The sequence below is a fragment of the Moschus berezovskii genome, chromosome 20 (genome assembly GCF_049115385.1).
Source record: "Moschus berezovskii isolate FMDL1 chromosome 20, NW_MosBer_1.0, whole genome shotgun sequence".
Taxonomy (NCBI): domain Eukaryota; kingdom Metazoa; phylum Chordata; class Mammalia; order Artiodactyla; family Moschidae; genus Moschus; species Moschus berezovskii.
Window position 1 is genome coordinate 17,932,264 of NC_142479.1, and position 144,179 is coordinate 18,076,442.

Consider the following 144,179-nt stretch of genomic DNA (forward strand, 5'->3'; position numbering starts at 1 on the left):
CCCTGTATTCAAAATGAAATTTACATACTTGTACAGGAAAACAAAGCATATCAGAACATGTGAAGCATAGTCGTGAGGGGAACCATGGTTTTAATCGCGGGAGTCTCTTCTTCATTCAAGAACTTTCCTTTGATGAAGGAGTTAGGCTATACTGGAGCCTACAAAGATGAGCTATAAACAACAGTTTAATCCTTAGGGCAATAAAATCACACTGAAGGGTTACAGTGACTTTTTCCATCACCATTATCACCACTAATGATACTTGAAAACCACTGTTTACAGCAGCTGTGCGCTCTCAAGCATGCATGGAGCTAATACAATGCAGATATTTCTTTATTTTCTTTAATTTTTATTGGCGTGTAGTTGGTTTACAGTGTTGCTAGTTTCCAGTGTATAGCAAAGTGAATCAGTTATACATATACAAATATCCACTCATTTCCCATGTCAGTCATCACCGAGTATTGAGTACAGTTCCCTGTGCTATACAGCAGTTTCTTATAAGCTATTTTATATATAGTAGTAAGTATATGTCAAGCCCAGCCTCCCAGTATACATACTTTCTTATTTTACCAGACACTGCAGAGTTCCCCTCTCCAGTGTCTGTATCACAGACAATGTGTATGCCTTTCTTGCTTGAGGCCTGACAAGACTGACATAAGTAACAGAATCGTATCTACGATTTTGATTTAAGATGGTCTCTCATTCTTGCCATTTCCTCTGGGGACAAAGAAAATCCTTGTCTCCTAACCACCTTTTCTACCGGTAAGCTTAAGAGAACTCTGTCTTTTATAAAATAGTAAATCTCTGACTGATACCCAATCCATGTTGATAAAATGCACTGCAGGAGACGAGACTGACTGTGTTATTTAAACATTCTGCATGAAGCCAGTGATTAACCAAGTGATAAGAATACAGCTGAATTGCATAGAAACAAAATATCATAGCCTGAAGAGATTGGTGAACTGTGCTGCTTTTCACTTTAAATCATCTTTCAGCATTCTCAGGAGTTAAGATGCTGGAGTAGATGAGAATTAAGAAAATTGCTAAATGCATAGCAGTTATCTTGAATTCAGTTTATTCCGTTTGAAAATTCAATGATTCAACTACCTCTGACTAAAGCAAATTCCAATACTGTAAGCTATTTAGAGCATTTTCTTTTGGGGTCAGGAATCATTTTAATCATTTTAATATCGATTGCCTTATTATAACCTCTTAAAATGAGAAACTCAGGCCCAAGGCGGAGAAGGCAATGGCAAGCCACTCCAGTACTATTGCCTAGAAAATCCCATGGATGGAGGAGCCTGGTAGGCTGCAGTCTGTGGGGTCGCTAAGGGTCGTACACGACTGAGCGACTTCACTTTCACTTTTCACTTTCACACATTGGAGGAGGAAATGGCAACCCACTCCAGTGTTCTTGCCTGGAGAATCCCAGGGATAGGGGAGCCTGGTGGGCTTCCGTCTATGGGGTCACATAGAGTTGGACACGACTGAAGTGACTTAGCAGCAGCAGCAGACTTTCTATGCTTTGTCCTAGTCATGAGGAATGCAGGCAACAAAAAGAGAGTCATACTGAGCCAATGCTCACAGGATTTTGATGTCAGCACATTGTTCCAGTTCACTCATATCAATGATAAATTGTAATCTTGTCTCTCTGTCCAAAGCTCTTATCAGTTTTGCACTGAACCTTAATCTTGTCACTGCTAATGGAGAATTAAATATCCTTAAGGAAGAGGTCTAAAGAGAAGTGAAAAACATAACTCTAGGAGTTCAGTCCTAGCATGAAGCAAAGTTTATATATCCTCAGAGAACAAAAGTTTTCCCCAGCACATTTAATGTTTAGTTTTCAAGATATGTGACGAATAGATTTGAGCCAATTGGTTATCAGGCAACGGCTCCAACATATTTCCATCAATATCTGATGAGGCAGTGGTGTCCAAGAAATGTTGAAAGAATGCAAAGAGAGCCAAGACCCAGCCAACCCTGAGTGCTGCATCAGTAGTTTCATAAAGAAGACGTTTAGTTAAAAAAAAAAAAAGGTGAACAGCTATTTTTCCTCCTCTTTCCAAAAGAGAAACTGCAAAAGAATAGTGAAAATAACATGAAAAGAATAATATTTATGGGTTTCATTTAATAGTCCTCAAAATAGTAGTTGTTGTTTTCATTTTTTCTCTCTTCCCATGAAAGAGTCATCCTTTTCCTTAAAACAAACAAAATCTTCTTATGACTTGAGACTGAGTTGAGTCTTATTTTTCTTTTATTTGGAAAGTTTCACTAGGTATGACTTTCTATCAGTTGTCTGTTGGTACCACGGCACCCCTTAGAGTAAGCAGGGTTAGTCTCATCATCTCTATTTTATAGATTGGGGAAGGAAGCTTGGAAAATATTGTGACACATCCAGAAGTCTCAGCTTATACGTTGTGGGTCCAGGACTAGATCCTGTAAGTTCTTTCTGTGGTTTCCAAAAGTCAGAGATCCTCATGGAGTTTCTGTTTGCACTTATGTTGATATTACTGTTCTGTCTCTGTGTGTCCTCCAGACATATGGAGTATTGAGATTCACGATCCTGAATCATAAAAAAAATGAACCCCCAAACAATGAAACTGTTACTACCTAGAAATTTACCTTCTGGTTGGTCAATAAGTGACACTATCCTGAACAGAAAACAAATTCCCCGTAACTAGATCCTGGGAAGAGTGAACAAATGATGATAGAACTCACATGAGAGTCAACAGAGACGACCTCTGGGATCCAACACAGAGAAGGATCCATCCTGTGAAGTCCAGGGCCCTGGTTTTTCCAACTGTTGAGACAAACCGTGCTGGGGGGACTGTCCCATGAATGGTGTGTGCTTTCACGAAGTTCCTTCACTGACTGCTAAATTAAAGAGATATTATTACCTGCTACTGCCTTGATCACAGGGGTAAACTAGGTCTACTCATTGTCCCTAAAAGATGACAGGGTCAAGACAAGTGACACTGTTACTGCTCATGAGATTTGTAGGGCCTCATTGTGGATGGATGTAATATTTGAAAAGGCGTTCTAGGGACCTGGACCAAGTTTCTCTAATTCCCAAAGAGTCAATTAGAGGTAACCATAGTCTGGAGAGAAATTGGGATTAAAAATCTAAAGACTGAAAAACGTGTTGATCTTATGGGGCAAGATAAGGATAAAATAAGAGCTGGGCCATGCGAGCTGGTGTACAAGAGATCAGGAGAATGAAAATAAGAATTGATGCATGCAATAGGAGAAATTAGGTGTTTCTGTGAGCAAACACTGAATACCTTGGATGTGTGTATGTGTGTGTATGTATTTGGTTACAACCAAGCTGCCAGAGTTCATCAGAGCAAGTTGGAGAGTTTTTACCAAGTTACTCACCCTTCCTTCCCTCCTATCAATTACTACAGTTCTTAAATTCCCTGCAAGTCTTAGTTTAAATCATTTTCTCTTGCAGAGAATTATTCCAAGCCACCTAGAAGACAAGGATTTTGCTCAGTTGAAATATATCCAAACAGCTCTGTATCTTCATTGCATTTGTTATGTATGAAGTCTATTCTTGAAGAAAAATATAACCTTATTAAAGCGAAAGTGAGAATGTGATGCCCTTTGAAAATCCTCAAGGCCTTAGTATTATAATCATTAAAACTATAACAAACACACATTTGGGTCTTTTATGTACCATGCTCTCCTGTGAGCACTTTTCATACATTTCATTTGCTCCTGGTAACAACAACCTGTACCACCTTCTTCTTATTCTATTTTATGTAGGAGGAAACTGAGTCCTAGAGAGTTTTAAGCTATATACCCGAGGTTTCTTAGTTTCAACTGCTGAGATGTTAACTTCTGCATTCTCCCCAGGCCCAGGACACTTTCTTCCAGGCTTTTTCCTGGCTCAGATGCCAAGGAAATAGGTGTTACATGCATTCTGAATATAGCACCTGGATGTAGAGAGACGCTTGTCTGAGGATTCACATTTTAAATAAATTGGCAAAACGCTGGCTGGAGTGCTTCAGTGCCCCAGTCCTGGGATGTGGTCACTGCAGCTGCAAAATAAGCTTGGATGATATTTCCACTCAAATAACATAATTTTCACATTCCTTGGGTTGTATATTGTCATCTTGCTTATTTAACTTATATGCAGAGTACATCATGAGGAACGCTGGGCTGGAAGAAGCACAAGCTGGAATCAAGATTGCGGGAGAAATATCAATAACCTCAGATATGCAGATGACACTACCCTTATGGCAGAAAGTGAAGAGGAACTCAAAAGCCTCCTGATGAAAGTGAAAGAGGAGAGTGAAAATGTTGGCTTGAAGCTCAACATTCAGAAAACAAAGATCATGGCATCTGGTCCCATCACTTCATGGCAAATAGATGGAAAAACAGTGGAAACAGTGTCAGACTTTATTTTGGGGGGCTCCAAAATCACTGCGGATGCTGATTGCAGCCATGAAATTAAAAGACGCTTGCTCCTTGGAAGGAAATTTATGACCAAACTTGATAATATATTAAAAAGCAGAGACATAACTTTGCCAACCAAGGTCCGTCTAGTCAAGGCAATGGTTTTTCCCGTGGTCATGTATGGATGTGAGAGTTGGACTGTGAAGAAAGCTGATCGCCGAAGAATTGATGCTTTTGAACTGTGGTGTTGGAGAAGACTCTTGAGAGTCCCTTATACTGCAAGGAGATCCAACCAGTCCATTCTAAAGGAGATCAATCCTGGATGTTCATTGGAGGGACTGATGCTAAAGCTGAAACTGCAATACTTTGGCCACTTCATGCGACGAGTTGACTCACTGGAAAAGACTCTGATGCTGGGAAAGGTTGGGGGCGGGAGGAGAAGGGGACGACGGAGAATGAGATGGCTGGATGGCATCACCGACGCTGTGGACATGAGTTTGAGTGTACTCCGGGAGTTGGTGATGGACAGGGAGGCCTGGCGTGCTGTGATTCTTGGGGTCACGGAGAGTCGGACACGACTGAGCGACTGAACTGAACTGAACTGAACTGAACTGGGAAGTATTGCATGGTAGTCTTGTGATCACAGTCCTTGTCCAACACCTGCCAAAAGCTGGCTCCCTCTTTGGTTCCCTCTTTGTTGGCAGTAAAAACAAGACCAGGAGCTTACTGTGGCTCCAATCATGAACTGCTTATTGCCAAATTCAGACTTAAATTGTAGAAAGTAGGGAAAACGACTAGACCATTCAGGTATGACCTAAATGAAATACCTTGTGATTACACAGTGAAAGTGACAAATAGATACAAGGGATTCAATCTGATAGAGTGCATGAAGAACTATGCATGAAGGTTCGTGACACTGTACAGGAGACAGTGATCAAGACATTATCCTAGGGAAGGAAATGCAAAGGGAAAAAATGGCTGTCTGAGGAGACCTTACAAACAGCTGAGAAAACAAGAGACGCTAAACGCAATGGAGAAAAGGAAAGATACACCCATCTGAATGTAGAGTTCCAAAGAATAGCAAGGAGAGAGAAGAAAGTCTTCCTCAGTGATCACTGCAAAGAAATAGAGGAAAACAATTGAATAGGAAAGACAAGAGATCTCTTCAAGAAATTTAGAGATACCAAGGGAACATTTCATGCACAGATGGGCACAATGAAGGACAGAAATGGTATGGACCTAACAGAAGCAGAAGAAGTTAAGAAGAGGTGGCAAGAATATACAGGAGAACTATACAAAAAAGTTTATTCATGACACAGATAACCACAATGGTGTAATCACTCACATGGAGCTAGACATCCTAGAATGAGAGGTCAAGTGGGTCTTAGGAAGCATCACTGTGAACAAAGTTCGTGGAGGTGATGGAATTTCAGTTGAGCTATTTCAGATCCTAAAAGATGATGCTGTGAAAGTGCTGCACTCAATATGCCAGCAAATATGGAAAACTCAGCAGTGGCCACAGGACTGGAAAATGTCAGTCTTCACTCCAATCCCAAAGAAAGGCAATGCCAAAGAATGCTCAAAGTACTGCACAATTGCACTCATCTCACACGCTAGTAGAGTAATGCTCAAAATTATCCAAGGCTTCAGCAATACATGAACTGTGAACTTCAAGATGTTCAAGTTGGTTTTAGAAAAGGCAGAGGAACCAGAGATCAACTTGCCAGCATCTGACGGATCATAGAAAATGGAAGAAAATTCCAGAAAAACATCTAGTTCTGCTTTATTGATTATACAAAAGCCATTGACTGTGTGGATCACAGCAAACTGTGGAAAATTCTTCAAGTGATGGGAGTACTAGACCACCTTAGCTGCTTCCTGAGAAATATGTATACAGGTCAAGAAGAAACAGTTACAACCAGACATGGAACAACAGACTGGCTCCAAATTGAAAAAGGAGTAAATCAAGGCTGTATATTGTCACCCTGCTTACTTAACTTATATGCAGAGTACATCATGTGAAATGCCAGGCTGGATGAAGCACAAGCTGGAATCAAGATTGCTGGGAGAAATATCAATAACCTCAGATATGCAGATGACACCACCCTAATGGCAGAAAATGAAGAGGAACTACAGAGCCCTTCATGAAAGTGAAAGAGGAGAGTGATAAAATTGGCTTAAAACTCAATATTTAGAAAACAAAGATCATGGGTATCCAGTACCATCACTTCATGGCAAATAGATGGGGAAATAATGGACATAGTGAGAAACTTTATTTTGTTGGGCTCCAAAATCAGTGTAGATGCTGACTGCACCCATGAAATTAAAAGACACTTGCTCCTTGGAAGAAAAGTTATGACCAAGTTATACAGCATATTAAGAAGCAAATACATTGCTTTGCTGACAAAGGTCCATCTGGTCAAAGCTATGGTTTTTCCAGTAGTCATGTATGAATGTGAGAGTTGGACTATAAAGAAAGTTGAGTGCCATAGAATTGATGCTTTTGAACTGTGGTGTTGGAGAAGACTCTTGAGTGTCCCTTGTACTGCATGGAGATCCAACCAGTCAATCCTAAAGGAAATCATTCTTGAATAATCATTGGAAGGACTGATGTTGAAACTGAAACTCCAATACTTTGGCCACCTGATGCGAAGAACTGACTCCTTCGAAAAGACATTAGTGCTGGGGACGATTGAAGGTGTGAGGAGAAGGGGATGACAGAGGATGAGGTGGTTGGATGGCATCGCTGACACGATGGACATGAGTTTGTGCAAGGTCTGGGAGGTGGTGATGGACAGGGCTGCCTGGCCTGCAGTCCATGGGGTCGCAAAGAATCAGACATGACTGAGCAACTGAACTCTTTTGTTTTGTTTTTCCTCATGCCTAGAATGTAGCTAACACTCAGTAAATATTGTGAAATAATGAAAGAAGCCATTTTGAAATCATTATATCTGCTTATGAACAGCATCAAACAATTTCAGTGTTTCAACAAGGACTCAACTTCTCCCCTGGCATTATTCTTGTCCTCCTGTTACCTACCCAATCTATCAAGAAGGGTTTGGATTTACTGACAGATAGGGGGTGGCTCTCTTATCCTGAGCACTACAGTATGTTCTGCTCTGATTCCTAAGAACCCAATGGAAAAACCACAGGATGAAATGAGGCCACAGAAATTCCTGGGAATGTTTTAGAATGCACAGAAAGCAGAGAGGAGAGTCTTTGGAAGACAATTTCCTTTCCAGCCTCTGCTCGTTATCACAGATAGTGTAATGGAAGAATACATTTCTTCCCTTTAGAATTTGCCTTCTGTTACTTTATTTTCACTCTCTAATAAACTCTTATTATAACCATGTTTTTAGTTAATACCTGCCATGAAATTTCCGTTGATGGTGGGTACCATTGTACCACCTCCCACAAAAAAGTGATCATGTCTGTGGATTCTTTTGTACTTGAATCTTTTTAAGCTGTTCACAGTCACCTTTGTCTGGAAAAGACACAGTCAAGGTATTGATTTTTCCAAGCTCAGTCAAACATCCTGGAATGTTTTCCGAGATTTCCAACACTGGGAATTTAAAAAAATCCGAAACATAATTAGTTTGGGTCCCCATTTTCTTCTTAATTGCTGAGCCCCAAAAGAACATTGAATACATGTGCTTCATAGCCATATCTACAAAACTCATCCAAGTTTTCCTTGGTAAAATTAAGTGACATAGGAAGTGGATAAAGGCAAAGTAACAGGAATCCGTTTCACACACAAGAATTAATCTGTAAAATCAGATGCTGAAGGGAGAGGGTCAACAGTCTCACTTCCAGAATTACAGTTGTGACACATCTGAGGGGGGAGTTGAGGGCATCTCTAGAACACATGTCCTTGAAATCCAGAGAACAGAGCTAATGGGGGGAGAGTCCTCTCCACCTCATATCCAACAGCACCTGGGACCCAACACCTCACCACAGTACCCTGCTGAGAAAGTTGGAAGCAGACTTTTCACTAACTCCTGCAGTTTGGTGATTATATTGTAAACACAGGACTTGGAGCACAAGAAGACTCATGAGATCCAAGCTATGACCTTTTAATAAGACCCTAACACTCAAAGTGAGGCAAAAATGAGTCAATCCTAACTCCTGACTATTATGGAACTTACTGGTTTTGTGACCATGGGCAAGATCATTGTCTCTGAACTTAGATGGTTTTTTGCTCTAAATAAATGCAATAAAACCCTCCTGACTAGGGTTAGAATTTAGAGCTTATCACAGAGCCTGTTATTAGCATAGAAGTCAGTTAATGTGTGTCATTATTGGTTATTTTTAAAAAAATAACAGCATTATTGAAATATCATTCATATATTGTACAATTAATGCACTTCAGTGACTGGGTATATTCACAGAGGTGTGCAATCATTAGCACATTCAATTTTAGGGCATCTTGTCACCCCCAAAGAAACTTCATATCTGTTAACTCCCAATCCTGGGTGACCACTAGCCTACACTTTGTCTCTGTGGAATGCTGATTCTGGACATTTCATACAAATGGAATGATGCAACATATGGTCCTTTGTGGCTGACTTCTTTCACTTGATATGACATTCTCAAGGCTCATCCTATATTAGTACGCCATATAGATATACAAAATGTAAAAGCATTTTTTCGCATTCTTTAGGTGGTTTTCATTTTCTTGATATACTTTGAAAGGGAAAATTTATCAGTTTTGATGAAATCAAACTTGCCTTTTTTTTTCTTTTGTTCCTTGTGCTTTTATTGATATCAAAGAAATCATTGTGAAGATTTTTTCCCTGTTTCCTTCTAAGCTTTTTATAATTTTAGTTCTAATATTTATGAATTTGATCTATTTTGAGGTACTTTTGGTATATGTTGTGAGGTAGGAGTCCAAGTTCATTCTTTTGTATGTGTTTAACCAGCTGCCCTTAACCAGACTCATTGGAAAAGACTCTGATGCTGGGAGGGATTGGGGGCATGAGGAGAAGGGGACAACAGAGAAGATGGCCGGATGGCATCACCAACTCAATGGACATAAGTTTGAGTGAACTCCGGGAGTTGGTGATGGACAGGGAGGCCTGGCGTGCTGTGATTCATGGGGTCACAAAGAGTTGGACACTACTGAGTGACTGAACTGAACTGAACTGAACTGGACTGAACCAGCTGCCCGAGAGTTATTAGTTGAAAAAATTAGACCTTTTTACTGAATCCTTTGCCATTCCCTTTAGATTGTGGCTCAGCTGGTAAAGAGTCCTCCTGCAGATTGGGAAGATCCTCTGGAGAAAGGAAAGGCTACCCTCTCCAGTATTCTGGCCTGGAGAATTACACCACTGCGTAACTTTCACTTCACTTAGAAAATCAATTGATCTTAACTGAGAAGGTTTACTTTTGACACTCAGTTTTCATCCATTGATCTTTGTTTATCCTCATGCTAATAAAACAGTCTTGATTATTGTTGATTTGTATTAAGTTTTGAAATCAGAATCGGTGAATCTTTCAACCTTTTTCTTCTCTTCCAAGCTGTTTTTCTAATTACAAGTCATCTGCAAATATGGATAATTTCACGTCTTCCTTTCCAATGTAAATGCCTTTTTTTCTTTTTCTTGACTAATTGCACTGGTCATATTCTCTAGTGCAATTTTTAATAGAAATGGGAAGAGCAGACAACCTTTTCTTGCTCCTGATCTTAAGGGGAAAGAATCCTTCATCATTAAGAATAAGATTAGATGCTGGTTGTTCTTGGATGGTCTTTCACAGGTTAAGTTCCTTCCCACTGAGAGTATTTGTCATAAAAGAATGATAATGTTGCTATACAAAAACACAGCTGTTCTGTTTTCCCTTTTCTCTACCTCTCTCTATATATTCCTTTTTTTGGTTTCATTCCAGAGTCTGGTAGGACACCAGGACTACAACAGGAAAGAGGAAGCCACGGGCTGCTGTGCGTCCACTCCCTGAAGTGCTGTGAGCAGCATCCACCACCCCTCCCTCCTGTCTGCAGTCCTGACCAGTGAGGCCCTTGTTGTTCTGGCACAAGCTGCATCCCTCCACCTCCCACTTTGATCTGCTCTTCTGGCCCACTGTCTCCTGGCCCTGGGACCCCTGGCTTCCTGTCACTCTCCTTCAGAGTTCAGATCCCCTTTCTGTCTCTTCTCAGGTCTCCTAGACTGCTTTGGCAGCTACTGGTGTCTTGGCAGCTAACGGCTATTTTCCAGATGGCAAAGTTTCCTTTTCACTTGTGTACCAGTATGATTCCACAAATATTTTATGAAAACTTTTTAATGCCAGTCATTGTGCTTGTTTGAAACTGATAACCCTCACAATAGTCTCATGATTTCGTTCCTATTTTGGTCCTATTTTTCAAAAGAGAAAAGAAAGGCTGCATGTGGCCAATTTTTCTGAGACTACACAGTAAGTAGCAGAGCCAAAATGAGTACAGTTTTGTCCATTTAGAGCAAAAAAGAGGGACATACATTCACTAGTAATTACTAAGATAAAACTCAGGGCATCATTTTCATGTTGGAAGAGTGAGAAAGAACTGGAAAACAGCTATGTCTCATTTCAATGCAAGGCTTCTATTTTTCTGGTTTTTGCTGACTTGTACAGCCCCATTTTCTGAAAAACATATATCCACCACTCAAGGCAAGCCAGACCACATCAATCTATCTCTACTCCTGTGCCTTTTCATGGGCTTATAACTCTGCCTGTCTCTTCTCCTCAACTGCTAACTTGTAGATGCCTGGCCAATTCCTATTCCTACTTCAAGAGCCAATAAAGAAATCACTTCCCCTGGGAAGTCTTTCTAACCTACAGCAGGCTGTGCTTCATCATAGGTCACACCACTTACATCACAATGCTCACCACTTTCATGTTTCCCCCTTTTCCCCCCACAACAAACCGCTAATAAAACATGAATATCTTGAAGTTCTTTTCCATGGTTAGTTCTACTCTGTCATCTTGGACTCAAGAAATTCCTAGCACAGTGCTTTTTAAATGACTAATTTGATCTTTGGAATGAGCTCTTGATGACCTACGCTCTCTCTGGGAGAAGATATAAACCACCTCTCTACCAAAAGAAAGAAATTATTGTGACAGTTTCATGCTTCTTTTAATTGTGAAGAATCTGCATCTAACGCAAGGGGCTCAAGTGTGTGAAGTCTGAACTTAAAGCAGTAAAACCACTTTTCACTCTGAAAATCACTATTCACAGTCACCAGGTCACCATGAGGCAGCCCTTAGGAAAAATGATGATACAAAGGAAGAATCCAAAGGCCTCACTTCAAACACAAGGCAAGAGCACCCTAACCTTCTTAGATACTTCTCAAGATCCAAGGGTCCAGAGTCATTGCCAGAGACCACCTTTAGGTTGGAAAGCACAAGCCACTCTTGTCTTCAATTATTAAGCAAAATGATCGTTTCACTTATGACTCAGTACCATCTCAGTGAAAAGAAACCAGCTGCATGAGAGCTCCATTTTTCTTAAAGTTTTCACATCCTATTAAAAGGAAATTCTCACCAGAAAACTTACTCAGACAGAGGAGTTCACCTGAGGTTGGAACTGTCAAGTGTCTAATTATCTCTCAGGTATTGGTTGCATATGATCTTTACCTCAATCCTTGGAAATAAAGGCAACGTACAGCAAATGCTCAACAAATGTTCACTTAGCAAATGTTTTGGAAAGAATAACAGCATGTTGGGAATAGATTACATGGTCGTTAGTGCATTTTAGTGTTATTGCCTGTTAACAGGCAGAGTGGTGTGCCAGCTCATGAGAGAATATCCATATTCTAAGGGATTGACAGACTTGTGAATTGTTGAGCTTATGCTGTACCTGTTATAAAGTTGAAGGGCTGTCAGAACAGGATGCTGTGTCTGTAGGAGCTGATTAGGGGAAACTGTGATCATAGGTTGTCTTTCCATTCTGGTACTATCCAGACCATTAGCCCACTCTGAGTAATTGTATTTGAGGCTTTTCATACAAGACTTTTCACATCTGCTGCTGTGGTGTGGGCAACCCCTGCCTGCCTGTGCCATCCAAGGTCAGGTGTCCTCAGGGCTGTGGTCCTGCTGCCTGCAGAGGCCGCGTGTCTCCCTGTCCAGGAGCCCAACCGGGAGGTGGGGTCATGGCAGACAGGCCTGATGGGCTAGGGGCCAGCCCTGAGCAGCCGTGATTAAAACAGGAGGGAAGGAAAATATGGACCCAGATTCTTCTTAATTCGGCATGGCTAGCTGTCAGTTTAAAAGGTTTAATAGATATTTATGACAAATAGAGCATCTGTGTTCCTGTTGATGGATTTGGGACACTGGGGTGATTCACTGTCTCAAGCTAACTCAGTCCAAAACAGGAACTCCTAAGAAGGTAATACTTCCTCAGATCTCAGTGATGCTTTATTGCGACTGTGCTGCTAAGTACAGCTATCATCTTGATTTTACACACTTTCATCAGTCTTTTTGGAGAAGAAAATGGCAACCTACTCCAGTAATCTTGCCCGGAGAATCCCACGGACAAAAGAGCCTGGTGGGCTACAGTCCATGGGGTCGCAAAGAGTCGGACACGACTGAGCGACTAAGACACAACACACACATACAAGACTATCTCGTTTCCCACTTCATGGGTTTTATTAATTCTAAAACCAAATAATCTAATTTAACCTTACTCAAACACTACTAAGTTCAGGGACTTTTGCCAAACTCTGGAAGAATAGAGGTATGCTTTAGAAGCTTATTCACTCCATTTCCATGAAATATCCAAGATAGGCAAATCCATAGAGACAAAAATTAGATTAGTGGTTTTCTAGATCTGGGAGGATGGGGTAATTGGAGAATGATTGGCTTAAAGCATGTGGGGTTCCTCTGGGAGGGTAATAAAATGTTCTTAAATTAATTGTGGTGAGGGTTGCACAACTCTGTATACAGTAAAGCCCTGAACTGTACACTTTAGGTGGACAAATTGTATGGTATGTGAATTATATTCAATAAAACTGTTTTAAAAAACAAAGAAACTTGCTCTTGCAAATGAGAAAAGATGTGAATACTTTCAGGTGCAAACATGAGCACTAAATTCAGGCTCTTCACACAGCACAGCTCCCCTCTGGCTTTGGGCTTCCCTTTCCTCTGGAGCAGTCATTTTTCTCGCAAGAATTGTTTAGGTCCGGGAGGATGGGAGAGAGGGTCTTACAGTAGCAGGAAGAAAGAATCTAACAACTGACTAGAAATGAAACCCACAGGAAATTGGTGAAAGGTGTCCTGAGAGCAAAAGCATCAGACCTGAGCCTCTCGGTGGTGTCCCAGTGCCAGTCCTACCTCCTGAACAACTGGTCACAAGCACCGTGTCTTTTTCAAAGGGGGGCGGAGGGAGAATGATGTGCCATCAGCTGAGACGTTTCTCCTGTCACCTTAGCTTCTCCAGTCTAAAGACAATTTTTCCAGAAAAGAACCATTGCCTTCACCCCCAACACACAGTCCCCCATGATCCTGAGGCAAAGGACTCTGCAGTCAGGGCTGTCCAAAAAATAAATAAACAAGAGCTACCCTTGAAGCAATTTATAAACTCAAATATTGCCCAATACACAACACAAAACTTTTTTTCAGGCCAGGCAGACTGCCATAGAAATTGTTCAGATGGAATAATAAATTACATTGTATGGCTTATATTCAGGGGAACTTACTTTATTTGAAAGATTCATCATCATCTTCACTCTCTCCAAGCCTCCTCTTCTGCCAGCATTTTGTTAGCTCTCCAATTTCCAATATTAAATTAAAAGCAAACTTAACAGGTATATTTAATACAAATGATTGCAAATAACTTCTAATGTGATCATACTTTCCAAACTAAGTATACAAGTTATAAATTGATTTTATATGTACTATAGACAGTAAAGGAGTGTTGTATATAGTATTTTGGAGAAGAAGTTCATCAAGAGAATATTCTGCACAAGTGTGACACTGAGCTCCGGGTTTAGTGTGTTCTGTGCCTGTAGACCTCTGCTTCCTCACTCTGGTGATGCAGACCTACCACTGTTTTGTGCCATTCTTGCCTGCATTCTTGTGGTAGAAACAAAGTCTGAGCTGAGTGCTGATTTAAGGAGATGGTGGAGCATGGGGGCAGGGAGCTCAATTTTTCCTCTCTATTTAAAAGTGCCTGCAACTGGGTGACAGCTGTACCAGGTTCATATTGGGGTTCTTTGGGGTTTCTGGATCAAACCAAGATGAGTGATATGGTTTCATTCCTGCTCCTCTGCTCCCCATTTCCCTGGGAGAAACAAAGAGAGAAAGCTCTCTTTTCCACTGTATACAGCCATCCGTCTTCCATGATAAGGCAAGCATTGCCTTTGGGGAGCTGCCAAGCTTCTGGGGTGAAACTTGAACCCTTGGCCTCCCAGGAAAAAGTAGTGAAGCTACCAGCTGAGTAACACAGGCCAATTTCCTGAGTCAATGACTGAACAGAGACAGAGGAATGTGAAGCATTTTTCCCTCCCCTCACCCAGTCTTGGAAAGGCTGCTGGCACAGCCAGAGATGCCTTCCTCTGGGTGTAGCTGCTGGGCACTGCTAAGCCTGCCAAGTGCAGACCTGTTTGTCAGCTTGTTGGTGAGTGTTCTCACCATCAGTTTTCCTAACTTGAAAATAACTAGAATGAAGACTCCTTTTAAAAACCAGTTTTCCCCCTTCTTTTCCTTCTCCCATCTTCTTACTAGCAGCTGTCTTATTTTTCATTGGAGTCATGACTACATGGCAGAATAGACAATTTTACTCTTTCCTGGATTGTCATGCTTCTACACCCCCTGGAATGGATATGAATAAGCTTACACTCAAGCCTGGAGATGCAAACATCAGAGAGGTCAATGAGAAAAAGAAGGAAAAAAGAGTGGCTCAGACAGTAAAGAATCTGCCTCCAATGCAGGAGACCTGGGTTTGATCCCTGGGTCGGGAAGATTCCCTAAAGAAGGGAATGGCAAGCCACTCCAGTATTCTTGCCTGGAGAATTCCATGGACACAGGAAACTGGTGGGGCTACAGTCCATGGGGTTGTAAAGAGTCAGACACGACCAAGTGACTAATGCGTGCTCGTGTGTGTGCGTGTTAGTCACTCAGTCGTGTCTGACTTTTTGCAACCCCATGGTCTGTAGCCCCACCAGTTTCCTGTGTCCATGGAATTCTCCAGGCAAGAATACTGGAGTGGCTTGCCATTCTCAGTGACTCTAGTCTATGTGGTATATGGATGGTTCAGTGGTAGAATCCTCGCCTGCCACGCGGGAGGCTTGGGTTCGATTCCCAGCCCATGCAGTCAGTTTCCCTTTGGCGCTTCTCTCATAGCTCAGTTGGTAAAGAATCCGCCTGCAATGCAGGCAATCCCTGGTTTGATCCCTGGGTTGGGAAGATACCCTGGAGAAGGAAATGGCCATCCACTCCAGTATTCTGACCTCAAGAATCCCATGGACTGTATAGAATCCCATGACTGAGCAACCTTCTCTTTCACTTTTACATTTCACTTTTCTAGTCTATGATCACAGTCACATAAAAATGGACAGTGTATGAGCAAAGAGTAGCAAGGATCATAGAGAACCAAAACAGAATGTGAATATTTTCTTTGTTAAACTGTTTCTAATGTTTCTATAATATTGTTTAAAAGTTGTCTCTTTTTAATGAGAAGGGAAAGAAAGTGTATTACAAATAATGCACCCACACAAAACAGCCATGCTTTCTGTTATTATCTTAATAACTGGATATAAAACTAACTTTCAATCTGCCATTCCTTCTATTTCCCTCAATACCTTGCCAGGCATGACACTGACTCAAACGTTCTGAAAGGAGTTTTCCCTGCTCTCGTGGGGCAGGGAGACAACTCCCAAGTCTGCAGAGGGCACATCGCTGGTTATCTTCCAGAAGGGATGTCAGAACCAAAGGGTTTTTCTCATATCTCAGTGACAGGGTTCTGAACCTTCAAAAGTTGGGCTAGGTACCCACATGTCCCCTTCAGTTGGCTCACAATCAGATGGGATAAGAAGGACTTCCTGACACAGGCACCTGCCCTGGACATCCTGACCTCCAGGCCAGGTGAGGTTGCATCTCAATAACTCCATCATCCACCCCAATGTCTGTCTGCAGTTTACCTAAGTCACCCTTGGAACACAGAGGTTAGGGCTGACAATTGTGACTTTGGTTTAGTGAGTTCTTTTGGCAATCTTGGCAGTCTGACTTACTTTTCTGAAATTGCTTGTCTCACCCCTCTCTTGATTCTCAGGCTCAAGATCCAGGGAAGGAGAGAATTCAGTCCAGAACCCACACATTGGATGTTATTGCTAATGTTAAATATAGTGGTTATTGTGAATGTTATACATAGCTACAGTGACAAAATGCTTGGGCTCAGATCTTAGTGCTTTCATTTGTTATCTTTGATTAATGACTTATCTCTGAGTAATCGTTTTCCCTCTTTGTAACATGACTGAAGTACTAGAGCTTTCTTCACATGGTTGATGTGAGAAGGAAATGAAATGACTCTTGGAAAGTGTTCCCATGGTGCCCAGCAAATGGTGAGAACTCAGTAAATGTGAGTAGTGTTGTTTTTTATCAACGTCATCTTTATTTCTTCACTCAGCATGACACCCTCTAAGTCCATTCATGTCACTGCAAATGGCTTTATTTCATTATTTTTAACAGCTGAGTAATACTGTATTGCATGTAAGTATATAAAAGAAGTTGCTGTGTATATATATATGTATATATATATATATGGAACGTTATTAAACATTCCTTAAACAACATTTAGGTTGTTTCCATGTCTTGGCTACTGTAAACAGTGTTTCAATGGGCATTGGGGTGCATGCATATTTTCAGGCCATGTTTTTCTCTGGATTTATGCCAGGAGTGGGATTGCAGGATCATATGGTAGCTCTATTTTTAGCTTTTTAAGGAACCTCCGTACTGTTCTCCATAGTGCCTGTACTAATTTACATTCCTACCAATAGTGTAGGAGGGTTCCCTTCTCTCCACACCCTCTCCAGCATTTGTTGTTTGTAGATCTTTTGATGACAACCATTCTGACAAGTGTGAGGCAATATCTCATTGTAGATTTGATTTGCATTTCTCTAATAACTAAGCTATTTTGAATATTTTTTCATGTGCCAATTGGCCACCTGTAAGACATCTTTAGAGAAACATCTATTGGGGCCTTCTGCCCATTCTTTGAGTGGGTTGTTTGCCTTGATTCTATTAAATATCATAAGCTGTTTGTAAGTTTTGGAGACTAATCCTTTATCAGTCACATCATTTGCAAATATTTTCTCCTAATCTATGGGTTGTCTCTTCATTTTGTTTATTTTTTCCTTTGCTGTGTGAAAGCTTTTGAGTTTAAGTAGGTCCCATTTGTTTATTTTTTCTTTTATTTCTATTACTCTGGGAGATGGATTAAAAAAGATGTTGCTGTGACTTATGTCAGAGAATGTTTAGCTTATATTTTCCCCTAAGAGTTGTATAGTGTCCGGTCTAACGTTGAGGTCTTTAATCCATTTTGGACTTATTTTTATGTATAGAGTTAAGGAATGATGGAGGGACTGATGCTAAAGCTGAAACTGCAATACTTTGGCCACCTCATGCCACGAGTTGACTCACTGGAAAAGACTATGATGCTGGGAAAGGTTGGGGGTGGGAGGGGAAGGGGACGACGGAGAATGAGATGGCTGGATGGCATCACCGACTCTGTGGACATGGGTTTGAGTGTACTCCGGAAGTTGGTGATGGACAGGGAGGCCTGGCGTGCTGTGATCCATGGGGTCGTGGAGAGTCGGACAAGACTGAGCGACTGAACTGAACTGAACTGTCCAGTTTTCCCAGAACTATTTGCTGAAGAGACTGTCTTTTCAACATCATGCACTCTTGCCTTCTTTGTCATAGATTAATTGACTGTAGGTGCATGGGTTTATTTCTGGGTTTTCTATTCTATTCCATTGATCTGTATTCCTATTTTTGTGCCAGTACCATACTGTTTAGATGAATGTAACTTTGTAGTATACTGTGATGTTAGGAAGCCTGTTCCTCCAGCTCCTTTTCTTTTTCATGATTGCTTTGGCTATTTGGTGTCTTTTGTGTCTCCATACAAATTCTGAGATTATTTTGTTCTAGTTCTGTGAAAAATGTCATTGGTAATTTGATAAGGATTCCTTGCATTGAATTTGTAGATTGCCTTGGGTAGTATAGTCATTTTAACAGCATTGATCCTTCCAATCCATGGACATGGTATATTTTTACATATGTTTATGTCTTCTTCAGTTTCTTTCATCAGCATCTTATAGTTTTCAGAATACAGGTCTTTTGTTTCCTTGGGTAGGTTTGTTCCTAGGTATTTTATTCTTTTTGATGCAATGGTAAATGCATCACATTTACCATTTGAATTTTTTGAATTTCTCTTTCTAATCTTTAATTGTTAGTGTGTAGAAATGCAACAGACTTTTGTGTATTAATTTTGTAACTTATAACTTTAACAAATTCATTGATGAGTTCTAGCACTTTTCTCGGAGAAGGCAATGGCAAGCCACTCCAGTACTCTTGCCTAGAAAATCCCATGGATGGAGGAGCCTGGTAGGCTGCAGTCCGTGGGGTCATTAAGGGTCGGACACGACTGAGTGACTTCACTTTCACACATTGGAGAAGGAAATGGCAACCCATTCCAGTGTTCTTGCCTGGAGAATCCCAGGGACGGGGGAGCCTGGTGGGCTTCTGTCTGTGGGGTCGCACAGAGTCGGACACAACTGGAGTGACTTAGCAGCAGCAGCAGCAGCAGTTTTCTGGTACCATCTTTAGCGTCTTCTATGTATAGTATCATGTCATCTGCAAACAGTGACAATTTAATTTCTTTCCAGGCTGGATTCCCTTTACTTCTTTTTCTTCTCTGATTGCTCAGTCTAGGACTTCTAAAACTATGTTGAATAAAGTGGTGAGAGTGGACATCCTTGTCTTCTTCCTGATCTTAGAGGGAATGCTTTCAGCTTTTCACTATTGAGCTTGATGCTAGTTGTAGGTTTGTCATATATTTTGTCATATAGTTTTGAGGCATGCATCATCTATGCCCACTTTGTGGAGAGTTTTTATCGTAAACGAGTGCTGAATTTTGTCAAAAGCCTTTTCTGAATCTATTGAGATGATCACATGGCTTTTATTCTTCAATTGGTTGATATGGTGTCACATTAATAGATATGTGAGTGTTGAAAAATCCTTGCATCCATGGGATGAGTCACACTTGACCATCATGCACGATATTTTCAAAGTACTATTGAACACAGATTGCTGGTATTTTGTTGAGAATTTTTGCGTCTATGTTCATCAGGGATATTGACCTGTAATTTCTTTTTCTGTGGTGTATTTTCTGGTTCTGGTATCAGAGTGATAGTGGCCTCAGAAAATTATTTTGGAAGTTTCCCTTCCTCTGAAAATTTTTGGAACAGTTTCAGAAAGGTAGGTGTTAATTCTTCTCTAAGTGTTTGATAAAATTCATCTGTGAAGCTGTCAGGTCCTGGACTTTTGGTTGCTGGGAGATTTTTAATCATGGTTGCAACTTCAGTGCTTCATCTGTTCATATTTTCTATTTCTTTCTAGTTCAGCCTAGGGAGACTGGATCTTTCTAAGTATGTGTCCATTTCTTCCACTTTGTCCATTTTATTGGCATACGGTTGTTTATAGCAATCTTTTATGACCCTTCATATTTCTGTGGTGTAGGTTATATCTTCTCCTTTTCCATTTTTAATTTTACTGGTTTAAATCCTCTCTCTTTTTCCCTTGATGAGTCTGGCTAAACATGAATCAGTCTCATTTATCTTTTCAGAGAACTGGCTTTTAGTTTCATTGATCTTTGCAGTTGTTTCCTTTGTCTCTATTCCATTTATTTCTGCTCTGATCTTTATGATTTCCTTCCTTCTACTAACTTTAGGTTTTATTTGTTCTTCTTTCTCTAGTTGTCTTCGTTGTAAGGTTAAGTTGTTTATTTGAGATTTTTCTTGTTTCTTGAGGTAAGATTTTATGGCTATCAATTTCCCCTTTAGAACTGCTATTGCTGCATCCTGTAAGTTTTGGACCATTGTGCTTTCATTCATTTGTCTCTGGGTTTTTTTTTTTTTTTTTAATTTCTTCTTTGTTTTCTTCAGTGATTCAGTGGTCGTTTAGTAGCATATCGTTTAGCCACCACATGTTTGTGTTTCTTAGAGTAGTTTTCTTGGAGTTTGTTTCTAATCTCACAGCACTGAGATAAAAAAATGGTGCTTGATATGATTTTGAATTTCTTAAATTTACTAAGGCTTCCTTGTGGCCCAGGATGTGGTCAGAATATTTTGTGTGCACTTGAGCTGGGAAAGTTTGAAGACAGTCAGAGATGGGGACGACAGAGAATGAGACAGTTAGATGGCATCACCAACTCAATGGACATAAGTTTGAACAAGCTCCAGGAGTTGGCGATGGGTAGGGAAACCTGGCATGCTGAAGTCCAAGGTGTCACACAGTTGCACATGACTGAGCAATTGAACTGAATTGAACTGACTTGAGAAAAATGTGTATTCTACTGTTTTTGGATGGAATGCTCTACAAATATCAATTAAGTCCAACTCATCTAAAGTGTCACTTAACGCCTATATTTCCTTATTAATAGGATCAGGCTGCATAGGTTTTTAAAAATTTGCTTTTAGCATGATCTGTATATGGCAAACATCTTTCCATGTCAATAAATGTATCATTGTAATGGCTACATGGTGTTGCATTGAAAGGATGTCCCATCCTTATGAGGGCACACTGAGTCTGCCTCAGCTTTTCTCATTGCTATTTTTTTAAAGTTTCCTTTTATGTCTCATATTCTCCATGAAGTTATGTTAGAACCTAGAGCCAAAACTGATAACACTCCATAATTAACCTTGAAATCTAAAACAGATACATCAGTATTCAGAATCACAATACATAGTACTGCCAAATATTTCTCCTGTCAGTTTCCATTCCCAACACTGCTGATCCTTTCTTACTAAATTGTACCAAAATATATCACAAGCAAAGAGCAAACATTTTAAAAGATTTAAAATCTTGTTTGCAATAGGACCCAAGGAGATATTTCATCTCCAAAATGAGGACTGATTATCATGAATAAGGAAAAATCTGAGGTCTGGAAATAGTGAAAATTAGAAATGTCTTTGGCATGTTCACCCCCTGATGAAGGAATGAATACCTTAAATCATACTGAAAAAATCAATTAATGAAGCTGAAAAAAAAATAAAAACTTGAAAATTCTCTCAAGGCTCACAGGAAAACAACAAATAATTGAAAATAATGAAAGAAAGATGAGAAATAAGGAGTCCAACAGATGTAATCATGCAAAATAGAAATTCCAGAGCAGGAAATGAAACCAGAAGAACACAATTAACAATTAAATGACAGAAGAAATTTTAGAGCCAGAGAAATATTTGTTTGAAGCTTTAAAAAGTTTCACTAAGACTTCCTTGGTGGCCCAGTGGATAAGAATTCATCTGCCAATTCAGGGGACACAGGTTCCACCCCTGCTCTAGGAAGATTCCACATGCTGGGAAATAACCAAGCCCATGTGCCACAACTTCTGAGGCCCCATTCTGGGGCCCAGGAGCTGCAGCTACTTTACCTGTGTGTTGCAGCTGCGGAAACCTGCATGCCTAGAGCCCGTGGTCTGCAACGAGAAGCCACTGCATGAAAAGCCTGAGACCCCAATGAAGAGTAGCCCCACCCATCACAGCTAGAGAAAGCCTGCATGCAGCAGCAAAGACCCAGGGCAACCAAAATAATAAATAATCTTTTGAAAAGGCTCACTAAAAAGAAATGAAACACATGCCTAGGTATACTCACGCAAAATTCCTGAATATAAAAGACAAACCAAGCTTTTTGTATGAATTGACGCTTTTAAAACACAGATAATCATGCATTCTAGAGAGGACAAAAATTAAGTTGCTCTCCCTAAAGCTAAAGGCCAATCATCAATGTTTACAAAATTTTCAGGATGGGTCAAAATTAAGAATTTAAGAATGGTAAGTTGACTTCAGTCACTCAGTCATTTCCGAATCTTTGCAACCCCATGGACTGTAGCACACCAGGCCTCCCTGTCCATCATCAACTCCCGGTGCTTACTCAAACTCATGTCCATTGAGTCGATGATGCCATCCAACCATCTCGTTCTCTGTTGGCCCCTTCTCCTGCTGTCTTCAATCTTTCCCACCATCAGGGTCTTTACAAATAAGCCAGTTTTTCACATCAGGTGGCCAAATTATTGGAGTTTCCGCTTCAGCTTCAGTCTTTCCAAAGAATATTCAGGACTGATCTCCTTTAGGATGCACTGGTTGGATCTCCTTGTAGTCCAAGTGTCTCTCAAGAGTCTTCTCCAACACCACAGTTCAAAAGAGTCAATTCTTCCACGCTCAGCTTTCTTTATAGTCCAACTCTCACATCTGTACATGACTACTGGAAAAACCATAGCTTAGTCTAGACAGACCTTTGTTGGCACAGTAATGTCTCAGCTTTTTAATATGCTGTGTAGGTTGGTCATAACTTTCCTTCCAAGGAGCAAGTGTCTTTTAATTTCATGGCTGCAGTCACCATCTGCAGTGATTTTGGAGCCCAAGAAAATAAACTCTGTCACTGTTTGCATTGTTTTCCATTTGTCAGGAAATGATGGGACTAGATGCCATGATTTTAGTTTTCTGAATGTTGAGTTATAAGCCAACATTTTTTTCTCTCCTCTTTCACTTTCATCAAGAGGCTCTTTAGTTCTTCTTCACTTTCTGCCATAAAGGTGGTGTCATCTGCATATCTGAGGTTACTGATATTTCTCCCGGTAATCTTGATTCCATTTGTGCTTCCTACAGCCCAGCGTTCCTGATGATGTACTCTGCATATAAATTAAATAAGCAGGGTGACAATATACAACCTTGACATACTCCTTTCCCTATATGGAACCAGTCTGTTGTTCTATGTCCAGTTCTAAATGTTGCTTCCTCACTTGCATACAGATTTCTCAAGAGGCAGGTCAGGTGATCTAGTATTCTCCTCTCTTTTAGAATTTTCCAGAGTTTTTTGTGGTCTACACTGTCAAAGACTTTGGCATAGTCAGTAAAGCAGAAGTAGATGTTTTTCTGGAACTCCCTTGCTTTTTTGATTATCCAACAGATGTTGGCGATTTGATCTCTGGTTCCTCTGCCTTTCCTAAATCCAGTTTGAACATCCGAAAGTTCATAATTCATGTACTGTTGAAGCCTGGCTAGGAGAATTTTGAGCATTACTTTACTAGTGTGTGAGATAAGTGTAATTGTGCAGTGGTTTGAGCATTCTTTGGAAATGCCTTTCTTTGGGATTGGAATGAAAACCGACCTTTTCCATTTCTGTGGCCACTGTTGAGTTTTCCAAATTTGCTGACATATTGAGTGTAGCACTTTCACAGCATCATCTTTTAGGATTTGAAATAGCTCAACTGGAATTCCATCACCTCCACTAGCTTTGTTCATAGTGATGGTTCCTAAGGCCCACTTGACTTTGCATTCAAGGATGCCTGGCTCTAGGTTGGTGATCGCATCATCGTGACTATCTGGGTCGTGAAAACATTTTTTGTACAGTTCTTCTGTGTATTCTTGCCACCTCTTCTTAATATGTTCTGCTTCTGTTATGTCCATACCATTCCTGTCCTTTATCGAGCCCATCTTTGCATGAAATGGTCCCTTGGTAGCTCTAATTGTCTTGATGAGATCTCTAGACTTTCCCTTTCTATTGTTTGCCTCTATTTCTTTGCATTGATTGCTGAGGCACGCTTTCTTATCTCTCCTTGGTATTCTTTGGAATTCTGCAACATATGGATATATCTTTCCTTTTCTCCTTTGCCTTTACTTCTCTTCACAGCTATTTCTAAGGAATCCTCAGACAACCATTTTGCCTTTTTGTAAGAATAGTAAAGACATAGCTTAAAAAGCTAAAACTGAACAATAAAAGCATGGTTTTGAAGCATTCTACAAATGAAAAAATGTAATTCTTTAAGGAGAGGATTGATGTTGTAAACCACAACAGTAATAGGTTAGTGAAAAGTAGCATAAAATCACTATATTTTTTTCTTTTGGGGGATGAGATTAATATTTTATATTGAAGTATAATTGATGCAGGATACTATGTAAGTTACAGGTCTGCACTACACTGACTCACAGTCTTAAAGCTTATGCTCCATTTTTAGTCATAAAATATTGCCTGTGTTCCATGCTGTCCAATATAGCCTTGTAGTTTTATACCTAATAGTTTGTACCTCTTAATCCCCCTCCCCACTTTCCTCCCTAAACTTGTAACCACTAGTTTGTTCTCAGTATCTGTAAGTCTGCTTCTTTCTCATTATAGTCATTAGTTTGTTCTATTTTAGATTCCACATATAAGTGATAGCATACAGTCAGTCAGTCTTTCTCTGACTCATTTCACTTAGCATAATGCCCTCCAAGTTCGTCCATATTGCTGCAAATGGCAAATTTTCCTTCTTTTTTATGATCAAGTAGCATTTCATTTCACTTTATTTCACTTCTTCGTCTTCATTTTTTAAGAGACAAAATCTTTTACTGTTAAGCACCATGCACCACCTGGAAACCATACATTGTAAGGAGGGTGAGGCTGAGGTGCAGGGGATGAGAATCCAGCACCCAAAAATACATCAGACAAGTGAGTCTTCCCAGGTGGAGAGGAGATCTTGTAGGACTCACAGGGGTATCAGTGGAAGGGTAGCGCATGCCCTGATGTGAACTGTGGGGAGACCACATTGCATGCCAGGCCACCCACAGCTACTGCCAGACCTCTCTGCTGGCTCCTGGCCTCCAAGCACCAGCGGTCCCAGTGGGTGGTGCCCAGGGCCTGCTGTAGTCTCTTCTCCAGCACCCGGAGCTCTTGGGACATGGATTGCCGTGCTGTGGTCAATCGCTCAGTCGTGTCTGACTCTTTGAGACCCTATGACTGTAGCCCCCCAAGCTCTTCTGTCCATGGGAATTCTCCAGGCAAGTATACTGGAGGGGGTTGCCATGCCGTCCTCCAGGGGGATCTTCTCAACCTAAGGATCAAACCCGGGTCTTGTGCATTGCATGTGGACTCTTCACCCTCGGAGCCACAAGGGAAGCCCTGGGACATGGATTATTTCTTCAAAATTCAGTAAAATATACATTGCAGTAAGAACTCTACAGTGAATGGCTCTGTACTCTGGGAAGTTTCACGGCATCTAAGAAGGGCCGACATTCGTGGGAGCAGCTGCGAGAATTCGCCACCAATCACAGACTGTAGCGGGGTTCTGAGCGCCAATCTGTGAACTGCGCTGAGCACATCCTTAGCAACACTCGTGCAAGGACTAACTCTGAGAGGGGGAAAAGCAAACTCAAGCCTCGATGCTGAGTTCATTACAACTTCTCGAGAATCTCATCAACAGTCCATGAAGTATAGTTTCAAAAAATAAGCATCTTAAGGTAAGCAGATAACTCTTTTAGAACCCCAAATATATTTTCTGGCTATATTTATATGGTGTCTCTGTCTGCAGTAGGTGGTCTGGAAGAGGCTCTTCCTCGGGACAACATGGTCATAGGACTCGGATGGCCCAGTGGGACTGAGGGGAGCTGAGGACTGGGGAGGAGGCGCCCTTCTGGTTTCAGTTGGAGACCAACTTCTAAGGTATGGTCCAGGGCTCTGCAGTCCTCTCCCCGTATCCTCTGGTGTAGAGCTTAATGTAGTCTCCCCCTTTATTCCAGAAGCCCTCCTTGTCCCCTAAATGATGTTCTGCTGCTTCTATATCCAGTGGATCACCAAAATTCAAAGGATCAGTAAACAAAGAGTTTAGTCCCCAAACAACATCCTTCAGCATCCTTGTGGGGGCCCAGTCAGTGCCCTGAGATGTATCTCACCTGTGGAGCTGGGGTGCCAGACCTGGGTCAAGCAGTTCATTTTGGGAGGCACTGTGTTGTAGGCACTGAAAACTTCAGCTTCAAGCGGAAAATTTCCAACCTGTTAGTAACCTTTATCTGGGGTGACAGCTGAAAGCAATGAAGCTCGCTTGGGTCAGAAAAATGCACTTTACACCTATAAGGTAAATTAGCTTCAAGTTCTGCAACCTCTTTAACAAACAGCCTGTCTGTCACAGAAACCCGTTGAGTGGAGTCAAAGGCTGTGGCTGACACCCAGGACCTTTGAAGCTGTCCTCGCGCTTCAGTTTGCTTGCCAGCGTCAGCATCACCACTATATTTATCCTGGGCCCCGGAGACAGGCAAAGCAGGCCATTGCCCAGCACCGTGGTGGGCAGGTGATGTCGAGACTCAGCCCTCATCTGTGCCACATCTTCTTTATCCGTTCATCTGTTGACAGACACTTAGGTTGTTTCCATAGCTTGGCAATTATAAATAATGCTGCTATGAACATTGGAGTGCATTTTTTTTGGGGGGGGATATACACCCAGGAATGGAATTGCTGGATCATACAATAATTCTATTTTTATTTTTTTTAGTACTCTCCTTACTGTTTTCCACAGTGGCTGCACCAAAGTACATTCCCGCCAAAAGTGTAACAAGGTTCCCTTTTCCCCATGTCCTGGCCAACATTTGTTATTTGTGTTCTTTTGGATCATAGCCATTCTGACAGGTGTGAGGTGATATCTCATTGAGGTTTTGATTTGTATTTCCTCATGTGCCTGTTAGCCACCTGCATTTCCCCTTTGGAAAATGTCTATTCATTTCTACTGCTCGTTTTTCAACTGAGGTTTTTTTTTTAATGTAGAGTTATATGAGCTGTTTATATATGTTGGATATTAACCCCTTATCAGTCATACCATTTTCAAATATTTTCTCCCATTCAATAGGTTGTCTTTTTGCTTTGTCAGTGTGTTTTTGTTCTTGATACTAATACATATAATCTGTATATTCAAAAACCTTATTATTAGTATAAATTTTTCACCTTTTCTGGAGTATAGAATGTATGTCTTCTGTTTCAGTTGTCTACTACTGCTTAACAAACTACCCCAAAGCTTAGCGTCTTGAAACAACAACCATTATTTGTTTTGCTTGTGTATCTGCAACTTAGGCAGGACTCAGTGAAGCCAGCTCACCTCTGCTCCATGCAGTGTTTGCTGGGGCAACTCAACGGAGTATGGAAATGGTGGGTTAGAGGATCTGCTTTCAAGATGATGCACTTGCATGGCTGGCAAGCTAGTTCTGCCTGCCAGCCAGGAATTCAGCCCTGGCTGTGGGCTAGGGCCTTTGGATCCCTTTCAAGGCCTCTTGGCCTCTTTCACGTCATGGTGTCTAGAAACTGAGCCAAGCCTCCAGAGGAACAGGAAGCAGTATTCTCTTCTGTGAGTTGGTCCTAGGAGTTACAGAGTATCACTTCTGGGTGTGGGCAGAGGCCGCCCTGGCTTACAGTGAGGGGACATAGGCACTACCTCTCGGTGGAGTGACTGTCACTGTCACGTCACAGGGGCTCATGTGGGGTGAGAGATATTGTCGGGGCCGTTTATTAGAAAGTACAGTTTGTCAAATTACTAAAGGGGAGAAAGTATTTCAAACTCTTCTTACATAAGGCCTCATTTAACTTTATAATTATGAGAAATGGCTAGAACTACAAAGATTGGAATTTGAATCCTGACTATAATCCTTACTTCCTCTGCATCTATGAACTTTTCACTTAGTCTTTTAAAAACTACTTGTTAAAGGGAAATATTGATATACAATGCCTAGAGTTTGTACGTGACTCATATTCAATGGATGGAGGAGCCTGGTGGGCTGCAGTCCATGGGATCACTAAGAGTTGGACACGACTGAGCAACTTCACTTTCACTTTTCCCTTTCATGCACTGGAGAAGGAAATGGCAACCCACTCCAGTGTTCTTGCCGGGAGAATCCCAGGGACGGGGCAGCCTGGTGGGCTTCCGTCTATGGGGCTGCACAGAGTCTGACACGACTGAAGTGACTCAGCAGCAGCAGAAGAAGCATATTAAATAGTCAATAAATGATAATTTCTAAAAAACAGGGATGACTGGGATACTACTGTTCATATTGTTCCAGAAGTTCTAGCCCAGAGATTTTCAACTTTAGTTTTGAGAGTAGAACCCTTTTCCCCTCATAATTCTTTTGCAAAGCAATTAGAAAACCAACAAAAGCTTAGCTCTTATTTTTGAAGCAAAATTGGGGTCTGGAGCTCTCCCTGCTCGTGTCCTCTATTTCCCATGATTGAGCTGGAGATATTTCCTCAGATGTTTCAGTCCATATGATAACATGGGAAAGGAAAATAATTTGTATAATTATTGGATAAGCTATGAAACATTTTCTTCCCCACTCCTGACAATATGATTATGTAGAAAACTGAAAACAACTTAAAAACTAATGGAACTGACAAAATAATTTAGTATACAATTCATATTCATATATATATACATGTGAATACATACAAGGATCCACAGAATTCTTATATTAATTCACTCAGTAGATATTTATGTGTGAAAGTGAAAGTTGCTCAGTCGTGTCCGATTCTTTGTGACCCCATGGACTATACAGTCCATGGAATTCTCCAGGCCAGAATACTGGAATGGGTGGCTGTTCCCTTTTCCAGGGGAAGTTCCCAACCCAGGAATTGAACCCAGGTCTCCACACTGCAGGCAGATTCTTTACCCGCTGAGCCACCAGGGAAGCCCTATTTATGTGCAGGTATGTGCTTATAACTGGGGATACAGTGGTGATAGGGAAGGACAGGTCTCTGCTGTTGGACTTATGCTCTGATGGAGAAGGCATGTGCTCAACTAACTACAGACCAATATCATCATTGGAGAGCGAATAGCACTTATTTGTTTACTTTTCATTGCTTTTCCACTCTCCCCACTGAGGGAGTAAATTTTATACAGGAAAAAAGGTAAATGGCTTAGATAACAAAAGAGGCTGAGGAAGAGTCTCTAGAAGGAAGATTCAGGCTGAAACCCAAAAGATTGGAATGTATGAAGGGTGTCAGGAGAGCAGCTGAGGCAGAGAAAAGAGTGAGGGCCACATTTCTGAGGTGAGGAGACACTTGGTATAACCAGAAACTAAAGAACAGCAGACTGAGGCTTGGTGAGTTAAGGGAGGGTGGAGAAGATGGGGAGGAGATACAGGAAGAGCCAATCAGATGGCAGAGGACTCTACAGGCCAGGGGAAGAAATTTTAATGGTATTTACTGCACCCTGAAGCCGAGGAATGGTTACAAGGGGGCCAGGGTGGGGTGGGATCACAGGATGACTCAGCGTTTTAATGCAGTTCTCTTTGTCTCCGTGTCAGGAGTGGACTCCAGCAGGGAGACCATCAGCAGGTTGCTAGGACGTCAGGAGCAGTCCTGTGGCTTTGGCAAGGTGAGAAGTGCAGATAGCAAGAAGTGGAAAAATCCAAGCTCACATGTAGGAAGTACAAATGGCAAAAATTTGAAAAATCATACTTTGGTTTTGAAGGGAAGAGAGTAGCATCATTGTAAGTGTTCTTAACTTCCAAAGAAATCTAATCTACTCTCATGGACATGCAACCCTAGTGAGAGAGTGAGCAGAGAGGACCTGAATGAGACCTTTTCCAGGTGGAAATGGTCTAAATTAAGTTGGTAGAAGTTATGAAGAACATGGTCTACAATCCCGGTCATGCTTTGGATTCCAAACTTGAGTGTTGTACTCTAAGGGAACATTCAAGGCACCAATATTTATGCTGATTAATATGAGAGTTCAGCTTTTCAGTCTGGGAATCACAACTGAAGTGAAACCCTAGACTTGTCCTGAAACATCCCCTGTGGTGATTAGTCAGGGCAACGGAAGGAACTTTGTAATACAACACTTCCAGCTATTCTCTGAATCCCTTTACTGGAAGGTGGTGGATAACTTTATTCTCTGATCCCTTTCAGGAGTCAAACAGATCTAGTTTTTTGAACTGTCGTTTTCATTTAATAAAGTTCAGATAACTTATATATTTTAACAAGCAGAACTATAAAGTCCCTTTCCTAGCAGCAGATTTGTGTGCGTTGTATTTATATTAGTAGGTGGAATACAGTAGGGACCCTTAGTCTTCATTGGATTGGTGACAATGATTTGACTAACTGCATAATCAAATTATTATTCAAGATACTACCTCTTTATACTACAATTTTCTCATCTATAGAAGTGGTGGGCTAGATAATATCTAACATACACAAACTACTTTCTATAGTAAATTGTGTTCTTGTGAACAGCAAGCTAAAGATAAGAATTTGCATCTCATGAATCTTTGTACCCTATAATAGCTATTATAGTCATGAAAGCATAAAATCTCACGTTGTTATTCTTGTTCAGTCACTCAGTCATGTCTGACCCTTTGCAACCCCATGGACTATAGCCCACCAGTCTCCTCTGTCCATGGGATTCTCCAGAATACTCAAGAACACTGGAGTGGGTAGCCATTCCCTTCTCCATGGGATCAGTACTTAAGGAGAATTCTTATTTATTTATTATTTAATTTTATTCTTTTATCTTTTAATGTAGCCACTTTGATAAGTATTGACCAATAAACATGTATAAACAAATGAGTACGTAAATAAGTAAAATAATAAACTAAGGGTGATATCTAAATTCTTTTCCAGTATTAAATTTTATAGTTTTATTCTATGATTCATTACAGTCTTTTAGGCATAAAAATGCTTCCCGATCTAATTGGACTAGAAGTTATGTTCTCTGCTTCATGTCTGTAGATCCCAAATCAGTAATAGGTGACCTAGAGATGTTCTCATAGGTTCTAGAATTGAACAGAACTGGCTCCAAACCTCAGCTCTGCCTCTGATCTACTCATGTGAACTTGGACAAGTTACTTACTTTGCTAAACTTCAATTTCTTCATGTAAAATCTGGAGAGTGTAATAAAAACTGATTTTAAAACTGGTATTGTAGCATGGATTTGTAGCATGTATATTATCATAAGTGACCAGTCCAGGTTCGACGCAAAAAAAAAAAAAAAAAAACTGGTATTTTAAAGATTAACAAAAACCTTAGTGCAGTTTCTGTTACAACAAGTATTCAACAGACTTAATCTACTCTTATCCAATTTACAGGTTACTATTTTATGAGCTTTGGAGTCTGGCAACAGGTTCATCACCCTACTTTGCTACTCCATTGCCCTAGGAAGATAAAACTCTTGAGTATTTTAGTAGGAGCAGACTTTCAACACTACAAGTTGAATAGAATAAAACAAACTTGATTCAGATGGCCTTTGAAAGAGATCAACATCAGCTCAGCTATAGAAGTTAGAATTAACTACTGAGAAACCTGTATGCAGGTCAAGAAGCAACAGTAAGAACCTTACATGAAACAACTGACTGGTTCAAAATTGAGAAAGCAGTATGACAAGGCTGTTCATTGTCATCCTGTTTATTTAGCTTATATGCAGAGCACATCTTGTGAAATGCCAGGCCAGATGAGTTACAAGCTGGAATCAAGATTGCTGGAGAAATATCAACAACCTCAGATACGCAGATGATACTACTCTAATGGCAGAAAGAGAAGAATTAAAGAGCCTCTTGATGAGGGTGAAAGAGCAGAGTGAAAAATCCAGCTTAAAACTCAGTATTAAAAAAAAAATAAGATCTTGGCATCGGGTCCCATTACTTCATGGCAGATAGAAGGGGAAAAAGTGGAAGCAGTGACAGATTTCCTCTTCTTGGGCTCTAAAATCACTGTGGATCCTGAACAGCCATGAAATTAGAAGATCATTGCTTCTTGGTAGAAAAGCTATGACAAACCTAGACAGTGTATTAAAAAGCAAAGACATCACTTTGCCGACAGAGGTCCATATAGTCAAGGCTATGATCTTTCCAGTAGTCACAGACGGATGTGAGTTGGGCCATAAAGAAGGCAGAGTGCTGCAGAATTGATGCTTTTGAACTCTGGCACTTGAGAAGACCCTTGAGAGTCCCTTGGACAGCAAGGAGATCAAACCAGTCAATCCTAAAGGAAATCAACCTTGAATACTCATTGGAAGGAGTGATGCTGAAGCTGAAGTTCCAATACTTTGGCCACCTGATGCAAAGAGCTGACTCACTGAAAATGACCCTGATGTTGGGAAAGATTGAAAGCAGAAGGAGAAGAGGGCAATATAGGATGAGATGGTTGGATGGCATCACTGATTCAGTGGGCATGACCCTGGTCAAACTCCGGGAGATGGTGAGGGCCTGGGAGGCCTGGTTCGCCATAGTCCATAGGGTTGCGAAGAGTGGGACATGACTTGGTGACTGAACACACTCTGAGATAACACACTCCATAAGGGTTTGCTTTCACTTTACAGAGTGCTTTCATTTGTAATATTATATTTATATTACTGCTATGTAATCAAGTTTCACCGACTCTGTGGACATGAGTTTGAGTGTACTCCGGGAGTTGGTGATGGACAGGGAGGCCTGGCGTGCTGTGATTCATGGGGTCGCGGAGAGTCGGACACGACTGAGCGACTGAACTGAACTGAGCTGAACTGAAATCAAGTTTAAAAAATTGAAGTGACTTGCCTGATTCTTAAAGACTAGAATCCAAATTTTTTATTTCCAAAGCTAGTTTTTGTGACCATGACTCTATCTTGGAAATCCCCAAACCAAGTTAGTACTGTGAAAAATATCCCAAGGAAAGTAGTTCTGATCTGTACACAGATGGTTTTGTCTATGATATGATACATTTCATTAACTTTTTAGTTGCTTGGAGCCTAATACCTTTTATTAGTGAATAAGAACACATATTCTTTTAGTTCCCCAACTAAAAATAAGACCAAAAACACTGATCAATCACAATAGGTAAAGCCTCACTTTGTTCCCTGTGCAAAGTTAGGCATTGGTGAACATTCATTATTCATTCATTTTTCATAGTATCTCATATGGTCTTCATCAGCCTTCTTTATGGTCCAACGCTCACATCCATGCATGATTACTGGAAAAACCAGAGCTTTGACCAGATGGACATCTGTCAGCTAAGTAAAGTTTTTAATATGCTGTTTAAGTTTGTCATAGCTTTTTTCCAAGGAGCAAGTGTGTTTTAATTTCGTGGCTGCAGTCACCATCTGCAGTGATTTTGGAGCCCAAGAAAAGAAAGTCTGTCACTGTTTCCATTGTTTCCCCATCTATTTGCCATGAAGTGATGGGAACGGATGTCATGATCTTCGTTTTTTGAATGTTGAATTTTAAGCCAACTTTTTCACTCTCCTCTTTCACTTTCATCAAGAAGCTCTTTAGTTCTTCACTTTCTGCCATAAGGGAGGTATCATCTGATATCCGAGGTTATTGATATTTCAGCAGGCAATCTTGATTCCAGTTTGTGCTTCATTCAGCCCAGCATTTTGCAAGATGTTCTCTTCATATAAATTAAGTAATCAGGATGGCAATATAAAGCCTTGAAGTATTCCTTTCGCAATTTGGAACCAGTTCGTTGTTCCATGTTTGGTTCTAACTGTTGCTTCTTGACCTGCATACAGATTTCTCAGGAGGCAGGTAAGGTGGTCTGGTATTTCCATCTCTTTCAGAGTTTTTCACAGTTTGTTGTGATTCACATAGTCAAAGGTTTTAGCGTAGTCAATGAAGCAGAAGTAGATGTTTTTCTGGAATTGTTTTGCTTTTTCTATGATCCAGCAGATGTTGGCAATTTGATCTCTGGTTCCTCTGCCTTTTCTAAATCCTGCTTGAACATCTGGAAGTTCTCAATTCATGTATTGTTGTTTCTTCACGTATGTGAAGTTTCAATTCATGTACCTAGCTTAGAGTATTTTGAGCCTTACTGAAGTGTAGAGTGTAACATTCTTGAACCCACCATCCAGCATATACATTAATATTGTTCCTTATTTGACTCATAATTTTTTAAAGAAATAAAATGTTACAGTTATTGTTGAAGTTAACAGTATCCTTCTCATTCACGTTCACATTTTTCAGGGCAAATTTATGGTCTGTAAACACTATTAAGAATCGTACTCTGTACATCCTTCTATAACTTGCTTTTTTATTCATCAGCATTTCCATGATTTGTCCATGGTTTACAGATTATTTTTTCTTTACTTTTAAAAGATGTATAATTGTTATGCCCTCAGTCCGGTCCCCCCATACTGGTAGAATAAAACACTCGCAGCAATGCAAAAGCAAGAATGGGGTTTATTTCTAGCTCGAACTAGGGCTAATGCCTCCTCCAGCACTGTGGAGTACGGACAAGAGCCCCGAGCCCGGGTCACAGCGGTTTTTATAGTCTTAGATTACATAAGCACCTATTTTTGTTCAAAAGATCAAGCTGGCAGAAGCTCATTGGCCAGTTTATACACAAACGGGGTTTTTCTGGGGGATTTCCCTTTTTCCTCTGATTGGCCTGATTTTCGGCGCCAGCGAGACTTTTCTAGGGAGGAGTTTCTTAATTTTGGCGCCTGTGGGATCTTCTTAGGGAGGAGTTCCTGTGAACTTAGCCTCCACCCTGTCTCCAGGAAATCGAAACTTAGGCCTAAGCAAGGTCTCAGGCCTATCCTGGCTACTCAGATGTTAGGGTTCCTAACATCTCCCCCCTTTTCTGTTGTTCAAACGGAGGAATCTTCCTCCGTCGGTAGAGTTTGATCCAGGGATCTTTATACAGCCTTACTCAAAAACAATTTTAGGAATCTTTACTTAAAAACAACCTTATCTAAAATGGAGTAACTGGTTTTACGAGCAGCAAGCAAAGTACAGAAGCAAAAATGCATTGCAGAAGCATTAAGTTCTACATTAGGTTACAGCGTCTAATCTGAAATCACACCCATAATATCATTTTTCAGAATATCTGGGAAATAGTTATTTCCCAGGATGTCTGAACCATAGCTACTCTATTTTGACTTTTAATTGTAAATTTTTTTTAAACAGCCAAAGCAGATGTCACCATTAATGACGTCAGTGTTTTTCTAGGTATGAGAAGATGCAAGAATTGGAACTCATAAAACCTTTTTCTGAAAAGATCTGACTATCTGAAGGCCTGTTCTGCCAGTTTTTTCAGAGCACAGAGTGCCTCATTCCTGAGTTTCACCCTGAATTTCTTTCAGGGGGTGTTGAAGGTCAGCAGCTTGCAATGGTCATGATGTAATCTTTGTAGAGGCAGCTGGCACGTACCAACTTCCAGTCAGCAGGGTCCCTTCATAGCCACATATCCGACCATGTGACATCATTTCATGGCCATTGTGTCCCGTGGTGCTGGGAAGGCTCATTCCCAGGTCTAGGGAAGCGATGGGCCACTCAGTGTGCTAAAATTGGACCAGGCCTTGCAAGTAGCAAAAGTCTCTGAACCACTGTCTTACTAGCCTCCTGGTCCAGGAAAATATTCCTTTTTGTTGCTTTTTCTCATACCCAGTGTCACATTATTACAATTATTGATCTCATATGGAACTGCATATCAGCATTATATCACAGGCTCAGTGAAACAAGTGACATAGAAAATAATATAGCCATAGCTAGCAGTTATTAGTAAAATAAGAATTATAAGTCAAGAACATTTATTAGATAAAGCCTGGTATACCCCAAGTCACCTGACTTCATTTGTTAAATGACTATAGCCTGGTGTTAATCTCCTGGTTGTACATTATGGAGCATCTGACCTTTATCTGAAGATTGGTTACTGAGATAAGCCTTATAAACTAACCTAGAGTGTCCTTTTAAATAACTTAATTAAATCTTTTAGTAGTATCACGTAACATGGAACTGTCTCAGCAGTGAGTCTTAGTAAACACTAGACCTTAATTAACAAAACTAGAAACTTAATTTAACAATTTACAAAACTTAATATTCCGTGATTTTTCATTATGGAGGCATTAACCCTGTAGCCAGGAAGGCTTTAACCCATCAAATAAAAAAATGAGGTTTGTCAGGGAGCTGGGAAAAGCCAAGCATCTATCTTGGATTTCCCATAGCCCTGACTCTGATTTCCAGCTATTGTTTTTAATTTTCCAATTTAGAAGCAGACTGTTGCAATGGTTTAAGGACATTAGGATGGCACAAGTCTAACAGAGTTTTTGTATAAGCAGAATGAGCTTTTACATGTCTACAAACCCGACAATTGGATTAATTTCTGAAACTAGCATAGGATCAGGCCTATGGTAGAAAAGCATTTGATTTATATGCAGAGGTCTAAGAAGTCAAGAAAACATTATAAATGATCATACAAATCAGGTCCAGCATCTTGGGCAAGCTGTCTACCTCTGGTGTCGTTGTCTTCTCATCCTGGTGTAGTGTAGTTTCTTCTGAAAAAAGTCCTTCCATCCAGGTTGGAGACAGTCCCTTAAATTATGTCTTTTTCTAGTCCTGGTTGCAGGTCATGAGGTATCTGATCTTCATCCAAAGATAGATCATTGAGACAAGCTTCAGAAACAAACCTAGGGTGCTCTTCAAGAACTCAACCAAATCCTATATTAATATCACATAACAGCAAAGATCCACTCAGGAAATGAGTCTTAGTAGATACAGACTTCCGTTAACAAACTGGGATTTAACACTCAATGAAACATCATTTTTTTCCCTAAAATTACTCTCATTTTTATCAAATATAACCAAATTAAGACTTGTTTACAAAATAGATCTGTTCTCAATAAACTTGACCTGATTATTTATATAACCATAGACTTTTCTTTTCTTTCTTTTTTTTTTTTTTGCTTTGCTTTGCTGAAACTTTTATGGAGTCTCAAACTTAACTTTAAAACCTTTCAGGGCTAGGAAAGTCATCTCAAAGGCTTATCACAGATTTTTGCCTAACAGATGTGAGTGAATTCCTCCCTTTCTTAAGGTCTCCAAAACTGAGATTTCTGTACCTGTTAGTGAGATAACCTTCTTAATTTATCTGATAAAGTTACTGTAAGCCTAAGAGTTTCCAGTCTCTGAAGGGGTCAGATAGAGAAAAATGTTAAATGCTTCAATTTGTCTATTAAATACCATTTTACCAAATTAGTGTTAAGTCATAATTAGTTTGAGGGGAAGGTTTCCTAAGATCTGGAGAACACAGATTCAAACCAGTAATTTTTCAGAAACCATAAAAGTTATAAGCATATTTGCCAGTTCATTCGGTCCTTTTGTTAACCTTTGTACAGTCATCAGGTTTCTCACTAGAATCTTTTAATTTCTTACCCAGTTCAGAAACTTGTATTTATCCAAAAGTCCTTTTTATAAATCTTCTGGAAGAGGAAGCATTTTCACAAGAAACTTGGTTATTGCTGTGACACCACTTTAAGATAGTAATCAGAATTATGGCAACATTTTACCTGAATATATCAAAATTTATATATAAATTGTTTCTAGGATATCTTTATTAATAACATTTACCATACAATATACCCGGGACTTATTATTCACTTGACAATACTTCCCATGGAATTTAACATGGAAGTTGAACCCAATTAGTGTAATATCTCCCTTTGGGGCCCTCTGAAGCATCCCAAAGTCAGCTAGAAGCCAAAAGTGCTTCATCAGATTGATTTAGGAAGTTTTGTCAACAAATATCAGAAAGGTTTAGAGCACTCAGTCAGATGGGATTATAGGTCACTGTGAAACAATAGCTATTCACTCAGCCATAGTAACAATATAGGATTTCAGAGGCAAATATGGAACAGACCATTTAAGAGGCAAATAAACTTAAATCTATTGTCAAATGCAGTTTAACATCTCAAGAAAACGTTTATTTATACACAAAACTCTTTCCTTGGGGTCCACTTTCCACAAAACCTTTTTATCACTTTCTGTACCCATTTGTTCTCCCATCCTGGAACAGCCAACTGTAAGTCAGACCTACTATCTTTTTCCTTCATAAAATGTAACTTCATTCTTCATACCTTCTTTACTGAACACACACATCTTACTTCCCTTAAGCAACCAAGAATTGACCTTTATATTAGCATTCTATAGATTGGTGAACATAAATACCAGTGATAACTTAAAAAAATTTTAGCGAACATCTCAGGATGGCATCAAACATTATTTATTAATAGTCTAAAATCTTTAGTTTTTCTGTAAGTTAGTATTCAGTAGTGAATGGTTCAGAATCTTATTTATTTGGAAATGACCTAGCTATTCAATAAACTTTTGTTACTTAATTTAGCACAACCTTAGAAATTCAGGTTATCAAAATCTAGAGAAACTGTTTTAGACAGACATTTTTAATCTTAATAGAGTTTATCTAAAATCTCATGTCTCATTTACATTTCTTAGAAGTTTTGTTTTTTTTTTTCACTCAAGGTAATTTTGTCGACAAACTTATAACAGATATGATATTTAATTTATATTAAACCTAGGTGCAATGAAAATATTCTACTTAATGTTAATTACTCTAAGACATGTCTATATTAGATAGATCAACAAACATTAATATCAGGTATTTAATACTGAATATTTTCCAGTTTACATGAATCTGGAATTTATTAATTTAGAATTATTTGATTTGTAAGCGCTTACCCTTTTTAAAGCCAATTAAATAGAGCTCATTTACAAATTAACTTCAAAAATATTACTCAGAGACAAAGACATACCAAGACATATTAGGACAGACACAGTGCGAATCTTTAGTCATGAATTAGATATTACAATATAAAATTTACTAGTTTATAAAAACTGTTGGACCTATTCTATAGGGGGTCGGCGGAGGGGCCCCATAAACAATAAAAGGCATAAGGAAGGAGAGTCACCCAGTCCCTGCCAGTCTCTATTGCCAATTTTGCCAATATTTCTTTTAGTGTCCGATTCATCCTTTTTCACTTGACCCGAGCTCTGGGGATTGTATTCACAGCATAATTTTCATTTAATCTCCATAGCTGAAACCAATCCCTGAACAACTTTATCTTAGCCAAATTTGTTGGTCTCCGGGCAGCTGCTCGGAGGCCTGCCATAAGAGTCTGGCGGTACACTCGGAGATGCTCCCTACCTTCTGTGTGCTCAGAGTCCCACTGGGGCCGGGTCAATGGAAATCCTTCATCAATTAGGTTCGGCTGCATGGTTGGCTCCCGTCCACACCCGGGACATGTTTCTGAGCTTCCGATAGAATCCGCTCCCGTTCTTCTGTGGTGAAGAGCACCTGTAACAGCTACTGACAGTCATCCCAGGTGGGATTATGGGTGAAAAGGATAGAAACAAAAGGCTTTATCCATGCTGGTGGGTTTTCCACCAGATCTTGCCAAACCAGGATATAGGGCATCTGGTCCGGGTGGCCGGAAGGGCCGGGCGTGAGAACCTTCCCCCAACAGCCCGGATGGTGGGCAGGCTGAAGGTTCCCTCCCTCAGCCACCCGACATTAAAAGTGGGCCACTCCGAGGAGCAGAGCTTCACCAGCTTATTCCTCTTCACTAGCAGAGACAAGTCTCGCACCCTAGATTTAAAGTCAGAGAAATGATCCATCATGAGGGAGAGTGGGGTAGAGCTTCCTTGACCCATGACCAGAGAATAGATTTCGGGAGAGAGACAGAGAATGCAGGCACACACAATAACACGACAAACGGAGGACAGACAAACGTCGGCCAAAAACACACTACTAGGTCTCTGAGAACTCTGAGGCTTCCTGCAGTTTAAAGTAACCTTACTGAAGGGCGTCCACTGCCCACCAGATTCCGGATCGGGAGAGACCTCCTCTCTCCCGCAGAGCCAGCTGCCTTCCGGCGCGAATGCTGGGCCTCGGCCTTAGGCTGGCTCAGTTCAGTTCAGTTCAGTTCAGTCGCTCATTCGTGTCCTACTCTCCACGACCCCAAGAATCACAGCACGCCAGGCCTCCCTGTCCATCACCAACTCCCGGAGTACACTCAAACTCATGTCCACAGCGTCGGTGATGCCATCCAGCCATCTCATTCTCCATCGTCTCCTTCTCCTCCCGCCCCCAACCTTTCCCAGCATCAGAGTCTTTTCCAGTGAGTCAACTCGTCGCATGAGGTGGCCAAAGTATTGCAGTTTCAGCTTTAGCATCAGTCCCTCCAATGAACATCCAGGATTGATCTCCTTTAGAATGGACTGGTTGGATCTCCTTGCAGTATAAGGGACTCTCAAGAGTCTTCTCCAATACCACAGTTCAAAAGCATCGATTCTTCGGCGATCAGCTTTCTTCACAGTCCAACTCTCACATCCATACATGACCACGGGAAAAAGCATTGCCTTGACTAGACGGACCTTGGTTGGCAAAGTAATGTCTCTGCTTTTTAATATACTATCAAGGTTGGTCATAACTTTCCTTCCAAGGAGTAAGCGTCTTTTAATTTCATGGCTGCAATCAGCATCTGCAGTGATTTTGGAGCCCCCCAAAATAAAGTCTGACACTGTTTCCACTGTTTTTCCATCTATTTCCCATGAAGTGATGGGACCAGATGCCATGATCTTTGTTTTCTGAATGTTGAGCTTCAAGCCAACCTTTTCACTCTCCTCTTTCACTTTCATCAAGAGGCTTTTGAGTTCCTCTTCACTTTCTGCCATAAGGGTAGTGTCATCTGCATATCTGAGGTTATTGATATTTCTCCCGCAATCTTGATTCCAGCTTGTGCTTCTTCCAGCCCAGCGTTCCTCATGATGTACTCTGCATATATGTTAAATAAGCAAGGTGACAATATACAACCTTGACGTACACCTTTTCCTATTTGGAACCAGTCTGTTGTTCCATGTCCAGTTCTAACTGTTGCTTCCTGATCTGCGTACAGGTTTCTCAAGAGGCAGGTCAGGTGGTCTGGTATTCCCATCTCTTTCAGAATGTTCCACAGTTTATTGTGATCGACACAGTCAAAGGCTTTGGCATAGTCAATGAAGCAGAAATAGATGTTTTTCTGAAACTCTCTTGCTTTCTCCATGATCCAGCGGATGTTGGCAATTTGATCTCTGGTGCCTCTGCCTTTTCTAAAACCTGCTTGAACATCTGGGAGTTCATGGTTTACATACTGCTGAAGCCTGGCTTGGAGAATTTTGAGCATGACTTTACTAGCGTGTGAGATGAGTGCAATTGTAGGCTGGCTACGGCGATCAATTCGCCCCTGATCAAACCTGGCACCAGTGCTGTAATCAGCCCTCCTCTGGGCTGATGAACCCCTTCTGCCGGGAGAGCGTTCTTCTCCGCAGTCAGAGGGATTCCGAACGATCCCCCAAATGTTATGCCTTGAGTCCGGTCCCCCCATACTGGTAGAATAAGACACTCGCAGCAATGCAAAAGCAAGAATAGGGTTTATTTCTAGCTCGAGCTAGGGTTCATGCCTCCTCCAGCACAGTGGAATGTGGGCAAGAGCCCCGAGCCCAGGTCACAGCGGTTTTTATAGTCTTAGATTACATAAGCACCTGTTTTTGTTCAAAAGATCAAGCTGGCAGTTCATGCGCGCAGAAGCTCATTGGCTAGTTTATGTGCACGCGGGGTTATTCTGGGGGATTTCCCTTTTTCCTCTGATTGGCCTGATTTTTGGCGCCAGCGGGACTTTTCTAGGGAGGGGTTTCTTAATTTTGGCACTGGCGGGATCTTCTTAGGGAGGAGTTTCTGTTAACTTAGCCTCCACCCTGTCTCCAGGAAATCGAAACTTAGGCCTAAGCAAGGTCTCAGCCTATCCCAGCTACTCAGATATTAGGGTTCCTAACATAATGAGAAGGAAATTGGAGAAGGAAATGGCAACCCACTCCAGTGTTCTTGCCTGGAGAATCCCAGGGACGGGGGAGCCTGGTGGGCTTCCGTCTATGGGGTCACACAGAGTCGGACACGACTGAAGTGACTTAGAAGCTTAGCAGCAACATAATGAACAAACCACAATTTACTTATTGATTTTCTGGTTGGTAGATTGTCATTATGTTTTATCAACATTTTTTTTTTTTTTGCCATTAAAACAATGTGAATTCTTTATGCAATATTAGCAGTTCTCTCAGTATACAAATAGGAATGCAACTGCTGGACAAACAGTATCCTCACATTTAATTGACCTTTTCAATTTGTGTTTCATGCTATCAGTTACATTTTAACTAGAATACTTTGTCAGAGCTATTGTTTTCCTCTATATTCACCAACACCTAATTTTTTAGTTTTTGCCTATTTAATTAAACAGTTAATGATGTAATTTATTTTGCCTTTCTCCAGTTGCTATGGAAATTTAGCCGCTTTTCATGTGTCCTTTTGCTATTTGGGTTTTCTCCCTGTTCACATTTTCAATTTTGTATGTTTTTATTTTTTTTCACTGATTCCTAGTTCTGTATATATTATCAATATTGATCCTTGGTTGGCCTTGTGAAAAACAAATGTCTTCTACCAATTTATGTGTTGGGTTTCGATTTATTTATAGTATACAACTTGACAGGAATTCCTGTGTTTTAATGTAAACAATTGTCAATCAAGAGTAGGTGCAGGAAAGAGGAAGTTTCTATTTATTTTAAGCGCCAAGGAATTTGATGCAGGGAATTAATTGCTAGTTAAGTCCCTAGAATAAGTGTGGTGTTTGTTTTGTTTTGTTTCCAAATATGTGGGGTAGGGGGAGAGATGGGCTATTTTTGTTTCCTTTTTCTTCCTTTCTTTTGTCTTTTACATTGTCACCAGAGAATGATACAGAGTGTTTCCAGTTGGTTGGAAATATCCTTTGTGACTTATGGAATCATCAACTTTAATGAATATTTTATGAGAGTTTGTAAGTAATGTGTGTTTTATTTGTTGGCTATGAGGTTCTATAAAAACCCTTTATATCAAGCGTATAAACTATTTGCTCAAGGCTGTCATACTTTTCATATCTTTACCAATTTTTTGTCTATTTGATCAATCTATTTCCTAGAAAAGAGCCTTTAGAATGTCCCACTGTGATTGTGAATTTGCTGATTTCTCCTTGTACAGTGAGCCCTTCATATCCGTGAGATTTCTTGATTTCAGTCAACCTCACATTGACAACATAAAAATATTCCAGAAAGTTATCAAAAAGAAAAAACTGAAAATGCTAAACACAGGCAGCTCTTTCCGTAGCATTTACATTGTATTAGGCATTGCAAGTAAACTAAAGATACCTTAAGGAGTATGTGTGGACGTGCACAGGTTATATGCACATATTCTACCATTTCACATGTGGGATGTGGGTATCTGTGGATTTGGTACCTTCGAGGGTCCTAGAATCAATCCCTCAGATGCTGAGGGAAGACTGTACTGGTGAGTATGTATTTGAGATTATGTATTATACATACATAATGTTATACACCCCTTATGTATTTGAGATTATACTGTGAAATGAATATATATATAGGCATTCAGAACTCCTGAAAATTTCTATCTATTAACTTGTAACTCATGAACTTCTTTTCTTGCTTTAAAGTCTGTATTGTCTGATATTTTTACAGCCACATCAGTTTTCTTTAGTTTAAGGCTAACATGTATTTTTTCCATAACATTGCCTCTACATTTTCTGTGTAATGTATTTAAGTTATATCTCATTTAAACACATACAGCTGGGTTTTCTCAAAATTTGTATTTTGAATAATAACATGTATACAAACATTTTGAAGGAATAGAATAGGAAATATTACTACTTTTACCTAAATTTATCAGTTGTTTTCATCACCTGTACATTTTATTTATAGGTTACACAATTTTAACATAAGTTGCCATTATATGCTACTTTACTCTGAATTGAATGATTTATACAACATATCACATATTACATTACATTTATAATATATATATGTATATATATATTTATATATATAACACATACATCTGCACACGAACTCATTAGTTCAGTTCAGTTCAATCCCTCAGTCCTGTCTGACTCTTTGCAACCCCATGGACTGCAGCATGCCAGGCCTCCCTGTCCATCACCAACTGTTTACTCAGACTCATGTCCATTGAGTCGGTGACGCCATCCAACCATCTCATCCTCTGTCATCCCCTTCTCCTCTCCCCTTCAATCTTTTCCAGCATCAGTGTCTTTTCAAATGAGTCAGTTCTCTGCATCAGGTGGCCAAAGTATTGGAGTTTCTGCTTCAACATCAGTCCTTTCAATGAACATTCAGGACTGATTTCCTTTAGGATGGACTGGTTGGATCTCCATGCAGTCCAGGGGACTCTCTAGAGCCTTCTCCAACAGCATAGTTCAAAAGCATCAATTCTTCAGCACTTAGCCTTCTTTATAGTCCAACTCTCATATCCGTACATGACTACTGGAAAAACCATAGCCTTGACTAGATGTACCTTCATCGGGAAAACAATGTCTCTGCTTTTTAGTATGCTGTCTAGGCTGGTGATAACTTTTCTTCCAGTGAGCAAGCATCTTTTAATTTCATGGCTGCAGTCACCATCTGCAGTGATTTTGGAGCCCCCCAAAATAAAGTCTGCCACTGTTTCCACTGTTTCCCCATCTAATTGCCATGAAGTGATGGGACCGGATGCCATGATCTTTTTCTGAATGTTGAGTTTTAAGCCAGCTTTTTCACTCTCCTCTTTCACTTTCATCAAGAGGCTCTTTAGTTCTTCTTCACTTTCTGCCATAAGGGTGTTGTCATCTGCATATCTTAGGTTATTGATATTTCTCCCAGCGATCTTGATTCCAGCTTGTGCTACCTCCAGCCCAGCGTTTCTCATGATGAACTCTGCATATAAGTTAAATAAGGAGGCTGACAATATACAGCCTTGACCTACTCCTTTTCCTATTTGGAACAAGTATGTTGTTCCATGTCCAGTTCTAACTTTTGCTTCCTGACCTGCATACAGGTTTCTCAAGAGGCAGGTCAGGTGGTCTGGTATTCCCATCTCTTTCAGAATTTTCCACAGTTTATTGTGATCCACACAGTCAAAGGCTTTGACAGAACCAATAAAGCAGAAATAGATGTTTTTCTGGAACTCTCTTACCTTTTTGATGATCCGGCCGATGTTGGCAATTTGATCTCTGGTTCTTTTGCCTTTTCTAAAACCAGGTTGAACATCTGGAAGTTCACCATTCATGTATTGTGGAAGCCTGGCTTGGAGAATTTTGAGCATTACTTTGCTAGCATGTGAGATGAGAAGAGTGTTATTGTGCAGTTTGAGCATTCTTTAGCATTGCCTTTCTTAGGGATTGGAATGAACTCAAACATATATAATAATCATTTAAAAGTGTATTGCATGTACACTCATGGCTGATTCATGTCAATGTATGGCAAAAACCACTACTATATTGTAAAGTAATGAGCCTCCAATTAAAATAAATAAATTAACTAAAAATGTGTATGGTTGAGTAGTAATTCATTGGTGGATATATCACAATTTGTTTTATCCATTCACCCATTGAAGGACATTTTAGTTGCTTCCAGTTTTTGGCTATTACAACTTAAGATGCTATGAACATTTATGTCAATATGAGCAATGGTAGTTTTTTCTCTTGGAAAAATAGCTGGGAATGGAATGGTTAGATTATATGGCAGGTTGTTTAACTATTTTTTTAAAATTTATTTTAATTGAAGGCTAATTACTTTACAATATTATAGTGGTTTTTGCCATACACTGACATGAATCTGCCCTGGGTGTACATGTGTTCCTCATCCTGAAACCCCCTCCCACGTCCCTACCTATCCCATCCCTCTGGGTCATCTCAGTACACCATCCCTGAGCACCCTGTCTAATGCGTCAAACCTGGACTGATGATCTATTTCACATATGGTAATATAGATGTTTCTATGCTATTCTCTAAAATCATCCCACCCTCACCTTCTCCCACAGAGTCCAAAAGACTGTTCTTTACATCTGTGACTCTTTTGCTGTCTCACATATAGGGCCATCGTTACCATCTTTCTAAATTCCATATGTATGTGTTAATACACTGTATTGGTGTTTTTCTTTCTGACTTACTTCACTTGGTATAATAGTCTCCAGTTGCATCCACCTCATTAGAACTGATTCAAATATGTTCTTTTTAATAGCTGAGTAATATTCCATTGTGTATATGTACCACTGCTTTCTTATCCATTTGTCTGCTGATGGACGTCTAGGTTGCTTCCATGTCCTGGCTATTATAAACAGTGCTGCAGTGAACATTGGGATACAATGTCTGTTTCAATTCCAGTTTCCTCAGTGTGTATGGCCAGCAGTGGGATTGCTAGGTTGTATGGCAGTTCTATTTCCAATTTTTTAAGGAATCTCCACACTGTTCTCCATAGTGGCTGTACTAGTTTGCATTCCCACCACCACACCCTGGTCAGTGTTTATTGTTTGTAGATTTTTTGATAGCAGTCATTCTGACCGGCATGAGACAGTACCTCATTGTGATTTTGACTTGCATTTCTCTAATAATGAGTGATGGAGAAGGAAATGGCAACCCACTCCAGTGTTCTTGCCTGGAGAATCCCATGGACAAAGGGGCCTGGTGGGCTACAGTCTATGGGGTTGCAAAGAGTTAGACACAACTAAGCAACTAACACACACACATACACACAATAATGAGTGATGTTGAGCATCTTTACATGTGTTTGTTAGCCATCTGTATGTCTTCTTTGGAGAAATGTCTGTTTAGTTCTTTGGTCCATTTTTTGATTGGGTTGTTTATTTTTCTGGTATTGAGCTTCATGAACTGCTTGTATATTTTTGAGATTAATTATTTGTCAGTTTCTTCATTTGCTGTCATTTTCTCCCATTCTGAAGGCTGCCTAACTTTTAAAGAAATTATCAAACAGTTTTCCACAGTGCTTTTTCTATTTCCATTCCCTCCAGCAATGCTGGAGGGTTCTATTTTTTCCATATCCTTGCTGACATTTACTTTGGTCAATCTTTTTTTTTTTTTGCAAGGCACAGTACATTTTTATTCTGCATTGGTTAATATACAACATATCCCCACTTTCCTTGAGAAACAGTATCATATCTAAAAAACATTTTGATTAACACTGAATATTAAAATATTACACAATCACTCCTCAGAATCCTGAGGGGGGTGGTTGGATTGGTCCCAGGATCACCCTCTCCCCTCACACACACACAGATAACAAAATGCAAGTATGCTTAAATCTGGTAACAGCAGGACCTCAGTATCCACAAGCTCTGCATCCACCTAAGGAGGGCCAACAGTCTACAAGTGGTTTGAACAGCAGTGAACACAAAACACTCTTCAACTTTTCAATATTCTAAGAACGTAGCACTGATAACATGAAGAAAAATGTCTGAATTTATTTTTAAATTCAAAATTCTTCTGGTTGTTCTCCACCGAGAGGCCTCAGAAGTGAAAAGGAAATCAGGTTACCACCAAAGGAAATGTGTCTGGTCTGTTCTTGATGTTTTCTCTTCACCTGAGTGAATGTATTACTGCAGTTTAGGCCTGGCTAGAGAGGTCAATCTTTTTAATTTTAGCTATCTAAAAGTTGCATATTCATATTTCGTATGTGACTTTAATTTATATTCTCCTGATAATGAATGATGTTCAGTATCTTTTCATGTTCTCATTTGCCATCAGTATACATTCTTTGGTGAAATGTTTGTTTAAATCTTTTGCCCATTTTTACTGGCTTCTTGTTTTATTAATGTATTTCAAGAATTTATTCCATTAAATATAACTTTCACAAAAGACTCAATTAGTTAATATCTCTTATCCACTTCTAAACAAAACCCTGGACTTTGCCCCACCCCACTCCTGCCAGCCTTATTTCTGTATTTGTGCTGTTTGAAATTTTAGTTTCACTTTCTTTCCGTGAGTCTATTTATCAACCTCCCACCCATCCATTCTAACATTTCTGTTCTCTTTGTGAAACTCCAGTCAGAAATGTTTTACCTATTCAGTGTGTGCTTCACGTGTCTTAATTAATCTTTCATGTTTTCCATTTATTTATATCTCTGTGTTGCTTTCTGGGGAATTTTCTCATAGAGTCACCTTCTTATTTCCTTCTTGAACTGTGGCAGGACAACTATGTTACCTCCTCTTTCACGCTTCTAATTGTGGAAGTTTCATTTGTAGAAAATCTTTTGGTTCGTTTTTAGATTCATTTATCTTTCTGTTAGTGTTCATTTCTAGACCTTCTTTTACCTCTTAAATGAATTTATGTATATTATGAATACATATTCAATAATTACTCTCATATCGGTCTGTTACCATGGTTCTTTGGTTCTCACAGTTCAGTTGGCACATCTTCTAACTTTCTGACATGGAGAGTTGTTCCTTCAGTTCTTTGTAACTCACATTTTGTACGTGCACCTTCCGTGGGTGTTGCTGTCTCTTGGATAACTTCATGTGTCTTAGTTGTGAAGGCAATGGCAAGCCACTCCAGTGCTCTTGCCTAGAAAATCCCATGGATGGAGGAGCCTGGTAGGCTGCAGTCCATGGGGTCACTCAGTCTGACACGACTGAGCGGCCTCACTTTCACTTTTCACTTTCACGCATTGGAGAAGGAAATGGCAATCCACTCCGGTGTTCTTGCCTGGAGAATCCCAGGGACGGGGGAGCCTGGTGGGCTGCCGTCTACGAGGTCGCACAGAGTCGGACACGACTGAAGCGACTTAGCTGCAGAAGTTGTGAAAGTGTCACTGGCTTTGATTCTGGCAGAATCCCAGGGGTTTCAAAGGTCCTTTGTGTTAATTTATCTCCTGTGACTCCCATACAGTTGCTGGTAATGTAAATTTAAATTCCATCTCTTGCATAGGCTTTGGGTGTGATTTCCCCCAATTGCCTTTATGTTTTTCTACCTTGGGCTTTGAGGAAAGCATGAGTTTCCTTGAAGGCTCCATGGTCTATAGGCAGGGAATTTTCTGGTTTCATAGAATGGAAGGGGCAGCTCTGAAGGGGCAGGCTTTATGAAGGAAGGAGTCCCTGAGCCAGATGTCCACCAGCTATGGCCCAGCACCACATCTTTAGCCCACAGTGAGAGTTAGAACCCTAACTCCAGCCCTTGGAACTTTTGTCCTTTTGAAAAGTGAAAATGTTAGTCCCTCAGTTGTATCTGACTCTTTGCAACCCCAGGGACTGTAGCCTGCCAGGCTCCTCTGTCCATGGGATTTCCCAGGCAAGAACACTAGAGTGGGTTGCCATGGCCTTCTCCAAGGGATCTCCCAAACCCAGGGATTGAACCTGCATTGAGGCGGATTCTTTACCAGCTGAGCCACCGGGTAGCCCCAAATATATTATTCCTTACTTGCCTTGTTGTTGTTGCAAATTCCTCTAGAAAGTGTTTTCAAGCATTTCCAGTCTGTCCATCTCACCTCCCACCTCTACTAAACTGCTCTGAGACCTTCCCTAAGCTTCTTCAGAGAAAGCAAAGGAGAGACATGCAAGCAGGTTTGGAAATTATGTTTCTGAGATGGCAGTAGTGTCTTCTTTTTCTCTTCCTGTTGAAAGCCTCCCCATTTCCTAAGCCCTCCACCTTTCCGCAGATCAAGTCAGACCTGCCTCTAGTTCTATTTCCTTTGCATTCCCTCGCAGCCCTGGGTCCACCCAATCCTCCAGGCCGGCCCCTCAAGGCCCCGCCCCGAGGCTCCTCACGGCCCCGCCGCCAGTCGCGCTGGGCCACTTTCTCGTCCTGCCTCCGAACACGAGCCCTGCCTGTCCCCGCTCCCCTCAGGGCCAGGGGCCGCCGCTGCGGAAGGATGGAGCCTAGGGCCGGCACCTTCTCCGAGGAGCAGTTCCGGGAGGCCTGCGCCGAGCTCCAGCGGCCCGCACTCTCCGGGGCCCCCTGGGAGCTGCTGGTGGAGACCCAGGGCATCAGCGTCTACGGGCTGCTGGACCAGGTAGCTGTCCGCCCCTGGACGACCGCCGGGCGGCCGTCTGCGGGGTTGGGGGTGCTCCCGGGGAGTGGGGGTGGGAGTGAGAGGTGCTCACGGCGGGTGGGGGGGACCGGACAGGGCAAATGTTTTGTTACAAGTTAACGACAGAGTGAAAACGGGTCTGAGGATTCTTACTTAGCCCCATGCACTTGCCTGCACAGGACGTGAGCCTCGCTCCTGGGCGGGTGCCAGTGGTTTCTGTGGGGCGGGGAGTTTGTTAAAATTGAATCCAGGAAGAAAAGCGACTGGGCTCTTCAGAGAGTGGATGTGCAGGGTGGTATGTGTAGCGTGAGGAGTGTTGCTGAGAAAGGACCTACTGTAGTCTCTAGTCATTTCACTAACTTGCTCCTTTGAGTGCTGCCCCATTTCTTGTAAATTGCACTGAATAACTTTAGCCTGAAGAAAAAGTTAACAAAAAGTCTGGAGAAAAGTTAAAGGGTAGGAGGAATGGAGTTGCTGGTGTGCCTCAGGCCTCTGGAGCCAAGTAACCGGACACCACCCTTATGGCAGAAAGTGAAGAGGAACTAAAAAGCCTCTTGATGAAAGTGAAAGAGGAGAGTGAAAAAGTTGGCTTGAAACTCAACATTCAGAAAACAAAGATGATGGCATCTGGTCCCATCACTTCATGGGAAATAGATGGGGAAACAGTGGAAATAGTGTCAGACTTTATTTTTGGGGGCTCCAAAATCACTGCGGATGCTGATTGCAGCCATGAAATTAAAAGACACTTACTCCTTGGAAGGAAAGTTATGACGAACCTAGATAGCATATTAAAAAACAGAGACATTACTATGCCAACAAAGGTCTGTCTAGTCAAGGCTATGGTTTTTCCAGTGGTCATGTATGGATGTGAGAGTTGGACTGTGAAGAAAGCTGATTGCTTTCTTTTGGAAAGACTCTTGAAAGTCCCTTGGACTGCAAGGAGATACAACCAGTCCATCCTAAAGGAGATCAATCCTGGGGGTTCATGGGAAGGACTGATGCTAAAGCTAAAACTCCAATACTTTGGCCACCTCATGTGACGAGTTGACTCACTGGAAAAGACTCTGATGCTGGGAGGGATTGGGGGTGGGAGGAGAAGGGGATGACAGAGAATGAGATGGCTGGATGGCATCACTGACTCGATGGACATGAGTTTGAGTGAACTCTGGGAGTTGGTGATGGACAGGGAGGCCTGGCGTGCTGTGATTCATGGGGTTGCAAAGAGTCGGACACGACTGAGCGACTGAACTGAACTGAACTGAACCGGCCGGGTGGAATGAGCCTTTCATCGGTTTCTCTGTGTGTTAGCTACTGCATGGTAAGTAGGTTAAAAGTCACCTTTAGGGAAGGTAAGTGAAGTGCAGGTTTCCTGGCAGAGACCAGAGAATTAAACTGTTAGAGTAGGGAGGAGCTCTGAGTCTGTGTGTCCCAGGGTCACTGGGTACAACAGGATGAGCAGGAAACTCAGTGTAGAGCAGGCAGAATTAATTTCTGAGTGTCATTTAAGCATTTACCTTGTTGGAAAATTGGACATGTTTTCAGAAAAAAATCCTTTTGTATTCTGGATAAAATCATTTCATTTTCCGCACTGGCCACATCCAGGCATTTGCCAGATGTTGGCAATTCACTACTCAGATGTATCTGATGTCTGGCCCCTTTCCCTTCCCTTTTTTTCCTTGATCTTTGTCACTCTGAGTGCCACCTCTTACCTAGAATTGCAGTGATCTTCTGACTCGCTTCTTGGCCTTCCACCCTTTCCCTTCCATCCTGCACACCTGAAAGGGATTGTGATCTTACCATTCCCCTTCCAATGGCCCTGTTGATTGCATAAAAAAATAATACCTACAGTAATAACCTACTCACTGCATGCTGTCTTATGCTCCAGGCAGGGTTAAGTGCTCTGTAGACACTGACTTAGCCCTCACATTGGTGCCATGCTGTCAGGCACTATACAGACTATCACCTTCTTACCAATTTGGAAATGGATATACGGAAAGGTTAAGTTGATGGCTCAAGACTCACTCTGGGGTTGGAACTCACCTTTCTAGTTTCAGACCTGTGCTATGATACACTCCTCCACTGACTCTGAGAGAGAGCAAGTATACCAGGTGGGCTGTGCTCAGGGGACTAGGCTGGTCCAGGTCCCATGGCTCCTCCACACTGGTACTGTCCTCCCATCAGCCCGGACCACTCCCCTCACGTTCCTTGAAGGGACTGTGCTCTTTTGCTTTTGTGCCTTTTATCCCACAACAGCAGCTGCCTGAGCTGAAACAGAGTGTCTGGCTTTGTATTGTTTCCATTGTGTATTGTTGTGGAGCAGGGCCCACCTCCCTCCTGGGGGGAAGATGGCTATTCAGAACTGTTCCTATCTCTGTCAATCATAATATAAGTCTTACTTCCACCTGTTCTGGGCCTGAGAGCAGTCATAGTACATTGATGTAAGTTATAAGTCTTTTCAGAGCGCTCCCATAAGTTGGAGGCCATACACTTCCCCTTATTTGTGTCCTTTAACCTCAGCAGCTAGGCTGGGGCCCACTGTCCTGTGGCCACCTTGATCTGCATGTGTATTCAGTGTCTAGAAACCCTGTTGTGTCAGGTGCTAACCCTTTCCAAGAACCTTAATTGCACATCCAGTGTTATTTGCTGCCTGACCCATTTTACTAGAGCCTCATTTTCTTTCCAGGTTGCCTCCCATCCTTTACTTTCCTCCTGGAAGAGAAGTCCTTTGAATCCCTCGGTTAATAAATCTTGTCTTCTGAATGCCATTCCATGTCCAAGTGAATTCAGCTTGTCCCGCCCTGCCTAGACCTGCACTTATCTCCCCTTAAACCCTGTGCCCTCTTCTGTCTTGTGATCCAGTGTGGTTTCATCCACCGTGCATGTTATTGATATTATGCGACTCTGTTTTCTCCTCCACCCACTTCCCTGCCCAGAGTCATTGTGCATATCCCTGACTGGAGGTCAAAGCAGGAAATCCTGGCCCCTTTGTTAATTTTCACTTTGGTTTAAATACCAGACTATTGCTCAGGTCATTCCAGGTCAGGTTTTTCATTGCAAGTGTTATCATCTGGCTTTTAAAATTCCTCCAACTGGTGTACAGAGTGGACTTGTTTGGGACCCTTTAATGTTAGGGGGCTAGCAGGGGGTCTTATTGACCCACCTGACTTTTGATGGAGATGAATTACGACCTTTACTTCAGTCCCATCAATAGACACAGTATTCATCTTATTTCATAATAACCATCTACAGATTTCCACCCTGCTGAAATGAGTCCCTTGATTCTTCCTGTCTCTTCCTATTTCTTGTTAATGTGAAACCCATAAGCAGAAGCTGAGACAGGTAATCCAATAAGGCTTCTTGAAATGCTTGATTTTGTTTCCATAAGGTTATGTTTGGTACCCATACAAAAATAACCCTTTTCATCAAAGTTCTTGATAAATCTTTGTTGAGTAAGGGACATGGTCAATGGATGAATGTCCTGATTATGATAAAGGCAGTCCATCATGGTTTTCATACAAATCATATTAGCTGTTTCATCAGGGGTGTACCATTTGGAATTTATGGAATAATAAGAATCAGACAGTCTCCCTTCTTAGACTTTTCAGTGACTTTTATCCAGTTGAACCAAGCTGACTGTTTCAGAAGGAATAACCTGCTGTGAGTCTGAATCAGGAAGGTGTGATCATGACCTAAAAATGATGCTGTAACAAAGTTACTATCACATGATTTGAAAAGGCTGACACAAGCATCAGTTCAGTTCAGTTCAGTTCAGTCGCTCAGTCGTGTCCGACTCTCCGCGACCCCATCAATCACAGCACGCCAGGCCTCCCTGTCCATCACCAACTCCCGGAGTACACCCAAACTCATGTCCACAGAGTCGGTGATGCCATCCAGCCATCTCATTCTCCGTCGTCCCCTTCTCCTCCCGCCCCCAACCTTTCCCAGCATCAGAGTCTTTTCCAGTGAGTCAACTCGCCGCATGAGGTGCCCAAAGTATTGCAGTTTCAGCTTCAGCATCAGTCCCTCCAATGAACACCCAGGATTGATCTCCTTTAGAATGGACTGGTTGGATCTCCTTGCAGTCCAAGGGACTCTCAAGAGTCTTCTCCAACACCACAGTTCAAAAGCATCGATTCTTCAGCGATCAGCTTTCTTCACAGTCCAACTCTCACATCCATACATGACCACGGGAAAAACCATAGCCTTGACTAGACGGACCTTTGTTGGCAAAGTAATGTCTCTGCTTTTTAATATACTATCAAGGTTGGTCATAACTTTCCTTCCAAGGAGTAAGCATCTTTTAATTTCATGGCTGCAATCAGCATCTGCAGTGATTTTGGAGCCCCCCAAAATAAAGTCTGACGCTGTTTCCACTGTTTTTCCATCTATTTGCCATGAAGTGATGGGACCAGATGCCATGATCTTCGTTTTCTGAATGTTGAGCTTCAAGCCAACCTTTTCACTCTCCTCTTTCACTTTCATCAAGAGGCAAGCATAGAGGTACTTGAAAGAGTTTGGAGTCTAATAGATAAATTGTATTTTAAAATAAAAAAGATTGTGGCTTCTTTTTAGTAGACACAAATAATTCTGAATCTTGTTCTTGAACAATGGCTACTTTTGATATACACCTTTTGATACTTTTCCATTTTCTCTTTTACTATTAAATCACTGAATTTTAGACTTAGTGTCTTTGAAACCATTGTGTCCAATTACCATCACCCTTTCTTTTTTCTTTTTTCCTGCTTTCTTTGCCTACTCTGTTTCCTTGTTCTCACCTTCTTTTCTCTCCCAAAGTGTAGTGCTGACTTATCTTTACATGGCCCCTTACTATACAAAATGCTATTACACATAAGTTTTCATTTGCCCCCTCAACAAATATAGAAGATAGGTAGAGACAGGTTTATTTTCCTATTTTATGGATGGTAGTAAGACCCAGAGTGAGCTACATAAGACTTCATAGCTGGTAACTAGACATGAACCACTGTACTCGGATAAACTCAGTACCAAATATATAGCTTGCTTCAATTCAGAACTACATTCTTTTTCTCCAAGCTAAGCAAAGCTAAACTAGTCAATCCAAAAGGAAATCAGTCCTGAATATTCATTGGAAGGACTGATGCTGAAGCTGAAATTCCAATACTTTGGCCGCCTGATACGAAGAACTGATTCATTGGAAGAGACCCTGATGCTGGGAAAGATTGAAGGTTGGAGGAGAAGGGGACGACAGAGGATGAGGTGGTTGGATGGAATCACCGACTTGATGGACATGGATTTGGGTGGAATCCGGGAGTTGGCGACGGACAGGGAGGCCTGGTGTGCTGCAGTCCATGGGGTCGCAAAGAGTCGGACACGCCTGAGTGACTGAACTGAACTGAAAGCGAAGCTAGTTCAGCGCTGCTGTGTGTGATGCTCTTCTTTGTGGTTCTGTGGGAAGACCGTGGATTCTGGAGGCAGATAGTCTTGGGTTACAATCTCTGCTCTGTTCCACGATCATTCATTTATTCGGGAGATATTCACTGCATGCCTCCCATGTGGTAGTGCCTTGACAGACACTGGTCGTAAGCAGGGAGCAGGAAGTTGGAGCTGCTGGTTCAGTGAATGAGCTTCTTGAACAGTGTATTCACTGATGATAGTAAACATAGTATATAATGAAATGGCAGCTAAAAATGCAACAAAAGAAGTAAAGTGGGATGAAAGGATACAGAGACATTATTGGTCCTTTAATGGACTGGAACCTGGTGGTCCGGAGTCAACCGATGAGAAAGTAAAGGAGAGAGAAAGAGACCGATATTCCTTGGTTTACTCAGAAAGCCAATAGAGCCCCTGCACGGGGCTTGCTCTGTTCACGAAGGCCTCAGGCGCCCTCTCGAGGGGGTGAAGGCACCGAGCACCTTCTTGAGAGGGTCTTAGAAGCCCGGGCAGGAAAGTGAACACAGAAAGCCTCTACGCTCCAGGAATTAGCCTGAAAAAGAGAGAGAGCACGTGTGTGCGAGCAAGACAAGGGGACCAAAGCTCTGATGGAGCAAAGGCGTTTTATTCAACACTGTGTAGGTATTTATACTGTCTTACAAGAAAGCTACTTTCAGCAGAGATAAAGTCAAAACTTACAAGTTATCAAGGAAGCATGAGGTCATCCATATGAAAGAGAGAGAGTTGTAAATAGTCACTTTTACCATATGGTTCATAAAAAGGAAGAGGGTACTTATCACCGTATAGAAAAACTAATGAAGGAAATGCCTGGATTCCTCAGCCCCCAGGAGAGGCTGCCTCTCCTCTTAATTCCTGAAAATCAGGAATTAATAAGGAACAGAGAATTCCTGACAGATCCAAAACAGCAAACAGGAAGCCTCCTGTTAGATGTTTCCTGACAATTATGGCAGAGGTGGGGATATCCAGGGTTGATGTGATGTGCTTTAAATACAACGAATCTGGAAAAAACCTCTTCTAGAGGTAACAATTAAGTGGAGATACACATGAAATAAGAGATTGAGCCCTGCAAATATCGGAGGAGAAATGGACCAGAGAGTGTTCCTCAAAGCTCAAGAGCTGCCTGGGGAGCTCTCAGGACATCTCTCAGCCCTATTGCTAAGTCGCTTCAGTCATATCCAACTCTGTGTGACCCCATGGATGGCAGCCCACCAGGCTCCCCTGTCCCTGGGATTCTCCAGGCAAGAACACTGGGGTGGGTTGCCATTTCCTTCTCCAATGCATGACAGTGAAAAGTGAAAGTGAAGCCACTCAGTTGTGTCCGACTCTTCATGACCCCATGGACTGCAGCCTACCAGGCTTCTCCATCCATGGGATTTTCCAGGCAAGAGTACTGGAGTGGGTTGCCATTGCCTTCTCCGTCTCTCAGCCCTATTAGAGCCCCATATTGAACTGAGTTGGAGTGGAGCTTGGATGGTCCCTTTGAAAAGTTCCCCTTTCACAGAGAGGCTGATTATTCTGTCCTGTCTACTTTGATGTGTTTGAAATGCTTCAAGATAAAACATGTTTTTGTTGTTTCTTTTTGTTTTTTAATGTGAAAGCTTCCCAAGAGATTTTAATGAGCATGCTGTGTTATAAACCATTGCAGTAGAGGGAACACTGAGTGCTAAGTTGCAGGGCCAGGCTGACCTTCCCTCATTTTCCAGGACGAGCCAGAAGGACGCAGGACCACAGTGAACCTGGTGTTGGAGAGTGGCCGGGCATCAGGGCCCACTTACTACTTGGGGGATATTGGCCGGCTGCTATTTCATTTTAAAATCTCAGCTTCCTCATTTGCAAAACAAGCTTTTAGGATCATTGGCTTCTTACAAACATTGAATGAAATGATACATGGCAGGGCGATTCTTGACCTTGAGCATACACTAGACTCATCTGCAAAGTCTGTTAAAATTCACAGTTAATATCCTACTCCGTTTCAGATTCAGTGGATCTGGGTGGGACTTGAGAGTTGGCTTTACATTTCTTTACTTCTTCTCCTTCTTCTTTTTTAAATTTTATTTTTACCAAATGGCCAGGTGATACTGATGCTCCATGGATTATGCTTTGCGAACCATTGATGTATGGGGAGCTTCTCACCTGGTGCTCAAGGTACACCACCCCACGTGGTGGCACTGAGAGGCAGGAGAGGAAGAGTGAAAAGGAAGAATGTCTTCAGGTGAAAGTAATGTCCACTTTAAGACTACCTCTTCCTGGTTTTTAAATTAGTGGCCACTTGAGACTTAAATTGAAGAAAGTAGGGAAAACCACTAGACCATTCAGATATGACCTCAATCAAATCCCTTATGATCATGCAGTGGAAGTGAGAAATAGATTTAAGGGACTAGATCTGATTGATAGAGTGCCTGATGAACTCTGGACAGAGGTTCGTGACATTGTACAGGAGACAGGGACCAAGACCATCCCCATGGAAAAGAAATGCAAAAGAGCGAAATGGCTGTCTGAGGAGGCCTTACAAATAGCTGTGAAAAGAAGAGAGGCGAAAAGCAAAGGAGAAAAGGAAAGATATAAGCATCTGAATGCAGAGTTCCAAAGAATAGCAAGGAGAGATAAGAAAGCCTTCCTCAGTGATCAATGCAAAGAAATAGAGGTAAACAACAGAATAGGAAAAACAAGAGACCTCTTCAAGAAAATTAGAGATTCCAAGGGAACTTTTCATGCAAAGATGGGCTCGATAAAGGACAGAAATGGTATGGACCTAACAGAAGCAGAAGATATTAAGAAGAGGTGGCAGGAATACACAGAAGAACTGTACAAAAAAGATCTTCACGACCAAGATAGTCACGATAATGTGATCACTGACCTAGAGCCAGACATCTTGGAATGTGAAGTCAAGTGGGCCTTAGAAAGCATCACTACGAACAAAGCTAGTGGAGGTGATGGAATTCCAGTTGAGCTATTTCAAGTCTTGAAAGATGATGCTGTGAAAGTGCTGCACTCAATATGCCAGCAGATTTGGAAAACTCAGCAGTGGCCACAGGACTGGAAGAGGTCAGTCTTCATTCCAATCCCAAAGAAAGGCAATGCCAAAGAATGCTCAAACTACCGCACAATTGCACTCATCTCACACGCTAGTAAAGTCATGCTCAAAATTCTCCAAGCCAGGCTTCAGCAGTATGTAAACCGTGAACTCCCAGATGTTCAAGCAGGTTTTAGAAAAGGCAGAGGCACCAGAGATCAAATTGCCAACATCTGCTGGATCATGGAGAAAGCAAGAGAGTTTCAGAAAAACATCTATTTCTGCTTCATTGACTATGCCAAAGCCTTTGACTGTGTGGATCACAATAAACTGTGGAACATTCTGAAAGAGATGGGAATCCCAGACCACCTGACCTGCCTCTTGAGAAACCTGTATGCAGGTCAGGAAGCAACAGTTAGAACCGGTCATGGAACAACAGACTGGTTCCAAATAGGAAAAGGTGTACGTCAAGGTTGTATATTGTCACCTTGCTTATTTAACTTATATGCAGAGTACATCATGAGGAACGCTGGGCTGGAAGAAGCACAAGCTGGAATCAAGATTGCTGGGAGAAATATCAATAACCTCAGATATGCAGATGACACTACCCTTATGGCAGAAAGTGAAGAGGAACTCAAAAGCCTCTTGATGAAAGTGAAAGAGGAGAGTGAAAAGGTTGGCTTGAAGCTCAACATTCAGAAAACAAAGATCATGGCATCTGGTCCCATCACTTCATGGGAAATAGATGGAAAAACAATGGAAACAGTGTCAGACTTTGTTTTTTTGGGCTCCAAAATCACTGCAGATGCTGATTGCAGCCATGAAATTAAAAGACGCTTGCTCCTTGGAAGGAAAGTTATGACCAACCTTGATAGTATATTAAAAAGCAGAGACATTACTTTGCCGACCAAGGTCCGTCTAGTCAAGGCAATGGTTTTTCCCGTGGTCATGTATGGATGTGAGAGTTGGACTGTGAAGAAAGCTGATCGCCGAAGAATCGATGCTTTTGAACTGTGGTGTTGGAGAAGACTCTTGAGAGTCCCTTATACTGCAAGGAGATCCAACCAGTCCATTCTAAAGGAGATCAATCCTGGATGTTCATTGGAGGGACTGATGCTAAAGCTGAAACTGCAATCCTTTGGCCACCTCATGAGACGAGTTGACTCACTGGAAAAGACTCTGATGCTGGGAAAGGTTGGGGGTGGGAGGAGAAGGGGACGACGGAGAATGAGATGGCTGGATGGCATCACCGACTCTGTGGACATGAGTTTGAGTGTACTCCGGGAGTTGGTGATGGACAGGGAGGCCTGGCGTGCTGTGATTCATGGGGTCGCGGAGAGTCGGACACGACTGAGCGACTGAACTGACTGAACTGAACTGGGAGTGGGTGTGGTCCCCTGAACAGCAAGGAGAAGAATCCCCTGGAGAGAAGGGGCGTGGGTCACTTGCAAAAGCTTTTGCAGACATCTGCAGTCAGGTCTCCCTGGAGCTTTAGGCTGGATACTCTGCCAGTAGACACTGTGACCTGCCTGTAGATGGTGTGAAACTGGCATGCAGAGGCTCATGTCATTGATTTAGACCGAGAAAATGTTGGTCTGGAAAGATCTGACTGAGGGCTAGACTTCTTATGATGTGAAACCAAGTGTCTGGCACTGTGCAAAGCGGCTGCCTTTGTCCTTCCAAGTGTCTTCCCATCTGTGAGTTTGGTCAAGAGAAGACAGTACTTTCCCAGGGACTGTTCTTTCTTGTACTGTTGCCCTACTGAACTACTGAGAGCCTGGCCTTACTGGGAAAACTAGGTTCAGCCGTGCGGGGTCGAGAGATAGCTTGGCCTCTTGGAAGGAAGCAGCGATTAAACTGCCATGGAGACAGATTTACCTCAGTGGGTGAGAAGATTCAGTCTGATTTCCCAGATGGGATCGTGATCCGACTTGCATCGTGGACCTCTTCACTTCTGGGTGACAGGATTCTTCTCCCTTTTCCCACCCTTCTAGGTACCAACATGATCGATGAGCAGTTGATGCATTCGGGACACTTACGGAGCCATATTTCCAATTGGCAGGACCACTGTGGCTTAAAGCTGAGCACCATGTGTGGCCTCCTTCTACTTTCTGCCACTGGTGGAGGTCAGCTGTCTCCTCACCTCTCTCAGGATGAGCTTGTGTTGTGAGGCAGTATGAAGGTGCTGGTCCAAGATTTGAAGGCCTGCCTTAGCGGGGAGGCGGCAGCAGGATCCCGCACACCTGTCTGCGGGTGTGAGTCAGACTTTGTATTCCACAGCTGGTTTGGGGCTGTTTGAATATACCCTCGTAAGAAGAAACCTCCGAACAGGCAGTTTTTCAGAACTTATTGCATGCCTTCATTTTGGTGATGGCTGATGAATAAGACAGAAAGTTCATATCTTCCAGAAACTTTAAGACAATAAAACAGGCACTTTTTTATGCAATGTATGTTCGAGTTCCTGACCTATACCATATGTTTTTCTCCCTGAAAAGCTTCTTTTAACATTTCTTCCAGAGCCAAGTCTGCTGCTGCTCCCTGTTTTTGTTTGTCTGAAAAAGTTTTTATTTCTTCTTTACTTTTGAAGGACAGGTTCATTGGATATAAAATTCTAGGTCAGTGATTTATTTAGTATATATTTCACCCTCTTTTTTTTTTTGCAGAGTGGTTTCTGATGAGATGTCTGCTATAATTATCATCTGAATTCCTCTATAAGTAAAGTGTTTGCCCATTCCTTCCTGCCAGCTTCTTTTAAGATATTCTTTTTCTCTTTGGCTTTCTGAGTTTGAATATGTTTTATTTAAGATTGTTGTTGTTTATCCTGTGTGGTGTGCTCAAGATCAGCAGATTTACTTTGAAGAGTGGTCTGAGCTTACATGGTAAACCAACGTGTGATTCAAAATAAAATATAACATATTTGGGGTTTATGGTACAAAGATGCCTCTCTTGCATGTGTAATTGCAGTATGACGGTAGAAATCCAGAGCTTTTCTGGACTGTATGTACTTATGTTTTTAGAAGTGGTGGTGGCAATGGTCTGAAGCAGGGATTGTGAATATTTTCTTGTAAAGAGCCAAATAGAAAATACTTTAGGCTTTATAGACTAAGAGGCTTTATATGTTGACTTACATAACCACTTTGAAATCTAAATGCTATTGTTAGCGTGTGAACTGTGAAAAATAGCCAGCATGACAGATTCAGTAACTCCTGGTCTAAAATACAGTTTTGATGCTTAATTGCTCTGAGGTTTTGGAATTTATGAACCTAGGGCCCTAGCTGAGTCTCAGCTTCCTCATCTGTAAGCTGGAGATAATTCCTTTTCTGCCAGATTTGTGCAGGGATCCAATGAGAGGATACATTTTGAAGCCCCTAGTAAATTAAATGGTGTTTGCTGTGAGTAGGGTGATCTGTTCTACTCTACCCTTCAAGACCTGCATTATGCTTCTCCTGGTAAAACATATTACAAAACTCTTTCACTCAGAACTGCCCACTAAAATGGTCAATTATATGGTCACCTTGGCCACATCTATATACTCTGACGGCTTGTTATTGCTCTAATAATGTGTTGGGAGAGGCCAGTGACACTGTGCCATGGGGTCATAGGCTGTGAACTCTGCTGTCACATTGCTGACTTTGAGTCCAGGGTCTTTTGCAATGAATGAGCTTCAGGTCAAATGTGTTAGTTGTGTGACCTTGGGTGAGTTCTGTAATCTTCTGGTGTTAACAGCTGTATTTATTGAGGTGTCATTTAAGTACCTCAAAATTTAAGTTGATGGAATCACACATCCTTCCCCGAGTCTAATTTTCAAATATTTGTGTTATCCCCAAAGAAAACTGTTTCCCATTTGCAGCCATCTCCTGTTCCCATTCCCAATCTCAGACAACCACCATGCTACTTGGTTTCTCTGCAAGTCTGGGCTTTTCTGGGTAGTCTGGGGTAGGAACACTGGGCTAGGAACTGGAAGGAAAGTTTCCCATCCAGGTTTTGCCAGCAGGAATCACCAGCTGCCTTTTAATGTGTCACTGTCATTTTTTACATTAGAGTCTAAGGCTCCTTCAAGCTCTGAGAGCCTGTGCCGTCTTTACTGACATTCTTAGCTTGTCGTTTGGAACAGTGGCTTGGAGCAAGTGTACAGAGAGAGTGGAGCCATATTAGGAGCCGTCGTGGGGAGAAGAAGGGGACAGTGTCCTCTTCTGTCTGGCTGTCCCAAAGCTAACTGTAGAACTCGAGCAAGTATGTCACCTCTCTGAGCTTCATGTCATAGGGACATGACACCAATGTCCCTATTGATACCACAGACCTCTGTTGAGATTACACAAGATAGTGAGCATAAAACTGGAAACTGCACTGTGTTTAGAGAAATAAATGTTAGTATTATTGAAAGAGTTTATAGCAGGTCAGAGTGATTGGACAGTTTCCAGTGCAGAATGCATGGCAGTTGTAGTGACGCTGACAAATCACCAAGGCAAATCCATTCCGAGCTGAAAAGCCAAGTGTAAACCATGCCTGACTGTTTTCTCAGGCCCAAGAATATAGTGGGCTCATGGTGGTGGTTTTTTTTTTTTTTTTCCCCTGTGGTACATAGTAGAAATAGGTGGAAGTTTCTGTAGTAGAGTGTGTGAAGTTTCTTATTTCTATGCAAAATTAAATATGCTTCAGTTTAATGTCTATTAATCGTGTCCATTATCTCTTATTTCTCTTCCTTAACTATTGGTTTTAGTAATGCTTATTTTTGTACTATTTTAATGAATTTTCATAGTCTTCAGTTCAGTTCAGTTCAGTCGCTCAGTCGTGTCCGACTCTTTGGAAATGTTCAGAAGTCTGATCAGTACTATTTTGTCAGTCTACTTTAATGTCAAATAAAAGCAAACCTGGACTTAGAGTTGGAGGTTATTGTATTAGGAAGAATACTCTGGCCGTAAGATCCATGAGTTTCTCAGGAGTGAGGCAGAAACGTCTTTTTTTTTTTTTTTTACAGAGAGAGAGGAGTCAGCAAGACTGAAACTGCGTGTGGGGAGGCAGCGTGAAGGTGGTCTGCTGGAGAACAGAGCAGAATATCTTGCCCTGAGGCCAGTTCATTCTCAGCAGGGCTGGATGCTGCTGAGACTGAGGCTGGGCCAAAATTTAGAGTCTGGAGGAAGGAGATGCTTAGCTAGTTTGGTTAACAAGCATTTTGTGCCTATTGATGCTTGGAATAAGCAGCTTAGCCGATCATTTGTGGGACCCTCAAAGGGAATTTAGAGGTGTTGTGTCCGGCCTTGTGATAGGTAAACAAAGTGTGTGTGTGGGTGTGTAAAAGTGATTCTTTTATGATAAGCTGTTTTTTGAAACACAAAGCCTGGGAGAGTTTCTTAATCTCTGTTGTTTCTCAGGATCACAGAGCTCAAATAAAATTCTCAATAAGAACCACTTGTAATAAGTAGGATTGCTTTTCAGTTCAGTTCTGTCACTCAGTCGTGTCTAACTCTTTGCGACCCCATGAATCGCAGCACGCCAGGCCTCCCTGTCTATCACCAACTCCTGGAGTTTACCCAAACTCATGTCCACAGAGTCAGTGGTGCCACCTAGCCATCTCATCCTCTGTCGTCCCTTTCTCCTCCTGCCCCCAATCCCTCCCAGCGACAGGGTCTTTCCCAATGACTCAATTCGTTGCATGAGGTGGCCAAAGTATTGCAGTTTCAGCTTTAGCATCAGTTCTTCCAATGAACACGCAGGACTGATCTCCTTTAGAATGGACTGGTTGGATCTCCTTGCAGTCCAAGACTCTCAAGAGTCTTCTCCAGCACCACAATTCAAAAGCATCAATTCTTCAGCGCTCAGCTTTCTTCACAGTCCAACTCTCACATCCATACATGACCACTGGAAAAACCATAGCCTTGACTAGATGGGCCTTTGTTGGCAAAGTAATGTCTCTGCTTTTTAATATGCTGTCTAGGTTGGTCATAACTTTCCTTCCAAGGAGTAAGCGTCTTTTAATTTCATGGCTGCAGTCAGCATCGCAGTGATTTTGGAGCCCCTAATAATAAAGTCTGACACTGTTTCCACTGTTTCCCCATTTATTTCCCATGAAGTGATGGGACTAGATGCCATGATCTTAGTTTTCTGAATGTTGAGCTTCAAGCCAACTTTTTCACTCTCCTCTTTCACTTTCATCAATAGGCTTGTTAGTTCCTCTTCACTTTCTGTCATAAGGGTGGTGTCATCTGCACATCTGAGGTTATTGATATTTCTCCCGGCAATCTTTATTCCAGCTTGTGCTTCATCCAGCCCAGCGTTTCTCACGATGTGCTCTGCATATAGGTTAAATAAGCAGGGTGACAATATACAACATTGATGTACTCCTTTTCCTATTTGGGACCAGTCTGTTCCATGTCCAGTTCTAACTGTTGCTTCCTGACCTGCATAGAGGTTTCTCAAGAGGCCGGACAGGTGGTCTGGTAATCCCATCTCTTGAAGAATTTTCCACAGTTTATTGTGATCCCCACAGTCAACGGCTTTGGCATAGTCAATGAAGCAGAAATAGATGGTTTTCTGGAACTCTCTGGCTTTTTCGATGATCCAGCGGATGTTGGCAATTTGATCTCTGGTTCCTCTGCCCTTTCTAAAACCAGCTTGAACATCTGGAAGTTCATGGTTCACGTATTGTTGAAGCCTGGCTTGGAGAATTTTGAGCATGACTTTAGTAGCATGTGAAATGAGTGCAATTGTGCGGTAGTTTGAGCATTCTTTGGCATTGCCTTTCTTTGAGATTGGAATGAAAATTGACCTTTTCCAATCCTGTGGCCACTGCTGAGTTTTCCAAATTTGCTGGCATATTGAGTGCAGCACTTTAACCGCATCATCATTTAGGCATTGAAATAGCTCAACTAGAATTCCATTACCTCCAGTAGCCTTGTTCATAGTGATGTTTTCTAAGGTCCACTTGACTTTACCTTCCAAGATGTCTGGCTCTAGGTGAGTGATCACACCATCTTGATTTTCTGGGCTGTGAAGATCTTTTTTGTACAGTACTTCTGTGTATTCTTGCCACCTCTTCTTAATATCTTTTGCTTCTGTTATATCCATACCATTTCTGTCCTTTATCGAGCCCATCTTTTCATGAGATGTTCCCTTGGTATCTCTAATTTTCTTGAAGAGGTCTCTAGTCTTTCCCATTCTGTTGTTTTCCTCTATTTGTTTGCATTGATTGCTGAGAAGGCTTTCTTTTCTCTCCTTGCTATTCTTTGGAAGTCTGCATTCAGATGCTTATATCTTTCCTTTTCTCCTTTGATTTTCGCTTCTCTTCTTTTCATAGATATTTGTAATGCCTCCTCAGACAGCCATTTTGCTTTTTTGCATTTCTTTTCCATGGGGATGGTCTTGATCCCTGTCTCCTGTACAATGTCACGAACCTCCGTCCATAGTTCATCAGGCACTCTGTCTATCAGATCTAGTCCCTTAAATCTATTCCTCACTTCCACTGTATAATCATAAGGGATTTGATTTAGGTCATATCTGAATGGTCTAGTGGTTTTCCCTACTTTCTTCAATTTAAGTCTGAATTTGCCAATAAGGAGTTCATGATCTGAGCCACAGTCAGCTCCTGGTCTTGTTTTTGATAACTGTATAGAGCTTCTCCATCTTTGGCTGCAAAAAATATGATCAGTCTGATTTCGTTGTTGACCATCTGGTGATGTCCATGTGTAGAGTCTTCTCTTGTGTTGTTGGAAGAGGGTGTTTGCTATGACCAGTGCGTTCTCTTGGCAAAACTCTATTAGCCTTTGCCCTGCTTCATTCCGTGCTTCAATGCCAAATTGCCTGTTATTCCAGGTGTTTCTTGATTTCCTACTTTTGCATTCCAGTCCCCTATAATGAAATGACATCTTTTTTGGGTGTTAGTTCTAAAAGGTCTTGTAGGTCTTCATAGAACCGTTCAGCTTCTTCAGTGTTACTGGTTGGGGCATAGGCTTGGATTACCGTGATATTGAATGGTTTGCCTTGGAAATGAACAGAAATCATTCTGTCGTTTTTGAGATTGAATCCAGTACTGCATTTTGGACTCTTTTGTTGACCGTGATGGCTACTCCATTTCTTCTAAGTTATTCCTGCCCACAGTAGTAGATATAATGGTGATGTGATTAAATTCACCCATTCCAGTCCATTTTAGTTCACTGATTCCTAGAATATCGACGTTCACTCTTGCCATCTCCTGTTTGACCACCAGTTTGAGTGTATTCCGGGGGTTGGTGATGGACAGGGAGGCCTGGCGTGCTGTGATTGATGGGGTCGCGGAGAGTCGGACACGACTGAGCGACTGAACTGAACTGAACTGAATTTGCCTTGATTCATGGACCTAACATTCCAGGTTCCTATGCAATATTGTTCTTTACAACATCGGACCTTGCTTGTATCACCAGTCACATCCACAGCTGGGTATTGTTTTTTACTTTGGCTCCATCCCTTCATTCTTTCTGGAGTTATTTTCCACTGGTCTCCAGTAGATATTGGGCACTTACCGACCTGGGGAGTTCCTCTTTCAGTTCCTCTTTCTTTTTGCCTTTTCATACTGTTCATGGGGTTCTCAAGGCAAGAATACTGAAGTGGCTTGCCATTCCCTTCTCCAGTGGACTACATTCTGTCAGACCTCTCCACCATGGCCTGTCTGTCTTGGGTGGCCCTACACGGCATGGCTTAGTTTCATTGAGTTAGACAAGGCTGTGGTTTGGGATTGTTTTTAGCTGCAAGTAACAGACAGCTGGAAAAGACTCTGATGCTGGGAAAGGTTGGGGGCGGGAGGAGAAGGGGACGACAGAGAATGAGATGGCTGGATGGCATCACCGACTCTGTGGACATGAGTTTGAGTGACCTCCGGGAGTTGGTGATGGATAGGGAGGCCTGGCGTGCTGTGATTCATGGGGTCGCGGAGAGTCGGACACGACTGAGCTACTGAACTGAACTGAACTGAACAGACAACTGGATTAACAAAGTCTTAAACAAGTGAAAAGTGAAAGTTACTCAGTCGTGTCCGACTCTTTGGACCTCCTGGACTATATAGTCCATTGAATTCTCCAGGCCAGAATACTGGAGTGGGTAGCCGTTCCCTTCTCCAGGAGATCTTCCCAATCCGGGGATCGAACCCAGGTCTCCCACATTGTAGGCATTTTCTTTACCAGCTGATTCACCAGGGAAGTCCCCAAAGAGGGGTGTATATTTCTCACCTAGCAAGTAGTCCAGAGCTCAGCGGTTGCTGGCATTGAATCAGTTGATCAACAATGTCAGGAAAACTCTGAATATTTTCACTCTGCTTTCTCATTTTTATTGTCTCTTAATCACAAAATAGCTACTTCAGCTCTAGACATCATACCAATATTCAAAAGAAGAAGGAATTGTCTTATGGCTGCCTCTACGTGTAGAAGAAATCAGGAAAATGATTAGCTGTGCAATTTTCTTAGTAAGAAAGAGTATATGCTATAATGAATTGCCTGTTTCTTCTGGGAATTATATTCTACACATGATATTAACTGATTCTTTACCATTGAATAATCCTTTTACCACCTGTAATGTAGGAAATTACAGTACCTGTAATCAGTGAATCATTAGAAAAGTATGTTGTTTTTCAGTCATGTCCAACTCTTTGTGACCCCATGGACTGCAGCACGCTGGGCTTTCCTGTCCTTCACTGTCTTTCAGGGTTTGCTCAAACTCATGTCCATTGAGTCGATGTTGCCATCCAACCATCTCATCCTCTGTCTCCCCCTTCCCTTAATCTTTCCAACATCAGGGCCTTAAAAAAGAGTGCATATATGCATAACTAGTTCACTTTTCTGTATGGCAGAAACTAACCCAACAGTGTAAATCATCTATACTGCAATTTAAAGTAATTTAAAAAAGAAAAGCACGCATTGCATTTTACTTTAGATGAAGAAATTGAGCCATTCTTAGAATTGTTTTTCTGGAGGACCTTCAGGAAAAGCCAAGCAACTCTTGAGTAAACTTTTTTAGAGTCATTTATTGAAATGTTAGAACATTTCAAACATATCTGCAAAAATTTTTGCACAAGAATTATATCTCTAATTTGAAAGAGAATTACACATCAGTACATTGCCCAAATAAAACTAAGATTTATGCTTCCTCCTACTAAATTATTTGTACAAACAGTGGTACCCAGTTCTGGTGAGATGCTTCTTTGCTACTGGTGAGAGTATAAATAGGTAAAAGTCTTTCTTAAAGACTTATAAAAAATATAAAGAGCATTAAAGTGTTAATGTCATTTACCCTAAAATTTATCTGTGAAGAAGCATTTTGCTTGCTTAATGAAGAAGTTAGAATTATGAACCAGGCTTGTCCATTTGGAATAATGTTTTGAGCAGTGTTCATAATTGTGAAAATATGTGGAAACAGAAATAACTTACAGAATAATAAAATTAGCTGTGATCACTCAGTTTCATAGGAATACAGTCTGTTTATACTATCTTACTCCCATTTTATAACGCAGAAATATTTATTTACTCAAAAAATATGCAAAATATTATCAGTTGGTTTTTGAGGATTATGAAGTTACATGTTTTAATTTTCTTTATTTTTTTGGCATCTTCTAATTTTTCTCAATGAAAATGACTTACTTTTATAATTATGAAAATTTCATTTTTAAGAGACATAATGAAAATGTGAGTTTGTTTCTTTTGAAACAAACCCCTTCTTTTGAAAGAAATGAGGGGTAAAAATTTGCTTTGGTGCAGAATTTGAGTAGGGCTACCCTGTGCTTGAAAAGAACATTTTATTGATAGACTAGGAAAGGTTTCGCCAAGCATTTTGCTTCTCTGGTGTTCTGGATTTTTGAGTCCTGCCATGAAGGGAATGTTTAAAGGAAGTTGTTGTAGTAGTTCATTCTTCGGTATTCACCTAAGTCGCATCACTCTGTTTTTCTCTTTCTAGAGGGCTTTCTGTTTTCTTTTCTGTGATATTACTGGAGTGAAGTCACTAAGAGCAGACACTACATTCAGAAGGAAGGGGACTAATTCTAGGAAATACTTTGTCTTAATGCATCCAGATAACCAAAACTAACTCATGTGAAGCTGAGAAGATCATTTTTTCTATACCTAATTATCCCTTTTACTCACTGCATAGAAAAATCAGTTCAGTTCAGTCACTCAGTCGTGTACAACTCTTTGAGACCCCATGGACTGCAGCACACCAGGCTTCCCTGTCCATCACCAACCCTGCAGTTTGCTCAAACTCATGTCCATCAAGTCAATGATGCCATCCCACCATCTCATCCTCCGTCGTTCCCTTCTCCTGCCTTCAATCTTTCCCAGCATCAGGTTCTTTTCTAAGGAGTCAGTTCTTCGCATTAGGTGGCCTACTGTTGGAACTTCAGCATCAGTCCTTCCAATGAACATTCAGGACTGATTTCCTTGAGGATTAGCTGGTTTGATCTCCTTGCGGTTCAGGGGACTCTCAAGAGCCTTCTCCAACACCGCAGTTCAAAAGCATCAATTCTTCAGCGCTCAACCTTCTTTATGGTCCAACTCTCACATCCATACATGACTACTGGGAAAACCATAGCATTGACCAGACGGACCTTTATCGGCAAAGTAATGTCATGTTTTTTAATACTCTGTCTATGTTTGTTATAGCGTTTCTTCCAAGGAGCAAGTGTCTTTTAGTTGCATGGCTGCAGTCACTATCTACAGTAATTTTGGAGCCCAAGAAAAGAAAGTCTGTCACTGTTTCCATTATTTCCCATTTATTTGCTCTGAAGTGATGGGACCAGATGTCATGATCTTAGGTATTTGAATGTTGAGTTTTAAGCCAGTTTTTTCACTCTCCTCTATCACTTTCATCAAGAGGCTGTTCAGTTCCTCCTTGCTTTCTGCTGTAAGGGTGATGTCATCTGCATATCTGAGGTTATTGATATTTCTCTATATAAAGAAAATGTGAAGATGAAAGTCACTCAGTCGTGTCTGACTCTGCCACCCCTTGGACTATACAGCCATGGAATTCTCCAGGTCAGAATACTGGAGTGGGTAGCCTTTCCCTTCTCCAGGGATCTTCCCAACCCAGGGATTGAACCCAGGTCTCCCGCATTGCCGGCAGATTCTTTACCAGCTGAGCCACAAGGGAAGCCCATATCAAGAAAATGGGGACCCGATATTATTAGTATTCGACCCAATGTTAGTCTTAGATCCAAGGTTAAAGTATAGAAAATGGGGACCCAATATTATTAGTATTGGACCCAACGTTAGTCTTAGACCCAAGGTTAAAGTATAGAAAATGGGGACCCGATATTCCTGCACAGAAGTGCACTGTCTCTCTCTGTCGGTGCTGACTTAAGTGTGTGTGGGCATAGATGTGTGTTATGTATAAACCCTTACTATCTTCCCATGTGCAAGTTTGAGGGGAGAGGGCAGGAGGAGAAGATATTTCTCCCTAGTGCTGCCCTTCCTGTGGGGCATCCATGGCACAGCACGTAGTGCGTAAGGCATACCAGTTTGTCATTTACTGGTTGGAAACCCTTGGTATAAAGCCACATACTTTCAGAGCTGAAACCTTATGAATTAAGTTTCAATTTTACCTTCCATTACCTGCCAGTTACTTTCATGTACATCTGAGATTCCCAAACTGGGGTGTACTTATCCCACCTGAGTCAGGAGACCCTTGAAGCCTCGGGATCTTTTGAAAGATTCTCCATGTTTACACCTTGACTTCACATAATTCTCTGGAAGTGTGTTTAAAAGGACAAGTTCATTAAGGTTTGATTAGTCAAAGGATTGCTTTCACACGTGAAAGTATGAGTATGTCTGAAAGTTTCATTTTTGTTTGTTTGCCTTTGCACTGAAATTAATCTGAGACATTGATATTATCTTAATAATAGATCCTTTGACAAGGTGGGAGCCAGGAATTGTGAGCTGCCATTGTACAAAGTGAAATGTATAGTGTCACCAGCTCCAGCCCAGAAGAGCTTAACATGAAGAGAAGAGAAATCTCTTGTAATTAAGAATATAGAAATGACCTTTTTCTGAATAAAAGGGATTAGTATGATTTAAAGCTAATGTTTCTTTCCCCATCAATTTCTTTTATACATATATCATTTATAGGAAAAAAGGAGCAATTAATGAAAAATTTTGTCTTGGAATTGGTAAAACAATGTGTTGGGTTTCATTATGCCCGTAGTTATTTAAAATAGTAGTCTGAATCCAGGGTGCTGGCTGCTTCTATGATACACCCACATGGGTATTTAATAAGCATCTCAAATTCCACTTGCCCAAGGTAGAGCTCTGGGTAACCCCACAGCCCACAGAGAACCTCCTCTCCCATCTACCTGGCTGCTCAAGAAAGACTCCAAGAGTTATCCTCAGTTCTTCGCTCTCTCTGTCCCCACAGCCCCTGTGTCGGCAGTTCCTACTGATACTACTTGTAAAATGTGTCACTGAATCTCTGAGCTCTCCCTGTCACTGTTGTCAGCTCCCTGTCCAGAAACCAACATTCCTTTTCTGGACCATTGCCGTGGTCTTTTGACCCGTCTCCATGCTCCCTCGTGATCTGTGTTCTACCAAGCAGCAAGAATCATCTTTTAAAGGTTACCCCCCTCCCCCCTCCCCCCGCTTATTTAAAGTCATTTCCCTGTGTGAAGGTATGAGCTGGTTTTCCACGGTAATTAAACTAAAATCTTGGCCCCTTCACCCTGAGTCACTAAGCCCTTTGTACCCAGGCCCGCTACCTTTCTGGCCTCGGCTGCTACGGCTCTCCGTCTTCACAGTGCTCTGGAACCCCTGGCTTTCTGTTCCCTGAGTAAGCCAGCCCATCAACCTAAGGGCCCTCTCCCAAGCCAGGAATGGGATTTCCTCATCTTCCCATGCTGAACTCCTTCTGACAGTTAGGACAGACTCTGGATAAATTCCTCATGGAGATATTTCCTGAGCACCTGATAAGTCGGGGGTACCACTAGCCCTGCTGCCCCTGCAGCTCAGGCACCGTTTGTCACATGGCTCTCTTTCAAATTGCCAGGGTAACATATAGCTGACACCAGCTCCAGTGCCTAAGGCCGGATATATAGGACCGATGGGGAAGGCTCCCATCTGCTTCTCCACCATTGTGTCACCAGGACCAAGGAAAGTGCTCAATGTTGGTGTTACATGAACAGGTGTTTTTCAGATGCTGTTTCGTCTTAACATGGCCATCAACAGGTTGTTTCTGCCTGTTCTGTTTTTGTAGCAGACGGGATTGTATGCGTGTAAGGTCTTTGGTGTTCTGGAGGACTGCTTACCAGATCTGCTTGCAGATGTCTATATGGACTTAGTATAGGAAACAGTGGGACCAATATGTTAAAGGTGAGTGACACAGTTTTTAAAAACCAATTAGGAAGTAGAATCCCATGTTATTTATTCTAGTCATTAGTAAGCAAAAGTTTTAACTTTGCTATATTTTTCATTTTAAATTTTAGCAAACGCATCTTAAAGTGCTAAGTTAAATATGACTTTGCTGTCCTCAGGATTTGTTCCTTACTATTAAAGTCACTCTTCAGTTCGCTCTGAGGGCTATTTTGTTCTTATTTTAAGTTTTGTTGTCATCCCATAAACCGAGGTGATCGTGGAAGGCTTTTTGGAAAACGTGGTACCGAAGCTTTGTTTTAGAGGTTGAATCAATGTTTTATAAGCAACAAGATTTTATATATCTGTATATATGTGAGGACGTGAGGGGCTAAGTGGTTTAAGGGCATTCATGGCCGAGGGGACGGCATGAGTAAAGTAGAGAAGGCGTGAAACCACATAAAATGTTAGAAAACTGTGAGCAGTTGGGTGCTGTTGAGTACTGGGGAGCAGAATCTGGACCTAGCCTGGGAGGTGGGCCCAAAGCCCCAAGGACCTAAGCTGACCACCAGGCTAGGGTTCTTTGATTTTTCCCTGGAAGTAAAGGAAAGTTATGAGCTCAATAGATAACTTCCTGCTTCCTGTAAGTGGATCTTCCTGCCACTTACAGCGGGCAGTCGTTTCTGCCATCCCAGTCAGTCACACTGAAATAAATACAGCTAGCCTGGGGGCCAGAAACCTTGACAGAGCCTTGCTGTGGGCAGGAATCTTGGTTGCAAGAAACAAGAGGTAACAAATGCCAGTGTGAAAGAAAGAAAAAGCTTTTTTTGCTTTGGTTTATTACATTGAAAACGACATGTGTGTCTCGTTCCAGGTCAGCTGCATTTAATACTTCATTTCTCCAGCTTGCCTCTGTTTCCTTCTGTGTTGACCACATTATCGGGGAGATTCTTGTGTCTGTCATGACAAAGATGCCACCAGAAGATGCAGGCTTACATTCTAACAAAGTTCATAACCCCAGAGGAATAGGAATTTTCCTACCTATTGCATTCAGAGTGACAGGACAGGCTCTAATTGCCGCAGCATCGATCATGCGCTTATGTACTGGGGACATTTATCATGATTGTGGGTCACTTAGTGTTATCAAATAGGCTTCCTATGTAGGGGGAATTGTGAAGCCCACCTATTCAAGGGTGAGGTCAGGTGTTCCCTGTCCATTTCCCTGGCAGCCATGGTTCAGGCATGTACTGTGGACATTGGCAGTTTCTGATGTGTGGTACTTGGCATCAGACATCCCCACTGTGGAATAAAGTCCAGAAGCAGCAGGAGTTTGACTTCTCTGGAATAATCCTGAGGTTCTTCACCTAACTCTAGTCCTCCTAGATCTTCTGTGAGCTACCTGACAGCCTTTATGAAAGCACTTTTGGCCTAAACTTACAAGAGTGGCAAGCCAAGTCTTGTCCATACACGCCTTTCCTAAACTAATCACCATGGCCATGTCTAGCTCAATTTCCCAGCCCGGTAATTACCTCTCAGTCGCTTCTGCTTGAACTACACAGTGAAGGAGAGAAAGGTGATGCTCTGAAGGAGAATGAGATGCTGGTACAAGAACAGGGGAGTCAAAGCCAAGCAGGCAAAGCAGCAGATGTCCACTCCTTCCCTTCCTTTCAAGGGCATCTGCAGCCTCTTGGATCAATGGACTGGCAAGCTCTTTACTCATGCTCTGCTTCTAATAGATTTTATTTCAAAAGCTGAATTAATTAACACATTGCCAAAGTCAGTATCTCCTAAAGGGACCCTTTTGGTTCCTTCAGGGGACTTGGCTTGGCTCCTCCTCTAAATGGTTAATTAGAAGCTTCCCGCACAGCTTAGGGGCAGAGTCTGTACACTTTCTAGCCTTCTTTCACTCTCTCCCTCCAGGTGCTGATGATGTTTGCATGCAATAGTGCTGTGGATTGGTCCCTAGAACTGTGACAGAAAGCAACATGGGAGATAGGCAAGAAACTTAGAACAGTTAGGCCACTTCCTAGCTTTTTAGGAAGGACACTGAGCTCTCTGAAACTTTCATTTCTCAGCTGAACACACCAGACTGGGTGGCTTAGTCCCAGGACACCTGTATTCAGTCAAGAAGTCTAAAGAGGGGAGTAAGGGCACAGCAGTGTAACTGTTGGTAATCTAGTGACATCTAGTGGTTCAGTTCAGTTCAGTTGCTCCGTTGTGTCCAACTCTTTGTGACCCCATAGACTGCAGCACGCCAGGCCTCCCTGTCTATCGCCAATCCCAGAGTTTACTCAAACTCATGTCCATCACGTCGGTGATGCCATCCAACCTTCTCATCCTCTGTCATTCCCTTCTCCTCCTGCCCTCAATCTTTCCCAGCAGCAGGGTCTTTTCAAATGAGTCAGTTCTTCGCATCAGGTGGATAAAATATTGGAGTTTCAAGTTCAGCATCTGGTGGTTACCCTGATTTTTAAACCTTAAATTTTAATTCCTAATTTGGTTTCACTGAATTTTGAGACTGTTTGTGTTGTATGATAAACAACTTTTGTTGGGTTCTTTTATTTTTACTGCATTTTTATGTCTATTAGAGTCTGTCTCTTGGCAACAAGCTTTTAGTGGTAATGAATCTATCAGACTTTTTCCAGAATTCTGTGCCTTGTGAGTTAGTGTTTTATCCCTAAAAGGACGGCAGCATATCAAAGCTTTTTCTTAATTGAAACCAAAGAGACTTCCAGATTCAATAACTTCTTTGTTTTGTTTCTTTTCTTAGAACTCTATGAATGCAATGGGGAAACAGTGTTCTACTGGCAAGTGAAGTACCCTTTTCCCATATCTAACAGAGATGTATCCTTTCCAAAGGTGCACCGTTACTCAGCTTTCTGAAGTGTTTCTGCGCCCTGTGAACATCCCCCAATGGTGGTGTGTCCAGCAGGTGTGGACAACGTTGTCTTTGAGTTTTGCAGAAGCATCTGCTAAAGCTTTTCCTTCTTGTTTGGTTTTCAGAGACCTCAGAGTGTGACTTCCGTGCCTGACGACATGGAGCAATTTAACTGGGGTCACAGGAAGGCGGCTCATACTTTCTTGAAACTTCTGGGAAGCCCTTGTGCCACAGAATTGGGCATCTGAGAACAACTTTTCACAAAGTGTATTCAGTGCATTCCTTCAGTCTATAGAGGCGAAAGCTGGGACCCAGAGAAGTCAGGTGACAGAGGCTGACTTACGTAGCAGCCAACTGGGGGCTGAACTCAGGCCCCACATTTCCAGCTATCTCCACCTCCCCTCCTTCCCGATTATTGGCTCTGGGCACTGCGTGTTATGTTTTTCCCCTGCAGTCTCCTCTATTATGATATGAAGCAGCTGAATAGATGTGGGGAGTTTTAGCTGACACTCCAGGGTTCTGTGATGCCCCATTAGGGCCAGGCTAGGAGAGTTTTATGAACATTTGCTGCGTAGACAGATTGGGTGGAATATGGGTGGGGGTAGGTGTGATTTTGACCTCTTTCTTTTCTTCAATCATAGCAGTTGATTATCTTACACACTGAATTTCCATAAAGGATCCTTTAAATAAAGGATCTTGGAGATTAAAAAAAAATGCTTGGAAACCACTGAGCTGGATGACTGCTGGAATCTTTTCCAGCTGTAACATTCTGTAAGCCTGTATACTCCTGAATAATTGTGCTCTAGAAAGAGGGGGCATGGGGGTGTGTGTGGGTGTTGTTCCTGTGTGATTGGTTACCCTGGCTCGGCCACATTACAGACTCCATCAGGGGTTATCTCTTGGCACAAACCACAGACTTCTAGGTAGTTTACATACAGTTGGTATGTATTTCAGCCAATTGTGGTTACTTAATCTCTGAGATTTTACGTGGTTTTCTCTCATCTTGCTGAAACTGTGCAGGCTAGGAGCCATCGTCCCCCTCAGATGGGAAGACTGAGGCAGAGGGACGTTCAGAACTCTGCTCAGGTTCCCTCCAGGGTCTGCCGTTACGGGCAGCAGATGCAGGTGTGGACCCAGGTCCAGCTGTGTCCAGAGACGGTGATCTGGACCAGAGCAAACCCACCTCTCTACCTCACAGGACCCTGCTGGGGGGCGATCTCGGGAGCAGACGCCTGGGGCTCCTTGCAGGTCTGTTGCATTGTCTTTCCAGTGCCATGCAATCCCATAATGAGTGTCTCAGGCTTTGTATCTATGGGGCTGTTCAGGTTTTGAGAACAGAGCAGAGGTAAAGAACATCCATTTTAGAGGGAAGGCTCCCAGGGTGAGTGTGTGCTCACAACTGTTTGCTGTGTGACCTTGGAAAAGGCCCTTCACTTCCCTGGGCTTCAGTGAACGGGTGGTTCTCCAGTCGTAGCCTGGGTCACACTGGACCTGCCAACTGCTGGAAGAACCCTGTGAAATAGCAGTTAATCTATCAAGTTGTTTCCTCAGTGAGTGTCAGGAGATATCTGTCACATGAACTGAGCAAGTTGTGGGACAGTATTTGCTGATGAAAAAATAGAAGGCTTGGGAGGGAGGAAATGCAGAGCTAAGGCACCATCATTCCTTCCTGAAAACATATAAGCACTTTACTCGTCAGGGAGTAGCATGTGGGGGCAACAGATGTCCCGCAGCATGCCTGGGGAAGGCCAGAGCACTGTGGCTGCTGCAGAGATTCTGAGTGGCCTGCAGCTGTGGTCGTGGCTGCTGCAGTAAGTGAAGCTGTATCATACTTTTCTTGATTTTTTGGATTATTTTTAAGCTTTAATTCCTTCTACTATGAAGACTACATTTCCCCCACTGGAAAGTCCAATGAACGTATTAAAGAGCTGAGCCCTCTGTGGCTATGAAAGTCTCACCAGGTTTTGGAGCGTGAACTGGGTTCAAATATAGACTCCATCACGTCAGCTGGGCACTGGGATCTTCTGCAACTTTCTTTACTTCTCTGAGTCTCAATCTCTTCATCTATAAGATGAGAATATTTATACTGAATTCACAGCGACGTTCTCAGTTTCAGAGCTGATGCTAAACATAAAGCCCATGATATATGCACGTGATAAGGGCTCAATAAGTGTTGACTCCTGTTGTTTCTTAAAATCGAATTATCTTCCCTGTAATAGTGCCATAGACATAGTGGCTGGTCTGTGAGTGTTTATTGAGATGAATTGGCTTTGTGATTCTTGGTGAGCCAGACCCAGTGAGGCCATCTGCCTACTAATTATTTGATTCTTCACGTGTCTTCCTATGATTGCCAGGTGTAAGCCTCCTTGCCTGACCATCCTATGTGCATAGAGGTCAATGATTAGGGCCTTTGGGGGAGGGCAGAGAGCAATGACCCCATTGTCTAGTGAGTGAGATTCTGCTTCAGTCTCTCTCCCATGCTCCCACCAAGCTTATCTGCAGGGCAGTGTTCTCCTTTTTGCCTGTAGAGGGAAACCAATAGCAGAAAAGTTGAGTAGCACACCCAGGGTCACACAGCCGATAAGTGACCAATCATCTGAGATCTCCTTGCCTTCTTGGAGAAAGGAGGAGTGGGTTCCCCACATGATTAAAGCAGCAGGGAACCAATCTCCAGTGGGTAATGCATCCTCTTAAATGACAATACCAGGTGGGAGGAGCCAGACTTTTCTAAGTTGGGTAGGCAGACGGGGCAGGATGTGAGATAACAGAACCAGGGAGCAATCAGCAAGTGGAGGAGTGGAATCGTGTGCCTTTGTTTCTGCTGTGGGCCCTCCCACTCCTGAGATGAAGGCCTTGCTGTTGAGCCTTGACTGGCAGTCTAGTAAGTTTACATGTGGCAGCGGTGAGAGCTGGACTTTGAGGGGCAGAAGGTCCACGTGATCCTGGCCCAGAGCACCTCTGAGCCGCAGTTTCCAGAGAAGCCGGGTGTGACCCGGGTGAAGCAGTACAAGCAGAGGCTGGTGATTCAGAGCGATGGCAAGAGGGGAAGCAAAGGTAAAAAGGGGGCAGGTGTTGGGGTGCCTGTTGGGGCCCCCCGTGAGAAGACTGCACTGACTGCAGGCACGGAAAATGCAGGATGCTTATTCCCCGAGGTCAGAGACTGGACACGGGTGTAAAGAAACACGGGAGACTCAGTTCACCCCCAGAAGCTTGGGTAGACTAGCATGTGGATCAGTTTATTCTTTACTGACTCTTGCATGATCTAGATGAAATTAGGACACCCAAGGGAATCAGAAAGTTAGAAACTCACTTCTGAAAGGTCTTGTACATGCACAAGCTGGACAGGGGTGGGCAGGAGGGCTGGTGGGACCACCTCTGTGAAACCTCCTCTGCAGAAACGCAGGGACTCAGAACCTGTCTGCCTTGAGTTCCAGCCTCAGAAGACACACTGTAGGTAGGAGTTCCATGCAGCCACCTGCTGACCTGGAATGTGTGTGCATGTGAGGCTGAGTTGAAATCTAAATTTAGTTGTGATGTGTGTTAAGATGTTGCACTTTGGGCATGTCATCCTACTTTTCTGAATCTTCACGTCATCATTTATAAATGGGGGTTTAATCTTAGCAACTTCTTAGGATTAATATAATTAATAAGAGCCATGATTAAATGAGAAACTGTGTAAGTATATTGTTTGCCAGGTGATTAATAAATAGCCACAGAAGGTGCCTTGGCTGTTTTCCACAATGTTTCTATGTAAGTCTCCTGCAAGGCAAGGCAGAGGGGACAGTCTCCTGGAGTCCTGTGTAACCCGCCTCCTTACTTTCTGGGATGGATATGAAAGTGGAAGGTTTGCAAGGTTTGTACTGTATCTTCCTAACAGGTTCCCTCCTGAATTGTTTTTTCTCTCTCTAGTTTTCATGTATTACTTCGATAATCCAGGTGGCCAGATTCTGTCCTGGGTCATTAACTGGGCTGCTAAGGTGAGACCCCGGGAAGCAGGAGGGGAGGTGTGTTTGACAGCTGTTGACTTAGCCTGTGGGGCCATCAGCTTGAAGAGATGCGCTGTCTCAGGTCTCATGATGCCCTTTTATGAAACAGCTTGGTTGATGGACTATGTTAGGCCTGTGGTGGCCAATACCCAGGATAGAGGCTGGGACAAAAGACAAACTATAGAAGGAACACCAGCCCCACACTGCTTTGCACCAGGACCCCTCCAGGATCACTCTCTGGAGCCTCCCAAACAGTAACCTGTTCCTTGTAGGAACAGGGGTGCCTGTGGACCCTGTATCTGCTCATGGAGGAATAGGCTGACCTAGCTCGGGAGACATCCAACCATATTCAAGCCTGGAGAAGTCTCCAGGTTCTTTGTGTTTATTTGATTTTCTGTAAGGAGAGGGAGCCCCAGTGGTACCCAGGTCATTCGAGACTGCTTGGAACCTAGAATCATGCTGACTGTTCAGCCTGCTTTGTAAGGTCCTGCTTACCGGTGAGAGGGCTCACCAGTTCCCTGAGAGAGTGAAAAGGCTTTGAATCAAACACAAGATGGTTTGAATCCTGGCCCTGCTTCTGACTGTGTAATCTAGGGAAACCATCAATTTCTTCCCCCTTAAAAATGGAGACAGATAGCCCCACCCTGTAGAGAAGGAGTAAAGAGAACAATGTGTGGGGAATTTCTTAAACAGTGAGCAACCCTGTTTGAAGGATGGCATGCCCACTCTTGCTCCCCAGTCCTTACCATTGTCTAATTTTGTAAAGCAAGTCTTTTTCTCATTTCTTACCCTTGCCATGCCACTTCCTGTTTTATCTTTCCTTTCAAAAAATGATATCTTATAAATATCCTAGCTTTTTATTCGCAGAAGCCAAAATATGTAACAAGGTCTTACAGCAGTGGCCCCTGCCTTACCCGTGTCCTATGTCTTCCCTTTTTTCATCATCCGTGGCAACATTCCGTGGAAATCTGCTCAGGGTCCCTATTGTCATATTTATATTCCCAAACCCATCTTCTTTCACCTTGGCCACATCCTAAAGAATCAGGAGTCATTGCTGTGAGGATACAGAAATGACAGTCTCCTTTCCTTTGCAGAATGGAGTTCCTAACTTCTTGAAAGATATGGTGAAAGCCTGTCAGAACTACAAGAAAACCTAAGGGAGCAAACTGGGAGCTTTGTGTCTGTGGAATGCTGCTCATGGAATGATGTCTCTGGAAGTGGGACAGTCCCCGACGCTCAGCCTGCCTTTCCCTTTTCCATGCTCAGAGGCCTGCACACTCTCTAGCACTTTGTCCCTAAGCATGTTTGCCTGACGTCTGCTCCCTTTGCCAGTCTCCCCTCCCCAGGACACACTGCCTTTTCTCCACTGTGGAATGTGGGTCAGATTATAGAAACCTTTGCTTATTCTTAAAAAGTGGACCCCTCAGTAGGGAACACAGTCCTCAATAGCGGAATGGTGGGTGGAGGACTGACAACACTGCCTAAGAGGGACTGATCCCAGTCAGCTGGCTCCTCCCCACGTGGGAGTTGTTGCAACCTGGGAGGGTGATTTCCTGCTGAAGTTGTGTTGCCTACAGAGCTGACTGTCAGGGCTCCAAGACTGGAAGACTCATGTCCATTTGCCTTATGCTTTGCTGACTTGGATTGCCTAATTTGAGATAATCATCCACTAAGTCCCTCCCCATTCCTAGTTGGGGAGGATTATAGGCTGTTTTGATTTCAAACCATTTTGAAAAGCATTGCAGGCCTAAATGTGTAGTATGATAACAATTCTTTCTCATCATCCACGTTTGGGTTTTTCTTTTTCCCATATGCCCCTGGGGAAGGCTGTCCATACCTCACTAGCCCTACATTTTACTGGACACTGAGGCATCAAGGCAACTGTAGCAGTTAACAGAAGCCAGACTGCTTTGCACATGACATTGAGCTAAATGAATTTCCCTTCTGAAATGTTTGGAGACATTGAAAGGATAAGAGTTCACAGCCAGGGATAGTTTATTAGTGGTGTGGTTGACTCTACACCTTTTTCTCAGGAATTCTAAGTTATCTGCCTCTCCCACCAACCAGAAGACTTCCCTTTCCTACTTTTCTCTTGAATTTTGGAAGGAAAGGTATTCAGTGGACAAAGGCCCAGCCTTCTAATCTCAGACAAACATTTTAATCACTTCTGTATGATGGTAACAAAACTTAATTACAGGGCATAAAAATTCAGGATGTAAAGCTGGATGTGGGACATTTATTAAAATGGGATACCTCAGACTGTGTATTTTCTGTCTGGAAAGGGAGGTACATTGAATACTAAATAAATACAGAATGACTTATACTTGTTCCCTGCGAATGAGACTGTTAGGTCTCTGGTTTGCAAGTGAAATCCAACCTAACTCATAGCCTTGAACATAAAAAGGAATTTTAGGCTCACTTATATGCAAGGCCAGGTATAGAATGGCCTCAGGTAGGGGTTGATACAGGTGCTCAAACTGACATTAGGAATCAACTCTGTCCTTCTTTAGGGTTTCTTTAATGTTGGGCCGTGTTTGGTGGCAGGATTGTTGCTAACAGAAAATGAAAGACCTGCGTCTTCCCGAGTTCCCACCAAGTCAATAAAAGACAGCATTTCTTTCCAGTTGACTGTGAAGCTTCCCATGATTCCCTTTAAAGCATGTGTCAATCCCTGCCCTGGACACTGGTCATAGGGGTAGAGTTATACACATCAGGGAATTCTTCATAAATGTATCATTAAAATATCACTTTCGGTAATGTAGCTGGAATTTAATTTTAGGTAAAGTAAATCTGAATGTCTTATGTAATAGAGGTCAAGGTGATTTTTTTTTTTTTTAAATGTATAAAGTCATCGAAACACAAGCACTGGGATAATCCTAGTCTTTGAGCAGAGACTTCACAAGAAATGGTGTCATGCAAAGTGTATCTTTAACAGTGTTTAATAATCTGCTAAAAACACTGAGAATACTAAGCATACTTAATTTCTTGGTAAGGCGATTTAGAAAAAGTCACCGAGCTTGCTGTAATTAGTAAAGGCCCTGTGGTGTTTGTGCCTGCTAAGTTGGAGATGACGGTGCTAAGCAGCACTGAAAAATGAGATTGTGTGGGAACTGAGAACCCGTGAGCCAACAGTAAGTGCCAGCGAACCCAAAAGCAGACATGCTGCCATGGAGGTTTAGCTGGATTCTTTAGGTTCTGACTCTGCAGGGTTTGAATGTATCATTTGGAATTTGGAGGTTGTAAGTGTAATTGTCATCCATCTAAGCCTTTGCTTCACTTGTTTTCTCATGTCTGTCTCTCTGAATAGACAATAAGATCTTCATGGGTAGAAATCCTTCTTTCGCTTAGATTACTGACCCCTAACGGAGTGTATGCAAGGCACTCAAATGGTGTCTAGTGAGTGACTTTAATGATTTGGAGAAGACTAACCAAATGACACACCACCCAGAAGGGAAAATCTATTCAGATAAAGACATTTGAATTGATTATATTAAACTCTACTTTAATATTTAATAATTTAGTTCAAGCCAAATTATTTCCCCAGGTCATCATTTTAATGCTTCTAGGTGCCGCAGTTCTCCTCAGTCTTTCCTTGAAAGGTCCATGTTAAGAGGTGGCTTTGCTGCCGTGATTTTTTGGCATCACCAACTCAATGGACATGAGTTTGAGCATGCTCCAGGAGATGGTGAAGGACAGGGAAACCTGGCGTGCTATAGTTCATAGGGTCACAAAAAGTTGGACATGACCGAGCAACTGAACAACAACAGCTTATGTTAAAACTCCTGGTCCAGTGACCAGATTTGAGGACAACTGATGTATGGTCGCGGAGAGTCGGACACGACTGAGCGACTGAACTGAACTGAACTGAACTGATGTATGAGGAACATCTTGCATGGTGCTCAAAAGGGTTCTGAGTTTGGAGGCAGGAGTTGATAAACAGTGGGAACTGAAAAATAAGAGTGAAAGTAAAAGAGTATCTTAAGACAAAGGCAACATCCACTTTAAGACTCACTCTTTCTGATTTTTAAACTAGTCGCCAGTTGGTAGTGCATGAGGTTCCCTGAACATTGTTAAGAAGTTCTCCTGGCCGAGTAGGACCATGGGTCACTTACAAAAGTTTTCCCAGGGATCTTCAGCCAGTTCTCCCTGGAGCTTTAGGCTGGTTCCCATGCCAGTAGAAATGGTGACATGACAGTAGATCATGTGAAACCAGCGTGCGGATCATGTGCAGCATGCACATCATTGATTTAGGCCAGGGAAATGTTGGTGTAAATAGATCTTGGGAATTTCCTGGAGCTCCAGGGGATAGGACTCTGTGCTTTCACTGCTGAGGTCGCAGGTTTGATCTCTGACAGCAGAACTAAGATCCCACAAGACCTTCAGTGCAGCAAAACACAAAGATCTGGCTGATGGTTTGACTTCTTATGTTTTTTAGATGTCTTTCATTGTGAGATAAAGCTGCTTTTATCCATTCATAGATCTTCTGATCAGGAAGTTTGGTGAGGAGCAGATTGCCCTTTCCCAGGGACTGTTCTTTCCTATGCTGTTAACCTATTAAATTATTAGGAGCCTGGCCTCTCTGGGAAAACTCTGTGGTTCTTCAGGCTGGGCTGAGGGGAAGTTTGGCTTTTCAGAGGGAAGCAGATATTTAATTGCCATTTACCTCCATGAAAGAGAAGTTTCCACTCTCATTCTTCAGGTAGAATCTGGAGAATCTGCTTTCTCATAATCTGATAGCATCGTTGTCTTCTTTACATCTGGATAATGGGACTATTCTTCTCCCTTCTCCCACCCTTCTATGTACCAGCATGATTCATGGAAAAATTTTTTAGCCTTGTTTCTCTCTCAGGAGGAGGGTGAGGTACGAGGCAGTATGATGATGCTGGTCCCAAGATGTAGCTTTGATGGAATGAAGTGAGAGAGTTGAGAGGATTCCCCACATTTGTCTGCAGGTATAACTTTGTGCTGCTACTCTGCCTTTCACTACATCCTTGCAGATCCCACCAGGTGGCTATTAATCAACCATAACTTTTATTACCACTGGGCCTTGGGAAACCTTGACAGGTAAGGTGACTTGTAGGAAGGAATTGGACATTCTGGGTCTTTAGACATATTATCACACCAATATCTGGGCTAATCAGGGCTTGAACTGGGGCAGTGTCACATAGAAAATGGTTCCTGTTTGGTCTTCCAACCTGCCTTTAACATCAAAATCATCACCTGTGAGCAGAAGGAGAATTCTAGCAGGCTCTCCAGTGGGGGTACTTTGTTACTTCACAAGTTCACTACTCCTGACACTATTTTGGCAAACTATTTTGCTCTCCATGGAAACCATGCAGATGAATATATTTTTGTAAGAAAGGGAGAATCGTGTGAATATAAAACTTTGAATTTTAGCCTGGGACTTTTAATGTGTTGTTAAGATATAAAAAGGCTAAGAAGTATAACACAGCTTCCTTATCTTGGCATTTAGTGTAGGAAATACATCTTTCCATGTCTGCCTTTGGGTTGTCTGAATGTACTCTAGTGAGACAAAAGCTCCAGAATATTGGTTCATGATCTATCCAACCAGTCTCTCAGGACTTATTGTATGCCAGTATTTTGCTGAGCTCCAGTAATGCCTGGTGAGCAAGACAAAGTCCATACCTTCTAGAAGCTGTAAGACTAAAACAGGTACTTTTTATGCTACGTAGATCTGAGTTCCTGACCTAAACCATTTTTTTCTCCATGATGAACTTCTTTTAGCATTTCTTTCAGAGCAGGTGATTGGCTGTTTGCTCTGTTTTTATTTGTCTGAAATGTTTTTTTTTTTTAATTTTTTCTTCAGTTTTGAAGAACAGTTTTATTGGATATAAAACACTAGGTCGGTGGCTTATTTCTTTCAAAATGCTATATATTTCACTCCACTTTCTTTTTGTCAGGTTTCTGATGGGATGTCTGCTATAATTTCCATCTGTATTCCTCAATTAATAAAGTGCTCCCCTATCCTCCCTTCCATGGCTTCTTTCTAGATTTTATTTTTCTCTTTGTATATGATATATTTAAGATTTTTGGTATTTATCTTGTATAGTTGGCTAAAGATTGGCAGATGTAGTTGAAGGGCAGCCTGAACTTAAATAATAAGCTTCCATGTGATTCAAAGTAAAATATAATATATTGGGGACTTATAACACAAAGATTCCTCTCCTATATGTGGAAGTGCAATGTGGCTCTAGTAATTCAGAGCTTTCCTGGGTTGTTGTTTTAGAATGGATGGTGGCAATCGTCTAAAGCCAAGATTGTGATTTTTTTTTTCCTATAAGAGCCAAATAGAAAATATTTTAGGCTTTACAGGCTAAAGGCAAAATGATGGTTATTTTCTACAGATTTTTATAACTACTTAAAATGTAATAGCTATCCTTAGATTGTAGACTGTTCAATAATAGCTTACATGGCAGATTCAGCAACCCCCCAGTTTAAAGTGTAGTTTTGATGCCAAGTTGCTCTGTAAGTTAAGGATTTATGAACCTAAAACCCTCAGTCAGTTCAGTTCAGTCGCTCAGTCGTTTCCTACTCTTTGCGACCCCATGAATCACAGCATGCCAGGCCTCCCTGTCCATCAGCAACTCCCGGAGTTCACTCAAACTCATGTCCATCGAGTTGGTGATGCCATCCAGCCATCTCATTCTCTGTCGTCCCCGTCTCTTCCCACCCCGAATCCCTCCTAGCATCAGACTCTTTTCCAGTGAGTCAACTCATCGCATGAGGTGGCCAAAGGATTGGAGTTTCAGCTTTAGCATAAGTCCTTCCAATGAACACCCAGGATTGATCTCCTTTAGAATGGACTGGTTGGATCTCCTTGCAGTCTAAGGGACTCTCGAGAGTCTTCTCCAGCACCACAGTTCAAAAGCATAAATTTTTCGGTGATCAGCCTTCTTCACAGTCCAACTTTCATATCCATACATGATCACGGGATAAACCATAGCCTTGACTAGACGGACCTTTGTTGGCAAAGTAATGTCTCTACTTTTTAATATGCTATCTAGGTTGGTCATAACTTTCCTTCCCAGGAGTAAGCGTCTTTTAATTTTATGGCTGCAATCAACATCTGGAGTGATTTTGGAGCCCCAAAAAAGAAAGTCTGACACTGTTTCCCCATCTATTTCCCATGAAATGATGAGACGAGATGCCATGATCTTCGTTTTCTGAATGTTGAGCTTCAAGCCAACCTTTTCACTCTCCTCTTTCACTTTCATCAAGAGGCCTTTGAGTTCTTCTTCACTTTCTGCCATAAGGGTGGTGTCATCTGCATATCTGAGGTTATTGATATTTCTCCCGGAAATCTTGATTCCAGCTTGTGCTTCTTCCAGCCCAGCGTTCCTCATGATGTACTCTGCATATAAGTTAAATAAGCAGGGTGACAATATACAACCTTGACGTACTGCTTTTCTATTTGGAACTTGTCTGTTATTCCATGTCCAGTTCTAACTGATGCTTCCTGACCTGCATACAGGTTTCTCAAGAGGCAGGTCAGGTGGTCTGGGATTCCCATCTCCTTCAGAATTTTCCACCTAGCTGAGTCTATAATGTGGAGAGAAATCCTTCTCTGCCAAATTTGTACAGGGATCCAGTTGGAAGATAAATTCTGAAGCACCTAATAAATTAAATGGTGTTTGGCTGGCTGTGAACTATAGCTAGTGTGATCTGTGTCCCAACATATCTACCATAGGCTTAGCTTACCCTTTTCCTGTTTAAAAATATAATAACACCCCTGTTATTTGAAAGAGTTATGGTTGAAATGATAAATTATAAGATACCCTGGCTACGGCTGTGTGCACTCCAGCTGCTTATTATTTATCTAATAATATGTTGGGAGAAGTCAGTGACTTTTTGAAGGCAGGATAATACACTTTGATCTATGCCATCACATCACTGGCTTCAAGCCCAGGTCTGTTGCAGCTTCTAATGAACTTCGAGTCAGGTTCCTTAGTTGTGTGACACTGGGTGAGTTTCATAATATAATTAAAAGTCTTACAGATTTATTAAGTCCTATAAATTCTTTTTCATTTAAAGTGTACAATTCAATGATTTTTAGTAAATTTATGGGGTTATGGAGTTTAAGTTTGGAACATTTGTGTAACCTCCAAAGAAATGTCTTGCTCATTTGCAGTCCCTTGCTGTTCCTATTTCCAATTCCAGACAAACACCAAACTACTTCTTATCTCTACAAAATTAACTTTTCAGGGAATTTCTCAGAGCTTCTTTAAACCTCTTTTTTGTTGTCTGTAAATGAGTTTACTAATGGTCTATACCTCATGTTTTCATTGTGTACATTAAGAGGGATGACCTCTGTAAAGCACTCAGCCCAGGGCCAGGTATTCAGTAAGGATACAGTAAACATTAGCTATTAGTGTTATTTTACCTATTTCTCTGCAGTCCTTCAGATTTAAATTTGCTATGTGTTTTTGGAGAGATATCAAACATTGAATCAGATTTAGTCAGCTGTCTTCTTAACTGTCACGGTATACACTTCCTAGTAGCAGCTGCAGCTTTGACACCTGCCATTAGGAGTGATTTTCCCTAATGAAAAATGTTTACTTTTTATACCTCCTGAGCCTGTTACATGCCATAGAAGGTTGGTGTTGGATAGCTGCCACAGTGGTAGATTTGAGAGGCTTCCTGGCCCGTGAGGAATGGAAATGAGCTCTTCTAGGATAGGCAAAGGAAATTCAATGCACACTCAAGTGCATACTGCCAGGATTAGAGAGATGTGAGTTATCAAGGCTGTCTTGCAGTTAGTTATGTAAATGCAGGTAAACACCATAATTGAAGAGAATGAGTGATGCCTTTCTCTAGGTCAGGGTGTAGGAACAGTAGGGATTACTCCTCTGTAGAAATTACTCCTATGCAGGAATTGCAAATGTCAAATGCAAGCTTTATGACACCTGGACATTTCTCATATATAAACACATTACCTCTTACATAACTTATTCTGCTTAGGATAAATGTACTATAGGCAGTAGTGTTTCTCTAAGTATTTTAATAGAGTATTTATATTTAAAGTATTTAACAGTATATTTTAAAGTAAAACTGAAAAAAATTCACTTAGAGGACTTCCATTCAAAATGATTACTTGCCAAGGGTTGGGGATTATCATAGTAGGGAGAATACTTTGACCATAAACTTCAGAGTTTCACAGGAGTGAGGCAGAAAGGTCTTTTATAAGTCAGCAAGGTTGAAGCCACATGTGGCGGGGTGAAATGAAGGTGACCTAACTGGAGAATGTAACAAAGAATTTCTTACCCTGGAGCCAATCTATTCTCAATCATGGCTGGATTTGATGCTGCTCAGGCTGAGGCTGGGCCAAGTTTAGGGGCCTGGAGGGAGGACAGACATTTTAGTTCAGTTAACAAGCGTTTTGATCCTATTGGTCAGTAGAGTAGGCAGTTTAGCTGATCATTGAGGCTATGGTTTTTCCCGTAGTCATGTATGGATGTGAGAGTTGGACTGTGAAGAAAGCCGATCACCAAAGAATTGATGCTTTTGAACTGTGGTGTTGGAGAAGACTCTTGAGAGTACCTTGGACTGCAAGGAGATCCAGCCAGTCCATTCTAAGGGAGATTAGTCTTGGGTGTTAATTGGAAGGACTGATGCTAAAGCTGAAACTCCAATACTTTGGCCACCTCATGCAATGAGTTGACTCACTGGAAAAGACTCTGATGCTGGGAGGGATTGGTGGTAGGAGGAGAAGGGGATGACAGAGAATGAGATGGCTGGATGGCATCACCGACTCGATGGACATGAGTTTGAGTGAACTCCGGGAGTTGGTGATAGACAGGGAGGCCTGGTATGCTGTGATCCATGGGGTTGCAAAGAGTCAGACACGACTGAGCGACTGAACTGAAGTGAACTGAATGGGACATAGAAAGGGAATTTAGAGGCATTGTGTCTGGCCTTGTGACAAGTGAACAAAGGGTGTGTATATGACTCTGATCCAGATCATGGGGGAAAGATGATTTTTTAGTGGTAAACTGTTTTCTGGAGCACAAAGGGTGAGTGAGTTTCTTAACTACTGTTTTCCGGGATCACAGAACTGAAGTAAAATTCATCACTAGTAAGGTTCAGTTACAATAATTAGAATTGCTTATTGCTGCAAGTAAAATAAAACTGAATTAAAAATGACAATCAAAAAGAGATTTGTTTTTCTTTTTTTCTTTTTGTTTTTCCTCTTTTTTAAAAATATTTATTTTTTTTAATTGGAGGCTAATTACTTTACATTATTGTATTGGTTTTGCCATACATTGACATGAATCTGCGAGGTTTGTTTTTCTAGCTAACAAGTAGTTTAGAGGTCAGCAGTTGCTGACTTGGATCAGTTTATCACTGTGGCTGGCAAAACTCTTTGAATCTTTTTAGTCCACATCCTCTTGTCTCTTGTCACAAAATAGCTTCTGCAGTTGTAGATATCATGTGTATATTCAAGACAGAAAGGAAGTGCCATATAGCTGCTTCTACCTGCATAGGAGACCAGAAAATTTATTAACTATGCAAATGACCACAGGGCGTCTCTCTGCAAGAAAGATAGTATGTGTTCTAACAAATATTCTATTTGTTCTACTAATTGTATTATTCACTTTTTAGTCACTAATTCTCTACCATTGAAAAAGTCTCTAGATATATGAAGGGTCACAAATTAAATATCTGATAAATGGAGTATAGAAAACCATGCAATGTATTTTACTTTAAATTAAAAAATGATCCATTCTTAGAACTAGTTTTCTGGAGGAGCCTTAGGAAAAGCCAAGAACATCTTGAGTAAACTTGTTTGAAGTCTTTGAAGTTTTAATATGGTTGACAAGTATAGCAACAAGTTTGAAAGAGTTTATATAATTTGCAAGAGACTTACACATCAATACTAAAAACATTGCCCAAATAAACTGATTTATTCTCTTTTCTTTTGTACAAACAATGGTACTCAATCTTGATGAGATACTCCTTTGATACTGGTGACTGTATAGAACAAACAACTATCTTAAAGATTTATGAAATGTAAAAAGACACTTCAAATATTAATGTCCTTTACTGTAAAATTTATCTTTAATAAAACTGCTTTCAAAATGAAAAAAAAATATAATTATATGGCTTATATGGAATAATTATTTCACAATATTTGCATTTGTAAAATTGTTTGGAAACAGAAATAGCTAATGAAAATAAATTAGGCATGATCTTTCCAGAGCTTTAAAATTATATTCTTTAAAATAAGAACAGTCGGTCAGTTCAGTCACTCAGTCGTGTCCAACTTTTTGTGACCCCATGGACAGCAGCATGCCAGGCCTCCCTGTCCATCACCAACTCCTGGAGCTTGCTCAAATTCATGTCCATTGTGTCGGTGATGCCATCCAACCATCTCATCCTCTGTTGTCCCCTTCTCCTCCTACCTTCAATCTTTCCCAGCATCAAAGTCTATTCTAATGAATCAGTTCTTCATATCAGGTGGCCAAAGTATTGAAGTTTCAGATTTAGCATCAGTCCTTCCAATGAACACCCAAGACTGATCTCCTTTAGAATGGACTGGTTGGATCTCCTTGCAGTCCAAGGGACTCTCAAGAGTCCAGCTCTTCTCCAACACCACAGTTCAAAAGCATCAATTCTTTGAAACTCAGCCTTCTCTGTAGTCCAGTTTTCACACCCATACATGACTACTGGAAAAACCGTAGCTTTGTCTATATGGACCTTTGTCAGCAAAGTAATGTCTCTGCTTTTTAATATGCTGTCCAGGTTGGTCATGGTTTTTCTTTGATGGGGCAAGCATCTTTTAATTTTATGGCTGCAGTGATTTTGGAGGCTAAGAAAATAAAATCTGTCACTGTTTCCATTGTTTCCCCAACTATTTGCCGTGAAGTGATGGGACCAGATGCCATGATCTTTGTTGATGACTGAGTGACTTTCACTTTCAAAATAAGAACACCACCCATTTATACCATGTTACTTTCATTTTGTAACATATGTTACAAAGAATTATTTATTTTCTTTAAAGAAATATGTATCATTCCAAAAAAGCAGCATACACATTCTTTTCAAGTGCACAGGGAACATTCTCTACAACTGACCACATACTAGAACACAAAACAAGCCTCAACAAGTTTAAGGGTTATAGATATTATTTCAAGCATCTTTTCTGACTACAATGACATGAAACTAGAAATCAATCCCAGAAAAACGGAAAAAAGAAAAAACAGTTACATGAAGACTAAACAGCATGCTACTAAAAAGTGTTTAAATGATAACATCAGAGAAGACACTAAGAAATACTTCAAGGAAAATGACAATGAAAACAGAACTATACAAACACTATGGAATGTGGCAAAATAGTTCTCAGAGAACAGTTCACATTGATACAGGCCTTCTTTAAGAAATAAGAAATCTCAGGTGAATAATCAAACTCACCACCTAAAATAATTAGAAAAAGAAGAGCAAACAGAACTTCAAGGAAGCTTAAGGAAGGAGTTAATAAAGTTCAGAGAGGAAATCAATAGAGATAAAAATAATGGAAAAATCAATAAAACCAAGACCTGGTACTTTGAAAGGATAAACAAATTTAATAAACCTATGGCCAGTTTCACCAAGAAGAAAAGAGGGAAGATCAAATAAACAAAATAAAAAGTGAAAGAGGAAAAACAACTGACTGAAGAAATATATATATGTGTGTGTATATATATATATATATATATATGACTATGAACAATTACATGCCAACAAATTTGACAAATTAGAAGAAATGGAGAACATTCTAGAATCATACGGCTCATCAAAACTGAATCAAGTAGAAATGATTGCTTGAACAGACCAATCACTAGAAGTGAAATAGAATCTTTAATTAAAAAAAAAAATCTGTACAAATAAAAATCCAAGACCAGATGACTTCACAGGCAAATTCTACCAAACACACAAAGAAGAATTTATACTGATCATTCTGATACTCATCTTAAAGTTTGAAGGGAAAGGAACATGCCCAAAGACATTCTATGGGGCCACCGTCACCCTGCTACTAAGACAAGACAAAGACACTACCAAAAAAGAAAATTACGTACCAATATCTTTTGATGAATATACATGCAATAATGCTTGATAAAATATTTGTAAATTGAATTGAACAACACATAAAAAAATTATGCACCATGACCAAATGGGATTCATCCTAGGGCCACAAGCCTGGCACGACACATACAAATAACTCTGTGATATACCACATCAACAAAAGAAAAGACAAAACCACATAATAATTTTAATAGATGCAAAACAAGAATTTGATAAAATTTCACATCAATTCATGATAAAACTCTTATGAAAGTGAATATAGAGGAAACATGTCTCAATATAATAAAAACTGACAAATCCACAGCCAACATGAAAATCTATGGTGAAAAGTTGAAAGCCTTTCCAATAAAATAGGGAACAAAACAAGGATACCTACGCTCACCACTTCTCTTCAACGTGGTATTGAAGACATGTGTCTTAGCCATAGCAGTCAGACAAGAAAAATGAATAAAATATATTCAGAATGGTAGGGAAAAGGTAAAATTGTCATTACATGCATGGACATAATCCTCCATATACAAAACACTAAAGACTTCACACCAAAATATTAGAACTTACAAATTAATTCAGCAAAGTAGCAGGATACAAGATTAACATACAGAAATCAGTTGCGTTTATTTATGCTAGCAGTCATATATCAGAAAGGGGATTAAAGAAAAAAAAAGCTTTAAATAATGAATCAGAAAAGTAAAATACCTAGGAATAAACATGACCAAGGAATTGGAAGACTTACATGCTGATAAATATAAAACATTAATAAAGGAAATTAAATAAGATTAAAAAAACCCAGATTTAAAAAATCCAAACTCTTGGATTGGAAGAATTTTGTTAAAATGGCCATACTACCCAAAGCAATATACAGATTTAATGCAATGCCTATCAACATATTTATGATAGTTTTCCCAGAATTGTAACAAATAATTCTAAAATTCATATGGAAACATAAAATACAAAGAATTGCCAAAACAATCCTGAGGACAAAGAGCAAAGCAGGAGGCATAACCTTCAAACAGTACTACATAGCTACAGTAATTAAATCAGCATGGTACTGGCACAAAGACAGACATTCAGGTCAATGGAACAGAATAGACAGCACAGCAATAAACCCACATACCTATGGACAATTAATCTTTGATAAAGGAAACAAGAATATACAATGGGGAAAATGCAGTCTTCTTAGCAAGCAGTGTTAGGAATGTTGGACAGCCACATGTAAATCAATGAAGTTAGAACATATCTTCACACTATACATGAAAGTAAACTAAAAATACCTTAAAATTTAAATATAAGACAAGACACCACATAATTCCTAGAAGAAGCAAAACATTCTCTGATATAACGCATACAATGTTTTCTTAGTTCAGTTTTCCAAGGCAATGGAAATAAAATAAAAAATAAACAAATGGAACCTAATGAAACTTACAGGATTTTTCATAGCAAAGGAAACCATAAACAAAACAGAAAGGCAGACTATGGACTTGGAGAAAATATTTGCAAATGATGCCACTGACATGGCTTAATTTCCAAAAGATAAAAACATGCCCTATAATTCAATAGCAAAAACCAAACAACCCAACCAAAAAATGAGCAGAAGACCTAAATAGATATTTCTCCAAAGAGGATATATACGGATGGCCAATAGGAATATGAAAAGGTGCTCATCATCACTAATTATTAGAGAAATGAAAATCCAAACAACACTGGTACCACCTCAAATCAGTCATAATGGACATCATTAAAAATCTACAAATAATAAATCCTAGAGAGAGTGTGGAGAAGAAGGAACCTCTTAACAGCATTGGTGGCAATGTAATTTGATGCAGTCATGGAAAAAATTATGGAGGTCATAAAAAAACTAAAAATAGATTTGCCGTATGATCCAGCAATCCCACTTCTGGGCATATAATCAGAAAAACTATAATTCAAAAAGATAAGTGTACTCATATGTTCATAGCAGCACTATTTATAATAGTCAAGACATGGAAACAAATTAAATGTCCACCAATAGATGAATGGATAAAGAAGATGTGGTATACATACACACACACACACACACACACATATATATATAATTATCACGGAGTCATTATAAAGAATGAGATAATGCTATTTGCAGCAACATAAATGAACCTATAGATAATCATACTAAGTGAAGTTCAGGTCAGAAAGAGAAAGACAAATATCATATGCTATCACTTATATATGGAATCCAAAGTATGACACAGATGAGCATGTTTATGAAACAAAAACAGACTAACAGATATAGAGAACAGACTTGTGGTTGCCTGGGGGAGATGGAGCAGGGGCGTGAAGCACTGGGAGTTTTGGTCTCGCAGATGCAAACTTTTACATATAAGATGGGTAAACAACAAAATCCTACTGTATAGCCCAGGAACTGTATTCAATATTCTGTGATAAACCATAATGGAAAAGACTATGGAAAAGAAGGTATGTATATCTATAACTGAATCACTTTACTAAACAGCAGAATTTAATACAACACTGTAAATCAATTGTACTTCAATAGAAAGTTTTTAAAAGAGAAGAAATATATCATATATTGCAATTAGGTATTTTTGGATTTTAGCATTACATACCATTTAAATTTTTTCCCATTTTATAATTTTTCTTAAGAATATGAATTATTTTTATAGTTATAAAAATTCACTTTATTTTTTCAAAGACAAAATGAAGTTGTGAATATGTTTGCTGAGGTCCTCTTTCAAAGGAAATGATTCTTTGATGCAAGAATTTGGAAGGGGTTGCTAAACACCTGTAAAGAACATTTGATTGCTGGACAAGGAAAGATGTCATCACAATTTGTCCTCTGGTGTTCTGGCATTTCTTAGTCTTGCCTTGAAGGGAGTGTTTGAAGAAAGATGTCATGATAGTTCATTCTTGGGTATTCACGTAAATCACACTGCTTTATTTTTCTCTTCCTTGAGGGCTTTCTCTTTTCTCTTCTGTAATATTGCAGAACTGAAGTCACTAAGGGCTAAAATTATCAATACATTCAGGAGGGATGGGAGCTAGTTCCAGGGAGCAGTTTGTCTTCATTCACCCAGGTAAGCAAAGTTAATTCATGTGAAGTTGGGGAGATCATAATCTCTATACATAGCTATCTTTTTGCTCACTGTGTATAGGAAATGGGGCCACATTATTCCTGAACAGAAGCTAATTCTTTGTCTTCCAAAGCTAACGAAAACGTGTGTGGGTGTTGATGTGTGCTGGGTATAAAGCCTCATCTTCTTCCCATCTGTGAAGTTGATGGGAGGAGACAGAAGGAGAAGGAGGACTTTCCTCTTGAGTCCTGTCCTTCCTGTGGAGCATCCATGGCACAGCACGCATGGGGGTCAGACCTACCAGTTTCTCATTTGCTGATTGGAAACTCTTGGTATAATGCCACATACTCTTAGAGCTGAAACATCCTTATGAATTCAGTTTCAATTTTACCTTCTATTTTCTGCCAGGTACTTTCACAGACATCTGAGATTCCTAAACTGAGAATTATTGTTATGCCACCTAAGCCAGGAGACCCTTGAAGCATCAGGATCTCTAGAAAGATTTTCACGTTTACACCTTGACTTCACATAAGTTCTTGGAACAGTGTTTAAGAATGTGGGTTGATTCATCTTTGATTAGCCATTAGGGCTGCATTTGTACCTGAAAGTATAGGTACATTTAAAAGGCTCATTTTTGTTTCTTTTATTTGTTTGTTTTCATACTGGAATTAAGTCATTAGTTTAATCTTAACAATGAACCCTTTGGCAAGAGGGTCACGAATTTTGCAATGAACCTTTTGGCAGGGGGTTCAGGAATTAGTTGCCATTGTACAGAGAGTAAAGTGTATCCACTCCAGCCTACATCCTCACAGAATATGGCTTAACATGAAAACAAGGAAAATCTCTTGTACTTAGAAATTTAGAAATGATCTTTTTTTCTGAAAAAAGACTAGTACGGTTTGAAGCTGGCGTTTCTTCCCCCATTTTGTTCTTTTTTTTTCCTTTAAAAATTTTTTAATTGGAGGATAATTGCTTTACAATGCTGTGTTGGTTTCTGCAATACAACAGCATGAATCAGCCATAAGTATACATATATCCTCTCCCTCTTGTATCTCTCCTCCATTCCTCCCACACTCCATCCCACCCCTCTAGGTTGTCACAGAGCACTAGGCTGTGTTATACAACAGCTTCCACTAGGTTTCTATGTCACATATATTAATGTGTATGTTTCAATGCTGCTCTCTCAGTTTGTCCCACCCTGTCCTTCTTATGTTGTATCCACAAAACTGTTCTCTATCTACATGTATCCCTTTTTCATTCTTTTATACACAATTTTTATAGAAAAAAAAAGCAGTTGCTGAAAAATTCCATCTTGGAATTGGTAAAACAATAATGTTTTGGATTTCATTACGGCCCATGGTTATCTAAAATAGTCTGAACTCTGTCTATGTGACATTTCCCCATGAGTGTTTAATAAGCACTTCAAACTCAACATGCTCAAAGTAGAACTCTTGGACAGCCCACAGATCACCACCTCTGAAAGCTTTCTCTGTCTAGAAAATGGATCTCCCATCGACCTGGTTGTTTAAGCAAATGTTACAAGATTTGTTCTAGCTATCTCTGTCTCTACAGCCAACCTGTCAGCATTTCTGTTGACATTACTTCCAAAACGTTTCCCTAAATTACTGCCTTCTCCCCATCACTGTTGTTACCACTCTGGCCAATTGTCAACCTGTCGTCTCTGGATCATTGTACTGGTCTTCTAACCCATCTCCTTACTCACTTATGATCTATTTTTACCAAGAAGCAAGAACTATTAAAAAATATCATTTCCCTATTTTAAGTTATTGACTGGCTTTCCATAGCTACTAGAATAAAATCTTTTTGCCCATTGCCTTGGTTCACAAAGACCCTTGGCCCCAGCCCCCACTACCTCTCTGACCTCAGCTCCTATCACTTTTCCCCATCACAGTTCTCTGGTCTCCCTGACTTTCTGTTCTTTGAGTAAGATAATCCATCAGCCTGTGGGCCTTCTCCCTATCAGGAATGGGCTTTTCTCATCTTCCCATGGCCAGCTCCTTCTAATACTCAGAACAAACTCTTCTGATAAATCCCTATAGGGACATTCCCTGAACCCCTGATGATATGCAACAAACCACCAGCCCCCACAAACTAGACACCATTTATCACATAACCTTCTGTTATCCTACTTAAATTGCCTGGATAGCACCTGTGGCAAAGAATAGATCTATGACAGCAAGATCAGCAAGATCTTCACCTGTTTTTTCACCATTGCATTACGAAGACTGCAGAGAAGATGCCCAGTAGTGAGATGGCACAAGCAGCTACTTTTCATATGCTGTGTAATAGAAACTTGGTAATCACTAGGTTGTTTCTACCTGTTCTCATTTTACAGCCAACTGGACTTTATGAGTATAAGATCTTTGGTACTCTGAGAGCTCCACCAGATCTACTTGTAGATACCTGTATGGATTTAGGCTATATAAGACGGCGGATCCCACAAGTTACAGGTGAGTGACATGTAATCCTTTAAAAAAAATCAATTCAAAGGTAGAATCTATTGCTATTTTCCCTTACCAGTAGAGATCAATAGGTTTATTTTCTATTATACAATGTTTCATTTTAAATTTTGGCTTAAATATCTAAGATGCTGGGCTGAAATATGTCTTCAATATTTCTAGGACTTCCTTTTTATACTTTAATAGATTCATTCTACTGTTTGCTCCTGTTTGAACTTACTACAAGTTTCTTGTCATCTCATATATATATATATACACCTGGAAGAGCATGGCAGGCTTCTTGGAGGAGGTGGTATCTGAACTTTGCTTGACAAATTGAATCAAAGTTTTATAAACAGCAAGAATATATGTACATGGTGAGGTGAAAAATGAAGGGTGAGTGGGTTAAGGACATTTGGCCCAGGGAACAGTATGAGGCATGGAACAACAGGAATTTTTTTTTTTTTTTAATCTGTGAGCAGTTGGGTGTTTTTAGTTGTTGGGGTAGCAGAATCTGGAATTAGCCTGGGACGAGAGTCCAGAGACTCAAGGGTCTAGTCTGGTCACCTCGCTACACTTCCTAGATTTTTCCCAGAAATGATGGAGAATTATGAGTGGCATTAGATAGGGGATCTTTCTGGCGCTCAGAGTGGGGAGTGATCTCTGCTGTCCCAGGCACAATGGAACAGGTACAGCTAGCCCAGGGACCAGAAACCCTGACAGTCACTTGCTGTGGTTAAGAATCCTGGTTGCAAGGAAGAAAAGCTAACAAATTGCAGTGTAATGAAAGGGAAAAGTGTTTATTGGTTCATGATATTGAAAATCCATGGTTGTCTGGCTTCCAGGATAGCTGCACATAATAGTTCATTTCTCCAGCTTGACTCTGTTTTTTTCCGTATTGACCACATTCTCAGGCAGACTCTGCGTCATGCAGGCTTACACTCTATCCAAGTGTACAACCCCAGAGGGACAGCAGCTTTCCTACTGATGGCATCCAGAGTCTCGGGATTGGCTCTTATCGCCTCAGCCTGGATCATACATTATTTCCTTGGGGCTGCTTGTCATGGTTTAGGGCCACACACTGTTTTCAAACACTCTTACTTTATGGAGAATGGTGGTGCCATATATTCGAGGGAGAAGCCGGATGTTCTCTGTCCATCTTCCTACCAGTTGTGGTTCAGTCCTGTGCTGCAGCCATTTGCAGAGCCTCTGACTTGAGGTACTTGCTATCAACAGTCCACACCACGGAGTATGGTCCAGAGGCTGCAGTGGTTTGACTTTTCTGGAATGATTCTGACATTCTTAACCGAACTCTGGTCCTCCCAGATCTTCTATAAGCTACCTAAGAACCTTTACAAGGCCACTCTTCTGCCTAAACTTGCTAGAGTGGCAAGCCACGATTCTGTCCACATATGCCTTCCCTGAACTAATCACTGTGACCAGGTTCTGCTCATTTTCCCAGCCCTGAAATTAACACTGAGTCAGTCTGGGCATACCAGACCACCTGACCTGCCTCTTGAGAAACCTGTATGCAGGTCAGGAAGCAACAGTTAGAACTGGACATGGAACAACAGACTGCTTTCAAATCAGGAAAGGAGTACGTCAAGGCTGTATATTGTCACCCTGTTTATTTAACTTATATGCAGAGTACACCATAAGAAACGCTGGGCTAGATGAAGCACAAGTTGGAATCAAGATTGCCAGGAGAAATATCAATAACCTCAGATATGCAGATGACACCACCCAGAAAGCGAAGAACTAAAGAGCTTTTTGATGAAAGTGAAAGAGGAGAGTGAAAAAGTTGGCTTAAAATGCAACATTCAGAAAACTAAGATCAAGGCATCTGGTCCCATCACTTCATGGTAATTAGATGGGGAAACAGTGGAAACAGTGGCTGACTTTATTTTGGGGGGCTCTAAAATCATGGCAGATGGTGATTGCAGCCATGAAATTAAAAGATGCTTATTCCTTGAAGGAAGGTTATGACTAACCTAAATAGCATATTAAGAAGCAGAGACATTACTTTGCTAACAAAGGTCCACATACTCAAAGCTATGTTTTTCCCAGTAGTCATGTATGGATATGAGAGTTGGACAATAAAGAAACCTGAGCAGTGAAGAATTGATGCCTTTGAACTGTGGTGTTGGAAAAGACTCTTGAGAATTCCTTGGACTGCAAGGAGATCCAACCAGTCCATCCTAAAGGAGATCAGTCCTGAGTGTTCATTGGAAGGACTGATGTTGAAGCTGAAACTCCAATACTTTGGCCACCTGATGCAAAGAGATGACTCATTTGAAAAGACCGTGATACTGGGAAAGATTGAAGGCAGGAGGAGAAGGGGATGACTGAGCATGAGATGGTTGGATGGCATCACCGACTCAGTGGATATGAGTTTGAGTGAACTCCAGAAGTTTGTGATGGACAGGGAGGCCTGGCATGCTTCAGTCCATGGGGTCTCAGAGTCAGACACGACTGGGCAACTGAACTGAACTGAACAGTCCTGCTTAAACCACATAGAGTTGAAGGAGGTAAATGGTGATGCCCTGAAGGAGAATGAGATTCTGGTGCAAGAAGGGGAGAGTCATAGCAGATCAGGCAAAAGCAGCAAATGTCTACTCATTCACTTCCTTTCAAGGTCATCTTCAACCTCTAGTAGTAATGGACTGATAAATTCTTTTACTCCATGGTCTGCTTCTAATAGGTTTTTTTCCATCAAAAGTTGAATTAAATAACACATTTCTGTGCTGTCAGCACCTTCTCCAGGGATTCTCTTGGTTCTTTCAGAAGCTTAGGCTTGGCTCCTTCTCTAAATGGTTAGTTAGAAGCTTCCCCCACAGCTTGAGCACAGAGGCTGTGCACTTCATAGCATCGCTTTACTCTCTCTCTCCAAGAGCTGATGCTATTTGCACACAGTAGCATGGTGCATATTAAGGAGATTTGATCCCTGTAACTGTGACGTAAAGCAACATAACATAGTTAAGCCACTTTCTAGCTTTTCAGGAAGGACACTAACCTGTCTGAAAACTTCATTTCTAAACTGGGTTGTTCAGTTCCAGGACACCTGTAATATGTCACAAAGTTTAAGGTGAGGAGAAAGGTCACAACAGAAAAATTATTGGTACTGTAGTGCCATCAGATGATAGCCAAGATTTTAGAACTTGAAAATTTATTTTCGGTTGCCTAATTTTGTTTCACTGCCTTCTGTCTTAGACTGTTGTTTGTGGTATACAATGAACAAGTTTTGTTGCATTCTTTTATTTTTACTGTGTTTTTATATCTACTAGACACTGTCCCTGGAAAACAAGATTTCAGTGGTTCTAAATATCTGACTTTCTCTAAAATTCACTGCCTCATGAGTTAGTAATCCCTATAAGGTTGTCGTATGAAAATTTCTTGTTAATTGAAGCCAAAGGGACTTCCAGATGCAATAACGTCATTTGTGTTGTTTTTTTCTGTTTGTTTTGCTTTGTTTAATAGAAGCCTATGAAACAGCATGCAATGGAGAAACAGTGATCTACATGAAACTGGAGTTCCCTTTTATAGTGTCCCCCAGAGATGTATCCTTTTCAAAATAATACTATTATTCAGCTTTCTAAGTATTTTTGTTCACCATGGCCGTGACCCAATGGCAGTATATTTAGAAGGTGTGGACAACATTGTCTTTGACTCTTGCATAAGCATCTGCTAAAGCTGTTGCTTCTTGTGTAGCTTTCAGAGACCATGCAGTGTGATTTCTGGGTCTGACAACATCTATAATTGTGGGAAGGCAACTCATACTTCCCTGAGAATTTTCCTAGAAAATCCTTGTACTGCAGATTTGGGGGCCTGAAAACAACTTTTCCTTAAGAGTATTCAGTACACCCCCTCAGTCTGTAGAAGAGGAAGCAGGGACCCAGAGAGTTAAGGTGACCGAGGCACACAGACAGGCGGTTAGCAGCCGACTCGGGGATGGAACTCAGGCCCCATATTTCCAGCTCTCTCCACCTCCCCTCCTCCCCCAGCATTGGCTCTGGACCCTGTGTGTTTGTGTGTGTTTACTGCTCAGTTTCTTAAAATCGAATTACCTTCCCTGTAATAGTGCCATAGACATAGTGGCTGATCTGTGAATCTTTATGGAGGTGAAATGCTTATATTACTCTTGGTGAACCAGAACCCGTGAGGACATTTTCCAACTTATATTTGGGTATCCACATATCTTCCTGTGGTCACCAGGTGTAAGTAACCTTGCCTGACCATCCTCTGTGCCCAGAAGTCAATGATTAGGGCTTAAGGGGAGGACAGAGAACAATGACCCCATTGTTTCCTGAGTGAAATTCTGCTTCAGTCTTTCTCAAAGGCCCCCATCAAACCTGTCTACAGGCAGTGTTACTCTCATTTCTTGCACAGTGAAGCCAAATCTCAGAAAAATTAATTTACCCAGGATCACAGCTGTTAAATGACCAATCCTCTGAGATCTCATTTCTTTATTGGAGAAAGGAGGAATGGGTTCCCCTCATAAATAGAGTAGCAACGAATCATTTACAGGTGGGCTGTGAAAGTGCTGCACTCAATGCCAGCAAATTTGGAAAACTCGGCAGTGGCCTCAGGACTGGAAAAGGTCAGTTTTCATTCTAATCCCAAAGAAAGACAGTGCCAAAGAATGCTCAAACTACTGCACAATTTCACTCATCTCACACGCTACTAAAGTCATGCTCAAAATTCTCCAAGCCAGGCTTCAGCAATACGTGAACAATGTACTTCCAGATGTTCAAGCTGGTTTTAGAAAAGGCAGAGGCACCAGAGATCAAATTGCCAACATCCACTGGATCATAGGAAAAGCAAGAGAGTTCCAGAAAAACATCTATTTCTGCTTCATTGACTATGCCAAAGCCTTTGACTGTGTGGATCACAATAAACTGTGGAATATTCTGAAAGAGATGGGAATAGCAGACCACCTGACCTGCCTCTTGAGAAACCTGTATGCAGGTCAGGAAGCAACAGTTAGAACTGGACATGGAACAACAGACTGGTTCCAAATAGGAAAAGGAGTACGTCAAGGTTGTATATTGTCACCCTGCTTATTTGACATATATGCAGAGTACATCATGAGGAACGCCGGGCTGGAAGAAGCACAAGCTGGAATCAAGATTGCGGGAGAAATATCAATAACCTCAGATATGTAGATGACACCACCCTTATGGCAGAAAGTGAAGAAGATTTACAAAGCCTCTTGATGAAAGTGAAAGAGGAGAGTGAAAAAGTTGGCTTGAAGCTCAACATTCAGAAAACTAAGATCATGGCATCTGGTCCCATCTCTTCATGGGAAATAGATGGGGAAACATTGGAAACAGTGTCAAACTTCATTTTTTTGGGCTCAAAAATCACTGCGGATGGTGATTGCAGCCATGAAATTAAAAGACGCTTACTCTTGGAAAGGAAAGTTATGACCAACCTCTACAAAGGTCCATCTAATAAAGGCTATGGTTTTTCCCATGGTCATGTATGGATGTGAGAGTTGGTCTGTGAAGAAAGCTGATCACCGAAGAATTGATGCTTTTGAACTGTGGTGTTGGAGAAGACTCTTGAGAGTTCCTTGGACTGCAAAGAATTCCAACCAGTTCATTCTAAAGGAGATCAGTCTTGGGTGTTCATTGGAAGGACTGATGCTAAAGCCGAAACTCCAATACTTTGGCCTCCTCATGTGAAGTGTCGACTCACTGGAAAAAACTCTGATGCTGGGAGGGATTGTTGGCGGGAGGAGAAGGGGACGACAGAGAATGAGATGGCTGGATGGCATCACCAACTCGATGGACATGATTTTGAGTGAACTCCGGGAGTTGCTGATGGACAGGGTGACCTGGCGTGCTGTGATTCATGGGGTCGCAAAGAGTTGGACACGACTGAGCGACTGAACTGAACTGAACTGGGCTTCCCAGGTGGCTCAGTGGTGAAGAATCTGCCTGCCAGTACAAGATTTGTAGGAACTGTGGGTTTGAGCCCTGGTTAGGAAGATTCCCTGGAGGAGGACATGGCAACCACTCCAGTATTCTTGCCTGGGAAATCCTATGGACAGAAAACCTGTCACGCTACAGACCATGGGGTCACAAAGAGGCAGACCAGTTGGGAACTGAGTATGTACACAATGCCTGCTATGAAAAGAGAACGCCAGGTGGGAGGCAACAGGATTTTGCAGGGAAGTTAGGCAGAACAAGCAGGAAGTGAACTGACAGTTTAAGGGAGGAAACACCAAGTGGAGGCAACAAAATCATTTCCTTTTGCTTCTGACTTGTGGGCTTTCCTTTTATCCATCTGAGAAGTTTCACTCTTGTCTTGCCTTGACTCGCAGTGTAGTGCGTCTATGTGCAGCAGCGGCGAGAGCTGGACTTCAGAGGGCGGAAGATTCATGTGGTCCTGGCCAAGAGCACCTCGGTGCCACAGTTTCCAGAGAGGTCAGGCTTCATCCGGGTGACGCAGTGCCAGGTGAAGCTTGCCATGGAGAGCGATGGCAGGGGCGGGAGCAAAGGTAAAAAGAAGGCACCTGTTGGTGTGCTGGTGCACCCTGTGAAGGCTGCAGTGACTGTGAGGCTCATAAAATACATGATACATTTTCCCTGAGATCAGAGAACTGGGCATGGGTTCAAAGGAAACAGAAGAGACTCAATTCATCCCTGAAGTTTGGCTACAATGCAAGGTGGATGTTTAAATCTGATCAATCTAATTTTTACTTACTCTTGCATTGTCCCAATGAAATCAGAACATTGAAGTGAACCAAAAGTTAGGAATTCATGTCAGGCTGCTCTTGTGCTGCACATTCTGGCTGGAGATGAGCAGGGAGTCTAGTGGGACCATCTCTGAGGAGGTACCCCTCACTCAGCAAAAACTAAGGGACTCAGGACCTGTCTGCCTTGAGTTAAATACTCAGGAGAGAATCTGGGAGGGGTTGATGTGGCCACCTGCTGGACTAGAATGGGTGTGGCCTTGAGAGTGCAGTGAAATCTGAATGGTAGTTCTGATGTGTGTTAGATCTGCCGCCTTGGATGCATCATCCCCTTAGAAGTCTCAATTTTATCATTTATAAACTGGAGTTTAATTTTATCAACTTTTATAATTAAGATAATTGAGAGAAATAATTAAGTGAGATACATATCCAAATATCTAGCACTTATGCTATGCTATGTAATGCTATGCTAAGTCACTTCAGTCGTGTCCAGCTCTGTGGACTGTAGCCCGCCAGGCTCCTCTGTCCATGGGGATTCTCCAGGCAAGAATGCTGGAGTGGATTGCCACACCCTCCCCATCTAACACTTTCCACGGTTTTAATAATTAGCAGCAGAATGTGCCTTGACTGTTTGCCAAAGTGTGTATACAAGTCTCCCATAAAGGAGATAGGAGAGTTCACTTGAATTGTGTGTTACCTTCCTCCTTAATTTCTTGGTCTGAATATAAACCTGGATGTTTGCTGCTGTATTTTTCCTCTTTTTGAATTGTCTTTTCTTTCCCTCTCTAGTATTCATTTGTTGCTTCGTAAACCCTGGTGGCTGGATTCCATCCTGGATCATCAACTTGGTTGCCAAGGTGAGACCCCCAGAGGCAGGAGGGAAAGTATGCTTGACAAATGCTGACTTTCTGTGGGGCTGTTAGACTGAAGAGATGTGCCATCTCAGGCCTCATGATGCTCTTTTACGAAGCAGCACGGTTGACTGACTCTGGTTAGGCCTGGGGTTGCCAACACCCAGGACTGAGGCTGGGATAAAAGACCAAAATCTTTACCTAGAATATCAGCTCCCCACGACTTTCCCACCAAGATCCCACCAGCATCACTCTCTGGAACCTTTGGACAATATCCTGCTCCTTGTAGGAACAAGGGTGCTTTTGGACCCTGTATCTGCTTATGGAGGGGTTAGGCCAACATGGCTTGGGAGACAATGAGTTATGTTCAAGCCTGGGGAAGCCTCCAGTTTCATTTTTGTGTTTTCTTTCTATAAGGAGAAGGGACTTCAGTGGCATGCAGATCACTCATGGAGATCATTCAGTCTGCTTTGTGAGGTCCTACTTATGGGCTGGTGGGCTCACCAATTCCCAGGGAGAGTGAAAAAGTACACAAACTTGAGTAAAACACATCATAGTTTGAATTCTGGTCCCTACTTCCGACTATGTAATCTAGGGAAGCTATCACTTTCTTCCCTCCAAAAAAAGAAAAAAAAATGCGGGGGTGGATATTTCCACAATGTAGAGAAGGAGTAACCAAAACAACATTTAGGGAAAGTCTGGGCAATGTTCAACGCTAACTGAGGGATGACAGACCCCACCTCTTGCTCCCAATTCTTACCAATTTCTAATTTTGTAAAGCAAGGTCTTTTCATCCTTTTGGAAGAATCACACAGCCCACCCCAGCCCCATTTCCTGAGTTTTCTTTTTCTTTTAAAAAGTAGTGTCTTAGAATTGTCTTAGCTTTCTACTAGCAAGAGCTAAAATATGCAAGGTCTGACAGCTGTGGCCCCTACCTTACCTGCGCCCTGAGTCTCACCTTTTTCATCATCAATGATAACATTCTGTTGAAATCTTATCAGGAGCCCTATTGTCATATTTATTATTCTCCAAGGCATCTTCCTTCACCTTTGCCACATCCTGAGAATCAAGAGTAGTTGCTGTGAGGACAGAGTAAAGGCAATCTCCTTTTCTTTGCAGAATGGAATTCCTGGCTTCCTGACTGACTTGGCGGATGCCTGCCTGAGGCGCCAGAGGAGAACCTAAGAGAGATTTTGGAGCTTTTTGTTTATGAATGATGTCCCTGGAAGTGCCACAACTACTGATGCTCAGCTTGTCTGTCATTTTTCCATCTCAGAAACCTGCACACTCTCCAGCACCTTGTGCCCAGTGTGCCAGCCTGATGCCTAGCTTCCTTTCCCATTCTCCCCTCTCTGGGACACACGGCCTGGTTTCACTGTAGAATGTGGGTCAGATTTGGAAAAGCCTTGTTTGTTTATTTTTTAAAAGGGGAATCCTCAGGAGGGAACCCAGTCATTCCATTGTTCCATTCTAGGGGGATGGTTGGCAGAGGAGTGGTAACATTGCCTAAGAGTGACTGACCCGAGAAAGTTGTCTCCTTCCCACATGTGAGTTTTTGCAACACGAGAGGGTGACTTCTTGTTGCAGGTGCATTACCTTCAGAGTTGACTCACAGTACAGCAAGAGTGGAAGACTCATGCCCATTTCCCTTTTCTTTGCTGACTTGATTTGCCTGATTTCAGATGATAATCTAGTAAGTCTTTCCCCATTTCTATTTGTAGAGGATCATGAGTGGTTTCTATTTCAAATCATTTTGAAAAACGTTGCAGACCCGACTACATGTATAGTGTGGTGATGGTTATCTGAATACTGGTGTCTAGGTTTTTCTCTGCCACTGGAGAAGGCTGTCTGTACCTCACTGAGGCATCAAGACAGCCCTGAGAGTTAACAGAAACCAACTTGTTTTACACACAGCATTGAATAAATTGTCTTTTAGGCAAGAAATGGATTTCTCTTCTAGAATGTTTGGAGATGTAGGAGGGATAATTGTTGTTGTTCAGTTTCTCAGTCATATTTGTCTCTTTTCAACCCCATGGACTGCAGCATGCCAGGCTTCCTGTCTTACACATCTCCCAGAGCTTGCTCAAACTCATGTTCTATGAGTCAATGATGCCATCTAACAATCTCATCCTCCATGTCTCTGTTCTCCTCCTGCCCACAATCTTTCACAGCATCCGGGTCTTTTCCAATCAGCTGGCTCTTTGCATCAGATGACCAAAGTATTGGCATTTCAGCTTCAGCATCAGTCCTTCCTATGAGTATTCAGGATTTATTTCCTTTAGGATTGACTGGTTTGATCTCCTTGAAGTCCAAGGGACTCTCAAGAGTCTTCTGCAACACCACAGTTCAAAAGCATCAATTCTTTGGTGCTCAGTCTTCTTTATGGTCCAACGCTCATATCTGTACATGACTACTGGATAGAAAACATAGTTTTGACTGGAAAGATATTTGTAGGCAAAGTGACGTTTCTGCTTTGTAATGTACTTTCTGGGTATCTCACTGGGTTGACAGTGGCCTGCTTCAGGTTCAGAGGCACTGGCAGCAGCAGTCCTGGGAGGCATGGCAGGCATACTGGCATAAGTCCTTTAGGAGGAGGTTGCCATCACCCCTACTATAGAGTCTATCAGTTCAGTTCAGTCGCTCAGTCATGTCCGATTCTTTGCAAACCCATGAATCACAGCATGTCAGGCCTCCCTGTCCATCACCAACCCCCGGAGTTCACTCAACCTCATGTCCATCGAGTTGGTGTTGCCATCCAGCCATCTCATTCTCTGTCGTCCCCTTCTCTTCCTGCCCCCAATCCCTCCCAGCATCAGAGTCTTTTCCAGTGAGTCAACTCATCACATGAGGTGGCCAAAATATTGGAGTTTCAGCTTTAGCATCAGTCCTTCCGATGAACACCCAGGATTGATGTCCTTTAGAATGGACTGGTTGGATCTCCTTGCAGTCCAAGGGATTCTCAAGAGTCTTCTCCAGCACCACAGTTCAAAAGCATCAATTCTTCAGCGATCAGCTTTCTTCACAGTCCAACTCTCACATCCATACATGACCACTGGAAAAACCATAGCCTTGACTAGACGGACCTAGGTTGGCAAAGTCATGTCTCTGTTTTTTAATATGCTATCTAGGTTTGTCATAACTTTTTTCCATGGAGTAAGCGTCTTTTAATTTCATGGCTGCAATCAGCATCTGCAGTGATTTTTGAGCCCCAAAAAATAAAGTCTGACACTGTTTCCACTGTTTTCCCATCTATTGCCTATGAAGTGATGGGACCAGATGCCATGATCTTTGTTTTCTGAATGTTGAGCTTCAAGCCAACTTTTTCACTTAGCCTACCATAAAGACTGTAAACTCTAGGACTGGTCTACCTCAGGCCAGACTACAGGGAGGGAGCACAGTTCCACCTACCAGCAGAAAATTGGATTAAACATTTACTGAACATGGCCCTGCATACCAGAACAAGTCCCAGTTTTCCCCACAGTCAGTCCCTCCCATCAGGAAACTTGCACAAACCTCTTATCCTCATCTATCAGAGGGCATACAGAATGAAAACCACCATTACAGAAAACTAACCAAAATGATCGCATGGGTCACAGTATTATGTAACTCAGTGAAACTAAACCATGCCATGTAGGGCCACCCAAGAAGGACAGGTCATGGTGAAGAGTTCTGAGAATATGTGGTCCACTGGACAAAGGAATGGCAAACCACTTCAGCATTCTTGCCTTGGAAAGGGATAATAGTTCCCTTATTATTGAATTAGTATCGTGGTTGACCCTACAGTTTTCTCTCAGGAATTCTACCTAAGTCATCCACTTCTCCCACCACCAGAGGACTTCCCATTTTTAGGCTATCAAGCTACCTGTTTTTGCTGTCAGGATCACTTCTGTTAGCAAAGGGTAGGCCTGCATCTTCCCAGGTTCATGCCAAGTCAATAAAAGACTGCATTTCTTTCCAGTAGATCCAGAACCATCCTATGCTTCCCTCTAAAACATATGTCAATCCCTGCTGCAATCACTGTAGTCACATGGATAGAACTGTGCAAATTAATAACTACTTCACAAATGTGTCATTAAAATATCACTATCAGTAAGGTGGCTGGAATTTACTTTTAGGTAAAATAAATGGAATGTCTCATGTAAGAGGTCAAGTTACCAGTCATTTGTCATTGAAAGACAAGTACTAAAATTATATCCTTTGAGTAGAGAGTTGACATGAAATGCTGTCAGGCAAATTGTATATTTAAACAGTATTTGATGATCTGCTAAAAACACTAAGATTAATAAAGATACTAACATTCTAGGTAGGAGGTTTTTTAAAAGTCACGTAGCTTGCTTTGATTAGTAGAATTAAGGCCCTTTTGAAATTTAACATTTCTGAATCAGGGATGACAGTCCTACACAGCATTGAAATTTGAGGTTACATGGGGAACTGAGAACCTGTGAACAAACAGTAAGCTTCTTATTGTTCAGTCATTAAGATATGTTCAACTCTTTTGACCCCATGGACTGCAGCATGCCAAGCTCTCCTGTGCTTCACTGTCTCCTGGAGTTTTCCCAAACTCATATCCATTCAGTTAGTGATACTATCCAAACATCACATCCTCTGTTGCCTTCTCCTCCTGCTCTCAATCTTTCCCAGCATAAGAGTCTTTTTCCATGAGTCAGCTCTTTGCATGAGGTCGTCAAAGTATTGGAGCTTCACCCTCAGTCCTTCAAAGAATATTCAGTGTTGATTTCCTTTCGGATTGATTGGTTTCATCTCATTGCAGTCCAGGGGACTCTCAAGTGTCTTCTCTAGCACCACAATTTGAAAACATCAAATCCAGAGAGAAGAAATCCAGCTCGACCCACCAGAACAATGACACAAGCCTCCCTAACCAGGAAACCTTGACAAGCCACCGGCCCAACTCCACCCACAGTGAGGAAACTCCACAGTAAAGAGAACTCCAAAAACTGCCAGAATACGGAAAGGCCACCCCAAACACAGCAATATAAACAAGATGAAGAGGCAGAGAAATAGCCAGCAAATAAAGGAACAGGATATATGCCCACCAAACCAAACAAAAGAGGAAGGGATAGGGAATCTACCTGATAAAGAATTCAAAATAATGACAGTGAAAATTATCCAAAATCTTGAAAACAAAATGGAGTTACAGATAAATAGCCAGCAGACAAGTACTGAGAAGATGCAAGAAAGGTTTAACAAGGGCCGAGAAGAAATAAAAAAGAGACAATATATAATGAATAATGCAATAAATGATATAAAAAACATTCTGGAGGGAACCAACAGTAGAATAACGGAGGCAGAAGATAGGACAAGTGAGGTAGGAGATAGAATGGTAGAAATAAATGAAATAGAGAGGAAAAAAGAAAAACGAATTAAAAGAAAAGAGGACAATCTCAGAGACCTCTGGGACAATGTTAAACTCCCCAACATTTGAATCATAGGAGTCCCAGAAGAAGAAGACAAAAAGAAAGACCATGAGAAAATACTTGAGGAGATAATAGTTGAAAACTTCCCAAAAATGGGGAAGGAAATAATCACCGAAGTCCAAGAAACCCAGAGAGTCCCAAACAGTATAAACCCAAGGCGAATGACCCCAAGACACATATTAATCAAATTAACAAAGATCAAACACAAAGAACAAATATTAAAAGCAGCAAGGGAAAAAAACCAAATAACACACAAGGGGATTCTCATAAGGACAATAGTTGATCTTTAAACAGAAACTCTTCAAGACAGGAGGGAATGGCAGGACATACTTAAAGTGATGAAAGAAAATAATCTACAACCCAGATTACTGTACCCAGCAAGGATCTCATTCAAATATGAAGGAGAAATCAAAAGCTTTATAGACAAGCAAAAGCTGAGAGAATTCAGCATCACCAAACCAGTTCTTCAACAAATTCTAAAGGACCTTCTCTAGACAGGAAACACAGAAAGAGTGTATAAACTCAAACCCAAAACAATAAAGTAAATGGCAACAGGATCATAATTATCAATAATTACTTTAAATGTAAGTGGGTTGAACGCCCCAACCAAAAGACAAAGACTGGCTGAATAGATACAAAAACAAGACCCCCATATATGTTGTCTACAAGAGACCCACCTCAAAACGAGGGACACATACAGACTGAAAGTGAAGGGCTGGAAAAAGATATTCCACTTAAATAGAGATCAAAAGAAAGCAGGAGTAGCAATACTCATATCAGATAAAATAGACTTTAAGACAAAGGCTGTGACAAGACACAAAGAAGGATGCTACATAATGATCAAAGGATCAATCCAAGAAGAAGATATAACAATTATAAATATATATGCACCCAACATAGGAGCACCACAATATGAAAGACAAATGCTAAAAAGTATGAAAGGGGAAATTAACAAAAACACAATAATAGTGGGAGATTTTAATACCCCATTCACACCTCTGGATAGATCAGCTAAACAGAAAATTAACAAGGAAACACAAACTTTAAGTGATTCAACAGACCAGTTAGACCTAATAGATATCTACACGACATTTCACCCCAAAACAATGAATTTCACCTTCTCAAGTGCACACAGAACCTTCTTCAGGATAGATCACATCCTGGGCCATAAATCTAGCCTTGATAAATTAAAAAAAATAGAAATCATTCCAAGCATCTTTTCTGACCACAATGCAGTAAGGTTAGATCTCAATTACAGGAGAAAAATTATTAAAAATTCCAACATATGGAGGCTGAACAACATGCTGCTGAATAGCCAACAAATCACAGAAGAAATTTTTAAAAAATCAAAATGTGCATAGAAACAAATGAAAATGAAACACAACAACCCAAAACCTGTGGGACACTGTAAAAACAGTGCTAAGGGGAAGGTTCATAGCAATACAGGCACACCTCATGAAACAAGAAAAAAGTCAATTAATACACCTAACTCTACACTTCAAGCAACTAGAAAAGAAGAAGTGAAGAACTCCAGGGTTAGTAGAAGGAAAGAAATCTTAAAAATTAGGGCAGAAATAAATGCAAAAGAAACAAAAGAGACCATAGGAAAAATCAATAAAGCCAGAAGCTGTTTCTTTGAGAGGGTAAATAAAATTGACAAGCCATTAGCCAGACTCATCAAGAAACAAAGGGAGAAAAATCAAATCAATAAAATTAGAAATAAAAATGGAGAGATCACAACAGACAACACAGAAATACAAAGGATCATAAGAGACTACTATCAGCATTTATATGCCAATAAAATGTACTAGGAAGAAATGGACAAATTCTTAGAAAAGTACAACCTTCCAAAACTGAACAAGGAAGAAATAGAAAATCTTAGCAGACCCATCACAAGCACGGAAATTGAAACTGCAATAAGAAATCTTCCAGCAAACAAAAGCCCAGGTCCAGATGGCTTCACAGCTAAATTCTACTAAAAATTTAGAGAAGACCTAACACCTATCCTACTCAAACTCTTCCAGAAATTTGCAGAGGAAGATAAACTTCCAAACTCATTCTATGAGCCCACCAACACCCTAATACCAAAACCCGACAAAGATGCTACAAAAGAAGAGAACTACAGTTCAATATCACTGATGAACATAGATGCATAATTCCTTAACAAAATTCTAGCAGTCAAAATCCAACAACACATTAAGAAGATCATACATCATGACCAAGTGGACTTTATCCCAGGAATGCAAGGATTCTTCAATATATGCAAATCAATTAATGTAATACACCACATTAACAAAAAAAAAATGATTATCTCAATAGATGCGGAGAAAGCCTTTGACAAAATTCAACATCCATTTATGATAAAAACCCTCCGGAAAGCAGGAATAGAAGGAACATACCTCAACATAATAAAAGCTATATATGGCAAACACACAGCAAATATTATCCTCAATGGTGAAAAATTGAAAGCATTTCCTCTAAAGTCAGGAACAAGACAAGGGTGCCCACTCTCACCACTACAATTCAACATAGTTTTGGAAGTTTTGGTCACAGCAATAAAAGCAGCAAAAGACATAAAAGGAATCCAAATTGGAAAAGAAGAAGTAAAACTCTCACTGTTTGCAGATGACATGATCCTCTACACAGAAAACCCTAAAGACTCTACCAGAAAATTACTAGAGCTAATCAATGAATATAGTAAAGTTGCAGAATATAAAATTAACACACAGAAACCCCTTGAATTCCTATACACTAATAATGTGAAAACAGAAAGAGAAATTAAGGAAACAATTCCATTCACCGTTGCAACGAAAAGAATAAAATACTTAGGAATATATCTACCTAAAGAAAAAAAAGACCTATATATAGAAAACTATAAAACACTGGTGAAAGAAATCAAAGAGGACACTAATAGATGGAGAAATATACTGTGTTCATGTATTGGCAGAATCAATTTGGTGAAAATGAGTATACTACCCAAAGGAATCTATAGATCCAATGCAATCCCTATCAAGCTACCAATGGTATTTTTCACAGAGCTAGAACAAATAATCTCACAATTTGTATGGAAATACAAAAAACCTCGAATAACAAAAGCAATCTTGAGAAAGAAGAATGGACCTGGAGAAATCAATGTGAAGGACTTCAGGCTCTACTACAAAGCCACAATCATCAAGAGAGTATGGTACTGGCACAATGACGGAAATATAGATCACTGGAACAAAATAGAAAGTCCAGAGATAAATCCACGCACCTATGGACACCTTATCTTCGACAAAGGAGGCAAGAATATACAATGGAGAAAAGACAATCTCTTTATCAAGTGGTGCTGGGAAAAGTGGTCAACAACCTGTAAAAGAATGAAATGAGAACACTTTCTAACACCATACACAGAAATAAACTGAATGAATAAAAGATCTAAATGTAAGACCAGAAACTAACTATAAAACTCCTAGAGAAGAACATAGGCAAAACACTCTCTGACATAAATCACAGCAGGATTCTCCATGACCCACCTCCCAGAATATTGGAAATAAAAGCAAAAATAAACAAATGGGACCTAATTAAGATTAAAAGCTTTTGCACAACAAAGATAAGTATAAGCAAGGTGAAAAGACAGCCTTCAGAATGGGAGAAAATAATAGCAAATGAAGCAACTGACAAAGAATTGATCTCAAAAGTTTACAGGCAACACCTGCAGCTCAATTCCAGAAAAATAAATGACCCAATAAAAAAATGGGCCAAAGAACTAAACAGACATTTCTCCAAAGAAGACATACAGATGGCTACCAAACACATGAAAAGATGCTCAACATCACTCATTATCAGTTCAATTCAGTTCAGTTCAGTCACTCAGTCATGTCCGACTCTCCACGACCCCCATGAATCACAGCACGCCAGGCCTCCCTGTCCATCACCAACTCCCGGAGTTCACTCAAACTCATGTCCACAGAGTCAGTGATGCCATCCAGCCATCTCATTCTCTGTCGTCCCCTTCTCCTCCCGCCCCCAACCTTTCCCAACATCAGAGTCTTTTCCAGTGAGTCACCTGGTCGCATGAGGTGGCCAAAGTATTGGAGTTTCAGCTTTAGCATCAGTCCTTCCAATGAACACCCAGGATTGATCTCCTTTAGAATGGACTGGTTGGATCTCCTTGCAGTCCAAGGGACTCTCAAGAGTCTTCTCCAACACCACAGTTCAAAAGCATCAATTCTTCAGTGATCAGCTTTCTTCACAGTCCAACTCTCACATCCATACATGACCACTGGAAAAACCATAGCCTTGACTAGACGGACCTTTGTTGGCAAAGTAATGTCTCTGCTTTTTAATATACTATCAAGGTTGGTCATAACTTTCCTTCCAAGGAGTAAGCATCTTTTAATTTCATGGCTGCAATCAGCATCTGCAGTGATTTTGGAGCCCCAGAAAATAAAGTCTGACACTGTTTCCACTGTTTTTCCATCTATTTCCCATGAAGTGATGGGACCAGATGCCATGATCTTTGTTTTCTGAATGTTGAGCTTCAAACCAACATTTTCACTCTCCTCTTTCATTTTCATCAAGAGGCTTTTGAGTTCCTCTTCACTTTCTGCCATAAGGGTAGTGTCATCTGCATATCTGAGGTTATTGATATTTCTCCCAGCAATCTTGATTCCACCTTGTGCTTCTTCCAGCCCAGCGTTCCTCATGATGTACTCTGCATACAAGTTAAATAAGCAAGGTGACAATATACAGCCTTGACGTACTCCTTTTCCTATTTGGAACCAGTCTGTTGTTCCATGTACAGTTCTGACTGTTGCTTCCTGACCTGCATACAGGTTTCTCAAGAGGCAGGTCAGGTGGTCTGGTATTCCCATCTCTTTCAGAATGTTCCACAGTTTACTGTGATCCACACAGTCAAAAGCTTTGGCATAGTCAATGAAGCAGAAATAGATGTTTTTCGGGAACTCTCTTGCTTTCTCCATAATCCAGCACTCATTATCAAAGAAATGCAAATCAAAACCAAAATGAGGTACCATTTCCCGCCAGTCAGAATGGCTGCTATGCAAAAGTCTACAAGCAATAAGTGCTGGAGAAGGTGTGGAGAAAAGGGAACCCTCTTACACTGATGTTGGGAATGCAAACTAGTACAGCCACTATGAAGAACAGTGTGGAGATTCCTTAAAAAACTGGAAATAGAAATGCCATGCTGCTGTGCTGCTGCATCACTTCAGTCGTGTCCGACTCTTAGCGACCCCACGGACTGCAGCCTACCAGGCTCCTCCATCCATGGGATTTTCTAGGCAAGAGTACTGGAGTGGCTTGCCATTGCCTTCTCCTATATAGTCACTAGAACTGCCATACGACCCACCAATCCCACTGCTAGGCATACACACGCAGGAAACCAGAATTGAAAGGGACACGTGCACCCCAACATTGATCACAGCACTGTTTGTAATAGCCAGGACATGGAAGCAACCTAGACGTCCATTAGCAGACGAATGGATAAGAAAGCTGTGGTACATATACTCAATGTAGTATTTACTCAGCCATTGAAAAGAATACATTTTAATCAGTTCTAATGAGGTTGATGAAACTGTAGCCTATTATACAGAGTGAAGTAAGCCAGAGAGAATAACACCAATAAAATACTAACACATATATATGGAATTTAGAAAGATGGTAACGAAAACTCTGTATGAGAGACAGCAAAAGAGACACAGACATCTAGAACCGTCTTTTGGACCCTATGGGAGAGTGCAAGGGTGGGATGATTTGGGAGAATGACATTGAAACATGTATATTATCATATGTGAAAAGAATTGCCAGTCTTGTTTCGATGCATGATACAGGGTGCTCAGGGCTGGTGCACTGTGATGACGCTGAGGGATGGGATGGGGAGGGAGGTAGGAGGGGGGTTCAGGATGGGGAACACATGTACACCCGTGGTGGATTCAAGTCAGTTCAGTTCAGTTCAGTCGCTTGGTCATGACGGACTTTTTGCGACCCCATGAATCACAGCACGCTAGGCCTCCCTGTTCATCACCAACTCGCAGAGATCACTCACACTCATGTCCATCGAGTCGGTGATGCCATCCAGCCATCTCATTCTCTGTCTTCCCCTTCTCCTCCCACCCCCAATCTTTCTCAGGATCAGAGTCTTTTCCAGTGAGTCAATTCTTCGCATGTAGAGTGTATGGCAAAATCAATACAATATTGTAAACTAATTAGCCTCCAATTAAAATAAATAAATTTATATTTAAAAATAAAATACAACAACAACAACAAAAAAGAAATCATCAGTTCTTCAGTGCTCACCCTTCTTTTTTTACGACCAGAAGAACAATACCTTTGCCTATATGGATTTTTGCTGGGAAATAGCATCTCTGCTTTTTAATACTTTGTCTAGGTTATGATTATACAGTGGAAGTGAGAAATACATGTAAGGGACTAGATCTGATAGATAGAGTGCCTGATGAACTATGGACGGTGGTTCGTGACATTGTACAGGAGACAGGGACCAAGAACATCCCCAGGGAAAAGAAATGCATAAAAGCAAAATGGCTGTCTGAGGAGGCCTTACAAATAGCTGTGAAAAGAAGAGAAGCGAAAAGCAAAGGAGAAAAGGAAAGATATAAGCATCTGAATGCAGAGTTCTAAAGAATAGCAAGGAGAGATAAGAAAGCCTTCCTTAGCGATCATTGCAAAGAAATAGAGGAAAACAACAGAATAGGAAACACAAGAGATCTTTTCAAGAAAATTAGAGATACCAAGGGAACACCTCATGAAAAGATGGGCTCGATAAAGGACAGAAATGGTATGGACCTAACAGGAGCAGAAGATATTAAGAAGAGGTGGCAAGAATACACAGAAGAACTGTACAAAAGAAATCTTCACGACCAAGATAATGACGATGGTGTGATCACTGACCTAGATCCAGATATCTTGGAATGTGAAGTCAAGTGGGCCTTAGAAAGCATCACTATGAACAAAGCTAGTGGAGGTGATGGAATTGCAGTTGAGCTATTTTAAGTCCTGAAAGATGATGCTGTGAAAGTGCTGCACTCAGTATGCCAGCAAATTTGGAAAACTCAGCAGTGACCACAGGACTGGAAAAGGTCAGTCTTCATTCCAATGCCAAAGAAAGGCAATGCCAAAGAATGCTCAAACTACCGTACAATTGCACTCATCTCACTCGTGAGTAAAGTCACGCTCAAAATTCTCCAAGTCAGGCTTCATCAATACGTGAACCATTAACTTCCAGATGTTCAAGCTGGTTTTAGCAAAGGCAGAGGCACCAGAGATCAAATTGCCAACATCCGCTGGATCATGGAAGAAGCAAGAGAGTTCCAGAAAAACATCTATTTCTGCTTCACTGACTATGCCAAAGCCTTTGACTGTGTGGATCACAATAAACTGTGGAAAATCCTTCAAGAGATGGGAATAGCAGACCACCTGACCTGCCTCTTGAGAAACCTGTATGCAGGTCAGGAAGCAACAGTTAGAACTGGACATGGAACAACAGATTGGTTCCAAATAGGAAAAGGAGTACGTCAAAGTTGTATATTGTTACCCTGCTTATTTAATTTCTATGCAGAGTACATCATGAGGAACACTGGGCTGCATAGATGTTCAATAAGCAGGGTGACAATATGCAGCCTTGTAATACTCATTTCCCAATTTTGAACCAGTCCATCTGTTTCATGTCTAGTTTTAGCTGTTGCTTTTGGACCTGCATAGAGGTTTCTTAATAGGCAGGTAAGGTGATCTGGTATTCCCATCTCTTTCAGAATTTTCCACAGTTTGTTGTAATCCACACAGTTAAAGGCTATACAATATGAAATATAAGTAGATGTCCTCCTGGAATTAACTTGCTTTCTCTATGATCCAATGACTGTATCCATCTTGTATATCTGGAAGTTCTTGGTTCATGTATGTTGAAGCCTAGCTTGAAGGATTTTGAGCATTACCTTGCTAGCCTGTGAAACGAGTGCACTTGTACGGTAGTTTGAGCATTCTTTGGCATTGCCCTTCTTTGGGATTGAAATGAAAACTGACCTTTTCCCATCCTGTGGCCACTGCTGAGTCTTGCAAGTTTGCTGCCATTGAGAGCAGCATTTTTAAAGCATCATCATTTAGGATCTGAAATAACTCAGGTGGAATTCCGTCACCTCCACTAGCTTTGTTTGTAGTAATCCTTTCTAAGGCCCACTTGACTTCACATTCCAAGATGTCTGGCTCTAGGTGAGTGATCACGTCATCGTGATTATCTTGGTTGTGAAGATCTTTTTTGCACAGTTCTTCTGTGTATTCTTGCCACCTCTTCTTAATATCTTCTGCTTCTGTTAGGTCCTAATTGATACCTTTTACCATGTAGGGTTCATCTTCCCTGTAGTGTCATATCTTTTTGCTTTTTCATACCATTTATAGGTTTTTTAGGCAAAAATACTGAAGTGGTTTATGTTTCCTCCCTCCAATGGACCATATTTTGTCAGAATTCTCCATCTGTTTTGGGTGGCTCTGCATGGTATGGCTCAGCTTCATTGAGTTATGCAAGTCCCTTATGCAAGACAAGACTTTGATCCATGAAAGGGCCTATAGTAAATGTCAGGGGCCTAAACAACTGGTGTTCTGGAGGTTGACCTGTATTCCTCAGGGTCTGCCTCTCCTTAAGGGCTGAAGGTATCATTTGGAGCTCTTTTCTATCGCTAGGATGGATGCTGCCAATTCTAATTGATTTTTGCTCAAACTGTTGAAAATCTTAATATTGTTCAGTTTATCTTTTAGCAGCTCTGGGATCAGAAGAATGAACTGACCCAGAAGGAACTCAGCAGCACAAGCAAGGATACTTGGATGTCTGCTGAGTTTTTGAGTTCACTGCTCTCCCATTGCTTCTGCAAGTGGTGAGCAAGTCCTTCTCAGGTTCTAGTTTTGCAGTTTTACATGAGCTTTCATACTTTAGTTTAGCATTTGTTTCTCTGGACTGGGGCCCCAAAGTTGGCCAGAAAGAGACTAAATCTGACCTAGAAACTGGGTTGGGTCTGGGATTAGACTGGGCCCAGCTTAGAAATTGGACTTGGCCCAGAGTGGAAAAATAAGCTACCCTTACCAAAAATAATCTTTATCTTGGTGGCCACAGGGGAGAAATTTTACCTCAGATTTTCTTATCATTTATGATGTTATCTAGAACAAAAGTGATCTCAGTCAACTACTCATGATAAAGGGTTCAGTTCAGTTCGGTTCAGTTCAGTTCAGTCGCTCAGTCGTGTCCGACTCTCTGCGACCCCCATGAATCACAGCACACCAAGCCTCCCTGTCCATCACCAACTCCTGGAGTTCACTCAAACTCATGTCCACAGAGTTGGTGATGCCATCCAGCCATCTCATTCTCTGTCGTCCCCTTCTCCTCCCGCCCCCAACCTTTCCCAACATCAGAGTCTTTTCCAGTGAGTCACCTCATTGCATGAGGTGGCCAAAGTATTGCAGTTTCAGCTTTAGCATCAGTCCTTCCAATGAACACCCAGGATTGATCTTCTTTAGAATGGACTGGTAAAGGTGGGTAGAGGAAAAATGATTTTTCCTTCTCTAAAAATTTTTGGTGATTGGGATGGGACCCACTGGGACATCCTTCTTACTCCAGAGCCTGCAGACAGCAAAGGTAAGAGTTCTTACCAAAGTCAGCTCTCTCATCTCTATCTCCACCTGTGGTGCGTATTTAACAGGGCAAGGTTAAATTGCACTTTCTCCCTTCCTTTCCAAATTTAGATTGACAGGGAGAAAACATTTAAATGTATCTGATCTTTGAATTGTAACTCTCAAATTTGCTTTCAAGTCCACATTCATTGTAGATCCCTTCTACCCCAAAGACAGTCATTTCCTTCTTGTTTGTCTCACTTTTGTCCTGAGAACTTGGCTTATCAAAAGCCAGGTTGGGATTCCCAAAAATTTTGACTGGGAAGGAATGTGGGTTGCACTCTATGTGCAACTGTGGTTTTATTCTTGTTGCCAGATCTCAGCCCTTCCTTTTGCTTACTCTTGGGACTTGCTCTAGATCTTGGGAGGATAATGTCTTTTTCACTTTCTTTGGGGACTTCTCTTGTTCCCATTGGATTGTTCAATACTGCTAGAAATATGTACTGTTTGTCCAGCTCAAACCTGACAATATATTTGGTAGGATTTTTTTTTAAAGTAGCTCTCTTGTAAGAAAGTGGCCAAATATGAAGCTGATAATAAGTACCTGATGGGAATTTGTTTTTAAGCCTTCCCCACTAAGCTAAATGAAACTTTGTACCAAGAGGGCAAGAAAAACTCTGAAGCCTTTGTGATGGACTTAGCAAAATGCTCCAAAGACACAGAATTCTAAATCGAGAACATAGGAATCTTATAATTTATTTTCTTATTGAAGGATAATTGCTTTACAGAATTTTGTTGCTTTCTGTCAAACCTCAACATGAATGAGCCATACATATATCCCCTCCCTTTTGAATTTTCCTCCCCATCCCTAACCTCTAGATTGAGAACATAGGAATCTTTCGATTTCCATATTTTTTTTATTATTTTTTAAATTTATTTATTCTAATTGGAGGCTAATTACTTTACATTATTGTATTGGTTTTGCCATACATTGACATGAATCTGTCCCGGGTGTATATTTGTTCCCCATCTTGATCCCCCCTCCCACTTCCCTCCCTATCCCATCCCTCTGGTTCGTCCCTGTACACCAGCCCCGAGCATCCTGTACCATGCATCGAACTTGGACTGGCGATTCGTTTCATATATGATAATATACATGTTTCAATTCCATTCTTCCAAATCATCCCACCCTCATCCTCTCCTATAGAGTCCAAAAGACTGTTCTATACAGCTGTGTCTCTTTTGCTGTCTCGTATACAGGGTTATCGTTATCATCTTTCTAAATTCCATCTATATGCGTTAGTATACTGTAGTGGTGTTTTCTTTCTGGTTTACTTCACTCTGTATAATAGGCTCCAGTTTCATCCACCTCATTAGAACTGATTCAAATGTATTCTTTTTAATGGCTGAGTAGTACTCTGTTGTGTATATGTACCACAGCTTTCTTATCCATTCATCTGCTGATGGACATCTAGGTTGCTTCCATGTCTGGCTATTATAAACAGTTCTGCGATGAACATTGGAGTACATGTGTCTCTTTCAGTTCTGGTTTCCTCGGTGTGTATGCCCAGCAGTGGGATTGCTGGGTCGTATGTCATTTTCTTGAGCTGAGTCTCTAGCACAGCAACCTTAGCAGCAAGTTGCCTCTGTTATTGGCATGCCCAAGCCCTGCTCTTGGACCCAGGTGCCCGTACTCCAGGTCTAGAGGGCCACTGGGTTCCTGGCGGGGCTCAGGGAGGTCCTGGCAGAGCTCACTTCCCCCCAGGGCTCCACGGGGTGCCTATGAATTTCCGGCTCTTGAGCTGCACCCTGGGCTGCCACTTCTCCTCCTGCAGCATCAGCTGCTTCACTCAGAACACAGAGATCAGCTTCACCTGCTCCTCTAGCTGCTATAGCTTCTCTGGCCATCTGTTCCCACACACGGCTCAGCTAAGGAGTGCCAGGTGGCAGAGGTGTGGACAATCCCTATCCCCATGGTATCATCGGCGGCAGCCCCACACTTAGCAGGGATCACGTGAAGCCTGCTATGCTGGCAGTCAGGCAGTCCAAGCCAGCAGGTGTGGCCTTCTGGTCCTCAAGTTGGTGACAGGTGTCTAGCGGCTTGTGATGCAGAAGCAGGTTGAAGCCGGCCCAAGCAGCCAGAGTGCCTTACATGGGCAAAAGCAACAGCTGCAGAGCCAGGATCCAGGGCTAAAACCTGGCAGGAAGCTGAGGCCAGGCCCCATGCTGCACAACCACCTGCCTCAGCATGTGGCCCTTTTCCCCAAGTAATTCAAGTACTTGTTCTTGAGAAAGTCCAGATCAAGGTGGTAGCCTTAAGGCACCTCCACAGAGCAGGGCAAGTCTGGGATTTTGGAGGGGAAGGCCCAAAGAGAGGGTTGGGCTGGGAGTCCTTGGGCAGGGGTTTGAAGCGTGAAGGACTTGGACCATCCTCTTGCGAGCAGACCCTCCTCAAGAGTCACTTGGGGACAGTGAGTCAGACCCCCTGCAACAGGGGCTGAGGCTTACCATGCCCTCTTTGGCTGTCTCAGATTTCCACCACCCTACCCACCCTGTTTCGTGCAACCTGCTGAATCACTGAATTTTGTTAATTAAGGTCTGCAGTTTACTAAGAGTTACTTCCCAGTTAGCTCCTTGCTGTTATATTATTGTAAAGTTCAACTGAATTATTTAAAGGACAATTACGTTTGTTTCTAAAGTTCATCTCATTAATCTAAATTTGGATGAAAATCAGAAACCTTATGATTTGCAAGCAGCAGATTATGCATACTGAAAAAGATAACATTTAAAGGACTATCTCCAACCTAGAGAAGGAAATCACAACCCACTCCAGTATTCTTGCTTGGAGAATCCCATGGACAGAGGAGACTGGCGAGCTACAGTCCATGGGTTCACAAGAGTTGGACATCACCACCAACCTCGATGGAAGGACTGTTATCAGGTATGCTTAACTTGCTCCTTCACAGCAACACTGAAGGGAATTGACTCTTGAATTAATATTTACAACCAAAAAGGGTCCCTGCACTAAAGTGGCTTATAAAGAGGATTACTGACTTCAAAATCTGCTGAAAGTAATGCTCAAGCAGAGGAGATTCTAGCAGACCAAGATGAAAAAAAAAAAAAAAATATATATATATATATATATATATGTCTGAAGTAGACAGCTGACCCAAGTTGCCAGACCAAGTGTGTATACTATTTCGATATTAGCACACTGAGTGGCCTATCAGAGAAATCTTTGTCCAAGTTATGAATAAGCATTCCTAGCACCATGGGCAGAGAAGGCAATGGCACCCCACTCCAGTACTCTTGCCTGAAAATCCCATGGACGGAGGAGCCTAGTAGGCTGCAGTCCATGGGGTCGCTAAGAGTTGGACACGACTGAGCGACTTCACTTTCATTTTTCACTGTCATTCATTGGAGAAGGAAATGGCAACCCACTCCAGTGTTCTTGCCTGGAGAATCCAAGGGATGGGGGAGCCTGGTGCGCTGCTGTCTATGGGGTCGCACAGAGTCGGACACGACTGAAGTGACTTAGCAGCAGCAGCAGCAGCAGCAGCAGCACCATGGGACAAAATGATCATGACATGTCTCCAAAACCATGGTCCAATTTATAATCATGAGGGAGTATTGCAAACTATTAACTGGCACCATCTATTATGACAAGAATGAAGTACTAACTTCAGTTGCTGATCTTCAACAATGCTAAAAGGAATTCAGAGTGGAGGTCAGGAATGAGGCACTCTATGCTCAAAAAGATGTGACAGAATAGGCTATCAGATGTACATGTATTTTTAATTAATTTTTTATTGAAGGATAATTAGTGTAGTAGTAGTGAAAGTCACACAGTCGTGTCCGACTTTTGCGACCCCATGGACTGTAGCCTGCAAGGTTCCTCTGTCCATGGGATTCTACAGGCAAGAATACTGAAGTGGGTTGCAGTTTTCTTCTCCAAAGGTGATCAGCTTAAGTCAGGTTTAAATACCTTATGAGCTTACCGATGGCATTTTGTTGATGCTGATCACCACAATTCTTTCTCTGAACTAACATACTACAATGTCCTGTAATTTTTTTTTTTTTAAGGAGACGGATGTTTAAAAACGGACTCATTTGTTGGTTTTTTAAGACAATTCCACATAATGTTACCAGTGGGCTAATGATGGAATTCGGCTTGCCACTCTCCTAGGCCACTCTTCAAAGCAAGCTGCTTTATAGAACTTTCCCAACTGTTTGAGAATTTTGGAGTTAACTAACAACAAGCCTGAAAACTTGGTTACGTATATAAGTACAAAGCTGCTTCATCAAATCCCTGTTCTGGCCCTCAGCCCAGTGCATTTCAACTAAGGCGTCATCCACCTCCTTCTTAACATTTATCAGACACTTGAATAAGTAATGTCCAGCCACTCCTTGGAGATGGCTCCCTTTTTCAGACACTGGGCTGATGAAGGGCTCAGGAGCCTCGTGGTCCTGGGCTCCATTACTGGAGCCTGTACAACCTTCCAGAACCTCCATGTCCCCCTTTTCCTCACCCCTTTCATCCTCCGTGGGTCCTGGGTTTTTCTCCTGGGAAAGCGAGTCCTGGCTGGGGCCGTGGCCCCCCGCAGTGGCAGACTCACCTTCTGAGGGAGCAGGGCCCCCCAGGGCCCCGTCCTGGCTGCTGCCAGACCCTCTCGGGGGAGACTTTTCCCTTCAGGTCCTCGATCACGTTCCTGGGGGCCAGGGGCACTTCTCTCAGCTGTCTCACTCGGTCTCTCTTCTTCCTCCCTAAGTGCACCCAGGAGTTCTCTATGGCCATCAGGAAAAGGCTGATTTCCTCCTTTCCACAGGGAACTCGTTTATGCTGGACCTTTAGATCACTGAGGGTTTTTTCAGTCCATGTTGTCACAACCACGATGCCTTCCACTGTCTCAGGGCCCAGAGATGATGCTTTGAGGGCTAGGTCTTTCATCACAGACCCCAGGACTACAAATGTAATAGGCTTCCTTGGCTTCTCTAGTTTTCTTCGCTTACTGGGTGGTGATGGTACTGTTACATCATCATAAAAACTCCAAGCCAAAGCCCATCTCATTGTCCGACCCTGGCAGAATTCAGTATAGGTGACTTTAGGAACCCCTTGTGTGCGAAATTCTTCCTTCAGAGGAGCCAGGCTGCATTTCTTTCCCAGGATACAGATACACCATCTTAATCTTTTTTTAAGCTGTAAACTGTCATGGATGATCCTTTTAACAAACTCTAATTCACCTCCTTCTGCCATGATCTTTGTGATTCCTCCTGTATTTACAGAACTGGGTGGGAGTCTTCAAGGATTTTGAGAATTTACTCCCTTGGCTTCCAACTGATTGGCAAAAAAGGGAGGGTTACACATGCAAAAGTCATAAATTATCTTAGATTCTTCTTTAAGAGCATCCATCAGGAGTGTCGTCTGTGGTACTTTAACCACTTTTATAAGATCAGATAAGTTATTCTGCTCCACATTCTTTGCGTAGTTGAAGCACATATCATCTACTCCTGTTTAAGGTTGATCCAAGTAAAGGATAGATGCAAGATGCCCCAGTACCTATGACAATTCCTCTTTGGAGGGTACTTTTGTCAGAGTTCTGATGACCGATCAGACCTTCTACCCAGTGAATATAGTTGAGTCTCAAGGGAACTGTAGGAATCAGTCTCTCCAGCGGAGTATCAATAGAAAGTCCAAAATCTTCCCTTAGCAGAGTACAAGTCAGAGCTCTGACTGCTTCAGGGTCTTTAAAATTGAGACTCACTTTTCCATTCAGATTTATCTGAACATGCTGCTTAAAATCTGGATATTTGGTTGCCAGATATGCAAAGTCAGGAGGTCTGTCCTTGTATCTATTTCTTGCATGCATTGATTTACTCAGAGCCATCTCTGAAGTCAAAGTTCCTGCCAGACGACAAGTATAGTGTGGACCTCTACAACCCCAGAGTCTTAACCACCCGCTGTGCGAAGATCCTAGAAACGCAGAAGGACAATGGCTTTACAGAATTTTGCTGTTTTTTTTTTTTCCAAAAGACTTTATGAGCTCAATGTCTTCCATCTTCATATATATATATATATATATAAAGTTACTTAAAAACAGCTTCCAAAATACTTTTGGACTTCTCAGCCGACATAATCATGTGAGCCAATGCCTTGTGATAAATGTTCAATTTGGACAGAAATTTGAAAAAACATGCAGAAGATTTCCTTTGAAAAATGAGGAGGTAAAAGGGATATCTTGAGGTAAAGCACTGCTGCTGCTGCTAAGTCACTTCAGTCGTGTCTGACTCTGTGTGATCCCATAGACAGCAGCCCACCAGGCTCCCCTGCCCCTGGGATTCTCCAGGCAAAAACACTGGAGTGGGTTGCCATTTCCTTGTCCAGAGGTAAAGCACAGAGATAGGTAATACCTACTAACAGTGAATGTATATTAACCAATTTCTAAACACTGGGCACAGGGTGAACACTTCACACACATTAGATCATTTCATGCTCACCCTTGTATATGCATAAAGACTCCAAGACAGAAGGGAACTTTGTCTTGTTCCCAGCTATGCGCTCAATATAGAAAACACAGAGCATTTAAAATCTCTGCTGAATGAATGAATGACTCAATGGTGGCACAACAATCCGAAGCCCTAGAATCTCAATTTGAACCTATAGCAGAAAGATGATATAAAAATTTACACTTTACTTTCAATTTTACACTAAATTTTTATTTACACTAAATTTACTTGTGTTCCACCCATTTCTTAACAAAAGAGTGAGCATTTAGAACAAGTGAATTTTTAGAATTTTTCTTTAAAATGTTTAATTGGAGGGTAATTGTTTTATAATATTGTGTTAGCTTCTACTATACATCAACATGAATCAGCCATAAGTATACATATTTCCCCTCCCTCTTGAACCTTCCTCCCACCTCCCGTCCCATTCTACCCCTCTACATTGTCACAGAACACTGGGTTTGAGCTCCTTGCCTCATACAGCAAATTCCCACTACTATCTATTTTATATACGGTAATGTATATATTTCAATTCGTCCTCCCTCTCCTTCCTCTGCTGTGTCCACAAGTCTGTTCTCTATGTCTGTGTCTCCATTGCTGCTCTGCAAATATGTTCCTCAGTGTCATCTTTCTAGATTCCATATATATGCATTAATATATTTGTTTTTCTCTTTCTGACTTACGTCAGTCTGTGTAAAAGACTGTAGGTTCATCCACCTCATTGGAACTGACTCCAATGCATTTCTTTTTATGGATGAATAATATTTCACTGTATACATTGATATGTACCACAACTTCTTTATCCATTAATCTGTCGATGAACATCTGGGTTGTGTCCATGTCCTAGCTATTATAAACTGTGCTGCAGTGAACACTGGGATACAGGTATCTTTTTCAATTGTCTTCTTCAGGGTATATTCCCAATGGTGGGATTGTTCGATCATATGGTAGTTTTATTCCTAGTTTTTAAGGAATCTCCACACTCTTCTCCATCTATTTACATTCCCACCAGCAGTGCAAGAGGGTTTCTTTTCCTCCACACCCTCTCCAGCATTTATTGTTTGTAGAATTTTTGATGATGCCCATTCTGACCAGTGTGAGGTGATACCCCATTGTAGTTTTGATTTGCATTTCTCTAATAATACGTGACATTGAGCATCTTTTCATGCATTTATTAGCCATCTGTATGTCTTTTTTTGGGAAACGTCTGTTTAGGTCTTCTGCCCCCTTTTAAACTGGGTTCTTTGTTTTACTGGTATTGAGCTGAATGAACTACTTGTATATTTTGGAGATTAATCCTTTCTCAGTTGATTAATTTGCTATTAATTTCTCCCATTATGAGGCTTGTCTTTTCACCTTATTTATAGTTTTCTTTGCTGTGCAAAAGTTTTTAAACTTAATTAGGTCCTACTTGTTTATTTTTGTTTTTATTTCCATTATTTTAGGAGTTGGATCACAGAGGATCTCGCTGTGATTTTTGTCAAGGAGTGTGCTGCCTATGTTGTACTCTAGGAGCTTTATAATTTCTTGCCTTACATTTAAATCTATTATGAGCTTTGTGTATGGTGTTAGGAAATATTCTACTTTCATTCTTTTACATGTAGCTGTCCAGCTTTCCCAGCACCATTTATTGAAGAAACTGTCTTTTCTCCATTGTGTGTTCTTACCTCCTTTTTCCAAGACAAGGTGAGTATAGGGGCATGGGTTTATCTCTGGGCTTTCTATCTTGTTCCATTGGTCTATATTTCTGATTTTGTACCAGTATTATTCTGTCTTGATGACTGTAGCTTTGTAGAATAACCTGAAGTCAGTCAGGTTAATTCCTCCAGCTCTGTTTTTCTTTCATCAAGATTGCTTTGGGTATTGCTTTGGGTCTTTTGTGATTCCATACAAATTGTGAAGTTTTTACCATTGATAGTTTGATAGGGATTTCATTGAACCTTAGCTTGGTTTGGGTAATACAGTCATTTTCACAAATGATTCTTCCAACCCAAGAACATGGTGAAAATGAAAGTGAAAGTCGGTCAGTCGCGTCTGATTGTTTGAGACCCCATGGACTACACAGTCCATGGAATTTCCAGGCCAGAATTCTGGAATGGGTAGTCATTCCCTTTTCCAGGGGATCTCCCCCACCCAGGAATTGAATCAGAGTCTCCTGCATTGCAGGCAGATTCTTTACCAGTTGAGCTAATAGAGAACCCCAAGAACACAGTATATCTCTCCATCTATTTGTGTCATCTTTGATTTCTTTTGTCAGAGCCTTATAGTTCTCTGCACAAAGGTATTTTGTCTCTTTCAGTTCAGTTCAGTTCAGTTGCTCAGTCGTGTCCGACTCTTTGTGACCTCATGAATCACAGCACACCAGGCCTCCCTGTCCATCACCAACTCCCGGAGTTTACTCAAACTCTTGTCCATCGAATCGGTGATGCCATCCAGCCATCTCATTCCCTGTCATCCCCTTATCCTCCTGCCCCCAATCCCTCCCAACATCAGAGTCTTTTCCAGTGAGTCAACTCTTCACATGAAGTGGCCAAAGTATTGCAGTTTCAGCTTTAGCATCAGTCCTTCCAATGAACACCCAGGACTGATCTCCTTTAGAATGGACTGGTTGGAACTCCTTACAGTCCAAGGGACTCTCAAGAGTCTTCTCCAATACCACAGTTCAAAAGCATCAATTCTCCGCCGATCAGCACTCTTCACAGTCCAACTCTCACATCCATACATGACCACTGGAAAAACCATAGCCTTGACTAGACAGACCTAGGTTGGCAAAGTTATGTCTGTTTTTTTAAATATGCTATCTAGGTTTGTCATAACTTCCCTTCCATGGAGTAAGCGTCTTTTAATTTCATGGTTGCAATCAGCATCCCCAGTTATTTTGGAGCCCAAAAAAATAAAGTCTGACACTGTTTCCACTGTTTCCCCATCTATTTCCCATGAAGTGATGGGACCAGATGCCATGATCTTTGTTTTCTGAATGTTGAGCTTCAAGCCAACTTTCTTACTCTCCTCTTTCACTTTCATCAAGAGGCCTTTGAGTTCCTCTTTACTTTCTGCCATAAGGGTGGTGTCATCTGCCTATCTGAGGTTATTAATATTTCTCCTGGCAATCTTGATTCCAGCTTGTGCTTCCTACAGCCCAGTGTTCCTCATGATGTACTCTGCACATAAGTTAAATAAGCAGGGTGACAGTATACAACCTTGAGGTACTCTTTTTCCTATTTGGAACCAGTCTGTTGTTCCATGTCCAGTTCTAACTGTTGCTTCCTGACCTGCATACAGGTTTCTCCAGAGGCAGATCAGGCAGTCTGGTATTCCCATCTCTTGTTGAATTTTCCACAGTTTGTTGTGATCCACACAATCAAAGACTTCGGCATAGTCAATGAAGCAGAAATAGATGTTTTTCTGGAACTCTCTGCTTTTTCCATGATCCAGTGGATGTTGGTAATTTGATCTCTGGTTCCTCTGCCTTTTCTAAAGCCAGCTTGAACATCAGGAAGTTCACATATTGCTGAAGCTTGGCTTGGTGAATTTTGAGCGTGACTTTACTAGCATGTGACATGAGTGCAATTTTGTGGTAGTTTGAGCATTCTTTGCTTTGCGTTTTTTTTGGATTGGAATGAAGACTGACTTTTTCCAGTCCTGTGGCCACTGCTGAGTTTTCCAAATTTGCTGGCATATTGAGTGCAGCACTTTCACAGCATCATATTTCAAGATTTGAAATAGATCAACTGGAATTCCATCACCTCCACTAGTTTTGTTCGTAGTGATGGTTTCTAAGGCCCACTTGACTTCACATTCCAAGATGTCTGGCTGTAGGTCAGTGATCACGTTATCATGACTATCTTGGTCATGAAGATCTTTTTTGTACAGTTCTTCTGTGTATTCTTGCCACCTCTTCTTAATAAAAGACAGCCTTCAGAATGGGAGAAAATAATAGCAAATGAAGCAACTGATAAAGGATTAATCTCCAAATATACAAGCAGCTCCTGCAGCTCAATTCTAGAAAAATAAATGACCCAATCAAAAAACGGGCCAAAGAACTAAACAGACATTTCTCCAAAGAAGACATATAGATGGCTAACAAACACATGAAAAAATGCTCAACATCCCTCATAATCAGAGAAATTCAAATCAAAACCACAATGAGATACCATTTCACACCAGTCAGAATGACTGCTATCCAAAAGTCTACATGCAATAAATGCTGGAGAGGGTGTGGAGAAAAGGGAACCCTCTTACACTGTTGGTGAGAATGAAAACTAGTACAGCCACTATGGAGAACAGTGTGGAGATTCCTCAAAAAACTGGAAATAGAACTGCCATATGATCCAGCAATCACACTCCTGGGCATACACACCGAGGAAACCAGAATTGAAAGAGACACATGTACTCCAATGTTCATTGCAGCACTGTTTATAATAGCCAGGACATGGAAGCAACCTAGATGTCCATCTGCAGACGAATGGATAAGAAAGCTTTGGTACATATACACAATGGAGTATTTTTCAGCCATCAAAAAGAATACATCTGAATCAGTTCTAATGAGGTGGATGAAATTGGAGCCTATTATACAGAGTGATGTAAGCCAGAAAGAAAAACATCAATACAGTATAATAACGCATATATATGGAATTTAGAAAGATGGTAACCTTAACCCTGTATACGAGACAACAAAAGAGACATAGGTGTATAGAACAGTCTTTGGGACTCTGTGGGAGAGGGTGAAGGTGGGATGATTTGGGAGAATGGCATTGTAGCATGTATATTATCATATGTGAAATGAATCACCAGTCCAGGTTTGACGCATGATACAGGATGCTTGGGGCTGGTGCAGGGGGATGATCTGGAGGGAGGATATGGGGAAGAGGGAGGTGGGAGGGGTGTTCAAGAAAGGGAACACATGTACACCCGGGGCGGATTCGTGTCAATGTATGGCAAAACCAACCAGTATATTAATGTAAGGTAATTTGCCTCCAATAAAAAATAAAAAAGGAATGGCTTGAGTCTAAAGCACAGAGGTGGGTAATAATGAAGAATAGTGAATATTTACTGACCACTTTCTAAATGGCAGGTACAGTCTGAGCACTTCACACATTTTAGATCATTTCATCTATAGGTATAAAGACTACAGGAAGGTGGGGACCTTTGTCTTGTTCCTAGCTATGCACTCAATATAGAGAACACAGACAGTATTTATCTGATGAAGGAATGAATGAATCAATTATGGCGCAACAACCTCAAAGCACCAGGATCGCAATCAACCTACGGCAGAAAGATCGATATAAAATTTTACACTTTATCTTGTGTTCTGTTTATTTCTTAGCAAAAGAGTGAGATTTTAGAAATGAATTTTTAACGGCTATAATTGTTTTGGGTTTTAGTTATTTTTTGCTTGCTATTATTAAAAATTAAACAACTTTTTTTTCTTTGCTTCTTCATTCTGTTGGAACATCTTTGGTGAATTTATGATGACTGTCTAGAAGTTGACACACTAGAAAGTTATTTTTGGTATAACCAGGGGTCGCAAAGAGTCGGACACGACTGAGTGACTGAACTGAACTGAACTGTACTGAGGGGAGGTGAGAGAGGCAGGAGGCAAAGCAGTTCAAGAAGGAAAGAGCTTTTAATTTACAGCCAGGGTGCTGGAAGTTAACCTGCTTGACTCAGGGACAGATATGGAGGTTGGTGGGGGTGGGGGCAGTTACCATACCCATTGTTTCCTGTCTGTTTTACTCAGTTCCTCTCTAGTGGTTCATATGTGTGTGTGTGAGTGAGTGCTCAGTCATGTCTGACTCTGCAACCACATGGATTGTCATCTGCCAGGCTCCTCTGGGGGTGGGATTTTCCAGGCAAGAATACTGGAATGGGTTGCCAATTCCTTCTCCAGGGAATCTTCTGAACCAGGAATCAAACCTGCATCTCCCACATTGGCAGGCCGGTTCTTTACTAGCTAAGCCACCAAGAAAGCCCCAAGTGGATCATAAACTGAGAAGAAAACTAACAGAAACAAAGCAGAATAAAAATGATGCTTAGAGCTCATTAAAGGACATACAACAACTTTTGTTCTGTGTCCAAAAGCTTCGGAGGGGCTGGGTCTGTTCCCAAGGGGTCATGGATTCTGCTTACCAATGAATGTGGAGTTTCATTTTCCAAGGACAGTGAATAACACTCTTCATTAGGAGCCAGATTTCAGGCCAGTGTTGATTAATTGCTGGATTGCTGAAAGCATGCAAGTAGGAGCTCCCCTTCCACCATGCTGCTTGGCTCCTCGCCCCTTCCAGCGACTTCAGGCTCTTGTAAACAGCAGTCTTTTTCTATCACAAGCTAGGAAACATGATTGTGCAGCCAAGGTACTGGGTCTCTGGAGAGGGAGGCCCAGGGAGCCCGTTTCCTCTCTTCTCATTTTAGTTTGTAACTTGCTGGTGGGGTTGAGTAATCGCTGAAGTTCTGTCTTCCCATCTGATTCTGGATACTAATTTATGAAACGGCAAGTGACCGGCTGGATCAAGCAGATGTTTCCTGAGCAAAGAGAACTCTCACAGCATCTTGCGCCAGGGGAGGGTTGGCGGGCAGGCATGCCTTCTGACATCACTGGGCAAGGTAACTTGTGGGAGAATTCAAAGCAGAGAAGCTTGGCCAGGCAAGAGTTCTGCTGGCAGCTCTGTGCTGGGATTAACCGACCCAGATAACTAGGAAGAAGGAATCAGCAATTTAAATGTGCCCTCCAAGAGGAGTTAGACCCTGCACTTCCTGACTACCTCTAGGAGAAACTCCTCTGTGGCTCCCAACGCAGTCAGAATCAGGTTCACCATATTGCTTCTCATCCCAGCTCCTTGTTTTCCTGACTTCGCCTGTGGTTGAAGTGGGACAAACTCAATTGATTACAAAGCAGAAAAATGAAATAATCATAATTATTAATAATAAATCAGCTAATACTTTCCCCCCTTGAAACACAGGGAAGCTCAAATACTAAAATACCCAATTACAAATCATCTCATTATAGACAACTAACCTGTCAGATTCAGGGTATTAAAATCAATAAAGTAACATAACTTTTTAATCTGAAGTATTTGTAGACATGGAATTGCCAGCTTCGCCTTAGGAAGATCATTAAGAATAAATGATAGCAAAGAAATAAACAAGTAGAATGGATGTACAATTTGCTATCCCCGTGATCTCATAAAATGAAGCTTTTTTCCAATCTCCTTAACTCAAATCCCTCCAAGGAATTTTCTTCACACTCATATTCAAAACCGAACTACTAAGACCTGAAAAGTGCCTTGTGACCTAGGATCTGAGCCCTGCCTACCCTATAAGCTCCACCCCTCCTCTTCTTCCTTCCCAGCCTTTCTCTGTCCATCAAACACATCCTGTTCTTTGTATCAGCTATTCTCTGCATCTTCAGAGCTCTTCCCCCAGATCTGTGGACAGCGCCCCCCTGTGGTGGGCGGCATTCTGACTGGTTGCCAGGCACCGGCCTCCTCATGTCTGTAACCCTCTCCCCTGTGTGTGAGCTGGACCTAGTGACTTGCTTCTGAAGCAGTGATCCAACCTTTTTGACACCAGGCACTGTTTTGTGGAAGGCGGTTTTTCCATAGGCACCGGGTTGGGGGTTGATTCCCACAAGGAGCACACAACCTAAATCCCTCACTTGAGCAGTTCCCAGTACAGTTCCCACTCCTAGGAGAATCTATTGCTGTGCTGATTTGACAGGAGGTGGAGCTTAGGCAATAACACCAGTGATGGGGAGTGGCTGTAAATATAAATGACGCTTTGTTCTCTCACCTGCCACTCGTCTGCTGCTATGCAGCCTAGTTTCTAACAGGCCAAGGATCACTACCAGTCTGAGGCCCAGGGCTTGACGACCCCTGCTCTAAAAATCTGGCCAGAATAAACCCACTATAAAGGAGAGCAATGGGGCTTCCCAGGTGGCTCAGACAGTAAAGAATCTCTGCAATTCAGGAGACCCAGGTTCAATCTCTGGGTCGGGAAGATCTCCTGAAGAGGGAAATGGCAACCCACCCCAGTATTCTTGCCTGGAGAACTCAGTGGACAGAGAAGCCTGGTGGGCTACAGTCTGTGAGGTCGCAAAGAGTCGGACATGATTGAGTGGCTAAGCACACAAAGAAGAGCAAGAGTGGTGGGATGTCTCCCACAGGTTGGGCTATGAAAGACTGTGACGGACACACAGAAGGTTGCTCACTCACTCTCTCTGGCACTTCCCACTGCTCTCACAAAGCAAGCTGCCATTTGTGAGCAGCTCTCCTGCAGAGAGGCCTATGTAACAGAGCTGAGGGTGGCTGCTTGACTGACAGCCAGTCAGGAGCTGAGACCTTCTGTCCAACAGGCTGGGAGGAACGGAGTCCTACCTTCAACCTCCTGAGTGAGACTGAAGAGAATCCTACCATCATGTCCAGCTTTGCAAGCGGACACTGGGCCAGACCCTTGGGCCAGCTCAGCCACACCCAAGCTCCAGACACACTGAAGCCTTAAGATAAGAAATGTTGTTTAGCCAATAGATTCTGGCTGCACAGTGATAGGAGACTCACTTCACTCAGGTCTTTGCGCAAGTGTCTCCTTGCCTAAAGTAGTGCGTCACCTCCTGAACCAACCAAACTGATCACAGGGTGTTGTTCTCTATGGCCTGACTGATCTGCATTCTTCCTCCTGGAAAGCATCACTGCTAGAATATGTTATATATTTATTTATTAGCTAACTTTCCTACTAGAGTGAAAATCCAGTGAACACCATGCCTTTAATTTTGCTGGTAAACAAGATGAGCATATATTTACCCTGATGGTGCTTACATATATTTGATACTTATTGCAGGGCTACTATGCACCAGGTCCAATGACCATAGTTTCCTTGGTATCTAGGCCAGTAAATTTCAGTCCATTAGATATATAGAGAGATTGACAGATAGATACAGATATTATTATTGTTGTTAAACTGTTCTGTTTTGGTAACGCACCGTTGTATGCCTTTTACTGAGTTTTAAGAAACGTGACGAAAGTTTGTCAATTGAAGTCCCATGTTGGTTGATCATAAGTATTTGATAATTTCTTATTTCACCCTGTGCTGAAGTCTAACTTCCTGCTACTTTCCTTTATTAGCCCTAGCTTTTTCCTCTCAGAAATAGTAAAGAACATATCAATTCTGTTCCACAGTCCCAGTTCTGTTGCTTTATTAACTCTACTCCTTTGAGCATCAGATCTGTTTATTGAATTTACTGTCTCGTTTTTATTCTGTAGACATTTTTTGGCTTAAACATAGGAGGTTTATTTTATTTAATCTTTAATTCTTGTTAGAATATAGTTAATTTACAGTGTTGTATTAGTTTTAAGTGTACAGCAAAGTGAATCTGTTATACATATACATATATGCACTCTTTTTTATATTCTTTTCCCATAAGGGCCATTGCAGAGTATTGAGTAAAGTTCCCGGTGTTATACAGTAAGTCCTTATTAGTAATCTATTTTATATACAGTAGTGTGTGTGTATGTGTGTCAATCCCAGTCTTCCAATTTATCCCTCCCCTTAGATTTAGAGCATAAACTCGTGGTTACGTTGTACATTTTCATAGGATATTTGGTGTTCACCTTTGCAGTTGAGATTCCAGTTTGGCATTCTGCTTCCTTAGAGGAGGTGTGGGAGATACTGCTGAGGCTCACTGTCCCTCTGTTTCCTCTGGGAGGGTCGGGCTCACAAGGCCATTAGCTAGACTTCCTGACCATCTCCTGCATCACCCAAGCTAAGAACTGCTCTGTGTGTCTGCTTGAAGCTCCCACAGTCACTCGTCTCATCTCAAGGGTGGTTACCTTACCCCTGGTGTATGTGTGTAAGTGGTCAAAGGTGGTTAATTAACCTGGCTACTCTCATGAGAGACACCAGAGATAGATAGACTCTGAACAGGGATCGTCTGTGTTGTGTTCCACCTTTACAACTATATTCCTCCATGAGAGTCCTGACCTCTGGCTTTCTTTGAAAGTTCTTATCCATATTCTGTCTCTTTCTGGACCGTGAAGCATAACAATTCTTCTGTTGAAATCTTTTGCTTTAATTGTCATGTATGCAGTTCTGTGAACATGGAAATATAAAATGTGACATTTCTATTTTACATACACATATGAATGTACAGCCAGCTTAGCTGCCATCTTGAAAATTATCTCTACCTCCTTTTCCATCAGCCCTTCAAATATTTGTAGATTTTTATCACTTCATCCCATATTCACTCCTCCTCTGTCTAAAAATATCGATTTCCCTTAATGATGCTAATCTCTAATAATTTTCTTATTTTTTTAACCAAAACTCCCTCCTCTATTCCAGTAGACATATTAGAGTTCCTTCAATAGCACTATATGGCTCCCAGTCTGAAAGAAATACTTAAAATAGGACTATTACTTCTTATTTATTTTTTCTCCCTTTGGTGCTCAGCTTTCTTTATAGTCCAACTCTCATATCCATACGTGACCACTAGAAAAACCATAGCTTTGACTAGACAGACTTTTGTTGGCAAACTAATGTCTCTGCTTTATTTATTTATTTTAATTGGAGGCTAATTAATTTACAATATTGTATTGGTTTTGCCATACTTTGACATGAATCCGCCCCGGGTGTACATGTGTTCCCCATCATAACCCACCCCCCCCACCTCCCTTCCCATACCATCCCTCTGGTTCATCCCAGTGCACCAGCCCCAAGCATTCTGTATCATGCATTGAACCTGGACTGGCAATTCGTTTCACATATGATAATATACATGTTTCAATGCCATTCTCCCAAATCTTGTACGCTGTTTTTCTGTTAGTGCTGTCTTTTTAACCACGTATTTATATTACTGGCTCATAATAATCAATTTTATTTCCATTACTTTTCCATAAAAGTTTAAATATATAAACTCTTTCAGGCAAGAGCAGTTCCCTATATAACATTGCAGCAATGTTCAGCAACTATTACAGAATTGGTATGAAAATCTACTGCATTTCATAAGTGAGAGAGTTCACTCCTAGATAAAATGACATCTTTCTGAGTCTGAATCAGAAAGACAAATCGGCTTCTTTTAAAAAATTATATTCAAATACAAAAACCTAATCAAACAACTTATATGCTCCAATGAAGTCAACTAATATAGATATATTTAATACAAAAGTCAAAGTTCACCTCATTCTTGCTTTTAATTACATTCCAAGACATAACCATCATAAACCATATCTGTGTGTGTATACATGATATAGTGGATTTTTTAAAATTTATTTTTAAAAAAAGGTAATCAAATATAAATACTGTTCAGCTGTCTCTTTTTTCTTTAACTTCAATACCACTTGGACAAACTTGGTATTTTTATACTGACCTAACGCACTTTTTAAATTTTACTTTTTAATTAATTTATTTAAATTGGTGGATAATTACAATATTGTGATGGTTTTCGCCATACAACAACATGAATCAGCCACAGGCATACACATGCCCCCGCATCCCAAATCCCCTTACCATCTCCCTCCACCTCATCCTTCTGGGTTGCCCCAGAGCACTGGCTTTGCATGCCCTACTTCATGCATCAAACTTGCACTGGTCTATTTTGCATGTGGTAATGACCATGTTTCAATGCTATTCACTCAAAACATCCCACCCTCTCCTTTCTCCACTAAGTCTAAAAGCCTGTTATTTATATCTATGTCTCCTTTGCTGCCCTACTTGTAGGATCATTAGCATCATCTTTCTAAATTCCATATATATGCATTAATATACAACATTTGTCTTTCTCTTTCTGACTTACTTCACTCTATATAATAGGCTAAAGTCTCATCTACCTCACTAGAACTGACTCAAATGCGTTCCTTCTTATAGCTGAGTAATATTCCATTGTGTGCATGAACCACAACTTCCTTATCCATTCATCTGCTGATGAACCTAGGTTGCTTCCATGTCCTAGCTATTGTAAATAGAGCTGCAATGAACATTGGGGTACAAATGTCTCTTTCAATTCTGGTTTCCTCAGGGTGTATGCACAGCAGTAGGACTGGATACTGTGGCACTTCTACTCTCAGTTTTTTAAGGAATCTCCACACTGTTTTCCATAGTGGCTATACAAGTTTACATTACACCAACAGTGTAAGAGGGTTCCCTTTTCTCCACACCCTCTCCAGCATTTACTGTTTGGTGACTTTTTGATGATGACCATTCTGACCAGGATGAGATGACATGTCATTGTGTTTTTGATTTGCATTCCTCTAATAGAGTGATGTTGAGCATCTTTTCATGTGTTTATTAGCCATCTGCATGCCTTCTTTGGAGAAATGTTGTTTAGTTCTTTGTTCCACTTTTTGATTGGGTTGTTGGCTTTTCTGGTATCGAGTTGCATGAGCTGCTTACACATTTTGGAGATTAATTCTTTGTCAGTTGTTTCATTTGCTATTAGTTTCTCCCATTCTAAGGGCTGTCTTCTAAACTTGCTTAATTTTCTTCATTGTGAAAAAGCTTTTAGGTTTAATTAGAAAGAGGAGAGTTAAAAAGTTGGCTTAAAGCTCAACATTCGGAAAACTAAGATTGTGGCTTCTGGTCCCATCACTTCATGGCAAATAGATCGGGAAACAGTGGAAACAGTGTCAGACTTTATTTTTTGGGGCTCCAAAATCACTACAGACGGTAATTGCAGCCATGAAATTAAAAGACGCTTACTCCTTGGAAGGGAAGTTATGACCAACCTAGATAGCATATTAAAAAGCAGAGACATTACTTTGCCAACAAAGGTCCAACTAGTCAAATCTATGGTTTTTCCCGTGGTCATGTATGGATGTGAGAGTTGGACTATAAAGAAAGCTGAGCGCTGAAGAATTGTTGCTTTTGAACTTTGGTGTTGAAGAAGACTCTTGAGAGTCCCTTGGATTGCAAGAAGATCCAACTAGTCCATCCTAAAGGAGATCAGTCCTGGGTGTTCATTGGAAGGACTGATGCTGAACCTGAAGCTCCAATATTTTGGCCACCTCATGTGAAGAGTTTACTCATTGGAAAAGCCCCTGATGCTGGGAGGGATTGGGAGCAGGAGGAGAAGGGGACGACAGAGGATGAGATGGCTGGATGGCATCACCGCCTCGATGGACATGAGTTTGGGTAAACTCCAGGAGTTGGTTGATGGAGAGGGAGGCCTGGCATGCTGCAATTCATGGGGTTGCAAAGAGTCAGACATGACTCTTTGGAATGTGAAGTTAAGTGGGCCTTAGGAAGCATCACAATGAACAAAGCTAGTGGAGGTGATGGAATTACAGTTGAGCTATTTCAAATCCTGAAAGATGATGCTGTGAAAGTGCTGCACTCAATATGCCAACAAATTTGGAAAACTCAGCAGTGGCCACAGTACTAGAAAAGGTCAGTTTTCACTCCAATCCCAAAACAAGGCAGTGCCAAAATATGTTCATATTACCACACAATTGCGCTCATCTCACATGCTATCAAAGAAATGCTCAAAATCTTCCCAGCCAGATTTTAGCAGTACATGAACCGTGAACTTCCAGATGTTCAAGCTGGTTTTAGAAAAGGCAGAGGCACCAGAGATCAAATTGCCAACATCCGTTGAATCATAGGAAAAGCAAGAGAGTTCCAGGTAAAACATCTACTTCTGCTTTATTGATTACACCAAAGCCTTTGACTGTGTGGATCACAGCAAACACTGGAAAATTCTTCAAGAGATGGGAATACCAGACCACCTGACCTGCCTCCTGAGAAATTGGTATGCAAGTCAAGAAGCAACAGTTAGAACTGGAGATGGAACAACAGACTGGTTCTAAATTGGGAAAAGAGTAAATCAAGGCTGTATATTGTCACCGTGCTTATTTAACTTATGTGAAGAGTATATCATGTGAAATGCTGGGCTGGATGAAGCACGAACGAATCAAGACTGCCGGGAGAAATATCAATAACCTCAGATATCCAGATAACACCACCCTCTTGGCAGAAAGTGAAGAAGAACTAAAGAGCCTCTTGATGAAAGTGAAAGAGGAGAGTGAAAAATATGGCTTAAAATTCAATATTCAGTAAACTAAGATCACGGCATCCGGCCCCATCACTTCATGGCAAATAGATGGGGAAAAAATGGATACAGTGAGAGACTATTTTTGGGGAGGCTCCAAAATCACTACAGATGGTGACTACAGTCATGAAATTAAAAGACGTTTACTTCTTTGAAGAAAAGCCATGACAAACCTAGACAGCATATTAAAAAGTAGAGACATTACTTTGCCGACAAAGGTCCACATAGTCAAAGCTATGGTTTTTATCCTGTGGTCATGTATGGATGTGAGAGCTGGACTATAAATTAAGCTGAGCACCGAAGAATTGATGCTTTTGAACTGTGGTGTTGGATAAGACTCTTGAGAGTCCCTTGGACAGCAAGGAGATCCAACCAGTCCATCCTAATGGAGATCAGTCCTGGGTGTTCATTGGAAGGACTGATGGTGAAGTTGAAACTCCAATACTTTGGCCACCTGATGGGAAGGGCTGACTTATGTGAAAAGATCCTGATGCTGGGAAAGAATGGGGGCAGGAGGAGAAGGGGACAACAGAGGATGAGATGGTTGGATGGTATCACCGACTCAATGGACATGAGTTTGGGTAGGTTCCAGGAGTTGGTAATGGGCAGGGAGGCCTGGAGTGCTGCAGTTCATGGGATCCCAAAGAATCAAACACAGCTGAGCGAGTGAACTGAACTGAACTGAATTGATTCTGGGAAAGATTGAACACAGGAGGAGAAGGGGACGACAGAGGATGAGATGATTGGATGGCATCACTGACTCGATGGACATGAGTTTGAGCAAGTTCTGGGAGTTGGTGATGGACAGGGATGCCTGGGGTGCTGCTGTCCATGGGATCGTAAGGAGTCATGACTGAGCCACTTGCCTGAACTCAACTTGTTGAAAGCAGCACAAGGGAAGGTGAGATGTCTTTTTTAGTTACAAATATATGTTAAGAGAAGACAAATTGGGTGAGTGGTCCAACCTAAGTCCTGATTCAACCGTTACTTAATGAGCACTTAGTGTATATCAAATATATATATATATATATATACTGTACTAGTGTATATCCTAGTACAGTGGTCTTCCCAAGAGCTCTGTGTGGCGAGTGTCACTATCCAAGTTTTATAGCTGTGGTAACAGATTCAGATGTCCTAAGTACCTGTCAAAGTCATTCAACTACTAGAATGGAAGGGATCTCATTCCTGGGTCCCTGTTCTTGCTGTTACATAAATGTGCTGCTAGCTCACTGTCTGGTGAAAGTGAGAAATGAGGGGAAATATAATAAAGATGATGAGACTGATTCAAGATGGTGGAGTAGAAGAACGTGCACTCATTTCTGCCTAGAGCACCAAAATATCAACTAGTCGTTGAGCAAGCTTTGACAGGAGACACTGGAACCCACCAAAAAAAAAAAAAAAAAAAGATACCCCATATCCAAGGACAAGGGAGAAGCCACAACAAAATGGTAGAAGGAGCACGATTTTGATAAAACCAAATCCTATACCCACTCAAACTGGAGAACAATAATACTACAGAAGTTCTTGCAATGTTGTGAAGGTACTAAGCCCCACATCCAGCTCTACAGCCCGGGGATTTGGCCAAGGGACTAAGAATCTTCAGAGAACCTGACTTTGGCCAGCAGGATTTGATTACAGATCTTTGATAGGACTTGGGGAAACAGAGACACTTGGAGGGCACAAACAAAATTTTGTGAACACCAGGACCCAGGGGAAAGGAGCACTGACCCCACAGGAGACTGAGCCAGACGTACCTGTGAGTGTTTGAGGTTCTCCTGCAGGAGTGTGGGTTGGCAGTGGCCTGCCACGGAATGGGGACACAGGAAGCAGCAATCCTGGGAGATGCATCTTGGCATAAGTCCTCTTGGAGGTCACCAATAGCTTTACTATAGAAGCCTATAGATTCTAAGACTGGGTTGCCTCAGGCCAAACAACTAACAGGGAGGGAGCACAGCAGACAATTGGGTTGAAATTTCACTGAGCATTGCCCTGCCTACAAGAGCAAGATCGAGTTTTCCCCACAGCCAGTCCCTTTCATCAGAAAGCTTGAACAAACCTCATATCCTCATCCACAATAGGGCGGAAAGAAGAAACAAGAACTACAATCCCATCAGCCCCCAGAACTAATACCACAATCACAGAAAGCTACTCAAAGTGAAAATAAATAGAATATGCCTCAGGTAAAGGAACAGATAAATCCCTAGGAAACCAACTAAATGAAGTTGAGATAGGAAACCTTCCAGAAAAAGAATTCAGAATAATGATAGTGAAGATGATTCAGGATCTCAGAAAAAGAATGGAAGCAAGATTGAGAAGATTCTATAAATGTTTACCAAGGATCTAGAAGAACAAAAGAAAGAGCACACAGAGATTAATAATATGATAGAAGGAATCAATAGCAGAATATCAGAGGCAGAAGAACAGATAAGTGGCCTGGAAGACAAAATGGTGGAAATCAAAGCTGCAAGAGAGAATATAGAGAAAGGAATGAAAAGAAATGAAGATGGCTTAACAGAACTCTGGGACAACATTAAGCACACCAATATTCACATTATAGGGGTCCCGTAGGAAAAGAGAGAGAGAAAGGACCTAAGAAAATAGTTGAAGAGATACTAACTGTAAACTTCCCTATCATGGGAAAGGAAATAGTCAACCATGTCCAGGAAGCAGGGAGTCCCAGGCAGGATAAATCCAAGGAGGAGCACACTGAGACACATGGTAATCAAACTTACAAAAGTTAAAGACAAAAATACATTATTAAAAACAGCAAGGGAAAAGAGACAAATAACACAGAAGGGAAAACCCATATGATCATCAGCTGATTTCTCAACAAACTCTA

The 144,179-nt window shown here is 41.5% G+C and overlaps 1 protein-coding gene and 3 pseudogenes across 2 annotated transcripts; 2 read left to right on the forward strand and 2 right to left on the reverse strand.

Moving 5' to 3' along the window:
* Window positions 1-26,050: 26,050 nt before the first annotated feature.
* LOC129536296 (NEDD8-conjugating enzyme UBE2F pseudogene) lies at window positions 26,051-26,611 on the reverse strand (annotated as a pseudogene).
* A 23,141-nt stretch (window positions 26,612-49,752) lies between these two features.
* On the forward strand, window positions 49,753-107,707 carry LOC129538935 (phosphatidylcholine transfer protein-like). The gene is made up of 6 exons (XM_055399003.2): window positions 49,753-50,001; window positions 98,113-98,227; window positions 101,693-101,772; window positions 104,546-104,717; window positions 105,702-105,769; window positions 106,883-107,707. Exons 1-6 carry the CDS (start codon window positions 49,861-49,863, stop codon window positions 106,946-106,948), a joined length of 642 nt encoding a protein of 213 aa, XP_055254978.2. The 5' UTR covers window positions 49,753-49,860; the 3' UTR covers window positions 106,949-107,707.
* LOC148774628 (phosphatidylcholine transfer protein-like) lies at window positions 78,520-95,652 on the forward strand (annotated as a pseudogene). Its single transcript, XR_016035475.1, has 3 exons — window positions 78,520-78,682; window positions 79,538-79,605; window positions 80,709-95,652. The product of XR_016035475.1 is annotated as a phosphatidylcholine transfer protein-like (transcript).
* A 17,348-nt stretch (window positions 107,708-125,055) lies between the features above and the next one.
* Window positions 125,056-126,840, reverse strand: LOC129536447 (RNA N(6)-adenosine-methyltransferase METTL16 pseudogene; annotated as a pseudogene).
* Window positions 126,841-144,179: the final 17,339 nt, after the last annotated feature.

Bases quoted from the DNA above. Each gene is read 5' to 3' on its own strand.
- LOC129538935 (XM_055399003.2), top strand. From the start codon at position 49,861: ATGGAGCCTAGGGCCGGCACCTTCTCCGAGGAGCAGTTCCGGGAGGCC. The intron at 50,002-98,112 runs GTAGCTGTCCGC...CTCATTTTACAG, and splicing joins TCTACGGGCTGCTGGACCAG to CCAACTGGACTTTATGAGTA. The intron at 98,228-101,692 runs GTGAGTGACATG...TTTGTTTAATAG, and splicing joins GCGGATCCCACAAGTTACAG to AAGCCTATGAAACAGCATGC.